At 46.8% G+C, this 144,179-nt stretch overlaps 3 protein-coding genes across 3 annotated transcripts; 1 reads left to right on the top strand and 2 right to left on the bottom strand.

Annotated features, from left to right (window-relative positions):
• Window positions 1–34,377: 34,377 nt before the first annotated feature.
• On the bottom strand, window positions 34,378–96,522 carry LOC8030859 (cytochrome P450 2C8). The gene is made up of 9 exons (XM_042290240.1): window positions 96,061–96,522; window positions 64,106–64,326; window positions 62,762–62,883; window positions 54,307–54,413; window positions 45,212–45,516; window positions 42,052–42,167; window positions 39,281–39,539; window positions 35,154–35,344; window positions 34,378–34,556 (listed from the first exon to the last, which is right to left on the bottom strand). The coding sequence occupies exons 1-9, from the start codon at window positions 96,520–96,522 to the stop codon at window positions 34,378–34,380; spliced, it is 1,962 nt and encodes a 653-aa protein (XP_042146174.1).
• Window positions 96,523–111,519: 14,997 nt separating this feature from the next.
• LOC121835760 (putative nuclease HARBI1) lies at window positions 111,520–121,820 on the top strand. The gene is made up of 5 exons (XM_042290239.1): window positions 111,520–111,740; window positions 114,988–115,407; window positions 117,723–117,958; window positions 121,362–121,562; window positions 121,669–121,820. The coding sequence occupies exons 1-5, from the start codon at window positions 111,520–111,522 to the stop codon at window positions 121,818–121,820; spliced, it is 1,230 nt and encodes a 409-aa protein (XP_042146173.1).
• Window positions 121,821–136,979: 15,159 nt separating this feature from the next.
• LOC121835759 (nuclear apoptosis-inducing factor 1-like) lies at window positions 136,980–137,620 on the bottom strand. Its single transcript, XM_042290238.1, has 2 exons — window positions 137,320–137,620; window positions 136,980–137,095 (listed from the first exon to the last, which is right to left on the bottom strand). The coding sequence occupies exons 1-2, from the start codon at window positions 137,618–137,620 to the stop codon at window positions 136,980–136,982; spliced, it is 417 nt and encodes a 138-aa protein (XP_042146172.1).
• Between the last annotated feature and the right edge of the window lie 6,559 nt (window positions 137,621–144,179).

Below are 144,179 nucleotides of genomic sequence, written 5' to 3'. Positions count from 1 at the left end.
TTCCTGGTGGAGTTCTGCAGGTGCCTCCAGGCCGTCGCTGGCCGTCGCGACGGGGCCAAGTCAGGAAACTAGATTAGCCACTTGTTTTTCTACAATGCACTACTTTCTTGCCAACAGAAAACAAGTGCGCATCTAATATGACTCTTATCGAAATAATACTAATTTTACGCTGCGTTGGATTCTTCTATTGTTTTTACTACTTGAACACTGCTATCGAGATTACACACTCGGTCTACCGGAGCGAGCGTATAGTGTGCTCCCCGAACTCGCTTCATCGGAAGTGTGTTTTTCGGGCAGGGTGGGGATTGAGCTCAGGATCACTGGATTCTACAGCGCGAGCTTCCTCGCCGCGGACTCCAATCAGGGACTCGAATCTGGACACTTGGCGAAAAAGTCGGCGAGAAATCCGGCGGCTATGATTGGCCGGCGCCAAGGTCAAGTCCGGCGTTGGCCAATCACGGCCGCTAAGTTTCTCGCTGACCACCGGAAAGAGTTGAGCACGTTGGTTACGCATATTTAGGAGACACCAGCTGAACAACCCAAGCACACAAATGTAAGAAGGACGAGAGAGACGCATTCAGCCGCTAGACTACCAACTGAAATTTAATGAAACACTTCATCTTCCTCGACAGGCTAGGATCAATCATACCTAGCTTGCTTCACTTCTTCCTCTTTTTCCTCATTATTAAACTAAGGCATCCTCCTCGTCTGTCTACTTGTGGGCGGTACTTCCCCTCGCAAGAACGTTCTCTCTTCTCTGGTTAAGGTCACAGAGGGTGAACTAACACACATGTCCCCTTTCTCTTGTATGTTTAAAGCTTCTAAAACCTCGCGTGCAAACCGGTTTCGATGGTGCCCCATGACGGTAACTTTGTCTAGGTTCGCCTTGCACTTGCAGTCGCGGCAATGTAGGGCTAAGTGACCTGCTGCCGTCAAGGTCTTCAAGCTATTGGCATGTTCCCGAGTCCTATCATTTATACAACGCCCGGTCTGGCCGATGTAACAGCGGCCGCATGTCAGGGGTATGTGGTATATAACCTCCTTGTCGCACTGGGCATAAACCGTCCTGTGATTGGTGCCACAAACCTTGCTGTTGCTGGTTTGCCCTTGATTAACCCTGCGGCACAACGAATAGGCCTTATTGGGCGCCGAACACAGCACTTGTACCTCATGTCGATTGGCCATCTTTTTTAACCTATGCGTAATCCCATGAATATATGGAACAACCACAAACGGTCTACTTTTCTTCTTTTGCTGTGTGGAAGGGTCGTTGCGTCCGCAAGTCGTCTTGATGGTGCGGCAAATTCTTTCGCACACGGAGGCATTTACATGTCGCGGGTAGCCCGCGTCTTCGAGTCTGGATATTTGCAACTCAAAGCTTCGGGAGAGCTGATGCTCTCAGGATTTCTTCAGGCTAGAAAACCGGGCTGTGAAAGCTACCGCCTGCTTAACAGTATTTGAATGCTGCGACGAGAAGGGGAGAAACCCTTTGCCTGAACGGGCTTGGTATCTCCAGCAAACATGTTCTGCCCTGAACTCCAAGACCAAATCCAGAAACTTGATGATTTTCCTCTCTGGAAGCTCATGCGTGAAAGTGAGCCCCATACATGAGTGCTGAAAACTCCTCAGGATGTTGTTGAGGCACCCGTCGATATGATCGTCAACTTCTGTAGTGCATAAAATGAGGAAATCATCGACACACCTAAATATCGCCGCGATTCTTGGATCTTTAATACTTTCTTGGATGGCACGCCCGCACGCTCCGAGAAAAACTTCACACACATGTGGGGCCACTTTGGATCCTATGCATACGCCGCTTCTCTGCACGTAGTGGCGATCTTGGTAGGCTACCACCGTGGCTGATAGGTAATAGCCCAAAAGTTCTAAGAAGGTATCCACCTGCATCCCTGCCGCATTCTGGAATGACGTGAGGCCTTGATCTTCTATGTTTGACCGAAGAACTTGTAGTAGACGTGCATGCGGGATGGAGTAGTACATATCTTGAACATCCACGGAAAACCTAGAAACGATGATGTTCCCTTTTTCTTTAAGAAAAGAAATCACATTTTCAGAATTGGAAATCCGGAAAGGGTCTTGCATCAAAACAAGGTTGATCTTTTCGGTGAGAAATTTGGACACGCAAGCTTGCCACGTGTTCCTCTCCGAAATAATTGCCCGGAACGGACTTCCCTCTTTGTGCGCTTTGACGGAGAAGAACACCGTTAACTGGTCAATCTTGGCTGCCTTGATCTTGGAGCACAAACCCCCTTGATGATTTTTCTCTAGTATCGTGAGAATGGCTCTTTTTGTTACTTTTTGACGGAGAAGAACACCGTTAACTGGTCAATCTTGGCTGCCTTGATCTTGGAGCACAAACCCCCTTGATGATTTTTCTCTAGTATCGTGAGAATGGCTCTTTTTGTTACTTTTTGACGGAGAAGAACACCGTTAACTGGTCAATCTTGGCTGCCTTGATCTTGGAGCACAAACCCCCTTGATGATTTTTCTCTAGTATCGTGAGAATGGCTCTTTTTGTTACTTTTTGACGGAGAAGAACACCGTTAACTGGTCAATCTTGGCTGCCTTGATCTTGGAGCACAAACCCCCTTGATGATTTTTCTCTAGTATCGTGAGAATGGCTCTTTTTGTTACTTTTTGACGGAGAAGAACACCGTTAACTGGTCAATCTTGGCTGCCTTGATCTTGGAGCACAAACCCCCTTGATGATTTTTCTCTAGTCTCGTAAGAATGGCTCTTTTTGTTACTTTTTGTAAAGTAACAAAAAGAGCCATTCTCACGATACTAGAGAAAAATCATCAAGGGGGTTTGTGCTCCAAGATCAAGGCAGCCAAGATTGACCAGTTAACGGTGTTCTTCTCCGTAAAAACGCACAAAGAGCGAAGTCCGTTCCGGGCAATTATTTCGGAGAGGAACACGTGGCAAGCTTGCGTGTCCAAATTTCTCACCGAAAAGATCAACCTTGTTTTGATGCAAGACCCTTTCCGGATTTCCAATTCTGAAAATGTGATTTCTTTTCTTAAAGAAAAAGGGAACATCATCGTTTCTGGGTTTTCCGTGGATGTTCAAGATATGTACTACTCCATCCCGCATGCACGTCTACTAGAAGTTCTTCGGTCAAACATAGAAGATCAAGGCCTCACGTCATTCCAGAATGCGGCAGGGATGCAGGTGGATACCTTCTTAGAACTTTTGGGCTATTACCTATCAGCCACGGTGGTAGCCTACCAAGATCGCCACTACGTGCAGAGAAGCGGCGTATGCATAAGATCCAAAGTGGCCCCACATCTGTGTGAAGTTTTTCTCGGAGCGTGCGGGCGTGCCATCCAAGAAAGTATTAAAGATCCAAGAATCGCGGCGATATTTAAGTATGTCGATGATTTCCTCATTTTATGCACTACAGAAGTTGACGATCATATCGACGGGTGCCTCAACAACATCCTGAGGAGTTTTCAGCACTCATGTATGGGGCTCACTTTCACGCATGAGCTTCCAGAGAGGAAAATCATCAAGTTTCTGGATTTGGTCTTGGAGTTCAGGGCAGAACATGTTTGCTGGAGATACCAAGCCCGTTCAGGCAAAGGGTTTCTCCACTTCTCGTCGCAGCATTCAAACACTGTTAAGCAGGTGGTAGCTTTCACAGCCCTGTTTTCTAGCCTGAAGAAATCCTGTGAGCATCAGCTCTCCCGAAGCTTTGAGTTGCAAATATCCAGACTCGAAGACGCGGGCTACCCGCGACATGTAAATGCCTCCGTGTACGAAAGAATTTGCCCCACCATCAAGACTACTTGCGGACGCAACGACCCTTCCACACAGCAAAAGAAGAAAAGTAGACCGTTTGTGGTTGTTCCATATATTCATGGGATTACGCATAGGTTAAAAAAGATGACCAATCGACATGAGGTACAAGTGCTGTGTTCGGCGCCCAATAAGGCCTATTCGTTGTGCCGCAGGGTTAATCAAGGGCAAACCAGCAACAGCAAGGTTTGTGGCACCAATCACAGGACGGTTTATGCCCAGTGCGACAAGGAGGTTATATACCACATACCCCTGACATGCGGCCACTGTTACATCGGCCAGACCGGGCGTTGTATAAATGATAGGACTCGGGAACATGCCAATAGCTTGAAGACCTTGACGGCAGCAGGTCACTTAGCCCTACATTGCCGCGACTGCAAGTGCAAGGCGAACCTAGACATGGGACACCATCGAAACCGGTTTGCACGCGAGGTTTTAGAAGCTTTAAACATACAAGAGAAAGGGGACATGTGTGTTAGTTCACCCTCTGTGACCTTAACCAGAGAAGAGAGAACGTTCTTGCGAGGGGAAGTACCGCCCACAAGTAGACAGACGAGGAGGATGCCTTAGTTTAATAATGAGGAAAAAGAGGAAGAAGTGAAGCAAGCTAGGTATGATTGATCCTAGCCTGTCGATGAAGATGAAGTGTTTCATTAAATTTCAGTTGGTAGTCCAGCGGTTGAATGCGTCTCTCTCGTCCTTCTTAGATTTGTGTGCTTGGGTTGTTCAGCTGGTGTCTCCTAAATAAATTTCTCGCTGACTTTTTCGCCAAGTATCCAGATTAGGGCCCCTGGTGTGCGCAAGCCCACTCGGCCACCGATAACCCTTAATAAAGACACGTTAAAAAAATCAGACATTTACAATTCTCTGTAAGGCCAAATTAGAGCGCAGCTTTTGTGGAGGAGGAGGGATGGGTACGACGGGGAGGGTATGCAGCTGCTCCCCCTCCGTACCCTCCCATCCTCCTCTCCTGCTCCCATCCCACTTAACGGAAAATGTTTGCTAAATTTCCCGCTAAATTTAGGGGGGAAATTTTCCCTCTGAATTTACGTGTGACGTCACATGACACGTCACGGGAAATTTTAAGTGTGACGTCACGTGACATCACGCGGGTAATTTTTTTCCGCTAAATTAAGGGGAAACTTTTTCTGCCAAGCTTAGCGAAAAATTTTAGCGCCAAATTTAGCGGGAAAATTTCACCCTCGTGACGTCACACGTGACTACAGATGTGACATCGCGTATTGCGTCATTTTGGGAAACATCCCATAATGCAAGGCGCGGTTACGTCGACGCCGACGCCAGTCAACACGGAAACAGGTGCCTAAAACAACCTTACATTAATGAACGATTTTTACGCCAATTGGATGATTCTGCTCGATCAATGCAAGCCAAGATAAAGAAAGAAGCATAACCAACTTTGACGTTCCGCTTCGTCCCACGGAAGTCTATGAGGAATCCCTGACACTGCATAATTAGATCATAATTATCGTGTTGTCTCGAATAGTTGCATTGGCTCAGATCAGCCAACTCATCGTCCACCCACTAAATTTTTTTGTGCAATGCCACTCTTCTACATGTACTCGCAAGAATTTCTTATCCTTTATAAAATAAAATGTACGCCACGTTTGAACGGTATTAGCGCACACGTATGGAGAAGAGAGAAGAGACAGGAAAGAGCGCTACGCTCACAACTATACTTACAAAGATGAAAAGAAGGACGATATTCTTCCTTCTCTTCATCTTTGTAAATATAGTTGTGAGTGTAGCGCTCTTTCCTGTCTCTTTCTCTTCTCCATACGTGTGCGCTAATACCGTTCAAATGTTTAATTACCGACTAGCCCAGTTATCAACCCTTTTACGCCACGTTTTTTGGTTTCTGTGCTGTTATGTTTTACTGCTGAAACGCTCCTATCGATGCCACGCACTCGATCGAGTGAAATGAGTTCGCCAAACTCACTCGAACCCAAGTGTGTTCCTCAGAAAGAAGCTGTGTGGCACACTACAGAAAGGACACTAAAGGAGAAGTACACTTGGTTGAAGTGCACTAAATTAGCCCGTCTGACAGAGGTATTATAGCGTGTTCGTCGAATTTCCGTACGTGTTCTATCACCGCTGAACTAAACATAAACAGAAGAGGCCCAGTGACTCGCGATTGCGATACTGCTTGATTGGCCCCATTAGCTCGTTTAGCGTCGGCTGCGACTTGAGCTGACACGAAGGCCGCAGCATGAAATTTTCTGCACCACCTACACGCGGCCAGCGTGGGACAAGGATTGAACACCATTGCTGCGTCAGTGTTCGACCCGTGCTCGTGTTCTCACTGATTGGCAGCACTCGCGTCTCATACACCTTTTACAAAGCATGGAGCGCCGTCTCGGCGGCGCGAATAGGAATGCTGGGAGGCTGTAGTAGACGACGAAGGCGACTTAAAGCTACACGTTCTAGGTCAGGAAGCGTGCATTTCCCTGCGTCACTCAAAGAGGCGACATGATCGGACATGAGTGCTGCTTCAGCGTTCGGCCGGAACTCGTGTTCAATCAGTGAGAACCCAAACCCCAGCCGAACTCGGACGCCACAGTCGTGTCCAATCTGTGCCCTATGGTTGCCTCGGAGGGACGCAGGAACATTCAGCCTTTGGGCTTTCTTATCTAGAAGGTGTTGCTTAGAGGCGACGGAAAAAACGCGGGCGAATAGGCGAGCAGGCGATTGAGCAACAAGTAACTGCGTTACGCGGCTACGCTCCCTTTTTCACTTTTTCTTGCTCTCCTCAGTGTGAGATGGTATATGTTGCACAGGCGATGAGGATCATAGTAGAACGCTCCCATAATTCGTTGCGCTGTCCGCGCGCGACCTTGTGGGAGTTTTGCTAAAGGCATGTCTGCGTCCCACGCTGGCCGCTCCTACACACTCCATTTCAGCTTGTAGTAGACCGCAGGGGACGCAGCCAGCCGTCCCAGCTAATTCAGCGTCGTAAGGCTGTCACGTGACTACGCGGCACTCGTATGCCCTTTGACGTGACGCTCACACGGAAAATGACACGTGATCACGTTAGCACGCGACACTGGCAAGGCATCTGACCGTGCGAGTGTCGTGGGGTGGACCTCCCTTCCCCCGGTAGTCGGCCCCTACGGGCATGCGGGTACGTCCTGATCTGAAGGCGTCAGGCGGCTGCATCCAAAGATCGTGCAAATGGCCCCACCCTGAACATGTCTTGAGGCAGATGTCCGGGTACGGGATGAGGCCCTCGAACTTGGCCGGCGTTCCTGCCGACCTGTTGGTTTTGTCATAGTGGTCGAACTGGAGCCAGGCGAGCGAGACGCTCACCAAGACTTTCTTGTCGACGTTCGGCCACTCCGAGCCGTAGGAGAGCTTGAGCATATTTATTCCCCTTTCCATAGACACACTGACCAAATGAGGAAAGATGTCCGGCGTCGAGTGCCGTGGATCGGCTGACCGGTAGGGGCTTGCGCACGTAGCATAGAGGAGCTTCTGTCGATGGTCGGGAGGAATGTGGGTCGTCATCATGGGGATGATATCTCCAGAAGAGAACGTGCTTGCATGGTAGGTGATTTTCACGTCATGAGCTTGACTCGAAAGCTGCACAATTAACGTCTTTCGATCACCTCCAGCAGAATTCATCGCCTTGGCCAGGTTCTTGGCGAAAAACTGCACTAGTCCAGGAGTAAAAACTTTTATCGCGTGGGGCAACATAAGCGCGATACCTCCAAAAAAAGCGCCTCCATTCATTGCCCGAACCAGGCCTTTGGTCAGCTGAGCGGATTTAGCACTATCATTGAGTGTAGTGGTTAAGGCGAGGTAGTGCATATTTGGGCCCCCAAAGCCCAAGAACCTCTTGGCCTGTCGCATGGAGAGTTGCAAAACCGTGCCCTTAGCTACGGCCAAGGGACGATCCGTGTTGACGTCAATTCCTATGCAGCAGAGAACGACGTGACGACAAAGTTGGGTCGGTACGTTGTCGTAGGTGAATCCGGGTACAGGGGAATCGTAGTTGATGAAGCAGATGAGAGGGTACTCAAATATCTCTGAAAAAGGGCATCGAGTTCCTTCATTCGACACTTTCTTTTGAGGCTGTTTCTGGACCAGCTGACGTGCTACAAGCAGCACAGAAACGAACGACAGGATGAGTGCCGTGGAAAGAATCACCATGGGAATCCTGAAGGTCAGCGTGGAGGACACGACCTTTGCAGGAATGTCCGGCTGGCCGGTTGTTTCGCCCTCGAACGTGGGAGCCGAAGCTTCGGGATCGACCGGCATGCCATCACCCCTAACCTTTTCAACGGTACTCATGATTTCTTGTTCGAAGTTATATGGTCAGCTGCTTCTATTGTTCCTTGGTCGCTTTTTTTCGTCTTCTCGCGAGCGTATGATGTAAAGCTCGTGGCAGCGGAGCCAAGGCACAGAGTATTATAGTGGCCTAAATTCGTATAATCTATTTTTGTTGCAAAGTCGCCTGATTGATTGATTGATTGAATTTCTTTAATGACAAGGATGACTCGTGGCCGCTGTGGGTGAAAGGGAGGTAAGGAAGGGGGTTTGTTAATTTCCACATGTCGGGCCTAGGGCAGTCTATCCGCGCTACACTGCTCGGGATCGGTCATTGAATTGTCGATAATCTGCGACTGCACGTTGGGCGTCATCATTTGTTTGTATAATTGCAGTAAGGACTCCTGGGAGTGCAAAAAGCGAAACATAGCACCCAGAGGTCTTCGATGCGGTCTCGGTCCTGTGTGAAAACAGGACAGTACTTTATGAGAAGCACTCTAAAAAAGAGGAGGAAGAAGAAGTTACCGAACAGCCGAGTCGCTGTCCTCTGTGGCTTTCAGATTTTCTCGCTAACGAATTGATTCCGAAGTATTTGCGACTCTGCAAAAAGGTTTAGGGGATGCTCGAGCCCCGAAAACACCCAGAAGTTCAACAACATGGAATGTGAAGCAACCCTACATCTTGACCAAGTAGACCTCACCCTGGCAGAGCCAGCGAAGCAATACTCGAATGACGACGACGGCAATCCAAACCCCTGGATCACCGTGCTACCGCGCCACTTCAAGAATCGAAGCTACGACACCGTAATCATCAAAATCACGGACGGCCTCAACCTCAAGGAAACATCACATCAGGAGATCGGACAAGCGATCACGCTTGCCGCCCAATTCACACCGGGTGAAAGGCTCGAGACCTTTTTTAAAGTACGAGAAGGCCCTAACCTGATAGCAGCCGACACCTTCCGCCCCTCGGCGAAAAGTAAACTGCTACGACTAACCTCGATTAACATCGACGGCGTCAGCAGACCCACATCGACCTACCTCGCCATGGGCAGAGACCAGGTCAGAGGGGTTGTTCACGGTGTGGACAATCTAGACGATGGCAGCCTACAAAACAGTATCCAAAGTCATAATCGCACCATACTATCAGCACACAGGATGAGAAGGAGCAACACCGTGCTCATCACCTTCGCATGTCTTCACCTTCCAAGACATATAACGGTACATAGAGTGGTCACCAAAATCTACCCCTACCGACCAAGAAGCATTCTTTGCCTATGCTGCCAGAAAATCGGGCACGAAGCAGAAGTTTGCCCTAAGAAAAAAGACCAGCGTCACTTGCCAACAATGCAGCCAGGAATTTCCCCTGGGCTCTGAGCTCACAGAGGATCATCAATGCATCCTTTATTGCCCCAACTGTGGAGACGAGCATTCTCCTGCAGACCCTCAATGCCCGGCCAGGCTCAAGGCAGACATAGACCTGAATCACAGCATGAAGATGAGAAGACAGATGCAACTTACGCAAAGTGAGAACAACGGACCACCACAAAGAACCACGTCAAAAAGTAACCCATCCTGCGGCCCAAACACCTCCTATCCGTACCAGCTGCTTCAAGACGATGAGTTTCCACTCCTGCCTGACAAATCCAACCAAAGGAAAGACGCGAAAATGCATCTGACTTCACGTGCGCCACGCGAATCAAGGACATCAAACAACACTAAAAAAAAGCAAGATAGCTGCAGCCAAACCGAGGCCACGTGCTAGAAGTCTTAGCGTGGGCCCAGCCAGAAACGTGAGTAGGCTTTTACACTACCTCACAGCTCCAAATAACACACCAGCACGCACAGCACGCATATCACAAACGTATAACGAAGCGTTAACGCAAGCTAGACGCCGCCAACTGACAGAAAATTCACACAAAGCGAGGGTTGACAACCTTCAAGCTAAAGCTTCGCAGGCCACAATTATGGACATGGAGGAGAACGAGAGTGTCGCGCCGTCAACGCCCTCTCTACCTCCCTCGAGTACAACAACCTGCTCGAGTAGAGAAATCATACCTGGCTTGAACCCCCTACCCAGCGCAATCATAATGCAACTTGTGAGACAGACGGAAATCATGCAAAACCATATGATTCTCCTAGAGGAACACATGAAAGGTTTAGACGCCAAGATCAACATGCTATTGAACAGAAAAGAAGTAGCCTTGCAGAACCAACAGGCACCACTAAAGTAACACGCTCAGAAACCCCTGAGCCCCAACATGAATAAAAAGAGCAAAGAAAAGCAAACAGCAGACACAGTAATATGGCAATGCAATTGTAGAGGCTTTAGAAGAAAAAGGCTCAACTTCATTTCCACATCCAACAAGCGGCACGTAAACCAGATATACTAATATTACAAGAAACAAATGGAGACTTCAGTCTCTCTCGATATCAGAAATTCACTGAACCAAGTATTACACGCCTGCAAAAACGGTCGAGTAATAATCAAAACCCAAATGGACCTCAAACACCAACCATGACTATAACATACGTGGCAAATAGTATCCCCACAATACAGCTAGAAACGGAACAGTACAACTCAGACAAACAAGAAATGGTAGCAATAGAATGTTAGCTTCAAGGCAGCGACACCAAACTGGTAGTGATCAACGCATACTGGATTCCGGGATACCATCATAGCAAAACAAGCTGGATCAAAGACTTCAAAGACAAGCACAAGGGAAAGGACCTGATAATAGGGGGCGACTTCAACAGCCATCACACGGCATGGGGCTACTCTAACACCACTCCAAATGGCAGAAGGTTAGAAGCAGCCACGGGCAACAACAACCTGTACCTACTAAACGACATCCATACCCCTACGCGGACTCGGAATAGCGTAGAGAAAGACACAAATCCAGATCTCACGTGGCACATCGGCCCCCAACCTAACTCGGTGGGAAAACACATTAGAAAACCTGGGCAGCGATCACTACATTCTAATAACACAACTCACAAGTTAAAGCAAAAGAAAGTACGAGGATCAGGATCGCGAACAGGAATTACCAAATGGGAAAAACTTCGAGAAGACTTGGAAAGAAAGGACGCCTCGGAAGACCCCTCCACCTGGGCTGAAGAAATCAAAACGGCATACCAGAAGCACACAAAGCACATTACGAAAACCGAAGAAGCACCGCTTATCGACCGGCACCTCCTCGAGCTATGGGACAAAAGAAGGAAAGTAGGCAAAAGGTTAAAAAAGAACAAGATAAGCAAGCACTAAAAAAAAAAACTATTAAGAAGCATTACAGAAGGAGCAGAGGGCTACGCCAGCAAGCTAGCAAACGAAAACTGGCTACAACTGTGCGACGGTTTGAACGGACTCCTACATACACCTTGAGTATGGCGAATCCTCCGATCCCTGCTTGGAGAACCCAAACCCAAGCACAGTCTACAAAAGTTACAGCTCAAACTGGACAAAAACAAGCAAAAACCCACATAACCTGGCAGAAGACATTAGAAGACATTTTTATCCGCCACAAACGGTAACTGACACCCTTCCCGACTACCCCCCAGACGAAGAAGAGAACAAAGATGGCATTAATAGCCCTTTTAGCTTAAACAAAATGCTCTCGGCTCTACAGAACATCAAAAGAAGCACAACTCCAGGAATAGACGGTATCACCTACACGCTCTTAAGAAACCTTCCGAACAACTATCTGGAGGCCCTACTCAAGCAAATCAACACAGCCTGGGAAACAGGACACCTACCAATGGAATGGAAAGAAGCTGTAATCGTACCCATACCCAAACCGGGTAAACCGTCTAACAAAATAACCAACCTAAGGCCAATCTCCTTAACGTTATGCGTGGGGAAACTGGCTGAAAAATTGGTACTGCAGAGGCTTGAATGGCATCTCGAAACCAAAGAACTACTACACCACACAGTGACGGGCTTCAGAAGGCACGTGTCCACGCAGGACACCATGCTGAGCCTCAAAAACGACCTTTTTGACCACAAAAGCACGGTGCAAACCAGGTTACTGGCTGCTGTGGACATCCACAAAGCATTCGATAATGTGGCCCATTCTGCCATACTAACAAAGCTAGCAGAAACAAAACCGGGGCAACGAATGTTCAATTACGTGAAAGACTTCCTCTCAAACCGGACAATTACAATCAAGGTGGGTGACTACATGAGCCCAAAATACACACTACAGGCCGGGGTTCCCCAAGGAGTCATTCTTTCACCGACTCTCTTCAATCTTGCCCACAAAGACCTTCCGGGTCAACTCCAGAAGATATCGGATTTAAAGTCTGCATTATATGCGGACGATATTACTTTTTGCTGCAACAGGGGCTCCCTAGCACAATAAGAAGAAACAACGCAGAAGGAACTCGACGTCATACAGGAATACGTAACACCTATCGGACTACGGTGTGCATCAGACAAATCCGAGTACATCGTTGTGATAGACAGTAACACCAAACATGCTGAGCAAACCCGCAACCTAATTACCCTTGAGCTAGACAATCACGTGATACCCAGACAGCAATCCATACGGGTCTTGGGGTTCTACCTGGAACAAAGCGGGGGAAAGCGGACAAATGGACCCAAAAAATAATAGCACAAATAGATCAGATCACCCACATGATAGATCGGGTAACGCGGAAAAGAGCAGGAGTGAAGGAACACGAGTTAAGAAAGATAATCACAGCACTTATCAACTCACGACTCATGTACGGGCTCCCATACATGAGTATTACGAAAACACAAAGAAACAAAATTGAGACGCATCTCAGAAAGGCCATCCGCCTTACACTGGGGGTACCAAGATTCACAACTTTGATCAAGATAGAAGGGACAGGCATCTTTAACACCTTAGGGGAGCTAACAGATCGTCTAAGCAAGGCAGGAAACTCCTCCAAGAAATAGGACACGAAACTCGTGACCTTTCAGCTATACCAGATCTGGCCCCACCATGGGATCGGATACCCCGAATTAACACCAAGCCCATACCCAAGAACATAAACCCCGAAAAAGACAATGAACGACGAGCCCGAATCGCACAGCGCATTCTCGATCATTGAACAAGAAGACATAACGTACACGGACGCCAGCTATGACCCCCAAAACAAGACGGGCACGACTGCTATAGTGGGCCAAGAAACGCAAACCATTACACACACAAAGACGCTCCATCTCCCACGAGTTTGGAAACCTTAGCCATAGCGGAGGCCATCAGGGACAATGTGACCAAGGGAGATATCACAATCAGAACCGACAGCCAAGGGGCCATACGCAACTTCAGGGACAACGCCCTTCCCCCACACATTACAACTATGCTAACAGACACCATGATCAACCGTCCTCATACTACGGTGACCATAGAGTGGGTACCGGGGCATCAGGGCATAAGGGGAACGAGCTTGCCCATGAGCGCGCCCGCGGAAACCTCAATCCCGGCGTCCCCATTTTATGGCCCCATTCCTATGACCCCTACATTCATAGGGCATCTATGCATAAACAGAGAAAGAGGACACTTAAAAAGCTCCGAGAAAACAAAACATTACTAAACAGCCCCTCTTACCTACTAAACAGAGAAGACTCAACTATAGTGCGAAGAGCGCAGACTACAAGCCTCATGACTGAACACCTTAGACACTACATCAGCGGCGCACAAGGCACACCACAGTGCAGCACCTGCGGGGCTACCCCAGCAATGCTCACCAACTATGGGACTGCCCCGACGTAGCTGTCACAGCTAAAACGGCACTACAAACACTTCCAGCCAGACTTAAGCCCGGGAGCTGGGAGGAATGGGCCAATCCCCCTGCCGGGACCGAACTCATCCTCTGGCCGCTCTTAGTTCAGCACGTTAAGAACGTGCTGGGCGATGAGTGGTAAAGAAAATGACCCAGGACGAATTGTTGGGTGCGAATAAATGTTTACTCTCTCTCTCTCTCTAAAAAAAGCCCATGCGTCTACTTTCCCCGCACAACGCTCTGAGAGCCAATCACCGGCATTAACGGAGGCAGCTCAGCGAATGACGATGCCGAAACGTATGTTTAGACCAAAAACTCGGTTTGAGTTGTGACATCAAGCAATGCAAAACATCACACTTGCATCGCTTAATGTCACAACTCGGACTGCGTTTTTTGGCCTAAACATATGTTTCGGCATCGTCATTCGCTACGCTGCCTCCTTAAGTTGCTGTGACTGACTCTTCGAGTGTTGTGCGGGAAAGTAGACGCACGGGCTTTTTTTTAGAGTGTGCCACAGATCTGTGCGACAATGTTTGATACAATGGCTACATCTTGGATGTGAGGCTAATACAGGTGGCGGCTGCCACTTACTGACTATCTGTGGTGTGGAGGCGGCATCTGCGATGACTTTGTTTAGAAAACTTCATGCGGTCTATAAAGTCCATTGATGAGAGGCTTCTGTGAGAGGCTCTTTGCTAGCGGTCTTGATGGCGGCAAGGATAAAATGCATGTAAGCTATGTGCCTACCCGGGTGCGTTTCGTTGGGGTCCAGGTGATAAGGTGTCTGGAGTGCTCGATCGTCGGAGTGCGTGGTGGCGTAAGTGTGGACCGTCCCGCGTGCGTGTAGGGCTGCTGCATGCGCCGCAGCATTACCCCCCTTAAGCACTGTATGTCCTGGGGTCTAGCGTATGTTTCCCCTGGCTCAAAATTCTCGAAGAATCTGCAGTCTTTTTCTAATTTAATTCGCTGCGGCGTCTTTTGTGGTGGAGGACGATAATTCCAGCACCGCTGCGAAAAAGTCTGTAAAGAGGCGATATTGGTGTTGAAGGGTCGCGGCTCGGTCAGTGAAGTAATGTACTGTACGTCCTCCGGTGCTTCCCAAAGGGAGAGGAGTTCCGCATCGAGCACAGTACCCTGTGGGAGAGCGCATGAGTTCTGTCCTTGTATGCGGATGTCTGTATCGCAGACTCAGGCTATGCTTATTCTGTTGTTTCTTGCCGTTGCATCCGCATATACGTTGATAACGTTGTCCGCCGAGGCTAGGCTGACGCCTAGCCTCTGCGGCCAATATGAGCATAGGGTGGTTGGTGAAGCTTCCATGCGGGGGTGTTTCCCAGGGTAAAATGATCCCACTGACGTCCGGCATTGCATCGCAGCGTCGCCTTTGGTCCCATAGGGTTGTCCGGTTTCCCTGGTAGGAATTGTCCAAGCGGGACTGCATTCGGATACGGCCCTAGGTAATGATGGTATGAATCGGAGGTATTGGTGTCGAAGGTATTGGTGCCGCCTGATAAAATTACTGTGTCGTGTCGATAGAGCTATTTAGCCGTATTGGGGCTTGTTTACCGTGAAAACTTACTAGCCGCCAAAAAGTAGACAAAACATTTGTGACGGAAATGTATTAGAAAAGGTAAACTTACATAACCTGTATCAATCATGCTTTTATAGTGTGAAAAATGTTAGACAGCCTCCCCCAACTAACACAAAAGACGCTGTTGTCTGGCAAAAATTGGATGTCGGAGCTTTGTCGCAGAAGCACTTTTGCCTATCGCGCCTTGATAAGCAATACTCACCTAACTCAACTAAAGCTCCTCTATTCTGGGAAAAGTGGCGCCATTCATTGTTGTGGAAATGCTCGAGAGACGTGCCGCGCGCTACTCCTGCAAATACAACATTTTTTTGTTTTCTTGTCTTGGTCTTAAAATTAAGATTAGAGGCACCCCTAGTGCGTACGGCCAAGCGTTTTGTCCCGTTAATCTTCTAAATATTTGTATTTTCAAAAATGCCTCAAAACGCGCCCAAAACAGTCAAAAACACCGTGGTCAAAACGGTCATATTTCTGGATTTTATTAAAAATCTCCAGCGCACTCAAGGAAAAATCTAAGGGCCGTACAACCTTCATTACGTCTTCACAAGTAACCTCCAAAAGAATGACTACCCTCGTGCATTCTTGAAACTCAGGTTTGTGTAGCGAAATTTACCCATTGAGTGACGAGCGGTTGAATCCCCCTTAAACTCAGCTAGTGCACTGGCCTTTACGGTGTTTTATTTTATTTTGTCTTCGCGAGCGAAAGCGAGCTGAATAGACCGATCTCACAAGCCAGTTTGAATACACCACCGCTGCCGGCAATACATCGAGGGAACTTTATAGTCTTTCAGCACGTGCGGCAACCTTGTTGAAGCTCTGCCCGTGTAGAGCACAAGACGTCACGAGTCCTTTCGTGTACCGCCGTCTGCCTCCTGTGAACTAAAGTTATGGCGGCGTCACGCATACGCCGAACTCTAGTGAAATCGGTCTATGATGTTTGCTTACGGTGTATTCACACGGACGACAAATTAAGGGAACCAGGTCCACGTACCAGAGAAATGTGCGTATCACGTCACCTTGACGTCATTATGGAGAAATCCGTAGGTCCGCGTTAGTCTTGGGATCTGGCTATAAATTCTGTGGATACCGTGGACACCGTGGACGAGAGCCACCGTGAACCGAAGCGACGACTACGAGTTCGATCTTGTAGCTTCCGTTGCTGCTTTCACTGTGCGTGCTACCAAGTACGATCAGCACCTCTTAAAGTTGTGACCTTGCGCCCATAGCTTTCGCTGCACTCCAAGCTAAAAACGAACCACCGGGCAGCGCACGTGACGCTAGATTTGGTGTCTGGCCAATCTGCCAGTGAACAAAAGAAACATAAAAGGCTCTATAGATGAAAGGGCGTACCTTACTCGTGGAGTTTGTTCCCGGTTTCCTTTGTTTTCGACACCCTCTCTCTCTCTCTCTTTACTCGTGGAAGAATTTCTTCACCTGCAGTGCCTCCAATACGATCAGTATCGAAACAACGATTTAAAATGCCAACTCATGCCTCAGCGAAGAAATGCGGTGTGTGCTTCCGCCGGTATGAGCCTTACATGGCAGTTGAATTCTTTCAACGCTGACTGATTCATGTGAACCGCGCAGTTCTGTTTGCCCGATTATATTTGTCTTATATTTCAGAAAAAGCAATATGTTGTTTTTAAGAAGAAAAAAAAAATGACGCACCTTCAAGCTGGAAGGGAAAAAGGTAACAAAAAGTGGCCGTGTTGCTGAGGACGAGTACGGTATGCGGAGGTTCTATCGCGGCCACCAGTTCGTAGTGCGCAACAGCCTGTGGTTCCTTGGTCATGTACAGAAATCTAACGAGAAGATGAGGATCCTTATGTTGTGAATAAGCGAAGGCGATTTGATGACTCCTTGTTTTACGTTGATGAGTGTTCGTGCTCCCTTTGAATTGATTGCTTGCAAGTGTCGCCATTGCTGGGTACTGACGGTTATTTCTACTTACCGGTTTCTTCGAACAAGAACATCTGCGGTGTGAAACTAACACGGCAAACCAAACGCTTGTGGCGCATAAATTACTGGCATGGCCGCGAATGACGTCACTTGCAGGCTGTGCATTGATGGAACCCATTGACTTCTGTGCGAAACAATCCTGCCCATATCTAGCAAAGTTACGGCTTTGTGCACTACCGCTGGCTTTAAACCCGGCCATGACGACGCTCCGCATATTTCGACCTTTGTTCTCGCTCGGTTAGGTCACGTTTTACTGAAATGCAAAGTAGACGCCGAGTGAAGAAGCTAACGCTAGTAAGTGTCAGCAACGTCTTCCACCGGAGTCAGGCGCGATCAAGGCGACAAAGTAGGAATGATCATGTACGTATGTACAATTATAAGCGTTTCTTTGGGAAATATGTAAGCTTAAAGACGACTAAAAAATGGGTTTAGCAGCTGGTTTGGTGGAATAACTGATGGGAAGGGGCTCGAGATACTTCAAAAACACGCCAATAACACATTAATTTATTTTCAATTTAGAGCTATCCTGCGCAACAGAGTTGGGATTTATCATGGCTGATACGACAACATTCTGCATTGACACGCCTCACACACATCGTGCGAAGCAACAGGCCTGAGTGTTGAACCATTATTCTTGTGTGGGGAGTTCCCAAATATATGAAAAATTGGAGACAAATACTCTGCCTCTGGATGGAAATTGCGCACCGGTGCCTTCAATAAAATTACCGAAAGTTTTGCGGCAACGATTTTTGATAATGCAGTTGGTAACTTTAAAAGAATAGTGGCGGACCCCATCTGGACATTAAACGAGAGGCGTTTCATCTGGTGTCACATAGAAGGGAGGAACTATTTGAATGTCACCTACACCATCCGAGAATAAATAGCTATGCATCCTATTCCGCCTAGATCCCAATGCTCCAAAAACGATGAACATGTTTAGCCATGTTGAATAAACCTGAGACTGGGACAGAAATGAACACATATATCAAAGAGAAAAGAAAAATAGCACAGGACGACGTTTTGAGACGTCGTCCTGTCCTTTTCTGTTCCTTCGACTTATGTGTTCATTTCTGCCCCAGTCTCAGGTTTATTCAACATCGTATACAATCACCAGCTAGCCTGCACCCTTACTATATTATAACATGTTTAAGAACAGAAGTTATCCATCTGCAAAGTCAAACCGATTTGACAGCATTTTATTCTTGAACACATTGAGCATTTTTCGCAGTAATCATTTGCCTGTTTATTGTATAATTGAATTAAATCGATATAAAACGAATATCCAGAACGCGAGATAAATAATCCTGTGATGAATCTAAATAGTAAAAAAATCTAAGCACATTTACCTTTTTCCCGTAATAAAATGTATAATCCACGTTTCACTACTATTGATGGTCTTAAACAGACTTGTGCGTAATCCGTTACAAGTAACGAAATTACTTGTAATCCCTTACATTTATCAGTAATTTAGTAACGGAATAATTACATATTTTCTAGAGTAATTTTAATGTAATTCCCTTACATTTTTGACGTAACAGATTCCTTGTAATCCGTTACTTTTTTTTTAGGACCAACCCCCCCCCCCCCTCTCTTTCTAAAGGAAGGATTGTTTTTATTTTGGAAAAGTCGAGCGCATGCAGTGACACTGTCACGCGCAAAGGGAGGCTTGGCACCCTTCAGTTCCGCAAAGCCTTTTTTGTTTGCAACGCCAAGCCCCTAAATCTATTTTTTTTTTTTAGACCGTAACAACAATGTCAAAAAACCGAAATAAACATTTCTACAAAAAAAAAAAAAAGAGGGGGGGGGGGCGGTAAGTCATGTCCGCTTTTTTCAGTCCTTTTTTTTTTTTTTGTGATCGAAAACGGGGAGAGGAGGACGCGAACTGATTGTGTACCTCTTCGAGAAGCTCCAGACGGTAACTGCACAGACAAGAATTAACAAGGTCGTTCTCGTTCATAATGACTACGACCATTTTCATTATGTCACAACACCAGACAACGCTCCTTGTTCGTTGCTGCACCCTTATCGTCTTCTCGAAAAGAGGATATATTTTTTTTTTCGGTTTCTTTCACCTTATTTTACCCTGTTTTAAAAGCTACTTACTTTTTTGTAGTCCAACTTTGAAACGAGCACTTTGAAAATGGTAATAGTCTTCCCATCTTATCTGAAGCAGATATTTTTACAAATAAACGTAATAGTGGCTGACGTAGACTTGATATTCTGGGCTTGGGGAGAGAGTGAAACTCAAGAGTGGAGCCCTAGCGCGGCTTACTTAGTACTCTGCCCTTCACTGCCCGTGGTATCAGCGGACGTCTATCTGGAGAACACCGGAGTAAACTGCAGTTGATTCGTGCTCCGTGCGTTATTGAACGGCACCAAGAAAGGTACACACGGCAAACGTGCGTTTGCATTTCATTTTTTTTAACCGACGCTTTAATTAATTGTTGTTATGAGTGTCCTTTTTTTTTTCAAGTACTTATAATTATTTACTGGAAACTTTTTTTTATTCACCAACGTCTCAACCGAGGCTTGACCTGTCCAGAACCAAAGGAAGAAGGATATCGAGCCAAAAATTATTTATTATTTAATTATCGCCTTACTGTTGCAACTAGGTTTTGTTATTGTCTGGCAATAATGCCGGTATAGTAAGATGGACATAAATCAATATTATTCTAGTTTTGGCTTGATGTATGATGACTTCTACAACTTTGTGATTTCGAGAATGGAGAATTTCAGTCGATCGGTCCGATGACTACATTAACGATACCCGATACGCCGCCGCCGCCTGTGCGCAAATGGAACAGGTTGAAACAATAAGAACTTCAATAACCCTCTTTCCTTTGTTTCTTAATTGAAGACAATATTGTTCAAAGTAACGCCACGGGAAGTAACGGATTACTTTTTGGGGTAACGGTCAGTTACTTCCATGGGAGGGTAATTGTAATTGTAATAAATTACAATTTAGCCTTGAGTAATTGTAATTGTAATTCCTTACTATTTTTCAGTAACGTGTACAAGTCTGGTCTTAAATGACCACACGATTTCGCGTTGTGGTATTGTGACTCATTGCTACATCTAGCTATGAGATTGCAAACATACGTATAATGATATCGCTTGGAGCTTTTAGAGAAGGACGCTTGCCTTCTGTATTTCATACATTTTTAATTGGTGTTTTTTCGTCGAGGTTGGCTCCTGTATTCTAAGACCTGCGGCTGAATTTCGTAATAAAAAATGCGTTAAACATCTTCGATTTTTAAAGATTCTTTATTTGCGGCGGGGACGAAGACAGTAATTACAATAAATAAAATATCCGGTTCAATAAGGTGCCAATTAACTAGTGTCAGCCGTTAAAAAAAAAACGCAGTCAAGTAATACCTCTGTTACCGCTCATTCACACTGGACGCGGATCCGCGTTCGCAAAGCGGTTGCGAATAGGGTGCCTTCATGTGCGCTTTGCTTAGGGTGGAGACATCTCGCCATTTTGTCCCACACTTTTATTTTTATTTTTTGTTTAGAAGCGCGTGAAAGAGCGTGTCCCTGCACGCGTTTGTGGCGCTGACTGTGCTATGCCGACATTTTGTTTTCATCAATTTCTTTGTATTTTACCCGTGAGCGCGTGCTGTCGGCATCGGGTACTACAAAGGGTGGCATCACCCTAAACAGAAGGACATTGAGGCACCCTAGTTGCGAACGCGGTTGTATAAAGATCCAGTGCAATTGCACGCGCACTTGATGTCATCGGGTGCGCGTGCAATTGTACTGGATTTTCATACAACCACGTTCACAACCGCTTTGCGAACGCGGATCCGCTTCCAGTGTGAATGAGCGGTTACACGGGTTGTTTGAACGATCATAGACCCTTTCCGGGATGCAGCTTCACCTGGCGGCTCAAAGGACAGTTTAACTTTTACTGTGCTAATGCTGCAGACCTGTAGTCTGCGGCATTTTATCGGGCACCGTCACTTTCGCCACTCAACGGCAAACGAGAATGTGTGCTTCACTGTACAGTTATTTCTCAATATCCTTCAGCGTTGATGGCAAAGAAGATGCAACCAGCCAAAACGAAGCATATAGACGCGTGATAAAGTTTTATTCATGAAGTAGTTTCGAAGCCGATTGCGTGCTTCTATACTCCGTTTTACCTTATGTTGTACCGCAGCGAAGGCTAGAAGCGCGAGCTCATAACGTTGGCAGCAACCCTTAGTGCACGAGAGCTTGTGCCGCCGAGACATGCCCTGGAGCAAGGAGCTCGCGCTTGTAGCCTTCCCTGCGGTACATCATAAGGTGAAATAGAGTATAACAGAGTGAATGGGCCAGAGTTAGAAATGAACGCTTACGCAGCTCTTGCATCCAATTCCTGTTTCGCATCGCGCTAATGTGTCGTCTGTATTGGGCTGAATTATCTGCTTACGAGCATCTTCAACTTCTTCCCTCATCAGTAAACTGAAGGCGGCCAGTATACTCTATTTCACCTTATGATGAGGAAAGGCTACAAGCGCGAGGTCCTTGCTCTAGGGCACAGTCTCGGAGGTACAAGCTCTTGTGCATTAAGGGCAGCTGCCAACGCCATGAACTCGGGCTTATAGCCTTCGCTGCGGTACAACGTGAGGTGAAACGGAGTATAAGGAGTATTCACTGGACGCCATATTTGAGGGCGATGTTTAGAGCGCATGCTCAGAACAAGCTCACATTAATAGCCTGCTAAGACTGGCAACCTTGATGGTGCTAAATGCGCGCTCCAAAAAGAGTGCGGAAGCTCGCCGTCAGCACGCGCTCAGCAGCAGCGCACACGGATATGGCCGCCAGTGAATACTCCCTATAGTATTGCATAGAACCACTAAATAAGCGTAGCTTATTTAGTTGCGCTAGTATTGCACATATGCTATTTTTCAGATGATGATAGTTAGCGAATTGGCCAAACACAATTTCGGAAAGGGTCTATTGAGTCAACGATTGTTGTCATGCCCCAACTCTCATCGAGCTCAACCAAGTTGTCCGGACGTTGTTGCTGTTGTCAACGGAAGAGGACGTGTTTTACGAAGCTCCTGCGAAGCTAAGTGAATTTTGCTATGTTTAGTTTAGTTGCGTGTGTGTTTATGGGGTAGTAGAAAGCATTTTTTAAAGTATCGGTATGATCAGGGAGTTGGGTGAAAGTCGACCTTCTAGGCATACGGTCACGAGATCGAACCACGTGCACGTTTGAATTTTTTGGCGGGCTAGCTAGCTGTGTGGGCAGAGGCCACGGTGGAAGAAATTCATTTAGGTGATGACTCTGGCCAGACAAGATCATGTTCAGAGCTAGCCTCACACCAGGAGTAGTTATGGTGTATTCGGTGGTCGTTTTTCGGCCTCTTGGAGCGCTCTGAAAAGCCGGTGTGCATTCGGCTTGTCGATGCCAGGCGCTCCAAGTACATTCGCCAGGTTCTTTCGGAGCGCCCTCGAAGCTCCGACTCTCGCCGGCCTCCGAATCGGAGCGGTTTGAGGCGCTCTGACTTGGAAGTGGGAGCGCGCGAGAGATCTGGCTGCCGACCGGTCACGTGACTCCAGCCATTCCGCCGTTTTGCTTTTGTGTCGGAAGGGTCGGAAGCGGACGGCGAGATCGCAGCTACTCCGCAAAAAGAGGGCTGCGAAAAACAGCCGTCAGTCTCGACGCCGTCACCGTTCTGTTGTGCTCCCCGAATTGAGGTGAAATATCGTTGAAACGAAGACGTTTAATGTTAGTGGTGGCACCGCCAGTGCTGCTGGCGAAACTAGCAGACAGCGACAACTCCAGCAGCTCGGACTACGACGACGAGGACCGTGTTTGCGAAGCGAAGTTTGCCGAGTTGTATGACGCACCTTGTACCTAACGTTGCCTTGTACCAACGTTGCCTTGTACGGTGCCCAACGTCAAGGCTTATGTTTTTATTGTGCGAACCTACTCGGACAAAGCGGTAAGTACAAAAGTACGAGAGTTTTCAAGCCGTAATGTTGTCTTTTTTTTATAGTTTCGCAGGAACTTCCGCTTGGCACCTTCTCAGCGTCCGCGTTGACGGTTGCCATTTTTCAAGGATTTACGGATGGATGGATCACTGAATACTGCTCAACCCTTTGAATCCAAAGAGCAAAAGTTCCGCTAGAGGGCGGCTCGCGCCGTCCTCTAGTGGCGCACGCCACCCTCTATCCGCTCGGCTTGCCGCTCTGAAAAGTTGAAGAGCGTTCGGCTGGGCGCGCCGATTCTCTCGCTCCGAAGCGGAGGCGCTCCGGGATCTGGTAGCTACGACTCGGATGATTGGAGTGCTCGAAAGTGACCAGCTGAATATACCATTAGTTCCGCGCCGCCGCGGAGAGCGCTGAGCTATGAACACCGTGGGTATGAGGTCCCTCCTCGGCGGCCACGGTGTCGGCGGCGTAGCGTGCTCGCTTTTTCGCGGTGTGGTGGTGGTGTGCGGCCAGTGGCTGGCCTCGTGTTTTGCTTCGGTGCTGTGTCGATCACAGGTGCCACCATCGTGCACGAAGGTCCTTAACCCAAAGAAGAAGTTATGTTATAAGGATGGAAAAGACGTGCTTCGTTCCGACCTGCAATTCGGGGCACCGGAATTGTGCACAGCGAGTGTCCTTGTTTAAAGCTCCATCGAATGACGGTCGCCTGGAGGGAGCAGTGGAGCAGTGGCGTCGGGCAATCCCGAGGGCCGATCGCAAGTTACTACCTAGTGATCATGTCTGTGCCAAGCCTTTCCCAGACGAACTGATATCGAAATGGTATCATGCGGAGTTCGGTGAGAGAGTTCTCCTCCATGTTGCTAAGAAGCCCGAGCTATCTGTAGACGCTGTCATCAGCATTTTTTTCTGGCTGCCCGAAGTACGCTACACGTTACAAAAAATTCAGAAATCTGCTTCAAAAGAGAGAGCATGTTGAGACAATCGTACGTAAACGGGCGACACCATATTGTGAGCGTATAAATGCAAGGTGATTTATGTCCTATAACCGCTACTACTGTTTGACTTTCCGTCACTGTGTCATCAATTCAGTCAGTATGTCATCCTACTGTGAGATCATTTCAGTCACTATGTCGTCATAAATAAAAATCTCTTCTGTTCACAAGGTTTGTATGTTCCACAGTACAAGTTGACATTGTATATATAAACCATTTGTAATGCTATAACCTTCATGGGCGTGTAAAGAATTATTTAGGCCGCACTATTTAACATTATTAGAGTTTATTTTTTCAATAAGAAGGCAGGAGCAAGGTGAAAAATAATCCCCGGACCTCCTATAAATCGGCGCAATGTGTGTAAACAATTCACGAAACTGTTACCAAACATGTTGTCGGACAAAAATGCGAGCACAACCCAGCTGTTTAACGGGATTATATCAAATCACTCCAAGTTTTTGAAAGCCCAGTAGATTGTGTCGGGAAGTTTTATATATATATGAGTATTTTTGTCACGCCGAGTCATCATCGGAATGTTCTGGTTTAAAAAGCAGCAACCGCACGGGGAAAATGGCAATCAGTGCCAATGCGCCAACATAAATCCATCATATCACGTCATAGCACACAGGGACCGAGTAAAAAATGCATCATTTCCTTCACAAGCCCTCTATACAAGCCTTCACAAGCCCCTCTATACTTAGGCGCCATCTATCCCCGTGCGAGAGAAGAGCGCTCGGTGCGCCGAACATAATTTGGTCGTCGCGTCGGACAGAAAGTCATCACCTAAATGTATATCTTCCACCGTAGCAGACGCGTACCACGGCTTTCCTGGTTTGAGTTTTGGCGGGATAATTGTCGGGGGGTCGCGCTGTGTGTCGGTATACGATGGTGAATGCGCGACAGAAGAAGGATGCGACGCCTAAAGTAAAGAAAGGACCCGATGTAGAATGCGAGGAGTGTGGCTTGCGTCGGTGCTACATAATGGAGACGGAGTTTGAAAGTGTAGCAGAAGCGGAGGGGAGCACCTTGACATCCCGGAGTTGCGAGAAGGTCGAGGATGGTTTTCGAAAAATAGGAGGGAAATTGGTGGCTACGGCCGAGGAGTTGAAGAGGAAGAAACGGGTAGAGCGGGAGGAGCGTGTTCAGTTCGAGGCGCAGGTCGGAAATCTGATTAAGATGGTCGAAGCGGATGTGGAGGAGATGACCAGGAAATGGGAAAGCAAAGTAGAGATCGTGGCGGGAGAGTTTCGGCAAAAACGGGAGCAGCCCGCCGAGCTTGAGCAACAGGCGCAGGAGCTTAGACAAGGGGGAAGAGTAGAAGGCGGAGTTGGACGAGCATAAGAAGAAGTCTGAGGATATGGTGCAGCAACTGGCAAGAGTATAGTTAATAAGGAAAAGGAGGAGGGTGGCAGAGAAAACGGCGGTAGGGGCGGCAGACCCAGGGGGACAGTTCACTGGTGACCCCGTGGGTGGCTTTGTAAGAAAGGAGGTTGCACAGCTGTATAGTGCTGCAGTACAGCAGGGCTCGAGGATGTCAGCACTGGTTGAGACAGAGAAAGCACAGATAGCTGGAGGGGGTGAAGGCAGGCAGTCAGGGGGTTAAGAGGGTGCTGGTGGTAGGAGACTCAAACATAACAAGGGTTAAGGAGGGGCTGCTGGACAGGGTGAAAGGGGATGGGAGGGTAAACGTAGTGGGCCACTCAGGAAAGTGCATTATAGACGCTATGGACAAAGCGAAGGGGGAAGTGTGGAAAAACAGGGTGGGGAAGAACCTAGTGGTTGTACATGCAGGACTAAATGATGTGTTAAAGGGACGAAGTCAGAACCTCTGCAGGCAGATAGAGTTGGGGTTACTTAAGCTGAGGGAGGTCTCTGAGACGGTGCATGTGCAAATGTGCACCAACCCAGAAGTCTGGGGACAGTCTTTGCAGATAGAAAAGCGGGTGGTGGAAGCTAACCAGGTGATAAGGGGGATGAGCCGATGATTTGAGTACGGAGTAGTGGAAGTTAACAGAGTGGTGTGCGAGGCCTCCTCCGACCATTTTACATGGGGTATCCACTATAGTGGAACTACTGGTAGCGCGGTAGGCGATAGGATTGGACGTCACATCTTACATTTTTTGGAGAGTCCCAGAGCCCTGATGGCGCCGGCGTAAATAAGGGCCGAAAAGTAAATCCAGGGGAGACGGTTAGGGAGGGTGCGTGGAAGCTTCGCAGGGATAGGAAAACGAAACAGCTTAACACAGGGTTCATAAAAATGCTGGGGGCAGGAACAGAATAAAGTGAGAGGAGATCGAGGTGCAAATAGAAAGCGAAAAATTTGCAGTGCATGGATAGATTAGCAGAAACACATCTCAGGGATATGGAATAACCACCATACACACCGGGCTATCATTGGATGGGATGCAACCGCTCCAAAGGGGAACGCAAGGGAGGGGCTTTAGGGGTGAAAGAGGAGGGTCATGAATGGAAACGGGAACTAGGGATGGGATGCAACCGCTCCAAAGGGGAACGCAAGGGAGGGGCTTTAGGGGTGAAAGAGAAGGGTCATGAACGGGAACGGGAACGGGAACGGCTGCAGGGAACACATGTGAATCAAAGGGAATATTGAGGGTTTGCACAGAATCCTGGATTTTTGTGTATCTAAAACCAGGGAGTGATACAGAGGAGGAAAGCGCAGAACACGTAGCATGTATATCAGGAGACGTTAAGGAAATCGGCACAAACAGGTAAAGAATTATCTTGGGGGACATGAATGCGCATTTGGAAGACTTTCATGGACATACAGATACAACAAGAAGGAGGTTATAGGAGTTATGCGAAGCTCCTAATCTTGTATTAGTTAACGCCGTGGTAAAATGTGACGGAAAAATAACGTTGGAAAGAAACAACTCGCACACAACAATTGACTACTGTTTAATGTCTCGGGAAATATACAACAAATTAGGGCGTATGGAAATCGATCAGGATGGCACGGAGAGGTTAGGGAGTGACCTTAAGAGAATCAAGATAACATTTGGCACATTAAAAGCAAACATATTCACTCAAAATCGCAAGGATATCACTAATTTGAGTGACTATAGTATCCAAGCAACCAGAAAAAGAATGGACGTACGAGAATTTAGTTAGCATTTCCAAGAGCCGGGAATTGGAAAAATACCAAATTAAGCAAGGAGGAAGAAGGCTAAAACACAAACCGAAAAGTTGGTGGAATAAAGAAGTTAAGGCAGCCATAGCGCGATGCTAGGAGGCATCTAGAGAACACAGATGGGCAAAAAAAAAAAGGGGGGCCGCACCAGCAGAAGTACCATCCAGATCGGGGACTTCCAGGAAAGAAAGAGGGAGGTATCAGCATTAATCCAGGCCAAAATCGGCAAGGCAGGAGTGCAGTGGATGATAGAGATAAATCGGCATGATAGGAATGCTGCAAAAAGGTTCTGGGAAAATACTAAAGCGCAGAGAAAAAGAACGGAGGAATGTCAACCAAATTTAACCACACAAGATGGGACAAGGGTAGAGGGGGAAGAGGCAAGAGAATACATTAGACGTACAATAGAAGCAGCTTTTTCGGGACTGGAACAAAATCAGGCCTCAGGGAACAGTAACCACAACATAGAACAAGAGGAGGAGTACAGTGAAACAGCTGAAATGACAAGAGCGGAATGAAATAAAGCAGAAGGTAAGGTTCTGGTTGGAACTGCAACAGGTCCAGATGGCATACAAATGAGACTGATAAAAAGTTAAGACAAAATGAGCAAATTGAAGCTAAGACAGGTGATTGACCAAATAATTATGGGAGGGGATGTACCCAATGATTGGAAACCAGTAATCTACCGAATAGCTATGCAGATTATGAAGAGAAGAATGGAAGAAAAGGCGGAGTGCAAGCAGATACTGGGAGAGCTCCAAAATGGATTCAGAAAGGATAGAAGGCTGGAGGATAACTTATTCATAATCACGCAGTGTATAAAGGTGCAACGACAACTCAAAGGCTCTTATGGCTGGCATTTTCGGACATCAAAGGACCATACGACAATGTGAATCAGGCAAAACTCTGGGATCAACTGAGAGGATATGAGCTAAATGAAAATGTGAATAAGTTTCTAGCACAAATATATACAGATAACAGTGTAGTTATGACTTGGGAAGCGGAAACCACAAAACCAGCAGCTACAAAAAGAGAGCTTAGGCAGGACTGCCCATTGCTTCCCCTGTTCTTTACAATATACCTTAGCTAAATGGGGAAAAAAGATTAGAGCAATGCCATTTAGGATTTGACCTGACTTACATGGAGGGAGGGAAAAGTAAATAAAGTTTTACCAGGGTTGATGTAAGCAGTTGACATTCTACTTGTAGCAGAGAGTCAAGACACAATGCGGGCGCTAATTAGAATTTTTTTCGGGGAAGGAGACACTTTAGGCCTAAAATTCAGTTAGAACAAGTCTGGGCTACTAGTTCATAACGACGCGAAGGGCGAACTTCTGGAGATGCAAGACACTGTGATAGAACACGTAGAAAAGTACAAATATGTGAAGGTAGAGTGAAATGAGCGAAGAGAGCATCTAAAAGAACATGAAGATATTGTAATAAATAAGGGGAAGCGGGATTCAGATATTATGAAGCACAGGGCACTCTGGGACTATAAAGGCCCGTTCACACATGCAGCGGAGCGCTACAAGCATAGCGCTAACCTCGCGCTAAGCGCGTGCTGACGGCAGCGTTCACCAGCTTTGTATCGCACCGTCAAAACTGTTGCTCATGGCATAGGATAAGTAGCCGACGACACGTGAGGAGCGCTACATGAGCGCTTCGCTGCATGTGAGAACCGGCCTTAAGAGAAATAATGTCGTTACGGGTGCATGGACGGAAGTAATGGTGCCAAGACTGTCATATGGGAATGTGGTATTGTGTATGAGGTCAGAAATCCAGGCAGGTTTAGAGATACTGCAAAGGAGTGTGGGTAGGTTGGCACTGGGGGCACATGGGAATGCACCAAATAAGGAAATACATGGGGAAATGGGTTGAGCATCTTTTGAGAGTAGAGAAGTGATCAGCAAAGTAAACTGAACAAAAACTAGCTGAAATCGAGGATAGGCGGTGGGCAGGGAAAGTGTATAAGTATCTATATATGAAAACATCTAAACACTAAGTGGACAAACTGAACCCGCAAGCTGAGATTTAAACACGTTCAACGAAATGGGGCCGATCAGAGCATATCAATTAGATAAGGAGTAAATGAAACTGAGAAGAAATTGTGGTAAGAGAGAATGCAGGGGAAATGAACTTTTACAATATACAGGGCACAAAAGCAAGAAATAAAAAAGGAACAGATGTATTATAATTCATTGTGGAGCTCATTGCTGTTTGAAGTTAGAACGATGCACTGTGAGCGTTCAACCTTCGTTATCCCTCCAGCAAACAAAAAGCCGAAGGCAGGTGTGTAAGCAGGAACACCTCCGCCGTAGAGCAACCTAACTGAACACTGCCACTTCTGCTGTAAATATTTTGTTGCTATTTATCTGATTTTATGCCTTATGATTAGCGTCTTTTTTATGATCGCAACTTGCTGAAATTCAGTTCGGTCTCGTCTTTAATTATCTTAGCTTTTAATTTAACACGAGCTGACTAGTGCCACTAAATAAGCTATGCTTCAAAGTAACGACAGATAGCCATATTCTGTCTTATAATCATGGTTGCCAGTTATCTGAAGGTATATCGGAAATCACAGGAAACGCTTTTCCGCCCTCAACAAATGTTTAAACACTTCTCGACAGGGCAAAGCAATATTACATGAGCTTCCTAACACCGAATCTAATGCTGAGGAAGTCGCACTTTTGAATCATGACTATCGGCAGTTGCGTCTGCTCTGCATAGGCACCAGAATGGCTGTGCCCACAACAATGTCGGGGAACAGAGTGCCGATACTCTAAGCGCAGCTCATATAGTGGCTCTAGAACTAACGAACCTCGTGACATCACTGTGCTGGCCGCTGGCGCGTCTAGTGACGAATTTGTCACTCGACCACTCACTGACGAGATCCCGCGAGGCCCGTGAGGAAAGCAGGTCAGGACCAGATAAGGCCACCTAAGGCCGTCTAAATAGGGCGCCTCGCCTTGCGCGCCTTCGATTGAAATGCGGATACCCTAGGAAACAATAACGCGTTGAAGCAGCGCCGCGAAGTTATAGCGTGACGAAATGCTGCGGCCGCTGCCATGTACTACAAGGTGTGCGCTGGCACATTCTTCTGTGCATTTCAGGATTACGGTAGGTAATTTTGGGGCGAAACTCCACCAGTTAACTGAGGTAGAGAAGCTCCGTTCGCGTCGGTGATCATTAGCGGCTGAATTACAGTTGGCGCCGCCGTGAAACTCCGGCCGATCGCAATTGAGTAAAGTGTGCTTGGTTTAATAACAATTGACATCGCTCGTGTAACTAGAGTAGCCATATGAACAAACGCTGAAAGTGGCCCGTAGAAAATAAAAGAAGACGACGTCTTCTGCATTCGTAGTTGCGTGAGCAGTTTCGCGCAGTTGGTTCCTTCTAGTCTGCCGAGTCCGCAAACCTGCCATGGACCTTGCCAAAACAGGGAAAAGCGTCAACTGAACGAGTTTAAAATCTAGATAACCATGGTACGGCAGGTCCGGGACCTGTTTTATGACGTTTGCCTACGTGATGCACAACATTCAACAGGTCCGCGGATTCGTCCCCGGATACGTTCCTGTGATCCGCTCACCAGCTCTCGAGATTTGCATGCTTTTTTTTGCCTAGAACATGGTGGATTTTAAACCACAAAACAGGTGACGTCGCCGATTTCGTATGAACCTGTCCGGGGACATGTCCGCAGTGTGAATACACCATTGAACAGATATTCCTTTATGAGCGCGCGTGCACAAGACATCCTTAAAAGGGTCATGAAACGCTGTTGGGTTAAAATGTTCAGGATTTTGCAGAGGTGTACTGGTCCTTGTCTTGCCCAAGTATACTCACACAGACCGCCGCCACTGTTTGAGAAGCTCCTTTGTCGTGGTAAAATTGCGAGGATAAGAGGAGGAGAAAAGGAGGCTAAAAGGAGGCGTAATCAAGCTTTGCAAAGCTTGGTGACGTAATTGTGGGATCGAAACTGCCCGCCTGACGACAACTGAGAGCTACTTATGGATTGGACATGAGAACTGCACGAGCACTTGACTTCGGCTCGTAACAATCAATGCCTTGGCGGACACTAGCGTAGTGGCTTGTGTCCAACCACTACAGTGAGGAGAATAGCCGTACCCAAGCAATTCCTGGAGCTCAGCACGCGTTTTCCACTTTGCCTACCCCAGAGCGTGTCTATGCTTAACGTTGACGGCATAGGATAGGCCGCTTGTTCTGGCTCCGAGTTGAAGGGATGAAGGATTATCATAATTCTGAAATTTGTTTGGTGACTGCCATTTCCCAGAAAGAAAAATACTAACGCAAGTTTATTCAGTTATTAAAGTGAAGGAGTGATTCTTAGTAGTATCTAACGAAAGTAGTAAAATCGGTTCATAGCTCCCTTAAAGCGAGGCAATCAATTTCGTATACTTTTGCTTCGCATTCACTAAAATAGTGCAGACGACGAGCAAGCTGGTCTGCTCCATGCACAGAGGGTACAGCAAGTCATAGCTACGAGCTGTAATTGGAAGGATATAGTGGGTAGGCACAAAAGCTCTTTGCCTGAGGTTTAAACCCCACTATAACCTATAAATCGGAACGAGTCGTCTCCTCCTTGCGAAGAGCAGTGACATCAGAGTCAAGCGTTTGGGAGTCGAACTCTGGCTTCACCTTTAGTTCTAACAATGGCTGCCTTACCTTTTGCATGGCATCCGAAAATCCACCAGCTCTTTACGAACAAAGACTTAGTTTTTGGGAAAGCGTAGAAGATGTACCTAGAAGGGTTTTTATTTTTTTATTATTTTTTTTGTGAAGCTCCAACTTATGAGGAACCGACAGCTGAGACGTCTGCTCCCGAGTAAAGACCGAAGAGCAAGCAGCTGCGAGGGCGCTGATTCGTTGGACACTTGATCAGTCACCAAGAAGGCACGAGCTGACTCCATATGAGGTCGAAGTAAATGAACTCTCGTGTATATCTTCTCCACCTAGGAGACTTTTTGTCATTCATTCATATATAACTATTAAACGTCAGACAATCCCCCGCACGTGCTTGCTCGACTGTCGGCTAAAGCCATTGGATCCAGTGAAAGTAGCTCGATCCGTCCCTGCCTGTTTGCAATACAAAGATAAATGCTAACATTCAAAGAACCAAAACAGTGCAAGGTGATTGCTGAACATTACCTATTGAGGTGGCGCTTATCGGTGCTTATCACCCTGGCGAAAGATGCCGAGTCGCTGTACTCAGGGCGTATGCGCAGCACCTGGCATTCTGCACAACGCGTTCCACAACCCAGGGGACTAGAGCCACTAAATAAGCTAGGCCTAAAGCATCGGAACTCCATTCCTCGAATTTCTTCTGGGGAGTCACTATTCTGGTGCCTAGACACGCTGTTATGAAGCTCAGACGACATCGTATTGTTCTGACGTGTACTATTTGAGCATTTCTGGAAAAGGGAAAAGCGTTTATTTTTTGTTCAATTTAGAATAAATTTTTAGATAACTGCGACCACGACATTAAGCACCAAGAGGACCAGCGTTTAAGAGCCTTAAGAGCACCAAGCAAGTCGCAGGGGAGGAGACTGGCTAGATCCATGCAGAATCCAGTCTTCATCACCGTTGATACAAATAGGAAAAGCCGTAAAATCAAAACCCAAATCCAAATGATCCAAGTGTCGTTACCCTGAAGCGTAACTCATTTCAACATTAAACAAAGTTAAACAAAGATGGCAGCGCGCAGGGGGCAATTATTAAAACGTTCTTGAGCGACAGAAAAAACACAAAAACAAAACAGATTTTTTTGATAGAGGTGTACCAAGAAATTAAAAGATTTCGGACGCATTCAGATTCGCCTTCTTGAACGGCAGTAAATATCTGGCTATCATTTGTAATGAGGCCTCGTTATGATTCTGTTCTCTTACCACCAGAATAAGGCACGAAGGAGACTCAGGTAGTTTTAATCTCTATAAAAAAAACACAGAATATTGATGCGAACTGTTTGGTGGGACATGCATACAGTCAGCTTCTGTCGATACGTACTACTTGTGTTTGGTGGTGGTATACATGCACGCATTTAATTCGAAACATTGCGAGTATTCATAATAGTACACATGTATTATCCCCACTGGTGTTCCTGCGTAAAAGCCTGTGCGTCGAGCATTGTTCTTGTGCACATTTCCGAAAGTGCGGCAAAAATTAGTTGTGCAGTTTCTCATTTTGTTCGAGCATGCAATAGATATTTCAACATGAGCGCGCCAAGTAGAAGCTGCGGCGCCTATTATCTGAGTCCGGCATTGCTTGGGCACGTGCTCGGAGCGCGTATTGGACACGAAAGCTGCGTCAGCCTTCGGCGAGGACTCAGATCTAATCACATGCTTCGTGCCCGAGAAATGGCGGCCGCCAGTGTTGCTTGATGGGGTTTTGAGAGGCGTCTATTGCTGCACAGTGTACTCAGGCCCGCTTAGCCGGCACACTGGGATAATGAACAAAGCAGAATGACAACAACGGCTGGATGCAAACACAAACATCATGCTTTCCTTTATTTAGGATAAACTGATACCCCGATGCAATCAACTCTCGGCATTCTTTCTTGGCGTGACTTCGTGCATTATGTCTTTGACATCTTAGTCGTATAAATACAAATGAAGATTCTATTTCTCAATAAACTACACATCATGATTAAAGTGAATGAACGCTTGGATTTCCAGTGAGGTAGAAAAATGCTCCAGTACGTTTAGAGGCTAAAACTTTTCAACGTGAGCAGAACGAGGATTAAAAGCAGCTTATTCGCAGCTTTTGCTGCCTGCGCGTATTATGTATACGTGTGTGTGTGCGTGTGTGCGTGCGTGTGCGTGCGTGCGTGCTTGTGCGTGTGCGTGTGCACGTGCACGTGCACGTGCACGTGCGCGCGCGCGCGTACGTGTGTGTGTGTGTACACTGAAGACTAGCGAGGTAAGAAACGCAACCTCTGTAAAGACGGGTGAGCCACCGTTAAGGCCGGGGAACTCAGGTTCGGCAGCTGTTGACCTTCAGCGGGCAAAACGCGGAACTTCTGCAGAAACGTGGTCAGGTACAAGAAGATTTCGACGGTGGTCAGAGCTTCCGCTGGGCACATCCTTTTGCCTGCGAAACAATTGAACGGAAATCTCAGATTAGGAGAGAAAATTAGGTTTTGCCTCATAGCGATCTTACTTTTAAATTCCCGCATTGATTTATGAGGTTAAAGGGTATGATCAATTTCAGAAATGCTAGAGCAATGAGGCCAGAGTACCAGAAGTTGCAAATAACTTTTCTGAATGGTTATATTGTGTTTCTTTTTTGTAACAGCACTCATAGAAAATTTATGACAAGGAACTATTTATGATATTAATATTGTTATCGTATTTGGACTCAGTTATTGGCATAGAATACAACTTCCTGTATTAGTTTTCTAAAACACAGTTTTTCTTATTTTTTCTTTGTTTAGTACGAGGCAACGAAATGCTTTTGGTGGGCAAATATTCGCAAGATAAATTGCACAATATTTAAAACAAAGAATAGAGGAGTGACGTATGTGCTCTTGATAAGTTTTAATACTGAGCTTAGTGTCTATTAAACGGCAGAGCTGGCCAAGTGAAGCACGTAATACTATCACGAGAGTTTGAAAACTATGCTGAGCAGGTCTGTTTGGATTGTCCTTAGCTATGCTACAAACAGAGGACTCAGATATATTCAACCTACCAACGGAAAACGCTATTAGATGTTCCGGTTTCTTCACGAGTCCGGTGCCGTCTTTTTTCAAGAACCTGGTCGGATCAAATTCATCGGGGCGTTCCCAAAGCTCGGGATCCCTGTGGACCGCCAAGAGATTGGCCAGGACCACAGTGTCCTTGGGTATGAAGTAGTCGTCGAAGAAGGTGTCTTCCCGCGTTCTGTACAAAAGACGAAATGATGTCCTATTAACAACATGTCACATCTCGCAATGCCTCACGTTGTTTCGCAAAATATTTTTTGGTTTTGTCTTAATCGGTGCCACTTTGATTCATGGCAACATTTATTCTTATTGTAGTTTTCATCGCGGGTTATGTTGTTAACCTGAGCTGGTAAACTGTAAAAGAGGGGGGGGGGGGTAGGAGGCTTTATAAGAAACCATTCCTTTTTCTCTTCCCGCTAAACAAAAAGAAATGGGGGGGGGGGGCGGGGGCAGAGAGAAACTGTATATACATTAGAATACGAGGTGAGCGGGGGGTGCTGTGAAGCCTGTGCGTGCTATTGAGCATGCCAATAGTAGGCAAAACGTATACAGTTGGGGAAGAGACGGATTCAAATTGGAGAAAGAAACACGGGGGAGGCATTAAAAAATTAAAGTAACATACAACCCAACAAAAATAAAACCGTACGGCACAAACATACAATATATCAATGTTAATTCTGGAGACACGCAAGGGGTCTGCACACCAACACAAACAATAAGGCAAACCCGCAAAGTGGACATGAAAGCTCACTTGTAGGAAACCTCTTCCCAAAATGGTGTTATAGTCACTCGCAGTTGAAACATGAAATGAATTTTCGGCCGGGATAAACAATTTTAGATCGGGATTTTACTCGTCGCATATCGTTTAGTGGTTCAAAAGGAAGAGGGTGGAAAGTCAAAAGCCTGCTTTACGGTACCAAATTAGTAGATATAGCGGACTATTTGTACTTTTTTTTTCCTTCGAAAGCTGTCCGCCTTTTTACTGTGATACATCCGCAGTTAAGCACGTCAGCCGGCCCCCAGCAGTGGACACGAGCACTCCGTCCCTCGGACGTATACGCGCTCGTCATCAATATCAATCTGTCCACCAATATTTGGATTCGCGTTCGTGGCCAAAATGCGTGCCGTGACGACGTTTATCATCATCTGCGAGCAACAAATTTTGTGGCGTAATTAAAAAAGAAAAAGAAAAAAAGAAAAACAAAACTCTGTAGAAGCTTGGAGTCGTCGCATCAGGTGGCCTACTACGTCATGACCACATGATTTCTCATGTAGCTTTTGAGCTGAGGAGGAAAGCAGGGTGTGGCTTGTCCCATGCATCTCAATATCCCAAGGCAGGCAATGGGATGTCGGTATTAGCCAATCAAAACGCCGAATCGCGAAACACGATGCATGAGCCTCCCTTTTCTGAAGCTGCCCTCAACTGTGATATTTCACTGAGCTTCCGCAGCCTGCTTATCCCAGCGCAGATTAAAATACAAAAAAATAAAAAAATCACTTCTCGATAAAGCACAAAAAGAAAAGAAAATTTTTGTGAAGATTTATTGTACAAAACTCCGTTCGGAGGGGGGGGGGGGGGGGGGGGGGGGAGAGGACTGGGTAAACACATCCACGGCCGCACGTGGCTGCCGAAGACACCAGCTGCGGGCCTATATTTGTGTGTGTCGCGAGGGTCGCCGAAAGCGAAAACAAGCAAACACAGCGAAGCACGGCAAGCACTTCGCCGTCCTATTTTTAACCTTCAGTGTAGTAAGGGATGTTGCGATTTAATTCTGAAAGAAAACTAAAATTTGAACTGAAATTGGCTAGTTTTAATGTATTCCCACCCATTAATGCGGGGCATGTAGAGTTTTAGATTGAGCCTCGGCCAGTCTAGACGGCGGCATTCCTTACGGTCTTTGCTCTCGCTTAGAAGCGATATAATTTTTTGTCTTGTCGCGTGCGGCCGCGACCACGCCACCCCTCCCAGTACTGTCTAAATCACCTTGAACAACTGTTCCGCCCACCGTTTTGGAAATGGCGTCCCAACCTACTCGTATGAAATGTATGCAGTGCACTGATTGAAATAGGTTTGGCCTAGAATATAGAAACGCTTGTTTATGCATTTTTGTTTTACGAGACAAAGAGGGAGAGGTGTTCGGTGTAAGTTCCTCCAGTAGGTGGTCTTAAGGCCTGTAGAACAGTCTGAACTATTCTCAATTTCGATCACAGAGCGGAGAGGCCAACGCGGTGAGATTGTGGCGCCACCTTAGAAGGAGTTAAAGGGCTCTAGAAGGCGCGAGATCACTGCGTCCCTAGCGAGCTACGGTGGGAGGGACAAAATATCCTCCATGTCAAGGCCGTAATGAATACAGCTGACCAGCAGGGCTCTGGTTCAGCATTTGGAACTACGAACTAACGAGCAAATCAATATAAAACAGCGTCGGGGCCCTTGGGGACACTCTGTTTACCTTTGCTTTTGAACGGTGAGCTTCCCAGCCTTTAGAACCAGGAACTACAACAATGATTAAAGGTGGAAAATAAAAACGCTATGGGGTATTAATTTTCTTTTTAAATTAGAGATGCATGATTATCGTTTTGAGAGCTTTCTAACCTTGAATAAACCGTGTTCGTCGGATCTTGCCAGTTATTTTTCTTAAGTTCGACAACGACGTACCATTAACTTTTTAGATTCTCTAAATAATAGCCTCGATGTTTAAAGCTTTAAAATTTTTAGGAAAAAAAAAACCGACACACGACAAAATATTTCTGCATATTCATTTGTTAAATCTTTAAAGCTCTTTTGGTGACCGTGTAAAATTTCCATTCATTTCGTTCGTGATCTCATTTAACTTTTATATAGAAGACATACACGAAAATTAATGAGATCATGTCGAAACTACAGCTGGTTGCATATATTTATATTGCAAAACCTTTTGTGATCTCGTTGCTAAACGCAGTCGGTTGGATCTGTTTTCTAAACTATAAATAAGGCTCGCGATGACCGTGACAGGAGGGATAATAAGGTTGCTACCCTGTGCCATCTGCTTGACCTTATTTTTGCGATTTATATGCGACTGTTCGCTCCTCCTCATTTGCGAGCGTTTAGATTATATCGTTCTACACGTGCCTGAGATAATTTAGTTCACTGTGTGTGCAAAATATATGCAGGTGCAGAGAGTGTGTCAGTTGACTGAGCCTTTGAAACTAAATATTGTATATGCGTATTTTCTGTACTTCTTTCCAAACTAGTCACTGCAGGTGAGTCGAGTGGGTTTCGCAACAGCACTGGAACAGTTCACTAGTCATGAATCAATGCAGACAAAGTGGTATCGAGACAAAAAGTAAAAGAAAAGGCTGGTGTCTATTTATAAGCCTTCTGTGCAAACGGAAAGGGGCGGAGAAGTGGCAACAAGTTGTCACTAAAACTTCCCGTACCAAAATCACACAACTTGGGTCCCCAAAGTGCGCTCGCAATGAGACAAAACTCGATTAGCAGGTGTCGTATTAACGGAAATTGACTGTGCCTCGATGAGAGCTGAAAACGACTCCTAAAGCTTTCGGACCCTTTCTTAGACAGAAGCGATATGCCGCTTTTCTCCCTCACTCAGACACTGCAAAGGGCGTCGGCACATTGTGGTACCGTTTTAGCTCCTAAAGTGCTAAACAGATGAAGAGTACGATTCATGCAGCTTTTTTATGCTTATGTTTAAAATACTTTGTTTAACGCATATCTTTAGCATCGGCTGAGATCTGAAATATATATATATATATATATATATATAGAGAGAGAGAGAGAGAGAGAGAGACCAGCAATCTTGATGGAGCGGAACGCACGTTGCAAAAGAACTGTGAAAGCTCGCCATCAGCAAGTGCTCAGCAGCCATCCACACAGATACGAATCCTATCGTCGATGTCAGGTTAGAAACCCGGTATAATGCTCCGCTTCCAGCGCGTGCTTTTTACATTCGATAATACCTCGTCGTACGCGCAGCTAGAGCTTGTCGGAAGGCAAGAAGCGCGTGGTGGAGGTGATCTTAACCTGTCCCCGACGAGGTCGTCTCCCCGACTAGCTCTGCTGCATGTCCGGGTGAAGATATCGTGCAAAGAGCGCAGGTGATCGGAAGTACCGTACCCCCGGGGCAACCCAAGCGGGACGACCGTTCTCCATCGAAGCATCTCCCAAATGCAGGCCATGGTGAAGTGCATTTGCGAGCGGTCTTCCCAGGCGGGTTCCCTCTCTCGGCCAATGACGCCGTCGATCTCCCGCTGGATGACTGCCTGCACCGTGTCCGGGTTCTTGGCGCAGTTGAACAGGTGCCACTGAATGCTGGCCGCGACGGTGCCCGTCCCAGCCACGAAGAAGTCGATGGCGTTGCCCAGGATGTAGGCTTCTGCAACGGTGTAGGTGTCGGTGTCGATGCTATAGTAGTTGACAGGATTGCAACAGCAGGGAGATCCTTCAGTGGTCCCACCCCAGCGAGAGTTTTCTGCTCTCGACAACACTTCGGCGTCTCATGTAGCTCGAGCGTACGAGTGCAGCCAAAGCACGGCGGAAGAGCACGGCAGGACGTGCTGGACGCCGGGCGTCGTTCGATAGACACGCCCTGCCGTGCTCCCTCTGTCAGTGACTCTACGTAAACACTTCGGCCCCTCGAGAGCCTCGAGGGCCTCGAGCGTGCACGCGCTTCGGCGCCTCGAGAGCCACACGTGCACACGACGATAGGTAACGAGTGTGCGCTGGAGGCCATGTATCCAAAATGGACGCCCTGCTGTTTTCATTCTGTCGGTGACTACAGAGAAATTACAATTCTATAAAGTAAAAATAAAATACAGGAAGATTAATTTGTGGAGTCTTAGGAAATGCGCTAGCATGACCATTGGAAACGCCATACACGTCCTCCTATGGGAAACACTAACACTGACGGCTTCACTTTTCTCTTGTGGCCTTCTCTTTTGCTGCCTCTTTTTGGCCTCGATATGGGGTCCGTGCTAGCGTTTCCGAAACGGGGAGCGCTAACACTAACACACTTAATGTGTGGCGTTACCCAATGGTCATGCTAACGGATTCCCAATAAATCCACCAATGGATCTTCCTGTAATTTTTCCCCCTTTTTTGTACCCTGCTTGTCAGAGTACGTTGACGCTCTTGGATTCGGTCATCCATATAACTCGTGGAAAAAACCACATCCATACCCTTCGTGGAAAAAAACCGCATCGATATCACTGGTGGATGGAACGTCATTCATCGTTTTTTTACCACACACACACATCACAGCCCACGTACCGCTACTACGGAGGCCCAGAGCGAATACAACCGGGAACGGCAGAGCGGCAATTGAAGACGCCCGCATTCCACCGCACCGCGATGCAACACGCCGATAACGAAGCCGTGGTGCTGAGTAAGATGGCGTCATCAGAGAAGGCCAACGCCAGGCGCAGATTGGACACCATGATTGCATCAGCGTTCCCCTCAAACTTGACTCAAAGCCGAGCGCTGACTCAGCACTCGTTTTCAGATTGTGTCTAGCATTGGCCTTCTCTGAGGACGCCATCTCGTTCAGAATTACGGTTTGGTTAACCAGGATGTGTTGCGTGGTCCCTCCTCCTCTCTCGCTCCACGCCAGCTGTGCGCGTGACTTTGGCGAAAACGAAAGGGCTCGTTTTGACGAACACCCGGCGGTGTCTGTCAGTTCGTCAGCACCGGGGAGAGAGGGAGAGGTTGATGCGTGCTGTCGTCAGCACTTCAGACCAATGGGTGCGTCGCACGCCTCACCCTCTCCTCTCATTCTCCCTCTCTTCCCGGCGCTGACAAACGCAAGACACCACCGGGTTTTCTTCAAAACAAACGTTCTAATACTACATAAAAGGAAAAAAAAAACTGTCAATAGTAGTTTAAAAGTATAAACTGTTAACTGCTTTCAGACGCCGCACCAGGTGGTTCTTCTCTTCGCTGAGGCAATAAGTTGTGCATTTTAAATTTAGGCAATATAAATGAGTTCATCGATTAGGGTGTTTTAGATATACCCCCTCCCCCCCCCCCCCTTTCCTGTAAAAATCAAGGCCAGGCTTTAATGTAGTCGAAGCTAGTAAAAAAAAGTAACTTCCAGGAAACCTGAGATTGGCAACGGGCTTTTCGCCAAGAAAAGTAAGAGGCTGCGCAGATTTTTCTTAAAGACTTTGGGAAGCTAAATTGCCTAGCTATGCGTATGTCTACTGCCATTATGAGGCGTCCAAGGAGTTCGTATTTAGTACACAAGCTGTATCAGTTCATCCATTTGGCTTTTTTAGTACGTAAAACAGCTCCAAGCCCGGATGCTCAATTACTGAAAACAAGCTAATTAACGATCACCGCGAAAAAAAAAAAAAAAACTTTAAGTTTAGGGACAAAACAAAAATAAGACAACACAACACCGGCTCAGAGAGACTTTTTTTTTCTTGAGGCCGTGCTGTGTTGTCCCGTTTTGTGTCCCTAATTTCCACATTTTCTTTTTTTATGATGTTTAGTTACATCGCATATAAAGCGCAAAGAGTGCGGCTGAAAAAAAAAATTGGCGCGTATCTAGAAAGCGAACACGTTTTTGAAATGAGTAAAACTTGATGCCTGTTAATGAAGCGTGTGGTGTCATGATGGGTTTCACGACTCTCTGGCTCACTATACTCTGTTCACCCTTAAGCTGAGATTGCAGCCAATGCGAAAAGCGCGACAGCACGAGGTTACTGCTTTGAAACGTTCTTCCGCAGAACGAGCGCTCGCGCTAAAAATGCACGTCTCAAAGCCTGGAGCGTGGGTCAGTTCGTGCTTGCAGCTCTGGCTGCGATCTCGGCTTAAAGGGGAACAGAATATAAACTCGTCTATAATAGCCAGCTATATCGACGCATGGGAGAAGCGTGTTTTCGGCGTACCTCGGAAGTGGGAGTTTGGGTTGTCTTGGTGTTCTGTGACCTTGTTGAGGTAGCCGTCGATGAAGTCGCGATGAAAGTTGGGATCAATCGTCTCTTGGTGTTCTTTGACACGTTCCCTATTAATAAAATAAAATAAACATGAGCGTTAAACGTCGCATTTCGGTCTGTTCCTCCCGAGGAGCATGTAGACAAAATACCATACGAAAGGGGGCAGCAGGAAACATTAGTTGCCATACGAGTGTGCGCTTAGAAGGCCATTTCTAATGACGAATGACTAAAATCTTCTGACGGGCTCGTGGGAGAGGGAGTAAAGGCGCGAATACCACTAGAGCAAAAACAATAACGCTCAACCTTTTTTTTTTTCTTTTTGCCGTGTGGGTTACACTAAGCTGATCGACTTCAAATATGTTATCAAAATTATATTTGCTTACTGTGGCACTTATTTAGTATGAAGGCGCGGTATGGTGGGTTTCTGAAACATTGAATAAAACACCTGGCTCAATCGAAATTTACTTTTAAAACCCAAATGTTTCTTAGGAATGCAGCTATACATTTCTTAAGTTAAATTTTTAAAAAAGAAGCATAAGAAAACCTTGGAGCAATTGGTAAGACTAAACCATGGTTAGGAGCACACACGAATTGTTTTCTTATTCCTCTTTCTTTTATCTAATCCAACATCCCAATGACACAACAGTGCTTTCTTTTTTTTTTACTATGACTGCAACAGGGTTTAAATTTTAACAAAAGAAATCCGCAACCTGGCAGAACTTTTAAGTTTCATGCGTTTAGGGTAAGACATTAACTTTTATGTTTCATATAAAGTGGGTTAGTTGGCCATACAGCGCTAGAATACGTCTTGCGCAATATAGCTTCAATTCAACTAGTTATTTTTTATAACCCCTTTTTTATTTAGGCGTACTGTTAGCCTGTTAAGATTTTACAGGAGTATACAAAGCATAAGAATACATTTGATAAAATAAGCAAAACACGGACACTATGGCACTACAGTTGGTAAAACAGATGTTAAAACACACCTGAATACACGAAAAATGTCCCTACACACACACACGAAACAAGAAGCAGGACAGGTGTTTTATGCTTTAAAAATCATGTCTTTTCGTTTTTGTTATTTTTATTTCTGCTGAACTGGTAGAATCTTGAAGAAAGGTTGGAAAACGTGTGTATGCAAGATACCAAATTCTATAACTTGACTTTTTCAGGTTTACATTAGACACCTATAAAAAAAATTTTATTTGAAAATAGTAACAAAAGAAAAGACGGTCGCTGAGTGCACTGCAGCCCAGTGATTAATTTCGTCATGTAAATTGATATTTCAGTCCACACAGTCAGAAGAACGTGACCTAAGAGCTCAGGAAAGTCACATTTATACCTTCTTTCTCCAGATAAAAAAAAAAGAAGAAAACTATACGAACAAAAGCAGAAGGCCCAAATTGAAAAAAAGTTACTTCAGAAGCATGTTTCTAATCAAGCATGCAATTAAGACATGCCTTAATGGCAAGGGGAAAAAAGCGAGAAAATAAAAGCTGCCCTTTTTGTTTCTAGTTGAACAAAAACTAAGCAATTCCCACCTTTCATTATTTATGTTTTCTTATGTGTCTCTTTTCTTAAAAAGCAAGGGCCTGCGATATTGATTATCTAATTCAAAGTACAGGAACGCACTTGGTATATTCCCCTTTTAGCATCACTCGTCTCATTTCTGCCTCCTGAAATAATTTCTGAAACAGCGAGTGAAACAGAATTCTTTTATTTTATTTATTCGGCAGGTGTTAACATACTTTTGTGAACGGACCACCCTGAATTTTACCATTATATCAAGCAGAGCTGTTCAAGTTGAGTTATTCAGGCTCCCAGTTGCCTCAGTGTTTCGGTGGCTATGGCAAGAGAGACAAAGTTATGTTCGAATGCAGCTTCTTATACTATACCCATAATCACGTTGTAAATATGACATGCAATCTTAAATAAGGTAAAAGTTCTAAAAGTACCACTTTATTTTTTTTATAGTTCGGGAAATCGAATAATTATGGTTCCTTGGAGAACTTGTGTCCTTATTTTGACTGCATGAGTCTAATTGATTTATTTCATGTTTTGCTGTTACACTCCGTCGTCCCCCACATAATTAATTTTATGCTTGTCACTTTATTGAACGGAACCTTATTGGTGTGGAAACCTGAAGCTGTCATTTCTAAAACAAAATAAGAACTATGGGAAAGGGGAAAAAAAGACAGGACGAACAAACATTCGTTCCACTCCAATACACTTTAGTGCTACATGTTCAATTACCGTGAGTTCAGATTGAAAGGGAGTATATCATCAAAGGGGCCATGACATAATGTTTCTACTTCTTCCTCCTTAGCTTTCCTCCTCAGCTCAAGAGCGAATTGAGATAGCACGCGGTCGTAACGCGTTTGGGCACCGGTACGATGACTTCAAGCTTCCACTGTGCTTTTTAAGCACACCGTGGAACTTGGCATTCGCAAGTGATGATAAGCCCAGTCAGGACATTCAATGGCCATGAACACGAATCGAAATATTCGTTTACGTATTGGTCGTTGTCGAGCGCATACGTTCGAGTGACACAGTGTTCGTGTCCAATGCGTGACCTGGGCTCGGCTGACGTGCTTGGTGCACCGCGGATGCATCACAGTGAAAAGGCGGAGATCTTTTGAAGGAAAGCAGGTACCCAATAGTCCGCTATATTTTCAAATGTTCATCACGAAAAGCTGACTTTTGACTTTCTACCCTCTTTCTTTTGGTCCACTAAACGATATGCGGTTAGTAAAGTCCCAATGTAAAATAAGTTATCATCGCCCGAAAATCATTTCATGTCCTCGTTAAGTATCAAAGCATGGCGAGGTCAGTTAACTCCAAGCACCTAGGTCGTCGGATCTCGTAGTTTCGTAGTACATCTCTCAATTGGTAAATAAGTGAAATTCTAATAGCGGCAACCATCAACCAAAAAGAGTAAACAATGTATGCTATTTAAATATACATACACCTTAAATTCTACGCGGCGTTTTCGGATCCTACGTGTATAACTACGATGATTACAAAAAAATCTTCGACAAAACTTTGCAAAAAACAAAAACCTGAATCTGTTTATGTTTTTGTTTGTTACTGCAAGAATCTCTGCCAGATTTACCTGATAAACGCATGCAGATCTAGCGATGCCTTTCTCAGGGCGTAGCTTCTCGTGTACGGAATCCTGGCGGCGACCTTCCGAAGCCAGTAAGGTTGGAAATCGACCGCGGAGCCGGACATTATTATCTTGAAGAGTCGCGCGAGGAGCTTGTCCAGGTACTTGCGCTTGGGGTCGTCGAAACTGTAGGTGGTCCCAAAGAGAAGGGCTGTGATGACGTTGGACGTGCTCGGTATGAGGTGTTCTCGGATTGGTACGGGTGATCCTTTAGCGTCCACAAGCCTGGCGATCAAGTATCGTAGTTCCTCCTGCAAGAACGTTTAGTGGAGGGTGTTAGATACTTTGGCAGAAACGATAAGCTCTATGAACCTAGTATCGTCGAAATCTAAAAGATATATAAAAACAATGTGATTCAAACCATGGAATTGTGGCTCTACAAAACAAAGAAGTGAATCGATCGAAATGACAGACTTTCTGCTGTTTCGGCGTCCGCGCAGCAGGATATTGTGTATATATTTTTTTATTTTTATTCAAAAAAAGGCTCACCCAAATTGTGTATTTATTTTTGTCTTCATTTTACTCTATGCGCCCCAGGACGAGATAAGCGAAGCGTTACCCAGGTGGTCGGCACATTTCAGCATTTTCCCCTTTTGTTTTAAAACAACCCACATATGGGCGAAAAATAATTATACAGTCTAGCCATTCTTGCCCCTCCAACGCCTGTTTGATTCGTCGGTATGGTGGATTTTGTTACTGATAAAAAGTCGGTCCTCGAAGATTCCCAGCTAATGTAGATATTGTTGGGAGTTCACCAACAGCACTGAGATGTGTTGGGCTGTAGAGAAACATCTCAATCGCCAAGCGTAGGGTGCGTGGAGTAGCACCGAAAGTGATATTTCTGACTCTCAACGAAATTCGGATCTATTGTCCTGCATAACCTAAACCAGCTGTGCGATACTATTATGAAAAGGGCCCTGTCATACACATAAAATTTCAACTGTCTAGTGAACCGTATTTTTTTTAACTGTCGTCCACAACCCCTGTGTAAGTCACAGAGGCAAATTTTGAATGAAAAAAAAAGTTTTCTTTAGATACTATGCACCCGGTGCGTAGACCACTTCTTGTCCATAACCAGCCCCTGTAGCGTTTTCAGAGCGTAAAAGTTTCTCACACAGCACGTCTCGAAAAATGCCAGCTTTGTTAGCGCAGAAAAATGCTTGTATTATACAGAAATAAGTATTAACGTAGTCTTCCCTTCACAAAATTTGTCCTGTCTCGTGATAAAAAAAGTATCTAAAATAGATTATAAGAAACATGTATAGTTTGCTTTAGTAGATAGTTCGCATAGCGTAATATTTTCACTTGTATATAGGTATGGTGCACAGAATACCGTACGAAAAAAAAACGTATTTCTGAGCAGCAAAAGTACTCAGTGCTGACATGGTAACCCTGGAGCCGGGGAAAAGAAGGGAAGTAGGACAAACATGGTCTACCCCAAGTTACCGTTGAATAAGTGAAACAAAGGCTAAATAATCGGGGCTCGACCTTCAGTTAACGCACCAAACTTGACAATTTTACTGGTTAAAGAAGAAAAGCGAACACCGGATGGCAATCTCTGTTTCCAAAGTGAAACGTTTATTTTTTGTTTTTGTTTTTGTTTTCCTGGGGAACATGATGGAGGGCGCGCAGAAACTCCGATCGTAGGGTTGCAAGGCTGTTTAAAACAATGATACATCGTTTACGGGGGAATGTTGCTATGACGGATGGCTGTCGCTCTTGCACAAGCGTAATGGGATTTCCCGAATATACAGAGGAACTCGTAATGGTCGACAATTTTTCTTCCTTCGAAACCATCAAAAATAGGGTCGCCAAGCCACAGATGACTAATTTTGACGAACAACCGGATTTATGCCACGCCAAAGGTTTGACGTAGTGCGAACCCACGCCAGTGCCATACATTTACCTAAATCTAGAAGATGGAAAGACATACAGTAAGTTAATGCGCCAATGTTGGTCCATGCACACCCGATAATTGGGCGCCTCAAATAAGGTTTTGGGCGTTTTAATATTTCTCGACATAAAAAAGGGTCTTATTTTACTAGTATATTTCTTTTTCTAAACTTAATGTAATTGTGTTGAGTGTGCGTGTGTTTAAACAGCCTGAACTTAGTCTGCCTCAAAGGGCGACCTGCCTCTCAGCCGTAGACAAGCAATTTAGCCAGTGCAATACAACCGCTACCCTGGGGTCTTTAACGTGCACCACGCAGAGTGATACACGACCGCACGCCGGCACGATGCTCATCCAGATCGAAACGGACAGTGGTGGTGTTGGAACCCAGAATCTCTGGGCCCGGCAGCCCGCGTATAAATCTATAGATATATATAAATATACGTATCGTGAGGTTGCTTCCGCACACAGATATATAAAGCTCGCATATTGTGAGGGCTGTATATATTTTAATTTGTGAACTGTAGTCCGCACCCGGTGCATAATCTGCACCTGGTGCTTATTCGACACGAAACTCCTCTCATAGATGGCACACCTTGAGAAATATCTGCTATCTTAGTTCACAAAACAGCCTATAATACTATACATAAATCATCATTAACATACTCTTTCAATCACAAAATCCGTCTCGTCTCGTTTCGTCATAATCAACGATATTGTAAAACAAAAACCATGCATCGTCCGCGGACGATAGCCCGGAAAATATGATATATATATATATATATATATATATATATATATATATATATATATATATATATATATATATATATATATATATATATATATATATATATATATATATACCGATGTATTTTCGCAAATTCATTATTTTTAATGCGCGTTTAAATTTTACGCTTTAAATTTGTGTACGAGACAAATGTGTTTGTATGCTGTCAATTTATTTTCCTATTTCTCACAAACCGGGGCACTCTTCTAAAATGCCTCATGTCTCAGTCGCTCGTACATATGGCGATTCGCACGCTTGCGTGGCTGGTAAAGTAGGATAATATAATTTGAACAACTCAACAAAAACTTAATGAAGATTACAACAAAAAAAAATTATCCGCAATGAAACTGACAAAGAGCTTCCCATGAAACTGATTCTTTGACGTATACAAAAGCTACGACGGATGTAAACGTGTACATTTTGATCACACCACTAAATCGGAAACTGTACTGCCATTACATCGCTGGAAAGGACTATACTCTTTTTCACCTCAACTTGTGCATCGGAGGCTCCACCTCTACAAGCCGCGCATTGGCCAGTCACCGTCGCACCACCACGAAGCGTTCCCCTGCCATTTTGAAACAAATATAAACAAAAAATGTCTACAAAGAAAAAGTTCTCTACGAGCTTTGCGATAATCGTGATAATCTAGTCATCTTCAACAGGGTTCATAATGTAGCACGTTTTGAGCCATAGTTTTCCATATGTCCAAATTTATTGGTGCGATTCCTTTTAAAATACGAATCGCACGCAGTCGCTGCGGAGGTGACTGAGGCCGCAGTGACTGCGTTCGTTTGTTCACGGAACAGCGAGTCGTTCACAAACGGAATTGCTTTGTTAATAAATGCAGCACTCCCGACTTGCCTAACATCTTCTCTCAAATAAAACAACTGTACCGTCAAACTGTCCACTTAAACGGCGCAAGACTTGCAGCTTGAGTGTCTATTTCTCTATTTCTTTTGCGCCACGTCATAGTAGTGTTGAATTTACGAACGCGTCCAGTTAACTTGGTGACGTCGCGTTGTTGTTTGTATTCGGGGAATCGAATGCTCGACGTGCTCGACTCGATTGCGTTCTTCTGCATGTTCGGCTTTCTTTTACTGCTTTATCGTTCTGTTTTATTATTCTGTTGAGATGCCGGCCTGTGCAGTTCTAAATCTATAGCACAGACGTCCGCTCCTCCGTGAGCGACCGCTACGAATACGCACGCCCACTGATCTCCATTTTAGTAGGCTGGATCGGGGGTCGGGAGCCCGTCGGTGTCGCCACCGGCGGCCATTGCTTGACACCAGGCAATACACGCGAGTCTATGGGAGAAACGCACAAAAGTAAGCATATTGAAGCATGTACGCTGTGCTCGGAGTCGAGTATTTTATTGTGCGCTGCGATCCTTATGTCGGGTGTTTGGAGATCGAATCGGTATTTGTCAAACGTCCGGTCGCCGAATAAAAAAATCAAACGTACCGGAGCACCTACGGCTGAGCAGGCAAGCTTGCTCTCGTAGTGGAGTAAACAAAGGAACTTGCCTTCAATAAGACCGTCCTCGGGGAAGCCCAGAAGTTGATGAATGACAAAGAAGTTCCATCTCGACAGCGGCTTTCCGGGAGTGAGCAAATTCCGCGTTACAAAGCCTTGGAGCTTGTCGTCTGCTTAACCCAACTCAACGAAACCGCCACCGACTCTCCGCGGTAACTCTAGGTAACTCGCATCATTGAGCTGCACTACTGCGGAGTCACTCTCAACCACAAAATATTTATTTATTAGAATTGAGAGGGCTGTCAGATTTAATGTTTGTAAGTAATCTATTTGACGGGCTTATCAAAAAGCATCCAAAAAGTTTCAGTGCCGAGAACAGTTTAGAAACAGGGGAAAACGGCACTTTTTCTCGTTCTTCCCATAGAGTCCCATGCATTGGCTGGTGTCAATCAATGGCCGCCGGTGGCGACACTCGGCCCCAGCTGCCGAGGTCGCGATCAGCGATCCAGCCTACTACAATAGAGATCAGTGCGCACGCCACAAACCTGCTTGCAACCCGCTGGCTGAATCAACTGCCAACATGCACTCTGACTCCTCGCAGTGGGAGTGCCGGGTGAGGACACCCGGCACTCTGGTTGGTTGGCGCACCGATACAATTCTCTTCGAGGAGAATTCGCCGGTCCACAAGTTGAGGTGAAAAAAGAGTTTAGTACGAGAACGCCCATGTTGTGCACAAAATAAGAAGTGTAGCGAAGGGTCGCACACCACTCGCGCGAAGAGGACCGGGGGGGGGGGGGGGGGGGGGGGGGGGGGAAGGGTATTTTATCGTGATTTTGAACAGCCTAGACTGTACCTGATTCATTCCTAACTACAGGCGCAGTAGTGAGACTTGAACATTTACCATGAACGTGTTGAATCACCAGAGAAATGTAGTGCGATTGACATTTTTCTGAAAATTCGGGTTGAATACATTCGCCCGGGACACGAAATCGGCGATCTTTGTTTTATCTATCATGTTCTTGAATTTCTAACGCCAAATAAAGAGCATAGTGAAATCTGAGTACAGTGAGGCACCGACGTTGGCTTCGAAATGCGCTTTTGAAACCGATGCACGCATGAGTTGAATACGCGAAAAGCGTTGGTGTTTCAATGAGGTTAAAAAAAGTTAAGCTTTATTAATACAGACATCTTAACTCTGGGGAATGTGGCAGGAGGGACAACCGCAAACACAAATATCTAAGAATACCAGTACTATCCCATCAATGGGGTTAATTACAAAATAAAAAATATATCTTTTTTTTTTCTGAAACGTTCTATTGCAATCACAAATTTCGACGAACAGATTGCTAGATTGATTGTACTAACTTAAGGTAGTCAGCGATTGCTTAATTAAGCGCTAACAGCTATCTTTTTCCTAGTGAAGTACTTAGGTTTCTTTGTGGTGAAGAACGCCATTATTCCAGTTGGCAATATCTTTTTTTTTAAATCACTGAAACACATGGTTGGTTCTCAGCGCTTGTTTGATTTCACCTATTTTGTTATCAGCACACTGTCCGCCGTCTCCACATAGCAGTGCTGAGAAAATCGCGCAGTCTGCAGTCATGGACAAAATAAACTAGAACACGGTAACACTCTTTGTCGTTTACGTTGACGAATTTCGGAAGTAGAAACAAATAACCAACGGACCTCACCAAGATAGGTAAGTAGCTGTTTGGCGACCAGGCCTGCGTGTTCTCTCCTCGTTGGTTTGTGGCGTCTCAGAGAAATAGAGCTTAGGAACAAACCGTATCTGACGTGTTTGTGAACTGTTGAGTGCTAGCCTATAATTGGTGAAAGCGATGAGTGCAAGCGAGCATCAGTGAATAAAATAGGCCCAGGTGAGTTTCCAGATGTATAACATGTTCCCAAATTTGGATATACAAAACCAACCTCTACTAACGCCACGTCGTAAAAACAAAAAAGAGGTTAGGGCTTATCGTGTATGTTCTAATTTACCTCGTTCACATCTGTGTCTCCTCGGCTGAGATCCCGTCGGTTGTATATGTTTACACTCTAAAGAACATTCTGAATCAACAATCAGAACAACTTCGAGAGACTTCTCCATTGGTAAATTAACGACTAGATTGGAATCAACAACTAAAACTAATATTGGCAATATCATATTTTTACCTTCTGTGTATCCGAGAGCTGACCCATCATTTTTGTCTATGCGGAACGCAAGTTCGTGTGTTTGTTGCGCAGAAGTATCGGCGACGACAGAACGACGCCGAGCCTCGATTGGCTTTGATTGAAAGGGTAGCGGGGAGACCTCAACGCCAGATGTTTTGAGGTCTACCTACTATTTTATTTTATTTTAATCAGCCAATGATAGCTCAAAGTTTTGACACCATCGCAATTCCTGTGCAAGAGGGAAAAGAACTTGCGCTCCTCATTGGCCAATGGAACACGCTGTAATCTATGCATAGAAGCTGTCGTCTGAAAAATGATCAGGCACCCCTGATGTGACCACAGCCCGGCATTTTTCAACTCTGTGGTCCGAAAAGATGTGTGTTCTCCAGAGTTTGTCTCAGTGGGTGTAAACTTGAGACATTTATGTGCAATCAGCGTCCTGATTCTTACATAGTATCTTGATATTCTACCAGAAACAGTGAAACCCCTCGTTCTTCAAAAACGCATGATCTTCCGCTTGAAGGCCTGAACTGTCATGACGGTTTCAACGTCAAGTGAAAACCCTTCAGCTCGACGGTAAGATACTGTTTCTTAGTTGACTGGCACGGCTTTTTTTAAAACCGCCAGCTAAGCGATTTTTAATATTTCGACTGAAATACTCGTACCAGTTCTCCCCTCTGAAAACGTAAGGGGAGTAACATGTGTAGCAGCGCTTCTTTCATTGCTTCTATTCTCCGCGGACGCATTTTACGCAGGCCGGAAACGAGATGAGGTAATTGACAGCGCTCGTAGATTGCTTTACCGTTCAGATAGAAAACAAAGTCGACATGCGTACACTTTGGGCTTCGTTCGGTGTCACACACGTGGACGAACAGGTGGAGGTTTATTTTTATATGATTTTATTTTCCAGCGCAGACGTCAGGTGGCTTGAGCCAGACTCTCTGCGTGCCGCCTATTCGGTTGAGAACCGTGGTAAGCGTGCTAAAGAGGTCAATGCGTGGCACTAGGTTTTGTCGTGAAACACGGGGGAGCATGAGTAGGCGTTTCTTATTCTTACACAATCCCCGAGGCTCGCGGCATCAACAGAGCACTGTGAACACAGGCGTTTTAGAATGTGCCTTTTAATGCGTGCAATGCATTTAAACAGAACCCCCTGCCCTCAGAATTTTCATTTAACGTAATAAACAAAAATAGTATGACCGAACTTACGAGGTCAACAGGACACGTTGGTTGTGCTAGTATCATTTGGTTCTCTTTTTGTTTTGTTTTTGCGAAATTTTTTTAAAGATTAACCCCAACCAACTAGCCCAATTTGCCTTCTGTAACGCTGCTACACGTCAGCCAGTACATCGTCGTGTGACTTCACGTGACGTCACAGTAACACGTGACACCAGGACTTGACGCCGTAACGTCGGGTCACGTGATGTCAATTTCGCCGGTAAAGTTGGTGAAAATACTAATTGACGAGGGGTTATTCACCCCCCGCAACGACTGCTTAATAATCTTTAACAAATTTAAACGATCGCTCGTTAACTACCGCGTTCCACAAATTAAAAAAAAATATATATTAAATTTTTTTTTTTTTGCGATACGGAAGAAGTTTTGTGTTCTTTCCTAGATGATGAAAACAAGTGTGTACTGCGAAGTACAAAAAGGAGCGCTGCTATGAGTCAAAGCTACGGAATAAATTGGTCATGAAACACAAAAAGAGGTGTAACTGCTGGGCTATACGGCTCGCTTAAGGTTCTTAATATGAAAAGCTACATCACTTAGTGTGTGCGAACTGTCTTCTTTTTTTTTTTATTCATTTCAGGAACATATTGCGGATATATGTTTTATTACCTGTCGTGTAGCACATCGACGTCCACGTAGTGGATGCGCCGAGAGTGTGGTTTCAGAGCATGGCAGAGGAATTATCTCGTGTCTGAAGGATTGTTTGGTTCGGCACGCGAGGTACAGCCGCGCGCCATACCAAAACCACAAATATTTCTTAACTTGCAAAGATTAATGCACTTTTTTTACCTTACACCATACAAAAAAAAAGAAGCGAAAGCGAAAAACTACGTTATTGGTTTTTAAGAAAAACAAAACAAAACACCGTATTCTGAACTACGTATCAGGTGATGTCTTCTCATCGTATATATGAACCATTGGCAGCGCTTCAAATCTAAGTTTCTCTTCTGCAAAACGCTGACATGCAGCACATGTTTGAGAATCATACCTATACAAACAACCGCCAAAAATATATTTTTTTTTTCTCGAAGAAAGGAACTACGCATCGCGGAACGCCCAGCTCCACCCCATATGAAGCGCTACCAATTCAGGCTAGAGGCCATGGCTTCAAAGCTTGCGGCTATCTATATTAAAATTTATAAAACAGGCTTCGGAATTTTTAGTAAAAAAATGGCGGTCGGCAAAGCCAACGAATGCACGAAGATGAGTGTCGTCGGCTACCGAAAGGAGGCTTTATTATTCATGAAAACAATATCAGAGATTGCTTATAACCTTCGGATCAGATAACTGTAAAATTTCTTTTTCTTCTTTCTTTTTTTCTTCTGCGGGCTACGATATCGCGAGCTAAACATACATTCACGATCTTATTGACGTCAGTGCAACACGCTTTCAATCGCTGGTCAAATCGATTATACCAGACTGTCGCTAGTATCCGTCAATGTCTAATGTTATCCAGCCGCCATTCCATTTTGTGCGTCTTACCTTAATATGCTCCTCCATCGATTTCTTTCCGAAGCCCAGATCCTTGAGTACTCGAAGACAGAACCGTCTGTTCTCCACCCAAGCAGGACCGCTGAGGGTCGTCATGCCTGGAATCAGGGTCGCATTAAGGTAAGCGCTAAGGGGGCTGCAGCTCTGGGCCCCAGGCTGTCAGGGGGCCCCGTGCTGATTCCTGGAAATTTGAAAATTGTTAGTTGTTTTCGATTCAAGACAGCTGAGACAGAGAGCAGAAGAAACACTCGGTATAGGGCCTCTGGTGCAATCACCTTCTCGTTCCTTTTTTTTTTTTTTGTTTTAACTAGGAAACTAGGATGCCATAAAATTCCCGACTCTAGACAAGCTGGCGCTTGTAAACTCGTTGTACAAGTGCGCCACAGCAACAAAACGTAACACGGCCTCCCGTGCCCCTTGTTAGATGGGGTCTTTTCTAATTGAAGCTCGATATGCATAAGGACGGTCATGAGCTCTCTTTTATGCTGGGACCCCCTTGGCGTATCCTACGGATAATGGTGGCCGGAAGTTAAGCAAGCGTTCCAAAAGGCAACTCGAGCAACACAGATGGGTCACACATGTTGTTTTAAACTTTTTAGCGAAACTTCAAAAGGAGTTTATTCCAGAACGACAAGTTAAGAACAAACAGAAAGGTGCCCGTTAACCTTCCCGACACAGTCTCCATAAGCACCAACAAACAGGCGTTTCAAGCAGCAGGCCTCTTTAGACGCCCCTCAACACTTTTCGATGGGCACTCACTAAAAGCAAGAGCTCTAGAGTCGATGTCTTGCCTGCAGTGCAACTGGGCACTTATCCTTCCACCAATTGATACGAATACTGCAAAGGGCTCATCAACCTCTGAGGTATGGCTTCTTGTTTTTAACTTTGTGTCAAACCTCAAAATGGCCGCGGAGGTCCAAATTACTGCACCTAAAAGGATTACTACTAAATATGTTCGAAACATTTTCCACATTTAAAAAAGAGAGCGTGTAGATACAAAAACTCGGAAATATCTTCTCAATCTTCATGAAACTTTCTTGTACATGTAAAAATGCTCAAACGACAGTGATCGATATATTAGATTCGAACGCAGTTCCTCCCATGGTTGAAATGTTAAAGTCTGTGTTTGTGAAACGAGGGTTCAGTTATTAGAAGAGCGATTGCGAAATAGCTTGATCACATAAGGACTGCTGCAACCAACAAAATTTCTTTCTTGCCTATGTCTCTTCCTTCACTGTTCACATCGGTAATTAATTAACAGAGAGCTAGTTAGAAGTTAATAATTGGGAACAATTACAAGAACTGCTCTAGATTTCCGTCGCAGTTGTCGAGTCGCGAGGCAGGCCGTTTCGAGGAAGTGAAGTTTTGTTTTCTTGTAATGGTAATTTTGCAGATATCCCCCTTTCGGTTGCTGCATAACTCTATTCATGAGTAACAGTACCACAAGACATGTTAGCGAGAGGGTTACCTGTGCTGCAAGTCGGTACCATAATAAATCTGTGTGAGCTGGCCCGGAAATGTACTCTTCAAATTTAGCCGCAATTCTAGTCAAAGAACTCCATGAACGGAGTCAACATTTTCGACGGAAGGAATTTAGTTTTCTTTGTGAAGCTGCTGGATGTGAACGGAAATACTTAATATTTTTGGCAGTGCTTATTTGATTTCAAGCTTTTGGCTCAATATTCCCATATTGTAATATGTTGGAGCGGTTGATTCTTTGCGAAGCAGTTTCTAATCAACCGTCGCATCTGCCTCACTGCCAGCAAGAAAAACTTGAATTCCATTGAATCTACGGATTTAAAAAAAGGCTCGACAATAATCCTAAGACGAAACATATCTAGATTTCACAATCAGCCAAACCAAAATACGTAGTTTCGTCGTGATCGTTACCTCCCCCAGCACCACCGTCATCATCATCATCACCACCACCTCCGTGGTTATTATTATTAACATCGGTAAGGGCCTCGTAACCGCCTTATTTCAGGTCCCCCAAGTGCTTTTATCCCGTACTGCCTGGAATCAAGCGCTCGTTGAATATCGAAACACTACATACATATAGGTTTTGTTCCTTTTAAATCAGTCTGGATTTTCGTGAAGTTCTTCCTCGTGAAAAGGGTGCTATCAACATTCATTTTTTTTCTGAACACTGAGCAAACTATTTAAAGAACCTGTGCCGAGAGTCAACATTGAGCAGAGATTATAGGGCGCGGAAGTTAGTCAGCTCTTTGCAGGCGTCGTCCGTTCGTTTACACCCCAAACGCACCACGTGATTTTGTAACCCCCCCGGCCGACCTCAAGCAATGACGGCGCGAGCTTTCATGCGTCATCATCGCGCGTCCCCCGCGCGTTCTCTGTTGTTCTTTGATTGGCGTGATCCTCCTTGCGTTCCGATGCGCCGAAGACGCTTTGTTTTGTTTTTTTTTCTTTACAGGAGCGCGGAGCGTGGGGAGTGCCGAGCAGATTGTTATCACTCGACAGCCAACGAACTTGCAGCATTGCGCGATAGGGAAACCGAAGAACGGATCCCGAAGGAAGAATTGTGGACGCAATGAGCCCTGAATTTCTTTTTTTTTTTTATTTGTTAGCGACAACAAAATGAAACATCCTCGCAATACGCTTACCAAATGTTAATTCTTCGTCATATATACATACGCCAGCTGTCAGTGCCGAAATTATTCTCAGAAGTTCTTGAAGTCACTAAGTTTTTAAAACACAGATTTACTTTTGCTTTTACTTTATTTTTGTAAAAAATTAAATTCAGGGGTTTACTGGGTTTAGGAAAGAGCCTAAACTTCGGGGTCTATCAAACGCCAAATGTACTTTTTATGAAATAATGAAAGGGAGTGTCTACGCGCGGGGATGTAGCCACGTCGGGAGGAGATAAGGCTCCATCCACGCACTACGTCACTTCCGGCGTACTACGCCACTTCCTGCGTGGACAGAGGCAGTTCTTCTCCCGTCTTCTTTCCGTCCACGCAGCAGCAATCAACCTACGGTCTTGCCTCCCATTGTTTTTTGTCATGTGCTCGGCGGCCATCGCTCCTTGCGTTCCTGCCGTGCCGGACTGCTGTTTCTGCCTGGTCATCCGCAAGCGGGTTTGACTTTCCCAGAAGCGTTTTTTTTTTCTTGTTTTCTTGGTCAAGGAGTTTGACCCTTAATGTATCAGCATGGTCGCGCTTCTGATATGCATCGAGGTTTGGTTGCCGGGGTTTCGATGGTGAAATACTTGTCCCAGTATTTCCCATCGAATGACCGGGTAGCTGTCGAAGTGCGGGTGTTTAGTGACATTAGGATCGAGGCTTTGTTTTCCAAGGTGTCTGACACCCTGCTCGATTTGGGCACAAACATGCACCAGCGTTTGTGCTAGCGCGTAGGTTGATAAATACCGTCGGCTGGCCGCTCAGATCAATTGGAACGCAGTCCGACGATGCAGATCGGCTTTTATTCCATCCTTCCGAGGCGGAAGAACAGGTTTTCTTTGTTGGAGTGTCAGCGTAGTAAGAGTTCCGAGATCCAGGCGTTGAATGATCGGCACATATACGTGAACTGGCTCCTGCAGGAGTTCTTGCGCAAGGAGGGCTTCGCGTTCATCGATGATCTCGCAGACGAGTGGCATCTGTGCATCGGCTACTGTTTTACTTGTCATGGGATAAACAGTTTCTGGAATCTTTAACCCATTTTTATCGATTGAATGTTCTCAGTATGTTTGTTATTACTGGGACTAATGCATGTTTTTTCTTCTCTCACAATTTTCGTGAGATTGCGAGCGTGCGCGCAAGTCAAGAACGTACGGAGCGGTGGGCTCGCACTTGTCCCCTTCGATGCACATAAGCTCACTCTAAAACGCCTCAAAGCAAGCCAACACCACACACGACGAAGCCTCACCAGCCTCACCGCCTCGCCTCCTTCAGCGATGTACACATGGGCTAAGGCCCTGCGGGCCTTACTTAGCCCATGTGTGCGTGTGCGCGCGGGCACCCGCACGCACCCGCACGCCGCTCACACGTGTGTGTGACTCCTGGACAACATAACTCTAAAGATATCTATTGATACTATTTTTATGACGTATGATATTTGCTATTAGTCTTAGAAAACAGTAAAAAATTTATGTTGTCTAAAAATTTGTAAGGTCACCTGACATATTAACTTTAAAAACAACAATAAAATGTAGCCTCTTTATTTTATATTCTATATTTACTTATAAGAAAGCATATTATGTAGGTAAAAACCAGTTATGTCCTTATATTACAAGTCACGTACGTTACCTTTTGCGTGGATGGAGCCTTATCTCCTCCCGACTTGGCTACGTCCCCCTGCGTGGATGTAGCCTCGGCCAAAATAAAATAATCGAGCCTTTTTTTCAATTTCCTTCCTTTTAATCGTTCTATTTAAGGCAGAATCAGGGAGAAATTTGTTGTCTAGATGAAGAGGCGCGATTCAGAAATTTGCATGAAGTTTCCACGGGAGGAAACGGTATGGGACAGTCGCCGCTGCCCTATCGCAGCAGGTGTTGACGGCATAGAAAAATATTTTCTTTTTTTCAATTTTCTAATGCACGCTTAACTGTCACACTGCATTGCTTGACATCCGGCAGCGCGGTCAGACGTGTGTCATTAATATCTTGGGCCAGCGTAGAATTGTAAAGCCACGGGATTTAGAGGCGCCATATTTTTCAATATCCTGGCGTAAACGGGAATTCTGCGTGACATCCTGCGGCACTGAGGGCCGATATCTCCAAAATACATATATCTTCTCTCTCTGTCCGGAATGTGTTCCACTGTGTTTTAGCCAGCAGGTGTTCATGCGATATCACTCATCTTTCCGGCGCAGGTACAGGGCGCGATACATTTAGCACAAACGTAAATTGGCAGTCTATTTCGAAGTCCTTATACACAGCTGGAAGCTTGTTAAAAAAGGACCGGTGCTGAGTAAACTGCTCTATTTAAACACCGACCTAAAAAGTAAAAAAAAAAAAAAAAAAAAGTGTGCGACAGTTTTTTGTGGTAAACTGGGGAAAAGCACCAATGCTGCTTTTGAGTTAACTGTCTCGCGTTGAGTGGGAGCCGTCTTTCGGGATGCTTCTTTTGTGACTGCCTCAATTCGGGTTTTCGCTAAGTTTGGTTTCCCTGCAATTACGTTTCTGTGCAAATACGTTCTCTGCAATCACGCTTTTTTTCTTTTATATTTCTTGTGTGGTAATCTCGGAGTTCAAATGTGAATCCTTTGTTTAGGACGAAACCAGTGTTGACACGCAACTGTTCTCTTATTTTTAGGTGAAAATAGCTTTCATAACAATTGAGAGAGAGAGAAAAAAAATATCGCTGTTAGTAGAAAACAAGTAATTTCTCGTCGAAAATACAGCATATGTACGCCAGCATGTCCTTTTTCCCACGTTCGTAAGGCTTAAGAGCTGGTGGGCGAAAATAAAATGCCTACAGTAAAGCCTTGTCTGTTGTTGTTGCTGTTGTTGGAGGGGGCGAGAATTAGAAGGACGCATTTTTCCGTGCTTCTTCTTAAATACTGAATTATTGGAACTACATTTAAAATATACGAAATATATTTTTGTTGTTGTTGAATACTAAAGCCGAAGAGCCGTGGTTGCATAACTATAAATTCAAGAGGGCACGATAGAACGTTTTTGAAAACCCCGGGGCCGGTTTGCTCATCTTGCGGCTGCGGACGCGGCCGCGGCCAGGAGGGATTTTGACGTCACGTGACCAGCTCCATGGGGACAAGGAAGTACCTAGCGTCCCTGCCTAATGGCGGAGAGATCCGCATCGCTTCAAGCACAAAAGCCTAATTTCGCTCGCAGAAACTGATTGGAGGGACTTTCAACTGGAATCTAATTGACCGCCCCTTTATACTGTAGGAGCGGCAGGTAAAGTTACGGCCAGGGAGGGCAAATAGGAGCCAAAATAAAGAAAAAAACACACGAGATAAAAGCGGTAGCGGTATTTTTATATACCTCCGCCGGCGCCGCGCCTCGCGCCTTCTGTTGTGGTCGAGAGGTTAAAGCGCCGGTACTTGGCGCCACGGCGTGAAAGTTCCGGGTTCAAATCGCGCTAAGGACTTCTTTTTTTTTTTTTTTTTTTGTATTTTGCGCGTGTCTTACTTTTGAACTGTGATCCTCTTTTGGAAATCATCCACTTGCACTACTGCGCCTTATACGCTTTTACTGTTAGTCCAATCGAAACACCGGGAAGAAGAAAAAAAAAGATCACGCAAGTTAACGCGCTAATGCAATCATTTCGTAATGTTCATTAAAAGGAAACCAAGCTAACAGCATCAGTATGGCTTTCACAAGCGGAGCCGAAACAAGCATCCTTTCCCCAGCGTTTACATTTTTATCTGTTTTCAAATAACGCTCTTGCTACGATTCCTTTCAATAACAAGAGACGCCTATTTAGGACTAATAAAAAATGCAGTTATAGCAATTAAAAAAAATAATAAAACAAGCAAAAAAATAAAAAAAAGACTAGCAGCTGTGGATACATTGATTGAGCGAAATCCTACAGGCAAGGCAGCAGGTCAAACGTCTGAGAAAGTAGTAAAACTGAATTAAAAGAGATCATACTTTTACTTGCATGGAATGAGATAAAAAGTACATTTATACTCTTTACATTTTGTTGTGGCAATCGTTTTGTAATATTAACACATTACTTGTTGAATTTTAGTAGAATAGCAGACGATCACGACCAAATGCAAAAATGAATCAGGCATCGACCTTCGCAAACCCTCTCTCTCATGCTGTCATGCATGTGGCATGCACGAGGCAGCGGATTCAGCGCGCGCCGTCGCCGACGGGTTATCGGGCTTTGTGATTATTATATTTTTGTTACCCGTGGTGTGCGCTGATTGGTGCGACGAGAAAAAGACGAAGTGACGACGAACGGACTGAGGCTGGAGACGGTGCACGAGGAGAAAAAAGGAACGCGGTGGGCTGGAGCTGGTGCAAGCACGACTTCGAACCGGAATAAAACGCTTTCCCCCCAAAAGGCTGGCTCCCTGCCTTCCCGGGTCCCACGGCGCCCAAACCACAAGCCGTGACTCATGCAAACACCTAAACTGACTTTGGATCAACAAATGGAATTAAGTATAATTAATTCCCTTTCTTGATCCAAAGTCATTTTAGGTGTTTGCATTAGAGAGAGGGTTTGCGATGGTCGATGCCTGATTCTTTTTTGCATTTGGTCGTGATCGTCTGCTAGCCTAACTAAAATTCAACAAGTAATGTGTTAATATTACAAAACGATTGCCACAACAGAATGTAAAGAGTATAAATATACTTTTTATCACATTCCATGCAAGTAAAAGTATGATCTCTTTTAGTTCAGTTTTACTACTTTCTCAGACGTTTGACCTGCTGCCTTGCCTGTAGGATTTCGCTCAATCAATGATCCACAGCTGCTAGTCTTTTTTTTTTGCTTGTTTTTTTTATTTTTTTTAATTGCTACAACTGCAGTTTTTATTAGTCCTAAATAGGCGTCTCTTGTTATTGAAAGGAATCGTAGCAAGAGCGTTATTTGAAAACAGATAAAATTGTAAACGCTGGGGAAAGGATGCTTGTTTCGGCTCCGCTTGTGTGAAAGCCATACTGATGCTGTTAGCTTGGTTTCCTTTTAATGAACATTACGAAATGATTGCATTAGCGCGTTAACTTGCGTTGATCTTTTTTTTCTTCTTCCCGGTGTTTCGATTGAACAGGTGGGACTAACAGTAAAAGCGTCTAAGGCGCAGTAGTGCAAGTGGATGATTTCCAAAAAAGGATCACAGTTCAAAAGTAAGACACGCGCAAAATACAAAAAAAAAAATAAGTTTCTAGCGCGATTTGAACCCGGAACTTTCACGCCGCGACGACAAGTACCGGCGCTTTAACCTCTCGACCACAACAGAAAGCGCGAGGCGCGGCGCCGGCGGAGGTGTATAAAAATACTGCTACCGCTTTTATCTCGTGTGGTTTTTTCTTTATTTTGGCTCCTATTTGCCCTCCCTGGCCGTAACTTTACCTGCCTCTCCTACAGTATAAAGGGGCGGTCAATTAGATTCCAGTTGAAAGTCCCTCCAATCAGTTTCTGCGAGCGAAATTAGGCTTTTGTGCTTGAAGCGATGCGGATCTCTCCGCCATTAGGCAGGGACGCTAGGTACTTCCTTGTCCCCATGGAGCTGGTCACGTGACGTAAAAATCCCTCGTGGCCGCGGCCGCGTCCGCAGCCGCAAGATGAGCAAACCGGCCCAGGGAGCAAAATTGGCGCCGGCGGTCACCGTTTCTTGGACACAAATCGTAGGATTTGATCCGAGTCCACTTCGAACGAGTGTCTATCACGTGACCAGAGTACGTGCCCAAGTAATGGCGAACCCGGATAGTCGGCCCAGCAGCTAGTAAATGGCGCGCACTTTCGGAAAGGGCGTTTTGCATAAACGAGAACGTAGGGCACTGCTGACGTACCCATAGTCACTCCCTCGAAAATGGACCGCTGGGAACGGATCAAGGTCGCTTCCATAGAAAGGTATTTCTTTATCGAGGCGAAGTCGTTCAGCACGACCACGTTAACTTTGCCAATGCAGAACCTGTAAGTTGGAGAATGTCGTATAGTTAGGGCTGGGTAATTGATCGATTAACAAACTGGTTAATCGAATAATGCTTTAATCACAATTAAATGTTTTTTTTCTTTTGCCGGTTGATAGGTTAACTTTCTACGAACCAAAATAAAGTAAAAAGTGAATGCTTTTACAACGCAGACGTGGACAAGTACAGCTGTTTGAAGGACATGTTCTTGGTAAATTGTTCACCCTAAGTAAACTGCGGGGCGAGCTTTGTAACTCCATACAAGTGCAGAAGGTTGCACGTGTCCCGACCACTTCACAGTTAGTGCGAGTATCCGTTTAGCGCAGCAGAGATTATTGTGAACAATCCAAGGAGGTGGCCGCTCGCCGGAGAATACCAACCGAACCTCTTTGCCTCGTGCAACTGAAGTAATAATCTTTGAGTGTGAGTGTCTTTGAATTGTTCTCAACTACACATCGAGGCCGATTCATAATCAAAATTGTATATTGCCGCCGCGTGCATGATCGAGAAGATAGTTATTCTGTTCATCTAGAAGATTGGTATAGTCTTACCCCGAGCGTAAACAATAAGGAGGCCAGAATGACCTTGCCTAGTCAGTCTCGCCCAAGCTCTTCTCTGAACATTCTTGGTGGAATACTCGAGATGACGAGCATAGTCGATAAACAGCCGAGCGCCGTATCGCCGATTCATTAACCGATTCTCTCGCGATAGCCAGCTGTTACGCCGACGCGCCGTCGCTAGCTGCTGCCACCGCCGACGCTCGCTAGTGCTTTCTTGACGTGTGTCTGTTTTTCATTACTGGCAAAAGTTCGCCCCCATTAAATCTTTAGTTCATTCCGTTTTCTCCTGCCTCATTGTCTGTCATTTGTGGCTATATTGCGCCTATTATCACATATTCAGCAGACGCAAAACAATGTAATTTTGAGCTTTTTAAAAAAAAAACATATGCATGGAAATGAACGAAACCAATTACTTAATTAATTCATTAAGGATGGCGATTAATTAAGTTAATATTTTAAATCGATGTCCAGCCCTATTTTATGGCTAATATTGAACATAAGTGTAATCCTTATGTCTCAACACTGAGTGTATTGATGCTCTAATCTTATTACCAAACTTATCGCAAGGAAAATCGCAAATTACCCTACGCGGGATAACAAATATTTAGGATTAATGTGGCCTTCAATATAAGCTAACTGCCTTTCAACATACTAATTCGCTCACCTGAAAATGGGTCCGTACTTCTGGGCCCACTCGGTGCATTTCCGGTAGTGGAAGTCGTAGCTGCTCACCGTCACGTTCCCCAATAGTGGAAGGCCTCGGGGTCCCGGAGGCAGCTTCACCTTGCTGGGTCTGCCGCCTTCGTGTTGGTACCAGAAAAGTAGCAGGAAGGACGCCAGGGCCGTGACTCCAGTCGCGTACAGCAGTGCCGTATATTCCGCAGTCTTCAAAGAGAACCGAGGCAGAGAGGAGAGATTTGAAAATATTCTAAAAGTAGAAATTTCCGGCTGACCCCAATACCACCTATACTCCGTTTCACCTTACGTCCAGGCGCAACGGATGCTACGAGCCAGCGGAGCCAATCCAAGGCCGTGGGAGCGTCACGTGACCTTGGAGGGTGGCACAGCGACGCGCCGAAAGCGTATCATCGACTACGTTCACAGAGCGGGATTGGTTAGGATAGCGTTGAGCGTCCGCTTCGTGTGGACGTAAGGTGAAACGGAGTATTGTAGAGAAGACCTGCGCATGATATTATCGTTGGAAGATCCTCGAGCCGTTCCAAGCGGCAGACAAGCTGAAGCTCGACGAGAATCGACGCAAGGAGGCAGACGCGTCGTTCTTGGTGTCGCCGTGGCTTTAATGCAACATTTTCCAAATGCCCAACCAAAACGTTTAGGCTTACTAAAAAAAAAAAAAAACGTAATGCACAGATTTATGTCAGTACAAAACATTCCCCGTGCCCATCCAAGTCCCACTGACATTGTTTTGGTATTCATATGATTGCGGTTGCGGGGAAAGAACTGGGCTACGCGATCACATTCAGGCAAACATGTCCGTACGGTTCATCTGTTTCGGCTGCCGTCGTTCTTCGCCGAATGGTTAGTACCAGATATGATACTGTTTTTGTGGTACTTCTTGTGATACTGTTTTTTATACGTTATAGCTAGAACGCTCGTTTTGACGAAAACCCGGTGGTGTCTTCCGCTTGTCAGGGCCGAGGAGAAGGAGAAAAGGAAGGAGAGAGGGTGACGCGTTAGACGCTCCCATTGGTCCGAAGCGCTGACGTCAGCACGCGTCAACCTCTCCCTTTCTCCCCGGCGCTGACAAACTCACAGACACCGCCGGGTTTCAGTAAAAACGAGCATTTTCGTTTTTGTCAAAGGCACGCGTACAGCTGGCGCGGAGCCGGAGAGGAGGAGGCACCGCGAAACACCTCCTAGATGACAAAGCCGTAGTGCTGAATGAGAGAGCGTCAGCGGAGAAAACCAACGCTGGACACAGATTCGAGACGAGTGCTGCGTCAGCGCTCGGCCTCGAGTCAAGTTTGTGGCAAGCGTTGACGCAATCATCGTGTCCAATCTGTACCCAGCGTTGGCCTTCTCTTATAGCGCTATCTCATTCTGCACATAAATTGCACATCTACAGCGAGGGACTCGTCGCAACTTTATATGGCTGACCAACTACACGCTGTATAAATATCCCCATAACCCAATTTGCTTTTTCATTCAGCACTACGGCCTTGTTATCTTGGTGTTGCGCGGTGGAATATGGGTGTGCTCAGTTGCCGCTCTGCCGTCGCAGGGGGTTCTTCGCCCTGGGTCTCCGTTGCAGTGATGCGTGGGCTGGGATGTGTGTGTGTAGTTAAACCGAGGGATGCGGTTCCCTTCGCGGGTGATATGGATGCGGTTCCTTCGACGGGTGGATATGGATGCGGTTCCTTCCACGAGTGGTATGGATGTGTTGTTTTTTCCACGGGTGATATCGATGGCCGTATCTAAGTTCGTCGACGTACTCTGCAGGCAGGGTACGAAAAAGGGGGAAAACATTACAGCAAGATCAATTGGTGGATTCTTAGGGAAGCATTGAGCATGACACTAGGGTAACGCCGCACACATCCCTTTTTGGCAAACGCTAGCACTGACCCCGTAACGAGGCCAAAAAGAGGCAGCGAAATAGAGGAAGCAGAAGAGAAAGCCAAAGAAATAGTGAAGCGCGGGAGGCGAGTGTGGAAGACGACGAGGCGTAGGGCTAGTGAGAAGCGGCCGGCCAAGGAGTCTATGAGCTGGCGCCGAACAGAGCGTGCTGCGCGAGGCCGGGGCCGGACAGGAACGATGCAGCCGGTCTGGCCGTGGTATGGCCCACGGCCATACCAGGAAAGGTCCACCAGCGAGGTTCGGACCAGAAACGGTAGGTACGGCGGGCCCTGGCCATACCGGCCTTGGCCAAGACGATCCCGCAGTGGTTCCGCAGCGGGACTCGGGTTATGATAGCCCGGAACAGCTAGCCGCAGAGCTGGCGTGGGAAGGACGATCCGCGGGCCTGGACATGGAGTTCGACTGCGAGCTTTGAACGACGGGCGCCAACCAAGGTTGGTGAACCCGGACTGGAGGATCTCGAGGACGGGCAACCGGGAAGTACAGTAATGTACTTCCCGGTTGCCCGTCCGCTCTTCGAATGTGCAAAGACGGTTCCCTAAAACTCCCTAGTACTCGTGTACGGAAAACGTTTCCCTCGGGCGTACTACAGTGTGCGGCCGTAAAACTTTCGCATATGGCACTCCTAGCAAAAATAGAATTTCAAACGTACACACCTCAAATTGGGAACACGAACGTCTTTTATTCCAAAGCCTTTTGCCTATTTTCTTCAGATGTCAACTTGGGAGTACCGAATTATTAGAAATATAACAAAAATGGCAGACGTGCATTTCCTATGGGCTGTACCCGCCCGTTCGCCGTCTGCAATCTGATTCGCGACGCCGCTCCCAGGTGGCGCACTGAACTCAAAAACGCGGGAAGCGCCGCACGAAAGGTTCGCGTCGGGCGAGATAATCGCGATCAAAAGTGATTTTAACGAAATATATGAACGATTGTTGAAATTACCCGTTTCAAGTCAAGTTTTGACAGATCGTCATGCAAGCAAGAAGACACCATGATGTGACGACCTCATTTATTAAGAGCCTGGAATGGCAAGTGCTGCTTCTATCATTGCAGACAAGTTAGTTATCATTTCATTCTGACCTTTGCAAGGCCGCTGTAACTCATAAAGTAATAGTTTTTTTCATACAGCTTGGGTATTATTAACACACATGTCGCAAAACATATTTAAAAAAAAGAAAAGAAATCACATAAATTGGACCAATTATTACGGCGCTAGAGTCATTTCGGCGGGCCGGTGATAAAATGGCTTGTATATGAGAGAGATAGTCGTCGTTTTGCTAGTTTCCCAATAGTACCTCTATCAGCAGCCTCTACTTTGCTCTCCGCGTGCCGCAAGCAGCACGAGAGACAAAAGTAAGAGGGAAACTAATAGTTTAAATTTCGTCAGGAAGTGGAAGTTGTGCGTTCATTCAATTGTTTATTCTCGAAAAATACATCTTCTGACACGCCTCTTCTGTCCCGGCGATTTGAAATAATGTTTATGCTGCAGCGGCCCTTTAAGCGACTAGAGTTCGGCCGATTCCATGTGCCCGCCGTTCACAGACACAAAGCCGAAGTCGAGCTTCGTACGCCAGGAAAACCCTTTCGCGCACCCCATCGTCGATCTCGAAGAACATGCCCTCAATTTTTTCTTTCAGCTTTTCCATGCTGGGAATCCTCTTTTTGTAGACAAGTCCTGTAATAAATCCCCATACAAAAAAGTCGTACATATTTTAGTCGGGGGATCGTGCAGGCCAGTCCATATAATCTGAACCCCGACCCATCCACCGCCGAGAAAACGTGTTATTGAGCCATACCTTCACACTCTGTGCGCAATGGGGAGCCGCCCCATGCTGCATGAATATACAGTTTTCTTTTGTGATGTGCTACCTTTCAAGCTCAGGGAGCATTTCCGTTTCCAGCATGTCCGAAGTAGACATCTGCGTTAAAAGTGCCATTGGAAAAAAAGTTGCCCACTATGCCTTCACGTCAAATCCCAATACACACTGTCACCTTCAATCAATGGAGATGCCATTCATTCACGGCATGAGGGTTATCGCGAGCCCATATCCTGCTGTTCTGGCGGTTCATACGTCCATCAAGGTGAAAGTTTGCTTCATCACTAAATAAAAGAAATTGCAGGTACCCCGGGTTGCTCTTAATTAGCAACAACACCGCCTTGCCAAATTCTAAACGTCGTACGCTTCGACAGCTTGTATCTTGTACGAGCGCAAATTATTTTTCCGAAGAATCCGTCGTACGCTTTTTTCCGAAATTCCAAACCACCTGGCTGCTCGTCTTGTTAACAATTGTGGGTAACTCTTGAAAACAGCAAGCACCGCTTCAATGAGCTCCTCATTTTTCAGCAGGCTCTCACGTTTACTGACTGGATTCTTCTTTTTAAAGTCTTCTCCGCTCGCAAAACGATCCTCCCAAGTCAAAATTTTCGGGCGTGAAGGCGGGTGTTTATGAAATGCAGTGCGAAATCTTCGTTGTGCTGTGGCCCACCAAGTTCCGCTCCACCTACCACTTCACTGCCTGGACACACTCATTGGCCGAGTATTGCGGTCTCGCAGGGCGGCGCGAAACATATTTCGATAATAACTGCAGCAGATAGTGCAACAAAAACAATAAATAGGAGCAATCAAGGTGCCTCAGCAGCGGCACTCTTGATTCTAAAGTTGAGCTTTCACAGGGACCGGACCGGTCAACAGATAAGCAGACGGCAAAGGAACTTACACACGTTCGTCTGCATTAGAATATATTTTTATTAAACGAGGGCGTCCGCCAGCTTCTAAATTTCAAGTAAAATGGCATAATCGTTCATATATTTTGTTAAAATCACTTTTTATCGCGATTATCTTGCCCGGCGCCGGCCTTTCGTACGGCGTTTCCCGCGTATTTCCGTTCAGTGCGCCAAATGGCAGTGGCCTCGCAAACCAGATGGCAGACGGCGAACGGGCGGGTATAGGGCATAGGAAATGCACGTCTGTCATTTTTGTTATCTTTCTAATAATTCGCTACTCCCGAGTTGACGTCGGAAAAAGATAGGCAAAAAACATTGGAATAAACGACGTTCGCGTGCCCAATTTCAGGTAAATACATTTGAAATTCTCTTTTTGCTAGGCGTGCCAAATGTGAAAGTTTTTACGGCCGCACCCTGTACATTAAAACTCACCGTGGAACTGTAGCTCAGGAAACCTAGCTGTTCTTCCATCGTTGTCGTGGTGCACCGGTTCACTACGACACGCGCACTGAGTTAGCGAACGTTCAGCTGTAGCTCCGTGGTGGCAGGATGTATCCCTCTCCCGACCTCGGGCATGCTTACTGGCGACATAGAAAGTGCAGGGGAATGCACAGCATACGTCAGAAAACGTGTCGGCAATGAGGTTTTCTTTTATTTATTTTTTTTCATTTGCTTTTAGTTGCACCTGCCTCACAGCTGCAAACACTACGAGTCATATTAATTATCCGGAACGGTGACCGTCGTGCCTGCACCGGGAACACAGCAAAGCAACATTATTGCGGGTAGATCGAATTTGTGTCACAGGGATTGTGGTCGTAATCGATGTTTCTTTCTTTTTTACTTCTTTTTGTTTTCTATAACCAACACCGACGTTGTGGATCACTGGGCTAATTACTGAAGCCGGGCGCATGCCAGCTTATCGCTGATCAATGAGGTTCTGCAAAAGGAGAACTGATGCATTTTGAACCTCGGTCATTCCGGTGTAATTCGCTTCCACTGTTTCACTGTAATCTATGTCACAGTAAGTGAGGGTGAAGCGAGCGAACACTAGAAACACAAAAGCGTAGTACAGACCCCTTCCGAAAGTCGCGTGCCGAGTATTATAAAGTTACAACCCCCACGTTCCGATTATTATAAAGTTGCAACTCCCGCAACAACGGCGTGGCGAAACAACTAACATCGTGGAACGTGCGAGTCATTCCATAAGATGAGGAACGTTGGAACGCGGTCAACGCTAGGAGCCGACGAGCCAATCAAACAGCTTTGAAAGTGCAACGTCACTGCGCTCATTACTTTTTTTTTGTGGGTTTGTTTTCCCCTTAGTATACAACCAGACACATAAAGTGTGCCGTGACGCTGCGTTTAGTCCGCCATTGTACTGGGATCCCAAAGCTGCCAACAGAATGCAGTCTTTCAAAAGGGTAAAGTAGGCTAGGTGGCGCAAGCCACCGCCTGCTACAAAGGTATAGCCATTAACATCCATCCATCCAGGGGTCTATTGAACAAGGCGTGAACTACGCAAACCCGCGTGCACGACAGCAACGATCGAAGCAGGGGACCCGCACACGTTATTCTGGCTGCCCTCGCACCTATGGTGTAACGGAGTATTTCCCAGACTATTGGCGAGCCCAGCGAGATCAACGGCGCTTAGTGGTAAGGGCAGAAAGCTGGGTTGGTAAGTTCGCACGTAATCCTTCTGGAGCAAAATTCACAGCGCCTGGAGGTCGAAGGACGAAGCCGTGAAAGTACGTTCCAGAAAACGCGTGATGGGAGTCGCCAATAGTCACCGAACTATGCTTGTATAAATGTTATTTTACGCGGCGTGGACTATTCACAGGTGCAAACTATTAACGGATATTTTTCTTCTGAATCGTTCCTTACGACGAGACGTGACGGATTTTGAAAATGACTTAATATGTTAAAGATGGCTTGTGCATAATACGAACTTTTTTTTTTGTGGTGATAAAGCAGGAGTACGTCAAAGTGTGATGTGCGTGAGAATGTTTTACTTGTTTACTAGGCAGCAGGTCCGGAATACGCATAAGGTACGGACTATCTAAGAAGAAACTCGTAATTTTTTTTTCGTCCAAAATTTATACCCAAGGGAACGGGTGCGAACCGGGTGCGGACTGAAAAGGAGGTAGGCACATAGCACGGCGAAGTCTCCGTTCACTATATTCTGACCAACTTGACTCCATTATAAGTTGCTTACGAATGTTCGCTTTGACAGCACGTGCAGTACAGCACAGCTCTAATTCAACGCCATAGGCACGGGGCTGCTCTGCGTATGTGGATCTGCCTTTAATTCATGAAGTGATGTAATCACATTTTGTTTGGACTAAACCTTACGCGGTATGAAGACGTTAAAAGACTCGTTATCTAGATTATTTTCACTGACTCCTCCGTGCAGTGATGCTTTAACTCTTCTGAGCATATCAATTGCCAGAATCGTAGCTATACGAACCCATTGACCCGAGTAGATGTGCCTATGACAACAATGAGATGACAGTGGTTGTCGCCACATATATTGTCGAGCGTATGGCCGTTGTTGAAGTGACAGACAGTTGACGCGTACCTAGTTATTTAGATTTGGGTTTGCGAAGCAGAGATATCATCGAACCTTGATTGCTTCGCGACACGCTGTGATCCGCGGGCACATTTCCCCAGTCGGTGCTCAAATTAGACTTTCTTGCCACCGAGTGAGAATACACGAAGCCGCTCCGGTCGCTTCCTTTACGTGGCTTACACAGAGATCCTACACGCCGGCTATTGCAAACAGGCCCTGCGAAGCATGTGACATGACAGTTCCTCTCGATCGCTCCGGACCGCGCGCATTTTCTGCGACTCTTATACAAAAACGCACTAAGAATTCTGACTTTAAAACCACCGTCCGCTTCTGTGTCGTGAATTATATTTTTCTTTCTGACACCCTCGGGCATTTTTACACATGGTAAAAATAATGAATTTGTCATCTACAGGTCATCACGCCGCATTCACGGTACTGGGACAGCCTCAATTTGGTCATATTTTTAGCTTTAATACTGCAAAGACGCCAAAATAATGCAACATGATTTTGCAAGTTCTGTAAGTACCTATCATCGGCCTTAAAGGGTCACTGACACCCCAAAGGTCGTATTCTTTTTTATTGTCTCAAACGATGCAAGTTGTAATCATAGACACGCAAAAAAAAAAAAAAAAACGCATCGCGAAAAACAAAATTTTTTCGTGCGCGCGCGCCTTCTTATTTTTGGTGTTTATATCTCCTGCGCTCACCTCGTTGCTTCTTTTGATCGGTGACGTCAAAAATCAGGAAATTTAGAAGCTTTGTAGGCGACATTTCTATAACATTTAATAACGGCAATCGTAAAACATGTTTTTTGACCGCGATTGCGAACGCACTACGGCCTTTCTTTTTGATATACCAAAAATCAAATTTCGATGTGATGTCGCTTCCTGGATTTGTATCCTCCCTCGGAAAACTTGGCGGTGCTCGAACAGAAGATTATCGGCGAGTCGGAGAAGAAACCGTTTTTTCCCCGCGCCGGCACCCTTCTATCCCTCCTGCTCACCGCTTCGGGTCGCGGTAACAACGGCGCTTTGCTTCACAGCGTGGAGCGGAGGTCCGAAAGAAAGTCGAGTCGCAGGAGACCGCAAATTTGACTCACTGCACTGGCGCGGATCGCGCGGGAACTTCAAATTCGGCATTTGGAAATTGTTTTTTGAATTCAGAAATACTGAATTCCCAAGTTTCGAATTTTGAGGGTAATGTCCCGGCATCATTTTCAATCGTTTCGGATAATAAAATAAAACATGGTTTTGATGTGTCAGTGCCCTTTAATGTCGGAGAGCTAGAAAAGTCGAAGACGGCATTATTCTTTTTAATTGATTTTCAAAGTAAGTCGTAGTTATTATAATCGCTCCATTAGAGTGTTTCTTATAACATTAGTCGCCTACGCAGGAAAACAGTATTTAGCGCCAATATCAACAAGATACAAGACAACACAATGGCAAAGTTTGAAACTTCTGGAATTTACAGATGCGAAGAAAAAAAAATCAAATGAAAGTAGTTTTGCGCAGTGTGCCGTGTTTACGATTTTTCTCTGTAAATTAACAACGTTGATACTTGACAATAAAGACTTACAGTCAATCCTTCTTATACGTAGTTTGTCCGTAAGTATCTCTAGGTCCGTAGTTGCAACAATTCTTTTGGGAGAGGTGCTCGAAGGGCCAACTTCGCGTTTCAGAAAGCACTTCGCATTGCGAGCTTCATTTTTTTTTTCTTTGGCCTCAAAGACAACTTTTTTTTTTTTTTTTTTTTTTGAGAAAATAGTTTTCGGTTTTGTTTTGATTAACATTGAGTCAAAACTTTCTTTTTTGTCTGAATTACAAGCGGGCACCGGACGTGGTCGGCCGAACTTATCTGAAAACACCCTGTAGTGCCTTACCATCTTTCCAGCCTTAGGATGACTCGGCGAAATAAAACGCGATTCTTTGATAAAAAAAAAACTGAATAGCTATGCGGGTGGTTTCATCTCAAATCAGGCAGGCTAAAAAGATCTAATTTTTAATTTTGATGAAAAAATATGTTTTGGGGGCATTTCTGAAATGAAGGAGGGCACAAACCGCATGTTGCCCAGATTTTTGGTTCTCGAGTTACGAAGCGTAGAAGCCGCAGTGGCAAAAACTATAGTCCGTTGCAACCTAAGAACGAAGGGCGGAACGAAGGAGGGAGAAGCAGACGGAACGCTGGAGAAGAGGGGAAGGAACCTCCTTCTCTCTTTAGCGTTCCGTCTGCTTCCTCCTCCCCGGCCCGTCTTACCCTCGCCCTTCGTTCTTAGGTTGCAACGGACTATAGTATCTTTGCCTGCCGTCGCAGGTCGCGTGTTTGACACAATCTCATGTCGCTACTGTTTTTTTCTACATCATTTTAACTTTTTCCCCTCATTTAATAGGTACTATAAATATATCTTGATGTATTCAAATTTCAAATAGTTTAAGATATTTTAGTTTTTTTCTAAAAAAATGTCAAACTCGTCGTTCAGGTCGATTTTTGGTCAACCCTGACAGGTCCTTACTTTGACTGTACTTAAGGTTAATTGTTGCTCTTTAACTCTATAGAAAGCCGAAAGCAAGCCCATTATAGATGTAATAATATCATTATGATTTATCGTCTAGCCGTTCCGCCACCTTCACGTAAACCTTGTGAGAAGTAACATATGTTGAAAGTTGGAAATGGATTTTCTCAAAAGGCCCCTTTTTGTATATTTTTATTTTTTAAACTCTTATAGATATAATAGTCGATTACAAGAAAAAAAAAAAACTAGAAATGTAATATTTTGGTTTTATATTTGAGCCGCAATCGTGTGAAATATGTGCTCATTTGACCAAAATACAGCAACCTTAACGGCGTTGTGCGCCTCTACGGTTTTAAAAATACGAGAGAGGCGAGGCGGCATCTCGCAGCATGAGGGAAGTTGGGCGCACATGTGTTGCGCTTCTCAGCCACTAGGGAGCAGGACTCCGGGCGCAGAGCTGCACTTCGATAAGAAATCGAAACCTAGAAACGCGTCCAAATTGAGCGTTTTTACAGAACGCCGTAATATACTGCCTCTGCGTTATGTCCTTCTGAAAATGGTTGAATCAGTGGTTTTTGATGACGCTGAGCAAATTTCTAATTGGAACCATATGTCTATTTTCATTAATTAAAAAGTTAGTTAACGAATCTTAATTAATAAGCCGACTGATCGTTACGACTAGACCCCTATGCTATGTCCTTCTCGCCGTATAAATCACCTGCACAGACCGCTTTGGTGTAACTTTCACGGCTTTTTCTAAACAAATATCTTAAGTTAAAAAAAATCCCCTATATACATATCAGCCACATATAAAGGGCGGGGGGGGGGGGGGGGGGGGGGCACGGGCCGGGGCCTCCCTCCTCCCCCCCCCCCTCCAAAATATTTCATTCTGCTGGGGCCTCCTCCCCCCTTCCCCCCCCCCCTCCCCCTCATACAACCCCGATGGCTGTGATAACGGCCGCGGGTCAGAACGCTCGGCCTCCTCCGCCCTGAGCTCCGACTTGTTCCTGAAGCGGAGAGTGCCTTTCTTGGAGGACCCCCCCCCCCCCCCCCCCCGCCCCCCCTTCACTCTCTCACGATTCCGAGTCAAGAAGTCCAACGCGTCAAAAGGTCCAACGAGTCAAGGGGTCCGATATTGGACCTCTTGACTCGTTGGATTTCCTGACGCGTTGGACCTCTTGACTCGCCGTGGATCTCTTGACTCGTTGGACCTTTTGACGCGTTGGACCTCTTGACCCATATTGGATCTCTTGACTCGTGCCTCGATGTGTCAAGAGGTCCAATATTCCCAGAGTTTTTTTTTTTTTTTTTTTTTTATTATGCTGGATTGTGTTGGAGAAGTCACGGATTTTGACGACGGATTTTTCCGACGGCTTTTTGGCTGACTGAGCCAGGTAATGCTGACGCATTAAAAAAGCAGACAACAGAGATGCTACCAATAAAGCCGGTGAAGAAAATGTCGAAAAAAGAGCAAAACGTTGAGCTGTGCAGACTTCCACATGGCAGGGGGGATCTCACGAACACGGCTTTGATACATCGCTTCTGGCCGGTGATGTAATCAGTGTTCGTGTGTATGACCCGTGATTTGCTTGGTTTCTGAAGCGACAGATACGCGCACGCTGGGCTGCGGTGTTCGCATGCTGGGCACTGGATTTGTAAACACCAGAATTCATTGTTGATATAAACTGTGTCAAGCTTATAGCAACATTCGTTTGTTGGGGACCTGCGTGCCTTTTCTCTTCTACCTCTGACCACAAAGTCATAAATTTGCTTCTCCCGTGTTGCTCTCCCCCGCGAATATGGAGACTTGAAATGCTTTTTTTTTTCTTTTTTTTTTTTTTTTTGGAAGTGACTATTTCGACATCCGGGTTCGAAATAATTGTAAAACTATTTTGAACACATCTTTCGTCACATACAAAAGATATGTCCATAGTCATTTGCTATTTCGACGTCTACCATCACACTAAAGCACTATTACGGCGTTTGACCGTCAGGATAACTGAACATAGTTCTTTTCTTTCTTTTTTTTATTTCTGTGACATCATTTTTAAAAGTTGTAATAATTGTTTAAATTTGTTCACGTCTCGTCAAAATAGCTTCCTTGATATTTTGAAGTGCTTGGTCTTCAAAGACTTGAAGAGACAGTTTGCCCTGGCGCAGCATGGCATGTAAAGTTAGTCATTTTTCCATTCGCCATGGCCTAGCACTGGACACAGTAGAGGTCTATCGGCTTCAGAGATCGACCTGCTTTCCGACAAGAGCAGTTCTTCAATCGGCTTCAATCCCTATGACCCAATTTTCTAAAAATGATTGAACAAGTAACCCACCATCTTACAATTCCAACCGACTAACACATCACGTAATTTCAACTAAAAGTAATTGATAGCTACAAACAAGTGTTAGGTAATTCGTGTCAAGAATGCTTATTCATAAAACGTTCAGTTTCATGGTTTATTTCACAGCATTCTCAAAAATAAAGAGCAGTAAAGGAGTTACATATCGCTAGAATAAGTATTTGTGGCTGCTCCCTGCCTTTAAGCAGAGGTCGGCATTTTAGGTCGCCCTCACTCACCCTCACCCTCACAGCCACACTCACCTAAGCCCTCACTCACCCTCACCCTCACAGCTACACTCACGTTCAGCACCTCACTCACCCTCACCCTCACATCTACACTTACGTTCAACACCTCACTCACCCTCACCCTCACAGTCACACTCACCTTCAGCCCTTCACTCACCCTCACTGAACCTCACGGCCCTCACGCACTCGCCGCCCTCACGGCCCTCACGCCCCTCACCGCCCTCATGGCCCTCACGCCCCTCACCGCCCTCACGGCCCTCACGCCCCTCACTCACTCATGGCCCTCACGCCACTCACCGCCCTCACACCACTCACCGCCCTCACGGCCCTCACCGCCCTCACGGCCCTCACCGCCCTCACCGCCCTCACGGCCCTCACGCACTCATAGCCCTCACCGTCCTCACGGCCCTCACCGCCCTCATGGCCCTCACGGCCCTCACGCACTCATAGCCCTCACGCCACTCACGGCCCTCACGGCCCTCACCGCCCTCGCCGCCCTCACGGCCCTCGCCGCCCTCACGGCCCTCACCGCCCTCAAGGCCCTCACGCCACTCACCGCCCTCACGCCACTCACGCACTCATGGCCCTCACGCCACTCAGGCTAGCTTCAGATGGGGCAATTTCGGCCACAAACTTTACGTCGCAACACCAGCAACATGCGCCGCCCGCAATCACACGCAGCAGCCAATTGCTGCAATTTGCCATCGTCATCATAAAATTTTATCTTTCTTGCACTATTTAGACACAATTACGCGTTATAAACGTGTTTCTATGCATTTAAATCCCGTTAAGAATACTAATGCATCTTTCTGAAACAGTTTATTTCCAAAAAACGATCGATTTCAAACGAGAACCAAGTCTTTCGGTGTCATCATCACCGGCACGAGGTATCACGTGAAAATTTTCTGTCCCTGATTAGATGCAGCCGCTCCAAACGTATTCGAATCGCTCCGAGTTGCTTGCTTATTTCGAGCAGGACCCGCTCTCAGCAGTTCGTGTCGATCTAGGGAAAGCTAGAGAACAACCCGCCATTAACACCAAAATTGCTGAGAAAGGTGCTCGATCTGAAGGGGGCCTCACGCACTCACCGCCCTCACGGCCCTCACACCACCTCATGCACTCACCGCCCTCACGGCCCTCACGCCTCTCATGTCACTCACTGCCCTCACGCCACTCATGGCCCTCACACCCCTCACGCACTCACCGCCCTCACACCACTCACGCGCTCATGGCCCTCATGGCCCTCATGGCCCTCACGGCCCTCACCGCCCTCACGGCCGTCACGGCCCTCACCGCCCTCACGGCCCTCACCGCCCTCACGGCCTTCACGGCCCTCACGGCCCTCACCGCCCTCACAGCCCTCACGGCCCTCACTCACCCTCACACTCATGAATTTTCCTGGTTCAGAAACTCACTCACCCTCACCTCACCTGTGAAGATGAGGGTGAGTGAGGGTGAGTGAGGGCCCTCATGAGTGAGGTTTGCCGAGGTATGCCTTTAAGTAAGCCAACGGCCCAAATTAACCCGCTAGAGCTTGCACTGGTCATAACTATTCAAGGAGATAATGCTCGCATTCATTTGCCACACTCTATTGGACGCCAAGTGTCATAATTTGGGCTCGTTTAAAGACGCCCTTTAGTAATATTTGAGCTTTTTCCCATATTGTGTTATTTACCTTCTTAGTGAATCGGTGAACTCAGTGAATAAAAACTAAAGCATAAAATAGTAGTGCATCATATTTTTAATCGAACATACGAGAGCCCGGGACTGGACAAATTTACCCAAGGAAGTATTTGCGTTTACAAATACTGAAATACATGAAGGGGAAGGCTAAATGCGAGATGGGGGGGCTGAGGTACATTTGTATTTTAAATCTCGGGAATTTGAGAAACACTTCCGTAGAAATGGCATAAATAAGTCCTAGAACAGAGAGACTGGAACACAGATATGAAGTTCTACAAGTCCAAAATATGTCGCCAGGCACTATCCATTATTTAACACTAAAATACATATACATTGTGGCAAATAGTATCTGTCTATTTGTCTCCATTGGCTATGTAGTACTTGTATTCTCCAAAATGATTCAAATAGGTCAAACAGTCAGCAACCGTCACAAGCAGTCCCCCCATTATTAGCAATATCATTATAAACAGAGAAGATAAAAATAAGGTTTGATGGACCTCTTGACGCGTTGGACCTCTTGACGCGTTGGACCTCTTGACACAAATTGGACCTTTTGACTCGTTGGACCTCTTGACGCGTTGGACCTCTTGACTGGAATCGGACCTTTTGACTCGTTGGACCTCTTGACTCGGCTGTCACGTGGCCATTGGACCTCTTGACTCGTTGGACCTCTTGACAATAAGCGTCTCTCACGGGGGGACATCTTTCCGTCCCACCGCTCGGATTGGATCACTGCTGACAGGCGAGGAGGTTTCGCCTCGTCTTTTCCCGCCTTCGAAAGGGGGACTCGTCCGGTGGCCGCGAAAGAGGGAGGACTTGTGTCGGCGACTTCTCTGATGCTTCCCCGGTCTTGGCTCTCCAGAAGCCAGTGTCTTGCAGGTAAGGACCCTTTCTTACCTTGCCGGCGCTGTGGGCACTTTGGATGGGGACATTGTAGTTCATTTTGAGAGTGTTTTAATAAATGCTCTTGGACTGTGTCCTTACTCAGGTACGTACGTGTGTCTTCTCTTCCGCTATATTCGAGAGAGTCAAAAGGTAGTCGATCATTGGCACCAACGAATTAATTTCTCGAACCGACGCGCGGTAACGTGGCCGTACACGTCGTCTATATTGCCTCGGAGATGTGGGGACCGCGCTACTAGTTTTGACGTCTCCTTTGAGATCGCCGCCGCTGTCGAGACAACCCTTTGGTTACTTCTTGGTACCTCTGTTAGTAGCTAACAAATCCCACAGCATATGTATTATTTCGTGAGAATTTATTACCTGAAGTGGTACAAGTCGATAGCACATATGTACAGGCATGTAGGCATATGGTAATTAAAAGGCAAGATGTATTATGAATGCTGAGATACAAGACTCCAAATGTGTCACCAATACGCCAAAAATGCGGTGTTTGGCTTTTATTTCTGGCGTGAATTACGCCACAAAAGTTCAAATGGAACAAAAAAATAGGTTGTGTGTCATGGGTTAAAAAAAATTAGTGACTTTCTGTTTTTATCATTTATGACAACTGCCAGAGCGGGGTACGAAAATCTAGTAGCTATAAATGTAGCACAACATTAATAAAATAGCCCAAACTGAACAGGACAGAGAGACACACACGACAGGACCGACGCTGTTTCAGCGAAGTTTATTGCAACATCAAACCAAGCAATAACAACGCGCCAATTGATTTCATTGACGCGACGTAGATAAGTACTTTAATGTATATGTTTTGTATTTGTTTTATTTACGTGTTCTTGTTTTCCGCAGGCGATGAGCATTGCTTGGTTTGATGTTGCAATAAATAGTTGAAAGTCAGCGCCAGTCCTGTCGTATGTGCGTCTCTTCGTCCTTATTCAGTTTGCGCTATTTTATAAATGTCAAGTATGAACCAACTATACTCTGTTTTACCTTATGATATACCACAGGAAAGGCTACAAGCGCGAGCTCCTTGCTCGGGGCACATCTTGGCGGCACAAGCTCTCGTGCAGTAAGGGCAGCTGCCAATGCTATGAGCTCGTGCCTCTAGCCTTCGCTGCGGTACAACATAAGGTGAAACGGAGTATAGCACAATCAAAAGTCTTGTTTTAAATGTAGCATTTCACCTTGCTCCACTCTAAGCTTTTTGTAAATATTTTTTTTTCTAAACTGAATTAGAAATTGGATTTGTTTAATACGTAAGTGGGTCTATAATACAGAATTTTTTTAGGCAGACCAAAATACAATCCCTGACACGCGCGTTCGACTTCGAAGGAAACCACCCAGTTGGTAACCCTTCTTGCGGTTCGGCGTCACCGAGCGCTGAAAAAACATGCTTGACAGCGATAGCTGTCGCGGGCTCCTGCCACCACTTGAAATGACGTCCGTTGTTGTAGTTGTAGTCGTTGTCGTTGGTGATGCTGTACTTGGCGTAGTACGCAGTAATGCAAAACGATACAGAAATGTACTATCGATAGTTTTGACGAAACTATCGATAGTGTGTTAGTCGACTATCGATAGTACTATATTGATAGTTGGTTTGTTTTGCGGATTATCGATACTATCAAAAGTCAGCTTTCAGAAGAGCATCGAGTGTTACGAAAATGAAAGCACTACCCGAAAAAGTAATGGCGACGTATATGCACGCGCAGATAAGTTCTGGAAAGCATGAAATTGAAAGGAAACATACCGTAAATTTGCATTCACACAATGAATTTGCAAGTAAAACAAAAGCTGCGTTTTTCTAGTTTTCCTGTGCATATATTTAGTATAATCATTAGGTTCAGATATCAAGGTTCACACTTTAGCATGCCCGCATTTGTAAAATTATAAAGTATGATCTATATTTTTTTATTCCATGAAGCTTGAGAAACCGTGGTTGAAGATATCCAGCATCAGGGTTTTCAATTTTTTTTTTCTTGCTTGTGTTTCCTTTATTATTTGTCACCTACTACTTTTCATAACCTTATAAATAAACACCCTTAATTTTTTTTTGTTGATGACTATATATGGCGTATTTTCTAAAATCTGGAATTAGCTGTTGACAAAAGCGATAAGGCTCGTATGCCGTCACATGTTATTACTTTTTGTGCGGTTGTTTTCTGGCAGATTTTAATAGTCTTGCTTGTAAAGAAATTTGCCTGTTGGTATAAAATACAACTTCAAAATACATTAACTGCGTTATAATCTATAGATAAATGCTTTGAATCAAGAAATGTAACATAAATTTTGTTCTGGAGTCTTCAAATTGAACATTACTAGGTAAAAACCTTTACCAAGCCAACACGGTTAGTTACTAATGCTTTTAGGTTTTACGTTCTTCAAATACAATAGGTTCGGGAACATAAAGGAAACTGGATTAAAATTTAAAAAATAAAAATGAACATTTCCTGTGATTTAAGTCACGATATTGTTGGCAATGAGACAATATTTTAGTGACAAAAAAGCTTGCGAATCCGACATGCAATATTGCTTTCTTTGTTTCTCGCAACCTGTTCGGTTCGAAAAAAAGGCAACACTCTTTTTTAATTCGGGTAAAGCCATGTGCCCAAACCTTTGATCAACGTCGCTAACATCATATTCAAACAGGGTTCTGAATTTATGCAATACGTCGCCTAATTACCAAGGGCGACAAGGATTTCAATTTTCGCGATTAATCTCTGCCTAAAAAAAAAAAAGAAAAAAAAAACAGAGGGCACACCCTAAAAAGTAATCCAAAACAGAAAAAAAAGATTAGACGATTTATTACGTTTTTTATTAATATTTTTTATGCATAGAATCACTATTTTTAATGCTTTATTTTCAGTAGTTTCGAAGAATGATTTCTATCGTTTTTGTTAGTGTTTTCTGATAGGTTCGAGATTGTTCCTCGATAACTATGCGGAAGTTCATAATTCCAGTTGCGTTTTGTTCCGAGCAGCACGACATTTCCCGGATGGACGCGTGACATTCTTCGTCACCTAATAAAACACCATCGATTGCTTTACTATGGTGGCTATCGATAGTTTCTCGATATTTGACTATGCACCCAGACACTGTTTACAGGGAAACCCGCGTTTGCCTACACCGTCGTGTAGGTACTGCGCGGGCGCAGCGAGCAGTATCGCTCGAGACAAACCATTTGCGCATGCGCAGTGCCCACAGCAGCGCCACCCTATTGGCGTGACGTCTGTAAGTCGAGCTGGTGTATAAAAAATGTTACGATGGTCGACTGTTGATAGTATGCCATCGAGTTTCACGATTGTTGACTATCGAAACTCGACTACCGATTACATACTATCGATAATGCATCGATAGTCTTACGATAGTAACTATCGAGAGCGCTATTAATAGTTTTAGAGCGCAGCTCTTAGGCGCCCGTTTCCGGCTTGAGCGGCGTCGGTGTAACCGCGCGGTGCATTACGGAACATTTCCCATGATACACCGCGCGGGCCGGACGGGGGGGAGAGGAGGAGGAGGGGGTAGAGGAGAAGAGAAGAGGGGAGGAATAGGGATGAGGAGGACGGGAAGGAGGGAGGGGCAGACGAGGGAAGGAACCTGAAGGATGAGGGTAGGAGGAGGAGGTGGAAGAGGAGAGAGCAGGGGTGTACCCTTCTTTTGGTACGCTTCCCTTCTTCTCAAGAGCTGCGCTCTAATTCGGCGTTACAGGCTGTTGTAAATGTCTTTCATTTTGTTTTTCACTATCGATAGTTAAATTTGGTTTCAACCATCGATAGTATTACACTTTCAACATAAGTCCAGACGCAGCCGACGCTACGAGCTAATGGGCCAATCAAGCAGCGTTAAAGACTCGAGTCACTGGGCCTTTTCTATTTATGATTGGCTCATCGATGATGAAAGCGTACTACGTATATAAACTTGGCGAACATCACGAGGGTGCGCTTCTGACGCTGACTGATCGGTCGCATCAGCTCGTAGTGTCGGCTAAGTCTGGACTTGAGGTGAAACGAAGTATATCGATATTTGTGTGCTGCTAGTAGTAGGGCGTAGGGAAGGGGCGCACAACATACTGCGCGCGGGCCGCATGCGGCGCGCACGCGCTTTTTTAGAGGCCCGCGGCCCGGCTCAGCGCAGAAACTCGCTTATACCATTCAATACACCGAGCGCCCGCTCCGCTTGGCGAGCAGCAGTGAAACCTTCTGACATACTTTTTTCAGTCTTCAGCGAAGGAACTGCGATTTCTCAGTTTAAATGTTCCCTCTCCACTAATCCCACTGACAACAATAAAACAGCGTGTACAGCCGTTCCTGTACATGATGTTGTTCTGTCTTGTCTTAACATGCCTGTACACGGAACGCGCAAACTTCCAGCTCTCTCTCAACAGATCCTCTTCCCTCTTTCACCACGGAGGCTATCAACCCTCTCCCTTCCGGTTGGGATAGTTAGGGTGAGAAAATTTGCTGAGAAGGGCTTCTCAACGCTGTGCTCTACAATCAGAAGGCTCCAGCTCTACCCTCTTCATCGGTTCTGCCGTCTACGTTCAGCAGCTCGAGGTTGCGGCTCAATCCACCCTGAAATGTCGGCTTTGGCGAAACACCTATACCCTCTTCACTTTCATAATTTTTCCTTCTATACGCTGTTACTCTCTCCTCCCCCAACTAGTGGTGATCGTCCGGCCTCTGGCTGTGACGCCCACGATAGTATTTCCTCTTTCCTCCGTCTCTCGCGCGCGGTTTAGGAGGACGTGAGGAACCGTATGTTTGTCTTTTTATATTTTGGCCAGGTGGCGCAAGCTACCGCCCGTTACAAAGCATCCGTCCATCCAGATGAAAAATGCCAGTCCAATGCAAAAGGGTAGAATACTAGATGGGTTCCTACGTTCGTTGAAAAAAGCTTGTTGCTCGTGAAATGTGAGTGCCCTTTCAAAGAACAGGAAATTCGACCAGGAGGGCCGGAAGTTCAACGAGGAGCGGACACACAGGTACTCCTTCATTGCGAATGCATCGAAGTGCATCTGCCTAGTGTGTCGCCAGACCATCCCTGTGCTTAAAGAGTGCAACGTTCGTCGCCCCTGCGAGACCAAACTGGCCCGCGACTTTAGCGCGCTTTCGGATTCTGAAAAGCTAATGAAATCCGAGAACTTAAAGCGGAAGCTACTTGCTGAGCAACAAATCTTCGCAAAAGCAAAAAACACGTCTAAAGCAGCTACGATAGCTCCTTTTCGAATATCTCAAGAGATAGCTCGGTCAAGTCTTCCTGTTTCTGATGGTGACTTCATAAAAGAGTGCCTTCTGGTTGCTTTTGAAGAAATGTGCCCGGAGAGGAAGTCGGTCTTCCAAAATCTGAGCTTATCAAGAATGACTTTGTGCCAAAGTGATAAAGTTCGAACATGTGTCGAGAGTCGTGACGCCGGTCGTTAAATTTATACGTGCTCGGGGATTGCAGCACATTACGTTTCAAGAGTATACCTGAAAGAAATGGAGAATACGCACACGGACATCCCGTACAACGCCAAAGTTCGCTGGCTGAGCCGTGGGAATGCTCTGATCCATTTCGTCGCTGTCAAGGACGACATCGCCGCTTTCTTGGGCGAAGAAGGGGAAGAAGTACCAGACCTGGAAGATGAGCAGTGGTTACGCCATTTGGCATTCCTCACCGACATTTCAAGCACCTAAATGCGCTCAAAAGAGCTCTACAAGGAAAGGACAATCTTATTTTGGACATGGTGAGCACACTCTTCGCCTTCCAAGGGAAGTTGCGCCTTTTCACAACGCAGCTCAAATTGTGAATTTAGAACGCTTCACAGCCTGTGAGAAACTTTGTACCAACGGTGAAAACCAAAAGTCGGTGACTTGGTTTTCAACCATTCAGGGCGCTTGAGGTCGAGAAAGCTAACTACGACCTGTTCTGCGATCCTTTTTCTTCGTCCCCGAATGACTCCGACCCGACGACGCAGCTGGAGCTCGTCGACCTCCAGTGTTCACGAGCGCTGAAGACTATCCATCGCGAATCTCAGCTGTTTGAGTTCTACAAAAACTTGGACAAGAAAAAGTGCGGAAACCTGGAGGACCACGCCTTGAAACTGACGCCACTTTTCGGGGGCACGCGTGTTTGTGAACAGACCTTCTCACTGATGACTCTGAACAAGAACCGCCTTCGATCTGCCATGATGGACATGACATTCCGAGATGTGCTAAAGACGGCAAGGAGTGCGATGACATTTGATATGGAAAGCCTGATCGCAGCCGAATTGTGAAACACGTTGCACGTGCGGCCCGCACAGCTTTCAATAAACATAATTTTGGCCAGCCAAATTTTTTAGTTGTGTATCTCTGGCGTAGTTGTGTCCATCGTCGAGGTTGCCAATTCCTTGAAAAAGATCGCCAGCCACTCACGGGAATCGAATCTGGGTTTGCTGCTGTTGTAGCGTGCGGATTGAGTTATCGCGACTGAGTCATCGCGGACGCGCCGCCCGGCTCGTGACGTCATGTCTGTGATAAAAACGCTGCGCTCAGGAATAAAGCACTTCTTGTTCGCCAGCACGCCATGGTCTACAGTCACTTCATTTGGCGACGAGGCTGTCTACGTGCCCTCGTAGGCAACGGAAAGCGACAGCGAGGCGAGTGACGCGAAGGAACGCACGGCCACGGAAGAGCAAGCGCAGCTTGTCATGCGCTGAAGCCTGCCAGCGACGCTACATATTCCCGGAGTATGACATCGCAAGCAGCACGCCGGCCACCGCCTTCGTGTACCGACAAAGGGCAACGAGCAACGCCCCCGAGATTTCGCCTCGGCAACTCGACTTGAACAGCAACGGGGACAACCTGCTACGCAAGGGAACGTCGAGCGGTTGAGTACTGTGTTTCTTTTGGGGTTCCGAAATGTCACGCTTGGGAAGAATATCGGAGTTTGACCCTAAGACACAGAACATTGAATCGTATTTGGAACGGTTTGAACATTTTTTAGTGGCAAACGACATAAAAGACGAGAAAGTGCTTCCCGTATTTCTGACAGTGATAGGCCCTGAGGCTTATGAAGTGCTAAAGAGTCTGGTCGTGCCGGCGTCCCCTGGCGAGAAGTCGTATGCAGTTGTTAAACAGTTGTTAATAGAACATTACAGCCCTAAGAGTTCCGTTATAGCGGAGCGCTGTAAGTTCAACAGACGTGTTCAGGACGAACATGAAAGCGTAGAAGACTTCATAGTTGAACTGAAACACTTGGCTAGGAAATGCGACTTTGGCAACTTCTTGCAAGACGCCCTTCGGGACAGGCTAGTAGCAGGCATACGTAATGAAGAGAGCCAGCGTGCCTTGTTTGCCGAGGAAAACTTAACGTTTGAAGGCGCTTGCAAGATTGCGCTCGATCGAGAACTGGCGGCTCGAGACACTGCACTCATGCAATCGAGAGACAAAGAGGCATCGTTAAACGCTATAAAGAGTCGACAAAAGGGACGATCAAAGGGCTCGAAACCTAAAGATATTCAAGGGCCTAAAAAGGAAAGGTGTGAAAGATGTGGTAGGAGTCATGCCTCGAATGTTTGTTGGTACAAGAGCTTTGTCTGCCGCAAGTGCTCGAGAGTAGGACATTTGCAAAAAATGTGTCCAAACACAAGGGTGCCGAAGAACACGAATGCTCTGGAATGTTCTGACGAAGACACTGAGCATGACGTGTACCATTTTATAAATACGACTCAATCGTGTTACGAAGTGAGTGTTCAAGTTGAAGGGAAACCCTTAATCATGCAAATTGACACAGGAGCGGCAGTCACAATTGTTCCTGAGAGCGTGTACGACTCTGTTTTTCCACATGTAAAATGTGGTCCGGCTAAAATGTCACTTCGCACGTACACTGGAGAACATCTGCAGCTCAAAGGACAGTGTGATGTCGCTGTTGTGTACAAGGGTCAAAGTGTGACGTTGCCCGTAGTAATTGTCAAAGACAATGGAAGGAGGCTTCCAGTGCTGCTTGGACGGAACTGGCTCCAGCGTTTAAGGCTGGACTGGCATGAGATTGGCCAAGTCACAACGGAAGATAGGGTTCAAGCACTACAAAGGAAATACCCTTCCGTGTTCTCAAAAACACTGGGCACCATACAGAAATTCGAAGCGACGATCTTGCTGAAGTCTGGGTCGGTCCCTGTGTTTAGCCGTGCTAGACCTGTTCCCTTTGCTTTGCGAGAGCGGGTAGAAACCCAGCTGCGCAGCATGGTAGAAACGGGCATGCTTCGACAAGTAGCGCGCAGTGACTGGGCAACACCACTTGTCGTTGTCCCAAAAAAGGACGGTAGTCTCAGACTCTGTGGAGACTACAAGGTAACGATAAACCCTGTTTTGAAAACCGATCACTATCCGCTGCCCAGGCCGGAGGACCTGTATTCTGTCCTCGCAGGAGGCAAGGTTTTTTGCGTACTTGACCTCTCTGCGGCGTATCAGCAGGTGCCACTCACTCCAGAGTCCAGACCATTTTTGACAGTTAACACTAGCTTGGGTCTTTTTGAATTCCAACGCCTTCCCTACGGTGTGGCTAGTGCACCCGCAATATTTCAGTCTATGATGGATGAGGTGCTAAAAGGCATTCCGCACGTCGGATGCTACATTGACGATGTAATCGTGGCAGGATCTGACACGGCAGACTGCCAAAAGACTCTCGAACGTGTCTTGGGAAGGTTGCGTGAGTACAACATCACGCTCAACGCGGACAAGTGCCGTTTCTTCCAAGAATCCGTGACGTATCTGGGTCACACGGTGACCGCAGACGGGATTTACCCTACAGAGGCCAAGAAAAGAGCGATCTTGGCAGCACCTGAGCCCACCACCGTCACAGAATTGAAGGCATATCTGGGCATGTTGAACTTCTATTCGAAGTTTTTACAGAATGGTTCAACAGTCGCAGAGCCGCTTTATCGGCTTTTGAAGAAGGATCAGAAATGGTCATGGACGAAGGAATGCAGCGAGGCGTTTGCTAATACGAAAAAGTTGCTGACTAGCAGCCGGGTGCTGACATTCTATGACGTCGATAAGCCGATCGGAATGCTCTGTGACGCGTCCTCGTATGGCGTAGGAGCAGTTATCTTTCACGAGACTGCTGACGGCGAAGAGAGGCCTATCGCGTTTGCCTCGAGAACGTTAACGCCAGCCGAGAAAAAGTATGCTCAGTGCGAGCGCGAAGCTTTGGCGTTAATCTTTGGTCTCAAAAAGTTTCATCGCTATCTTTTTGGCAGAGAGTTCACAATCTACACTGATCATCAGCCGCTACTAGGCATTTTAGGCCAGGAAAGGCCTGTACCGACACTGGCCGCCGCACGAATGCAGCGTTGGGCCATGGTGCTGGCAGCTTATAAATATCGGCTGAAGTATCGCCGAGGGAAAAACATGGAAGTGGCTGATGCTCTGTCGAGATTGCCTCAGGCGGTGCCCGCTGAGGAAGAACCTGTTGAGTGCCTCTCAGTGTTTCAGTGCCTCCCATTGAACGTAGAGGAGATTGCAAAGTTTTCAAAACGAAGCCTTACATTGTCCCGTGTTGCTGAGTTTACTCTAAATGGTTGGCCAAGACCGCACGCGCAAGAACTTGGGCCTTATTACGTTCGCCGCGACGAGCTTTCACTTGAACAAGGTTGTGTAACATGGGGTGTCCGTGTAGTGATCCCGGAACAGCTAAGGGACCGCGTGCTAAACTTGCTGCATGAGGAGCATCCAGGCGCCAGCCGCATGAAGATGCTGGCACGAAGTTTTGTATGGTGGCCTGGAATTGATGCGGCTATCGAGCATCACGTACAAAAATGCCAAATCTGCCAAGCGGTTCAGCCCGCCGCCCGTCCGGTACCACTGCATCCCTGGAGCTACCCTGCCCGGTGCTGGTCGCGTGTGCACGTGGATTTCGCTTCAAAGGGTGCCCATGTGTTTCTGGTGCTCATCGATTCATTTTCGAAATGGATCGAGGTTTGGGTGATGTCTTCTACATCCACCACTAAAACATTGGAAAAACTTCGAGGAGCCTTTTCTGCTTACGGTTTGCCCGAGGTACTAGTGAGCGACAACGGTCCGCAGTTCACGTCAGCTGAGTTTGCTGACTTCATGAACGCCAACGGCGTGAAACACATTCGCACCCCGCCTTACCACGCAGCCTCTAACGGTGCCGCAGAGCGCACGGTTCAAACTGTGAAACGAGCATTGCTGAAGCAGGTGCTCGAAGGCGAAGCAACCGGTCGGCAGTGTTCTCTTCAGGAAAATGTTGACAGTTTTCTGATCTGTTATCGCAACACACGTGCAAAGCGAAGACGTTACCAGACAGCTACGCTACAGCGCTACCATCCTGCTTCATACTTAGGCTTTTTGTAGTAATCGAAAATGCCGCATTGCACGCGCTCTCTGGAAAAAAACAAACAAAGAAATTGCCGATAAACAAAATGTCGTCGTAGCACTGTCAATGCCACGTGCTCGTGCTGCGAGACGCGCTTTTACGCGCTCCGGAACAAAAATATAAAACAAAAACGTTCGGAAAAAAATTGACTCTTCTGTTCCGGATGTTTTTGTTCACCCCCGGTGCGCGAACGCGACGCCGATGCCCAAGGACTTCGCTGTGACGTGTCGCAGCTGTTGCTGTGATTCTATGCTGTGGGTTAACACAAAACTACTAATTTTATTTTTGTAAGAAACATTACTGCTTTCGTGTGTGCAGATAACCAACAGGCACTGTTAGTGTTTTTGCTCGCTTCAGCGCAACTTTCGCTCCACGTTCTGCCGAGATGAGGAACGCTTCACCGGAAATACACGCTCGTAAATATAAGTCGGCTATGGCGCACTGAGGCGCAGCCCACGGGCGTCAGCCCTCGTAGAGAATTTTATTTAGGAGAAACAGTTCCTGTCCTACATCCTTTCGATTAGCTGTGAAACGTCATGCTGCTTTTAATGTCGGTTGCGTTATGTGTACATTCACAAACAAAATGAAAAAAAAAATATAGGTGAGCACGTGGTTCAGAAGGCCTGCCGAGTATCTATCAGACGGAAGCTCGACCACTAGCGAGACTTCCGCGGCTGTTCAAGTTTGGTTATCACACTCCACTTGACCAACTGTCGCTGAGTTAATGCCGATTTCAGGGCCGAATATACAGTCAGCAGCAACAGTTTGCGGGGCACGGGAGAGAAAGTCGTAAAGTCTGGCTCCTCCTTCTCAAGGCGCGTTGGCGCTCTCAAGACTCACGCTTTACGCATGTGCTTCCTTTCTTGTTCGCAATCATAATTTCTTCTTTTTTTTCAAAGGGCAACTTTTAGACGAATGTTTCTGGGTTGAGCGGCGTCGCCGTCGGCGTGACCGCGCGTTTCATTATGGGACGTTTCCCATAATGATGCCACACATGACGTCACGTGTGACGTCACGCGAAAGGCTGTGACGTCACGTAAAATTTAGTGGAAAAAATTTTCCGCAAAGTTAAGAAAAATATTTTTTGTTAAATTTAGCGGAAAAATTTCCTTGTTAAATTTAGCGGGGAAATTGACGTCACATGGGGGGACCTCATCACCAGTTTAGTATCCCCGATAAATTTAGCGGTAAATTTAGCCAAAATTTCCCGCTAGATGGAAGGGAAGTAGTAGAGGAGGAGGGAAGGGTACAGAGCGGGAGGAACGGCATACTCTCACCTCCGTACCCTCCCCTCCTCCACCTCAGAAGTTGCGCACTAATTCGGCATTACAGAGAATTGTAAACGTCTTTCATTTTTCAGCTCGCTTCCATTCGAGACCCACGAGACAACAGGGGCTGGCTCAAGGTGCCGCGAAATGTTATGTGTAGCATGCGCGAGCTCCGCAACCCATCACGGTGGCTGAGGCACACGCGTGGCATGATGGCTGACAAAGCGGCACCTTACGCCGGTCCCGGTTATCATATGCATGTCGGGCGGAAGCGAGAAAAAAGACATGACTGTGAGCACGAAAGGAAGCGTATTCTCGAAGCGTGAATCTTGAGAGCGGTCGCGCGCCGTCAGAAGGCGCATCCATCATTTCGGCTTACTCCCCCGCGCCCCGCAAACTTTTGCATACGACTGTAGAGGTTGTTGTTGTTGTTGTTGTTGAGTGTTGTTACACACGGGAAGAGGGGATGCCTGCACGTAATGTTAGCCTCCTTGGGCAGGGGCAAGACTCGCACAGGCGGGGAAAGAGGGTGAGAAAAGAAGAGAAGAGGGGTTGGGGGGTGATTTGGTCACCAATCTCTGGATGAGTAGGGTCGAATCAGGAGGCTATTTTCTTGAGGGAGAGGGGACACTGCAGAACTGTCTTCTGGTATGGAGATCACAGATTAGTCGATGACAGTTGAGACGAGAAGGCGTGGCTGGTCTAGGTGGCGGGCCGGTGGGCTAGAGGCGCGTTGCAAGTCCAGTGGCTTTGAGGTACTCAAGGAGAGATTTATAAACAAGTTCTCTTCTTCGTCGACCTCCGGTAGGAAAAAGGATTTCGTTCTTTTGAGTCACAGTTGTGCTGCCACTTAGGATGGTGGTAAAAAAGGACCGTCGAGCTTGATCGTAGTGAGAACAATTTAGGAGGACGTGGTCAAGGTCCTCTGGCACATTGCATTTGGCACAGTTGGGTGTACTAGACCTGGAGATCTTGTGAAGTGTCGTTGATGTGTAGGCGCAGTTTGCACGAAGGCGATGGAGCAGCGTGGAATCTGATCTGGTTAGTTTTGACTCGGGGAGCGATGGAGGAGGATTCCCGCTTGCAACTTCTGTATGGGGGTGACGCATTGTGGTAATTAATTTGCACAGTCTGCGCGCTTCGCAATAACGTGGGATGAAAAGACTGGGTTCTTCTTCCTTGTGTGCCTTTGAAGCAAGGGCATCGGCGCGTTCGTTGCCGGGGATACCTATATGTGACGGAATCCATTGAAAAGCCAACTGCCACCCTCGCATGCAAAGTTTTCGGGCCTTGTCGGCCACACATTGGGCCAGAAAAGGAGCTTGGTCTGAAGCTTCCAAATTGGATAACGCACTTCGAGAGTCGGAGAGAATAACAGTCTTGCAAGGATTGAGGTTGTGAAGCGCATCTAATGCCGCTGCTAGTGCAGCCAGCTCCGCTGTCGTGGACGTGGTTGCGAAGTTGAGGCGGTGTGATGCTTCGATTCCGGCATCGGGAATGACGAATGCCGCTGTAGATGTTGCAGTTGTGGGATTCGTTGACCCGTCAGTAAACACTTGGAGCCAACCATTGTACGTGCTTGTCAGTTGGTCAGCTACAAGCGACCTTCCATCAGTGGCTGAGATAGAATTCTTCTTCGGGAAATAAGGAAGCGTTTCTTCTACAATGTACGGCGGTTGGGTTATGAAAGGTGCCGGAGGAAAGTAATGGCTATTAGGAGGTCCAATTTGTAAATTAAATTCTTGTACACATCGACCTATCTGCGAATCAAACCGCTCTTCAATGTTGGACAGCAGTGATGTCGCAGATCGTGCTCCATACATACGAGTGATATGATTCATTGCTCTTATTCTTATATGCATAGCTACTGTTTGATCCTTGGCCTCTACGAGTGTCGCCGTATTGCCCGCGAAGCGTGGCAGTCCAAGGCACTGACGGAGGGCAACACGGTGAAAACGTTCGAGTGTGGTCATTTGATGAGCTCTGATTCTGATGAGAGGTAGGCTTTATAACATTCTTGAGAGGATAAGGCCACGATAGAGAATCAAAAGTCCCTGAGGAGGCAGTCCAGATTTCTGGCGATGGAAGTGACGGAGCACAGTTAATAATTTAGTGCACTGCGTTACAAGTCGTTTTATCTCGGGTCTCCATGTAACGTGGTCATCTATTTCCATCCCCAAGTATCGGTACGTTGAGACTCTCTGGATCGGTATTCCTTTAATGGTTGGCGTATTTGCAACTTTGCGGTTTGGATGTCGACCAGGGCGGTAACAGAGGAAGGCTGTTTTGCTTGTAGATAAAGTAAGTCCTAGTTCTTCTAGAGTAGAAGTCGTGCTGTCAAGAACTTTCTGAAGCCTTTTGCCGATGGTCCTTGACAGTCTGGATGGACCGACACACCAAATTGCCACATCATCGGCGTATATCGTCATGTGAACTGTTGTACTGGACGTTTATGCATAGCGGAAGTTCTGCCATGGTAAGGTTAAACAGAAACGGGCTCAGTACACTTCCTTGGGGAACGCCTTGGGTCACCGACCGACGAGTGCTAAGACATTCGGCAGCTCTTACTGTTAGGCTGCGGCCAGTGAGGAACGCGGCGATATAGTCATATGTTCTTCCACCAATTCCGTACCGTGTAAGTTGACGCAGAATGGTATGGTGTGGTAGGGCATCGAAAGCTTTGCATATGTCCAAAAATATGCAGTAGACTGTTTGGTGAGTTGAACGTGCATCTTCAAGGCTCGAAACGAGATCAGCAATGGCGTCAAAGGTGCACCTCCTTCGTCGGAATCCGCAGAGTTGATCTGGCAGTGCTCCTTTGGATTCAAGCAGCCACGTAAGTCTTGAAAGTACTAGTCTTTCCATTAATTTCCCGACACAACTGATGAGAGAAATTGGCCGGTAGGATTCAATCCGATCACCGGGTTTTCCTTGCTTTCTGATAGGAACCACTACAGAGGTGAGCCATGCTGCAGGGATTTTTGCCGTTCTCCATATGTTGTTGATAGACTCCAGTAAGGCCTCTCTATGCGGGAAGGAAAGATTTCTCAGTGCTTGAAACGTTACGCCGTCCGGTCCCGGAGCGGTTCGACGGTGCGAGCGTCGGAGGGCAACATCAAGTTCAGTGATGGTGAAATCAGCGTCCATTTCTGAGCAAGGATTTGTTTTCAATGGAACTGGAGGCTTGTCCCTGTATCCCTGTGGTGGCGGAATTGGGGCAGCGAACGCATCAGCAAGAAGCTCCGCGGTTTCTTGAGTAGTGCGGCCTAGGGCTAGCGCTAATCCTGCAACGGGATGCTCGGGTTGCTTTTTATCTTTCAAGACTCTGACGATCCTCCATGCTCTCGAAATACCCGATGGGGAACCAAACGACTCACACAGTTGGTTCCACTGTAGGCGTTGGAGGCGCTTAGTATATCGTCGAAATTTGGCATCGATCTTGCGATGTTCATTCCAATCATCCAGATCGTCTGTTTTTCGGGCTCGTCGCTGCGCGCGGCGTCGAGCAGCCCTTAGGTTTAGGTACATGAGGTCGGGAACAGGCCGGGTGTATGGTACTCTAATGGTCTTTGTTGACAGCTGGTAGGCTCGTGCAATCATGGCTGTTGTGTCTTCTGTCGTGCTGCCAGCTAGAGCAAAGTCCATGTGAGATCGGAATACATCCCAGTTGGTAACTCGAACCTCTCTGTAAGTTTTGTTTGTCTTTTTGGCAAACTTGCTGGTAATCATGATCGGTATATGATCACTGCCCCAGGAATCGGCTAGCACATTCCAATCTGCCAATATATCCGGGGACAGGAACGTCAGGTCTAATACACTGCGGCCAACTCCAGGTCTGATGAACGTTTCCGCACCGTCATTAAGGGCCTCTAAATGAAGTGAAGATGTCATACTATCAAGATCAAATCCTCTTCTTGTATTTTTGCGGTCACCCCATATCTTGTTGTGGGCGTTGAAATCTCCACAGAGTATAAGATGGCCTCTGCTTCTCTGCTTTACATCGGAAAGCTCTCCGACATCCCATTTGCAATTTGGAGGGACATACACTGAGACGACTGTGAAGTCCACGTTTTTGTATCTAACAGATACAGCAGCATATTCAGCACTACTCTTCGAAACTGAAGATAGGTCTACTGGCGATTGAGGAAGGCCGGCGCGAACAAAGACTACAGATCGTGGCTTGCAGTCCTTCCTTTTTGTAGAACTGTAATAGGCTACGTAGGGCGACAGGCGGCAGTTGGATGGATCGTTGTTAGGTTCCTGAATCGCCAGTATATCATTCCTAGTGGAGAGTAGATACCTCTGAAGATCTGGAAGGCGGGGATTTAGGCTGCAAGCGTTCCACTGTAGTATTCTTGGAATTTCGGGTTTATCGTTTGTACGTTTCTTGAAGTTGTGACTTTGAGCCGAGGCCATCCGCTCCTAGCGGTGGAAGGGTCCTGCTTTCAAAAAGGATTCCATTGCAAGCAGGGCTTGCACTTCTGGTAGGTTGTCTGAATCAGGGATCGCTTTGATGATGGCCCTTAACGCAGCAAAAAGCATTGGAATAAGGACGCTACCAAGGTCACCAGCCTGCTCTTGTCGTTTGCGCCTTGGAGCTGATGATACCGACATAGGTTGTCGGATGGTCGTCTGAGTGGTAGGGGCTGATTTCAGTAATTGCATAGTTGATGGAATTCCTCTGGCTGCTTCAGGTGCTTCTTCATGTGGCCGACGTTCTCTTTGTTTTTCTTTCACTCCATTCGTCGTCTTCTTCAATGCGTCACTGTAAGTTGGCTTTTGGGCTCGCTTATCCGTTGGAACTGGGACAGGCAAGGGGACGCGCACAACTTCAGGGTTTAAGGTGGCCGCGAACCCACGATTTTCCTTCCCATTTAAGACGTCCTGTCTTCGGATAACCGAGGCAGCCTTTCTGCGTTGACACCCAGAGAAGGTAGCGGCATGCTGGTTACCGCAGTTTGCGCACTTGGGTTCTTGCCGATTGGTGCAAGTCTTGTGGTGGTGCGGACCTGCGCACACTTTGCAGCGCCGTGGTCCACGGCAGTATTGCGCAATGTGTCCGTACCTTTGGCAATGATAGCACTGCACTGGAGGACCAAAATACTCGTCAACAGTGTGACTTGTGAAGCCTAAGAGAACGCGTGTAGGCATTGGTTGGTCTGGGCGAAAGTGGAGGAGCACGCTTTCTGTCTTGCGGTGTTCCACGTTGCCGTCCTCTTGTCTTCTATACGAAATTTGCCGTTGAACAGAAATAACTCCAAGATTTTTAAAATAGTCTAGTAGTTCTTCGTCGGTATACTCTATCGGTACTCCTTTGATTTTTCCCAAATTCCGTGAGTAGGAGTGGGGTACACTTGTCGCCACTTCAATAGAGCAAAGGGTCGATATGGCTAGTAATCTGTTGGCTGCTTGCAGAGATGCAACACTCACGAAAAGGCTTCCGTCTTTGTTCATCCTATGTGAGAGTAGCTTCTCCTGTGCAACATCAATGATCTCTTTGGCCACTTCGTTAGGATTCACCCTCCACAAGGATGCATTGGAACTGTTGGGTTTGAAAACCACTGGAATGCCCGCAGGGCGGTTTTTCTTGTAGTGGACTGGGGTAAAGGGCCGATTATCTTCATCGGCTTCCAGAACTTGCATGGGATCTTCTGGAGACTCGTCTTCATTGGAATGTAAAATAGCATCTTGAACGGAATAAGTAGAGGTCTTGTCATCATCATAGTCGTGATATGAGTCTGGGTCTGTACATCGTCTTTTAATAGGAGCTTTCTTGAGGTCACCGGGGATAAGGGTCGGCGGTGGTGGGGCGGTACATTGAGGTGGTGACTTGCCATGTGATGGTCCAGGATCCCCTCTTTCGGGTGTTTCAGCTGGTGGCGGTTGGTCCATTGCCCAGGTCGTCGGTCCGGTGTTTACAGGGAAAGGGCGAACATGCGCCGCGTCCGGGACCTCGACGTTTGACGTCAATAAGAAAATCTGACTGGATAATATCACGAAACTTTGAAAAATTCTATTTTTCCAAAAGAGCAAGAAGAATGGCGTTGATTGCCTGAAAACACGACTGTAGAGGCGTTCCGCGACAAGAGGCAAAATCAAGCGTCGCTGCAATTACCGCGTCGGCAAGTTGAGTGATCGGTTATTCTCTTTGATCATTAGTTCGCGCGATAGTCATGGCAATAGAGGTTCTTATTTTATTTGACCGAGCATTTGCACTTGTACAATCCGGGCTTCTCATAACCGTGAGAGGGCGGGAACGGCCTCCGGGGGTGGCCGCTGAAGCCGACTTCCCGCGTATGTCATGACCTACATTGACTTGATAAGGCCTACGGGGTAACCACGAGGGACCCTCCAGGCTTCTCGTAAGAGTGAGAGGGCCGCTGAAGCCGACCCATCGGGTATGCCATGACCGACAGTGACTTGATGAGGCCTACCGGGGGTAACCGCGAGGGACCCTCCGGGCTTTTTATAAACGTGAGGGGGCCGATGAAGCCGACCCCCCGGGTAGGTCATGACCGGCAGTGACTTGATGAGGCCTACCGGGGGTAACCGCGAGGGACCCTCCAAGCTTTTTATAAACGTGAGAGGGCCGATGAAACCGACCCACCGGGTAGGTCATGACCGGCAGTGATTTGATGAGGCCTACCGGGGGTAACCGCGAGGAACCCTCCGGGCTTTTCATAACCGTGAGAGGGCCGATGAAGCCGACCCACCGGGTAGGTCATGACCGGCAGTGACTTGATGAGGCCTACCGGGGGTTACCGCGAGGGACCCTCCGGGCTTTTCATAACCGTGAGAGGGCCGATGAAGCCGACCCACCGGGTATGTCATGACCGGCAGTGACTTGATGAGGCCTACCGGGGGTAACCGCGAGGGACCCTACAGGCTTCTCGTGATTGTGAGAGGGCCGATGAAGCCGACCCACCAGGTATGTCATGACCGACAGTGACTTGATAAGGCCTACCGAGGGTAACCGCGAGGGACCCTCCGGGCTTTTTATAAACGTGAGAGGGCCGATGAAGCCGACCCACCGGGTAGGTCATGACCGGCAGTGCCTTGATGAGGCCTACCGGGGGTAACCGCGAGGGACCCTCCGGGCTTTTCATAACCGTGAGGGGGCCGATCAAGCCGACCCACAGGGTATGTCATGACCGACAGTGACTTGATAAGGCCTACGGGGGTAACCGTGAGGGACCCTACAGGCTTCTCGTGATTGTGAGAGGGCCGATGAAGCCGACCCGCCAGGTATGTCATGACCGACAGTGACTTGATAAGGCCTACCGAGGGTAACCACGAGGGGCCCTCCGGGCTTTTTATAAACGTGAGAGGGCCGATGAAGCCGACCCACCGGGTAGGTCATGACCGGCAGTGACTTGATGAGGCCTACCGGGGGTAACCGCAAGGGACCCTCCGGGCTTTTCATAACCGTGAGAGGGCCAATGAAGCCGACTCACCGGGTATATCATGACCGACAGTGACTTGATAAGGCCTACGGGGGTAACCGTGAGGGACCCTACAGGCTTTTCGTGATTGTGAGAGGGCCGATGAAGCCGACCCACCAGGTATGTCATGACCGACAGTGACTTGGTAAGGCCTACCGAGGGTAACCGCGAGGGACCGTTCGGGCTTTTCATAACCATGAGGGGGCGGGGAACGGCCTCTGGGGGTGGCCGTTGAAGCCGAATTTTCCCGGGCATGTTATGACCTACAGTGGCTTGATAAGGCCTACGGGGGGTAACCACGAGGGACCCTTCAGGCTTCTCTTTACCGTGAGAGGGCCACTGAAGCCGACCTAACGAATAAGTCATGACTGTCAGGGACTTTATAAGGCCTACCGGGGGTAACCACAAGGTACCCTCCGGGCTTCTCATAACTGTGAGAGGGCGGGACACGGCCTCCGGGGCTGACCGCTGAAGCCGACTTCCCGGGCATGTCATGACCGATAGTGACTTGGTAAGGCCTACCGGGGGTAACCACTAGAGACCCTCCAGGCTTCTCATAGCCGTGAGAGGGCGGGGAACGTCCTCCGCGGGTGGCAGCTGAAGCCGACTTCCCGGGTATGTCATGACCTGTGACTGATAAGGCCTACAGGGGGTGACCTCGAGGGACCCTCCAGGCTACTCATAACCGTGAGAGGGCCGCTGAAGCCGTCCCACCAGGTATGCCATGACTAACAGCGACTTCATAAGGCCTACCGGGGGTAACCACGACGGACCCTCCAGGCTTCTCATAACCGTGAGGGGCCGCTGAAGACGACGTACCGCGTATGTCATTACAGACAGTGACTTGATAAGGCTTCCCGGGGTAACCACTAGGTACCCTCCGGGCTTTTCATAACCGTGAGAGAGCGGGGCACGGCCTCCGAGGGTAACCGCTAAAGCCGACTTCCCGGGTATGTCATGACCTACAGTGACTTGATAAGGCCTACCGGGGGTAACCGCGAGGGGCCCTCCAGGCTTCTCATAACCATGAGAGGGTCGCTGAAGCCGACCTACCGGGTTTGTCATGACCGACAATAACTTGATAAGGCCTACGGGGGGTAACCACCAGGGAACAGCTGGGCTTCTGATAACCGTGGGAGGGCGGGGCACGGCCTCCGGGGGTGACCGCTGGAACCGACTTTCCGGGTAGGTCATGACCTACAGTGACTTGATAAGGCCTACCGGGGGTAACCACCAGAGACCCTCCGTGCTTTTAATAACCACGAGATGCGGGGCACGGCCTCCGGGGGTGGCCACTAAATTTGACTACCCGGGTATGTCATTAGTTCGTGACCTAGAGTGACTTGATAAGGCCTACCGGAGGTAACCACGAAGGACCCTCCTGGCTGCTAATAACCGTGAGAGGGCCGCTGAAGCCGATTCACCGGGTATGTCATGATTGACAGCGACTTGATAAGGGATACCGAGGGTGCGCCCTGCGACACACACGCCATGTGTGTGTCGCAAAGCGCAACACACACATGGCGTGTGTTGCGCCCTGCGAGGAAAGCCACGCAGTGCGCAACACACGCCCAACTAGGCCCGGCAGAACACATTCCGAGGTTGCCAACGGCTAAGGCTTCATCTGTCACAGCACGCGACCATGCTTCTGACATTTCCCGCGCACAGAAAGCGGAGTCAAGCGATAAAAAGTCTACGGCTCCCCTACAAAAATATGTATGGACGTCCTATGTCCATACTTTTGCCGATTTATTACCTCTTTGTCCATCCTATGGATTCCTGTAGACAGTTCTTAGACCGTCTATGTACCACTGCTTTGCCACAGAATGGACACAACAACGCTATAGAGATCTTCGCGAAAGAAAAAGTTTTTCATTTCTTCCTATTTCCGTTCTATGGCCCCGGTGAGTCTATGGTCATCCTATTGCCTCTCTGTGGTGTGAGCTACATATTGGTGCATTTATAAAGTGATGCCGGGTATACGTTTTCTTTAGGTGTAGCGAGGTGTCCGAGTTAAAGAGTTGTTAATTAAGTTCGAGGTATCAATATGTTACATTGGTATCTGGAGGCGTATCCAACCTCAGGGTATTCTCATTGCGGAGATGAAAGTGTTTAGTATGTGCCGGAATAATGTTTTTACTTTCTAAGTGGGGGATAGGTATATGTGGGTCGCTGCGGCCCCCGTAGATATTCGCAACTTTCACAACCCATAGGGGGCGCACTGGTGCCTATCAAAATTGCGGTCATCTGGATGACGTTAAAAAGCGGTATACTAGTGTGGGTCTGCGCGCGACGCGTAAGTAATTGTAGTTTTGCTATATACGCGCACTATCAGAGACTTACTTTATGTTTTTTTTTTTCTTTTTCGTGTCAGGAAAGTGTAGGCAAGCCATTTTATTATGAGGCCAATCATCCAGGAGCTAGGGAGTGCGATTCTCACACCGCGTTACCACCATCGCTTAAAGTGGCTTCTCTATGGACCCCGTAGGGACTCCGTGCAGACCCTGTATGGCTTCTCTGCAGACTCCATAAGGAGCCCGTGTAGACCCTGTATGGCTTCCCTGTGGACCCTGTATGGCTTCCCTGTGAACCCCTTACGTACTTCCTATAGACCTTGTATGGCTTCTTTGCAGACCCCTAAGGACCCTACACTCTTTAAAAGGACTTTTACAGAGCACGTTTTTGCGTAGAAACAAATGGGGAAAAGCTCTGTTTGTAGAATCCTTTATTGGATATCAGTACAAAATGACAAGAGCGTGATGTTTTTATACACTTTTAGCTTACAGGGTTTTGCGGCACAATTAATATTTTTTTTCTTTTACAGAAATGCCTCACCGGCGACTTCAGGTTGCGCGTCCCGACTTCGGTGGCAATTCGCGGCGCGTCCACCTGGGAGACGGGAGTTGGCATCCCTGAAACCCCTCTTCTACCGTATGTGTTTCGGCGCCAAAGTGGCCGATTAAAGCCAAAGAAGAAAAGTCACATGCTGTCGAATATCGATAGTCCTAAACCAGCACACTCAGTCGTGCAGTTATCCGAGTGGCTGCTGCGGGTGGAATGGTGGCGTTGCGATCGCAATTAGTTTGGTTTTCGAGTACAGATCGGTGCCGCTTTTTCAAAGCAAGCTCTTTAGCAGTTTCCCAACTGCCTTGCTCTAGAAACGTTGGTCGGTGCGGACCCCGTAGCAGACCCCCTGCAGACTGAGTGGCTTCTCTGCGGACCCTGTAGGGACTCCCTGTAGACCTTGTATGGCTTTTCTGCAGACCCCATGAGGACCCTGTGTAGACCTTGTATGGCTTCCCTGTGGACTCTCTAGGGTCTCCTTGTAGACTTCGTATGGGTTTTCTGCAGGTACCCTGTAGACAGCGCAAAGACCCTGTGTAGACACCCTATAGAGACCCTATGGACTCTATATGGCGTCTTGCCATAGAGGGGGTATAGGATGACCACATATCATCCATAGAATAGGACGTCCATAGAACGTCCGTTGGCCAATATTCTATAGGGTAGCCATAGGACGACTTGATGGAGGCAACAGAGGTCGTGTTCTGCCTATAGATGCCTTTTGTTCTGCCTATGGACGCTGGTCTATAGAACGTCCTAGAAGTGTCCACACATTATTGTGTAAGGGCTGATTGGTTCGGCAAGGGCGCACGTTCTACCATGCTTTCAGCTTTGGGAGAGAGAGAAAAGGAGAGAAGGAAAGGCCAAAACGGGAGTGCACACACAAAAGGCTTATCTTCTGGGGCATCCCAACCAGGACCTGGTCCTGATCCCAACAGTGACCACAACGAGAGGATTTGTCACTTGTACCCAAGGTTGATAATGCAGTGAATGCAATGTGTGGCCTTGGGCATGAGGCAGGTGCCATGTTCTGCCGTATCACCAGCTTTTATACTGTAGGCACGTGACCCTAGCCGGAGACAAGATTGGCCTAAAACACGCATAGCGTCTACACCGCTGTCAATACCGAGTGAACAGGACAGCTCTATGAAGTCCAGCTTTTGAACTTCCAGAGGAGCTGTCCAGCCCAAAATATAATTTTAAATGAAAAAATAAGCGCGACTATTTTTTGCGCCCCGATGTCCACAAATATATATATATAGAGATATAGGAATAAATTTAAAATTATGTATGCACTGTTAGGTTCGTGTTTTTAAACTTCAATTTTTTTTACAGAAGAGTTACACATAAAAGACACCGACTTTCAACACATGATGAATCGCCGACGCTCGCAAACGGAAGGTTGCGATGCTGCGCGAACGGTTTTTGAAAGATGCTGCGTGGGGTACTCCGGGCGCAACGGCTTCGCAGCCGTTCGAAGGGAAAAGGATTCGTGACGACGAAGTAATGTCTTGCATCTTCAGTAAGCTAACGGTTCGTGTTTTCCCGTTACATTTAGCGGGAAAACATGAACAAAATTAGTTTTTCACTGCTAGATTTAGCTGGAAAATTGACGTCACGTGCCATAAGCACCAATTCAATTTCCCGCTAAATTTAGCGGGGTGCTTACACCGATGCCGACGACGACGCCAACACCGCTTAACGCGGAAACGGGCACCTAAGAGTTGCGATCTAAAATATATTATTTGATAAACTCGCTTTCCGATCTTATGCACTTTGTCATGTTGTTACACGTCAAACATGCAACCAAATTTCATTTGTCTTTCAATCTTCAAAATGAGCCATTGATTATTTGGTCCAGATATCTCAAATAACTTCACTTTATGCATGTTAACAATAGTTAACCAATTACATGAGACTCATGCAATATAGATAAATGAACTAGTGTCTTCGCGAGTACATATAACTTTTCGCATGCACGACCAAAACGGGTCCTAATATTATTATCCGGGGATATAAATCACCCATATATGCGGGGAACGGGTTATAATATGGCAGTATTTGAACTTTTATACAGCGACATATGGCCGCATTAGCACGCATATATCGCGATATATGGCAGTATCTGACCACTTATATGGAGATATGTGGCCGTATTTGTTCCCATATATGGCGGTATATGGCCATATTTGGCTCCTTATATTATCGTATATGGCCTTATATAAAATATATCAGGGTCATATCTGACATTTTTGTGCGGGTCAATGTGGAATAACCTTGTCCGGGCGGTGCACGAACCTATTACAAACTAAAGTGAATTCTCTCCTAAAGGGCATCTTGTGTTCCGTGGCATATGGCACCACTGTATTCAAACATCCGATAACATCTTTAACGATCTCTCTTTACCATCCTTTTGAGCCCCCTTTATGCATACTGTTATACTCCAACATTTCTGGATAATACCTTCAAGATTCCCAACGTGGTCTGTCGTGACCTTCAAAAAGTGGCACCATATACCACGTCGCGAATCAACGCACAATTTGGGGCATACATTCGGAGTTATTATGTTCCACACACCTTTAACAGACTCCAACCTGTGCTGAGCGATATCACTTCTCGTGGAAAGTTAAAAAGAAAACTGATGACTTTCTGCTCTTTCATATGGTAATAACGTAAACCTTCATGACTTTGTAAAGATTTTATACTCGACCATTCGTCTCCAACGATATTTACCTGGTCGCGTCTCTGACCCTCTGTACCTTTTTTTTTATTTTGCGTTTTTTTTTTTACGTTATGTGTGCTTTTCGTAGAAATTCTGTTGGGATCAGGCCTACAAGTCTTTAGGACTTTGACGGTCCCGAAATGATACTTCGAGGATCTTTAATCACCTGCAATTATTATTATTATTATTATTATTATTCAGCGGGGGACTACACTGGAATGTATCACCATCTTTCGGGTGTTGACTGGGCTTCTATCCTGGAGTCGTCTGATATCAACGGCCAAGTATATCTCCTCACAACTGTTGTTCAGGAGGCTATGGACATGTATATCCCTCTTAAAACGTCTAAAAAATCTCGCTTCCCTATCGGGTTCTCTCGTGAACTCAGAACGCTTTTAAAATGGAAAGATTTTTTGCACGGGAGGTTTAAGAAAAGTGGTCTTCCAAAGTGGGAAGTTGAATTTAAAATTTGCAGAAAGCGATGTAAGAAAATTTTAAACCGTGATCGCCAGGCGCATTCTGACTCGGTGGAATCAGATCTTGTTAAAAATCCCAAGAAATTTTGGAGGTACGCTAAATCGCGCTTGGGGAAGAATATTGAGTCCGAAATCGTCTTGAATCAGCATAGCGACAGTGCGAAGGGCATGTCTGAGTTGTTTGCTGATCACTTTGCGTCAGTTTACATTAATAATAATAACTGCTCCTCATCTATTTTGCCTCACTCGGACGTTTTTGGCGACTCATTAGGTTCTGTGGTTGTCGATGAGGAATGTGTTAGGCTATGTATTAAGAAAATGAAACCCACATTGTCTGCAGGTCATGACGGGATACCCGCTGCAATTGTTAAGGCTTATCATGAATTACTTACGCCTATACTGTGCACAATTTTCAATAACTCCTTGACGTCAGGGATATTCCCTGACGACTGGAAACTGGCAGTGGTTGTTCCGGTACTGAAATCTGGAAATAGTGGTGATGTTCTTAATTACAGACCGATTTCTCTTCTCTCTTCTTTTTCCAAACTCTTTGAAATGGTAATCCATCAATTTCTCTCCTTCAAGTTTCGTAGTATAGTCATTCCTAATCAGCATGGTTTCATGTCCGGCAGATCGACATCCACCAATCTCGTATCTTTTATGTCTGCTGCCTCTGAAGTAGTTTGTAATAGAGGTCAGCTTGACGTTTTTTATTTCGACCTGAGTAAGGCATTCGACGTAGTCAACCACAACATCCTCTTATACAAGCTTTCTTCGTACGGAGTATGTGGTTCGGTATACAGTTTGTTAAAAAGCTATTTGTCTGATAGGCATGCCTACGTCCGCGTCTACAATACTACCTCGTCCTTGTACAAGGCAAGCTCTGGAGTGCCTCAGGGATCTGTCTTGGGCCCGCTCCTTTTTAATATTTTTGTAAATGATGTCTCTCGAGTTATATTAAATTCTTCATTTCTGCAGTACGCTGATGATATAAAACTTTACAAAAAAATATCGACCTTAGAGGATTGCATCGCGCTTCAGAATGACGCATATTCCTTCGGTCGTTGGTGTTTAGACAATGACCTCCGTTTGAATCATTCTAAAACAAAAATGACATATTCTCGCAAGACCCATGATATATTCTTTCCATATAGTTATCATGGCGAACTGCTGTCACGTGTAAGTGAATTGAGGGACCTTGGAGTTGTCTTTGAATCAACCTTGAGATTTGACACTCACGTCATCAAAGTGGTTCAATCGGCCTTGCGCACGTTAGGTGCCGTGTCTCGCATAACGAAGGAGTTCAAAAGCCCGTCCGCTTTTTTTACGCTGTGTTGTTCCTTAGTTAGATCCCAGCTAGAGTACGCCTCGGTTGTTTGGAACGGCATTTCCAAAACTAACAGTTCATCTGTCGACCGAGTCCAAAACAAATTTATTTCTATCTTTAAATATCGTTACCTTGAGAATGGTGATCCTTGTCTGAACGGTGTGTGTAACTCGCAATTTGTCAACTTGTTGAGCCTCCAGCAGCGTCGGGTGAAGGCAGATTTGTTGTTTTTGTTTAAGACCCTGCACGGCTCGATTAACTCTCCCAGCCTTCTGCCCGAAGTGAGCCTCAGAGTTCCACGTGTGCCTACACGGCTCCAATCATCTTTTTATATAGCTCGACATTTTAGCAACCTAAACCCGATCCAAAGATCGGCAGGGTGTTATAATCGCTACTCTGACACAATTGATATTTTTAACTCATGCGGGAGCAAGTTCGGAAATGCTGTTCAAATCTTCCTCTTGCAGGAAAAGGGCTGATCAGTTGAAGCGCTGATGTAGTATTTGCTTTTTGCTCTCACACCTGGTGATGTCTCTGTTTTGTGCTTTTGATTTCCCTTGTTAATTTGAGTGTTTTTCATACTTGTTAATATTTTTATTCTCAGACTGGAGAACTACGTTCTCCTTCTGCACTCGTGTGCATGCGTGTTTGTATGTGTGTGTTTTTGCTCATTTTTTTTAGTGTGCCAGCACTAAGACCGATTGATTGTTCCTGGACACTTTAATAAACATTGATTGATTGATTGATTATTATAAAAAACACCAGTTTTTTGTCAATTTTTTTTTTATCGGACAGTGCCATGCTAAGAATGTCAGCTTCTTTTGCCAGTCTGGCACTTTCGGGAACTCTGTCTGCGGTGAAACTCTGCTAGCCCTACTCTTTCAGGGGGAAAGAGATAATAACAACAAGGCAGGAAACAAGCTTGAGGATGATGAGCTCTCCAAACGCAAACAAAAATTCCTCTCAAAGTTGGGGGCCTTTTTGAATACACTTTAGGAAGCTTAGTATAGAGAAAAAACAAAGAGATCTACAACCGCGCGAAAGACAGCAGTGTTTTTCCGTGTCCCCTTATGCCTTTGGTTTTAAATTGTAGTCATCTCTGAATGCAGTGTTTGGTAAGCTACTTGAGGAACGTGAAGTGTCACACGTAAGCTCTCATTGTTATTCGATCATTATTTCGCGTAATTAATTCAAACTATATTTACGATGAGCTCGCCATATAGCAACCGCGGTGTTTAGTAGAATCAAGCGTCGAAGATGTGCATTATAAAACCGCCACAAGCTGTGATTTTAAGCACTGTAACCCATCTTTGCTCATTTCTCTAAAAAAGAAAACAAATACCGGCTTTTAACATGCACCATCGATGCTACTCCTTCCCCTGGGAGTGAATATACCAGCCCTGCAATTTTATTTTGTTTGCTTCTGTTGCCTACAAATAGAGCATCCCGGTGTTACTGAAGCCGATACAAAAATGCGCAAAACGGAAGTGTCTTTGAAAGTATTTTAATTACATTCCGAAGTACTTGTACTCTCCTCAAGATAATTTACAGTGAAAGTAACTTGAGTTTTACGTCAAATACTTTATGAAGCAGGTATTTATAATTGCATTTATCTCCCATAAGGATCCGCTAAGGTTTAAAAGTTTTTTTCTTATTTTTTTGCTTACTTCCACATTCATTGTCGTTTTGTGTTGGCTATGATCCCGTGATGTGTGAGTCCTGGTGTGTGCTGGGACTTGTGAGTTTGCGATCTTTTCTATTGTTTAGAGTTTCTACTTGCATAAACATTTCTCCAAAGCGCAAGGCAGCCTTTCTGGTGGCACATCTTGCAGCTCCATGGCTTCTGGGTGTCTTTTAACACATTTGAACTGGGTATTGAGAGGTTACTACGTAACAACTCAACCGCCTTCCTTGAAAAACAAATAAAACCATTGATTTACTCTATGCAGTACTCCTTGTAAAATATAGAAGATACAGTACGCCAGAGAAATAGAGATGGACGTTATAAATTAAGCAAATATGTTACATTCATATCGAAGTACCCGTTATGTTTAAACAGGGCTGTAAAAGTTTAATGTAACATTCATATAAAAATACCCGTTCGCGTTTAAAAGGAGCCACTAATTTTGAATGTTATGTTACATGGATCCAAAACTCTTCGCTCCCACAGACAAACTGGCCTTGATGATGGCAGCTATCATAATATTTGTTACTTCGCAAAATTACAGATGTTAAAGCAACACTAAACTACGGCCACTTTGATCTCACGGTTTCACAGCTGAATGGTTCCCATCTAATGTACTACCGTAGCTGAACACCTACATTTACGCGTTGTCCGCATTGAGCACTGCGACCCCGTCCCCGAGCACACCTGGTCCAGATTCTCGTACTCGAGGGCTGGAAGTGAAGCTTGCCCAAGCCTCGATCTACGCAACTCAAACTCGTGGGAATTATTGTACGTGAAATCTGTGAAATGTCGAATCCAATCCAACGCCATATAACCTCGCAGCCAACAAGTGTCGTTCTCAACGTCGTCGGTCGTTCCAAAAGAAGGCTAAGCTGTATAAATTACAACTGAAATTCTTTATTTACTACACATTTGCGCTTCAAAATTCCCTTGATATTTTTGTTAAGGCAATCGCTTCTGCCACGAGAAAGTGATCGCCAGCACATCACACCTAGTCAATATGTAACCACACCTACTATGGCTCAGATATGTGAGCCGCAGTACTCCTTAAATAAACAAAAGTCATAAATTACAACAAAAATTATAAACATATACCAACATCTCTTCCGTTTTGGGTTTCTTTTTTTATTATTATTCTTATTTTTTTACCGAGATTACGTCCTAAAACGAGCTTCCTGCGTGAGCGGACCGCGTTTTTCGAAGGCGGGAAGAAGCAACGGTCGTTCGCAGTTTGAAAGCGAGAATGACTCTAGGTGCTCTCCGACACGGTCACTGAGCTTCTTCTCAAAGCTGTGAAATACCAAGCAAATGGACTACCGCGACCTCAACGTTAAAGAGAATGGAAAGAAAGCCGACGTGCTCGTCGCAGGATGAAACTTTATGTAGTTTACGACAGTGGGCGCGCTTGTCTCGGAACGTTTTGTATATGATCGCACGACGGTCGCGACGTCAAACAATTAGGACTATAAAGGGGTCGATCGAATTCCCGACCGGCGTGGCGCATCCAACCTGGCGTTGCTGACGTCGAACGTTAGACGCCGAGGCGCGCGTTACGGCGGACTATAAACGCACATTTACGGCCGTCTCTTCCGCCCCAACCGCACGTCGTCGCCTCGCCGTTTGTGAGTACTCTCGCAGTTTCGTTCACGCTGCGTGCGCAGACTGATGCTGCAGTTGTGCAGACGTTGTCGGATATCGTAGACACCAAAACATGGTAAAGACTGCGGACCAGACGACACTTGCGCTTTGCACACGCCGCCCCCCTATACGGTGGGCCGCCCCGATCCCGCCCGTCGTCGCGTAGAGGATCACGTGACCGCTCGTACCACGCGGTAGCCATGTTTTCGGCGGCCCGAACCAATCTTGCCCGACGGAGCCGATGTTTCAGTTTCGGTTTGTGCTCATATGTAAAGTAAGATTTCACGGAATATATCCCATTTTTCGCGAAGCAAATGACGTAGTGCATTTTATTAGTGTTTCTTAATGTGAAATCGCTCATATTCACACAATTTTTGGAATTAAGCGGAGTTGCCCTTTAAAAACTTTTGTCGAGTATCTTGTCCAGCACTGCTTCCTATCCGAGTACACCGAAAGAAACGGAACGCTAAGCGAGATACATTGGCAGTCCTTAGGGGCCGGGATGGTTGCAGCAGGAGCGGGGCTTGAGCGCGTCATCTGCTCCCGTTGTAACTGAATCAGCGTGGCCATGGCCATTCTTAGTTATTCTAGACCCCCCCTCTGATGATATGTCTTCTGCCGGGACCAAGACCGCCAGCTTATATTCTGTGGCACTACTTCCTTGCAGTACAGGTGAAGATAACGCCAGGAGAGGGCAAAAGGACAAGCACTAGGAAGGCTGGGGAGGAGGCGAGAAACCTTTCTCCTCTCGCCCTCCATTGCTCATCTTCCCCGTCTCGCCTTCCTAGTGCACGCCCTTTTTCTCTTCGCCTGGCGTTGCCTTCTCCTGCACTGCACACAGCTATACTCGTTTTCAACTAAAAAAACGTAGTAAAAACAGTTTGGCTCCTCGCGGGCCATTACTACTTTCCAGCATTATATAGAGAATTAAGATATATGGTAGGGCCGCATTTTAGGTTAGATATATTTTATCAAGACGCACACGGCTTCAAACGTCAAAAGCATCGCTTCTGCCACCGACAACCAAATATTGCAAGAACTACTTCCCGCGGCGTATGAACAATGCGCGAAACTTCCTCTTTCTTCTTTTTCTTTTTTTTAGGTGAAAACGAGTATAGTGACACGGAGTATAGTGTATGGTTAAGGTTGCTGGAGATAAGCTCCTCCGCGAGTGTGCCGAGTGGCAAAACGACGCTGTCACTCAGACCTTTGTTAGCGTCCTCCGTTGACGACATCCTTTAGTAGTGAAGGGTTCCGTAGTTCAAAGAAGCTTAGGCTTGTGTGACGAAACATCGCCTGCAAGTACCCGTTGCTCCAAGACGCGCGAGCTGTTGATGAGGGGCGCCGGATTCGTAAACGCCGCACCTCTTCTTTACAGGAATAACGATGAACAAACCGAACGTAACGTAGGTCGAGCGGAAGCGCAGACACAAAAGCAGTTGAGTTCTCTCGGGTGAATTCGCACAAACGCCTCGGAAATACGGTTAAACTAAAAAAAAAAAAAAAAAAGCGAAAATAACTACGTAAAATTTAAAAACGAACCCAGTTCGCGGCCATTCTCCCAGAGATTTCCCTTGCTGCTACCCGTCTCGGAGAATGACACAGCGCTATGGTTCGGCAAAACACAGTCAGTTGCTGTCACTTGTTGAACGTGGTCGCCGCCCCGCAATCCAAAAAGCCCACTTGCGCGTACGCTGCGCCGGCTTTTTATAAGCGGCCAAGCGCCGCTCGCGTATCCATTAGCACTTGGCCCTCTGGCGGTAAAAATGACACCGGACGATTTAGCATCCGGGCAACCTGGTCCAAAGCTTAGCATCCCCAGGTCGCCCACAAGGTCAACGTGATATTGTGGAACTCTTAGCAGCCAAGTTTCATCTGCTTCTTGCGCAGGGATTGCGGATACGTCAAAATGGCGAGCTCTGATTGGCTCTGATATTAAAATAGTGGGTATATACCTCAATGCTAGCTGCCTTGCGGTCTACGCGCTATCCTTCCAATCAGAGCAAATCAGAGCTCCACCTGCGCAAGAAGCACACGAACTTGCACTTCGCATTGCCCCTGGTGGCTCGAAAACCGCGGGGCGTGGCGACTTCCGACCTCACTAGCGCCGTTCGGCAGCCAATGAGATTGCAATTTGGACGCCGAAGAACCAATTACGAAGCGGTATCGTAATAGGCCACGCGCTGGTTTCTTTAAACTGTCTGGGACCATGGAATGACGTCTGCTCGCTGTTGATGTCGACGGGCGGTGACTTGGGGCCGCTTGCTCGAAAGAGTTGAGACACAACTTGAGACAGTCTCAGCCGAGACCGAACGTGAGCCACTTGCTCGAAACGAAACTTAGTCTGGACTTGAGACTGAAACCGAGTCTCTGACTCAAGTTGTGTCTCAAGCCGGGGGACAGCCCCGTAGCAAATTAGCTGGCGGCCGATTTAAGACCCAAACGGAGACCCAAACTGAGACAGTCTCAGAGGTTAGCCACTTGCTCGAAACGAAACTTAGTCTGGACTTGAGACCAAAACCGAGTCTCTGACTCAACTCTAGTCTCAGATCGTGAGACAGCCACGGAGAAGGCTCACTGGCGGTCTCAGAGTGAACAAAATGTCGGACGTGGCTACGACAAGTCGGGTCCAAGCCATCTTTGCCGCGTGGATGCTGTCGCGGGACCGCGTATTCCGCGACCGCTTTCACCCCTTCGACGTTTTCGACGAAGAGGGCCTCCAGCGTCGTTTTCGGTTTGGCCGCGATGGGATCATGTACATCGCCGACGTCTTGGCCAGCGACCTCATACGACCAACGAGACGCAGCCATGCAACCCCCGTCCTGATTCAAGTGCTCCTAGCGCTGAAATTCTTCGCTACCGGCACCTTCTTGATCACGGCGGGGGACTTTCTGCATCTGCATGAATCTACAGCGTCACGGTGCGTGCGACGAGTGGCCCTGGCTCTGGCAAAGCAAGCGCCGCACTTCATACGGTGAGAAAAAAAAGAAGTCCTAACACTAGCGTTTCTTTTTGCCGGTGGGCCAGTCAGCTGCAACGTAATTTTGGATTTCGGGGAACAGAGACTTATTCAACTTGTTTCGTGAGAGAAAAGACTTCTTCAACTTGTTTTCGTTAAAGAAAACCTTTTTTTTTTTCACTAACATGCAGCGCCATTATTTAGCCCTCGATATGCGTGCTCAAAGCGATGTCTGGTTATTACTACGGTCCGTAATGGTGGGTGTGGTCCTCGGTAGAGCACTATAGGAAGCGAGCATGCCGGCCGTGTCGCGGCGGTCGCCTATTGTTCGCCGCGACCTAGCGGTAGCCGCCGCAGGAGCATCGGGGGGCAATGGCGACGAACAGCACGTCAGACAGTATCCCCGTCGTGATTACGAAGGAATTTAAGGAAGTTACGAATTCGGAAAGTTCCTTCGGTAGCCGGTGCCGTCGCCGCAGAATCATCGGGAAGTAATAGCAACGAACACCACAGAGGACAGAGGGCGATTACGAATCCGGAAAACTTCTTCGGTAGCCGGTGCAGAATCATCGGGGGGAAGCAATGGCGATGAGCAGCACAGTGGACAGTGTTCCCGGGGTGATTACGACGGGGTTTAAGGCGGTTACGAATCTAGAAAGCTTCTTCCGTGGTACCAGTATGAAGAAGGGAAAACTCCTTCGTGAATCTGGCCGCGTGTACGACGTGAAGGAGGTCCGTTTCGACAGACAAGTGGATGTCACGGAGCGCCGTACTCCGCTAACAAAATTAAGCGTGCCCGCAAAAAAATGTAGTTGGCGTTGAGTGGACCGTGGTAATTATGTACGTTTATTTCTGAATCAGCTTGACAATAACTGGACGATTTTTTTCGCGCCGTTCCGCGATTCCCACTACTATCTTCCTGTAGGCTGATGGAAACATCCAAGTGTAGGCTTAGGGGGGCGACCGCTTCTCGATTCCGGTGAAGTATTTGCCGCATACTTTAGAGTTTGCCGTCGGTGTCGATGCGGTTCCATCGTCGCTAGAATAGAAAAAAGTTAATTGTATTATTCGTCAGCAGCTTAAACAAAGCGCGAACAGAAAGGTAAGAAACGCCACTAACCTGTATGGACGCACAAGTCGCACCTGCAGGTCGCGCAGTACTCCGCCTCGTACGGCTTCGAAGGGACGATGTAGTACTTCCTGCCGTGTGCGATCTTCGACGTACTGTTGCAGCCGACCACGCAGCAATTGTTGCGGCTTTCTTGGTGCGGAAGAGCCATCTCAGAAATTACAACGCTAATCGGCTAACCCACTACAACGCACAACCAACGCAGCGACTGACAGAAGCTCCCCGATGCGATGGACCCGTTTGCCGCTAGGGGCGCCCTGGTCGGGGCTTGAATTAGATGCGCACGGTTCCTATATAGCTCCTACGGAGCAGAGTAGCGCAATCCTTTGAACCCCGTGTTTTGCCGACAACATGGCCGACAGAGCAGCTCGGCGCCAGTCACGTGGTACTCAGGGTTCCAAGAGGCGGCTCGCCCTATGGGAGAATACATGGAGATCGACATAACACGGCTCATTAAAAAAATAACAGCGAGTTCACATTTTTCAAAACTAGCCTGTCGTGAAGTTAGTAAAGCGCTAAACACTTTATCAAAGTTTGAATAATATCGGATGCGTGTGCAAATTTTGAGAAGGCAATTTCCAGGGCAATGGCGTTTGAAGCAGACGATGTTTGCTCGCAGCGGAGATGGGCTTTTCGGGTTGGCCGGAGCGGGTCACGTGAATGGTGTGACGTCGCCGTGTCGTCTGCTGCATGATGCCGTTCAAGCAATTTTTAAAAAAAATTCAGGTCCTTGCGGGGCGCAAAACTTCGCGCAAATTATTCTAAAATGTTCAATTATTAGGTCAAAAACGATTTCCATTCCGTACATCCCCACAAAACTGAAGGAACAACGATTTTCTCACGTTCTCCATGCATTTCTGACCGCAGTTGGAACCTCCGGGCGTTCGCCGCTAGTCGCCGAGAGACGGCGTTCTAGATTGCGCTACTCTGCTCCGAAGGAGCTATATAGTGCTCTAGTCCTCGGCACCCTCGGCACTATCTTTGTATTAATAGCCGATTCACACGACGGACCGAATCGCGATTTTCGTCCGCGGACCGTGTACCACGTGACCGGCACGTCACCGATTCCCGCGATCCGCGACTCCTCCGCGGAGGCGCGGACTGATAAAGTCGAGTGCCTTTTTCACTCGCGGACGTTTGGCGGCAGATTGACTTGGAAAGCGTTTAGTCTGGCAACGGTACATGGTTTTCTTGGTTTTTTGCTTCTGGGCGTTCAAAACAAAATGGCGCATCGTTGTGTTCTGTGCGTTGTTGGTTCATTTTGACGCGCGATTCTTGGTTCCACGAGTGAAAGAAACTCCAGAAACTTGTCGGGCTGACGCGACGCAGGTTTCGGTACTCTTCCGGGTCCGTGTCAAGAAGCTCCCGTCGAAATTTGTCTAGCACGCCGCGGTAATTCTTGCACGTCCGATCAGGATTTCACCGAGCAAGACCTCTCCAGTAAGTTGTGAATGTGGTGTGCTTGAGTGTTGTGCACGAGCGCGGAGTGCGTGAAGGCATCTCCAAACGCCCCTCCGCGAGCCCAGAACTTCGTCGCGTCTACGCCGAGGCTTTCTCGAGCAGGACCATGCCTGTCACTGTCATGCTTTGGGTTAGTAAAGTTAGTGGCGCTTGGTGCGAAGCCTGCCCCGGTGTTTTGTCTCGATCTGTGCGTAAAAGCAGCGTACGATTTTCAATCGCGGTAGCAAACGTCGATTTCTCTCTTAGACAACGGTGCTACGGTGCGATGTTGGAGTTTCGCGGCACTGTGGGGTGCGAACAGGTTCGGTCCGTCCTCACTGGCGTCTGCTCGTCGTCTCCCTCGTGTGGATGCGCTTGGGAGACGGACGAACCGCGGATATGTCGTCACGTGATCAATCCGTCCGCGGATCAGTCCGTCGTGTGAATCGGCTATTACGAAAAAACAACGTGTTTCACAACATGTTAGCGGGAGTAGCTGGTGGATACTGAAGAACGTTTCGGAAAGGAGGGTGCGTTTCAAAACAGTAGCGAATAATACGTACTGATTCACACTCGATCGTGACAAGCTTTATGCGAACGGTCCGACTACGTCATAATCGAACATGTGCTAGATTCAACCAACGTTATAATTTATTTTTCAACTGACAGTGTAAATCACATTTTCTACTTCAGGTGGCCAACAGCAGCGGAAGTCCCCGAACTGCAGCGGCAGTTCTACGCCGTGGACGGCTTTCCGGGCGTCGTAGGAGCCATCGACGGCACCCACGTTCGGATCCAAGGGCCACCGCTGCACGAGGAAGTGTTCGTGAACCGACACTTCTACCATTCCATCAACGTGCAGCTGGTGGTCGACGCGCGCTCAAGGATTCTCAACGTGGTTGCCAAGTGGCCCGGAAGCGTCCACGACTCGTACGTGCTGTCGCAGAGCAGTGTCGGGGAGAACTTCGCAACGGGCGCGTACGGCGGCCTCCTCATCGGCGACAGCGGCTACCCGTGCAGGCCTTGGTTGATGGCGCCTTTTCGATCGCCGACCACGCCGGCCGAGTGTGCGTACAACCAGACGCACGCAACGACTCGGTCCGTGGTCGAAAGGTAGGCTTTAGAGCTAGCTGCTCTCAGAGAAGACTAAGGCTATACGCACGACGTCGTGCACCTCGACCAGAGAATGGTAAACGCACGACGTAAAACGGTTTGGTTCTCGTATAAAAACACAACTGTCACAACGAGATTTTCAAAGTGACCATCGTGGCATTGCAGATAGGGGCTACAGAGCCCAAGCACGCCGTTTCACTGCACAGCTAAATATAGTTCACCTAAAATAATTTGCTGGGTATACTTTCACGAGTAAAGCTATACACACTCCGGAGTGCACTTCAGACGGAAATGGCTATACGCACTCCGCTAAACTCGTATAAAACGAATGGTCACAACGAGTTTTCTTAGCGATAGCATAGCATAGGGGTTAAGGTGTCTGCTTTGTATGCAAGTGGACGCGGGTTCGATCCGCAGTAGGTCTACTTTTGTTTTTCTTTTTTCTTGAACATTTTGTTTTGTCGAGGCATTTGGCGATATTTACGACATTTCTTTTTTGCGATGATCACTAAGAAAACCGAATGTTGTCGACGAAACTTCGCAGAACTAAATGGTATGGGACTCCCTTTCCGGAGGTGCGATCGGGGACGGCGGGGCTTGGTTTGCAGACTGGACGTCGCGAAGTGGCATGTACTGGCTATGTTTTGTAATTAGCAACCGTACACTGTCGCCGCGAAGCGGCGTGAATGCAGGCGGGGGGCTGGCTTAACACGCTCCCCAGTGATACCGCGCCGTTAGAAAAGGGTGGCCCGATCGGCATGAGCTCTCTGCGGAGTGAGTATAGCCATTTCTTCCGAAATGCACTCCGGAGTGCATATAGCTTCACTCTACTTTCACCACCAAGTTAAAATTGTTCTTTTTAGCTTTCATTCCACAATGTTACTATAATATTAGTCAGGGTGGGCCAGACTTGTAGCATTTCTTTTTAGCTCCTTCGGGGTTTCTTGTTTTAAATTTGCCGCAGGTTTTCTTGTTCCCTGCAGAACAAACATGGCATCTTTCTCACGTGCATTGGGCAGGAGTGGGAATTGAGCCACGACTTTTGAGCCCAGAATCTCTGGGTTCTGCAGCATGCGCTTTCGCTATATATTTTCAGAGCTGTGGTGCACCACCGAATCCCCCTAGGGCCAGCAGTAATTGAATGCGATCCGAATGGGATTTGACTTTGCGCCTTTGCTTGGGAATGTTCCTATTTCGGTATATTGCGTAAGCGCTATGATTTTTCAGCACCAGAAGAGTTAGCGTATCGATAACCTCAAAACTGCAGCACGGATGAACTTCATGGCATTTCTTAAATTGATGCCCCATATTCATGTCGGTCGCAAGACATATATAATTCTACGAGATTGAAACCTGTGTAATTTACCTTGCAAGTCGGTCCGGGTGCTTCAGTCAAAGCGTTCGCTTGTGTTTAGAAACGGGTGAAATGTAGGAAAATATCTCGGCTGTTGCAGTTCAGTGCCCCCAACCGCAATTCTCATACGAAGGAGTGAACTGCAGGAAGTGCATGTCTGTTAATCCAGAACTTAACAGAACTGCTTGGTGTGATAACACAGAGCCGTTAGCTCCGCCCCTTTAGATTTCTCTTCATTGCACAGAAAGTTTATCCTAAGTATAGGAAGTCTTGTCAATAAAGAGATGCAAAATGAGTGCGGTACCTGATACAAACACTGATGACAGCTCAGCCCCAGTGCTTGTTTGTGGAGAACATTCTTTTTACCCACAGCCTATAATGCGTGCTTGATGCCACGAGGGATGCACGTCTTGTTAGAAGATGTGAGTTGCTGTACATGTTGCAAGCCTAACTTGATTTTTTATTTATGTGGCACCCTCTTTCCACTGTCTGCGTAGAAAACACGATGCAGCAAACACATTCAGGTGATGCACCTTGATTTGATGGAGTGTCCAGATTATGTTCGGCGTGCCTGGCAGTTTCATAAATGCGGATAGCTGGTGCCCGAATCAAGGGGTCCATCTATCCACTTCTTCTCCATTAAATCAGCATAAAGAGTTTTTTGAGAGGTCTGTTCATTTTCGCGGCATCACCGCACCATTCGCAAACATGAGCCTCTCCTCCCTCTTTGTCTATTTACTGTAGTCCTCTTGGATGGAGTGCCCTCTCTGTCAAAATGAACCAGTTCTCTTTCAAGGCTAGTTCAGAACACAATCTCTCCGTGCCTCCCCCTTCCTGCCGATAACGAGTGGCATCACTTAACTGTGTTTCTTGCAGTGTGGTACAGGAGAAGGGTGGCAGTTAAGCCTGCCTTAGGTTATATAAAATGTGCCAGGGGCCTAATGAAGTTTTTCGATCGCAGGACGATCGGGCAGCTGAAGCGCCGCTTCCACTGCCTGCACGCCGAGCTGAGGATGCTGCCAGAACGCTGCTGCACCATCGCTGTGGCGTGCTGTGTGATGCACAACATTGCACAGCACTACACGTGCAGGGAAGGTGACTGTGACCTTCCGCCTGAGGTTCCCGTGCCTCCATCGCCACCCGAAGCAGACGATGGGGTTGCGCGCCGACATGCAATTGTGCACCAACACTTTCGTGGTGAGATTTAAGCCTACAAACACAAGTTTATCCCTTATAAACTCGTGTAAGAGCAGCACTTTTTGTTACAAGATATCTTTTCAAGGTATTGGCCACATGGGATTTAAAAAATATATATATTTGTGCATCCAACACTTAATGTACTTGCAATCAAAATTAATGGTCTAATACACCTCCATTTCGAACCGGGAAAGAACAAAAGCATTTTAACAGACCTGGACTGCCATACATGTGCAAGCTTGTCACAATGTCTGTGGGCCCCTTTGTTGATTAATAGAAATAACGTAAAAAACACACAGTCCACAGCTCACATAGGAAGAAAAGAAAAAAAAAAGATGATTCAACTGGTCGACATACAAAACGGGCCACTCATGGTGTAAACGTGAGCAGGAAAGCGATGACAGGGTAGAGGGTGAAAATCAAAAGATATTTACTGCCTTCACCAAGATGACAAAAACAGCTCACGCAAAAAAACTAGGCGATGCGCAGCACACGGTTGTGAGCAGACAAACAGAAAACCCAACAGTAGCTGAATACATAGCCACAGCCTCAAAGCGAACGGGCGCAGTACAAGTAAAAATGAGTCTTATCTGCCATCGACGCTGATCTAGGGGGCATGAATGCCTTTTTCATGGTTTTGGTCCAGTCAGTCGGACGATTTCATCTGGTGCACTTCCTCACCCACCTACGCCGCAACACAGGGACCAACAGAACTCGATGGGGAACAATGACTTTCCAGCGGCAGGCTCAACTCATTGCCGTCTTCACGACCGCAGGACAGGAGAGCAGAGTCTCCGACTGCTCTCTGGATTCTGGCCTTTTTTCCTGCCAGTCCACTTCTATATACAAGAGCTAGCAGCATTCTGGAGACACTTGCTTTGACGAATCAGAAACAAGCTTCTTCGCTCCAATCAAAACTCAATTTTGTGGTTTTCAGAAAAACAACAAACACAACGCTACTTTCACACTTCATCCAGCTGGAACAGCGTCATTGGGCGGTGGTGTACGCGGTCAGCCAACATTCTCCGTTCAGCGCATACAAAAAGTTGCCTTTCCGCTAACGAGCTGTGCCCCTACCGTTTCCCTTTGGCTTCCCCACATGGTTGAACCGAACACAAGTCAAACACAAACAAAACAAACCTTTGATTCTGGGTGGTACACATACACAAGGCGGCCTTAACATAAACAAGCCAGACCGCAGGAAGTTTCTCTTAGATACATTCGGCGTGGCACAACAGAACACACACACAAAAAGCAATCGGTTCTCGGTAGGATGCGTACAGTACACAGTACACAAGGCGGAGTTGAGATAAGAGAGCAAGGACGTTTAAATAGGGCAGGACCTGGCATGACGTCGTACCCAGTGACGCCGGAAAAAGAACCCAAGCCCAGACTGCCTCGCGCACCGACGCGCTCTCATCCAAACTAAATTCAACCAGGCTCCCATCGTCTGCTCTCCGCTCGGTCGTTAGGCTTGGGCTATGTCTGCTCCATGCCTGCGGTCTGCTTCGTCTGCTCGCTGTCGCGGCTGGCTTTCGATTCGATCGGCGCACCAAAAGATGTTTCGTTGCGAACGCGCATTCTCATCACGGCGGAGTGAAACCAACATCTTCAGGAAGCAGGGTTTGTTTGGCTTTCTCAACCCGCGATGCAATTCTCAACGTTTTTGTGTACGACGACTGACACGCGATTTCTTGCCAAAGCCGCGCTACGACGGCTCGTTCTAGACGACGCTCCAGGCACGGTCTCGCGGTGTCGAGAGCGTGCGCTACACACCCACTTCCTACTGGTCAGGCAACTGTTGGGCTCCAAATCTCGCCTGTTCGACACCGATTCAGTGGACGCTGCCATCGCTGTCTTGAAATATTGGGGCAAACAACAGCGTTGCCACGGAAATGCCATGGCGACGAGGCTTGTTTGCCCCAAAAATCAATTTGACGAGCTCCCCATTGGGTGAGAAGAGTTCATGGTCACGCCTACTTCCGTTACACTTCGCTCCATGTATGGAGAATACGGGCGCCACCTCCTGCCCCTTATAACCTCCTTGTAAGCGAGCCAGTCCCCGGTCGCTTCTTTTTGGGATTCACGGCCTGCTTTGACAGACCACTCCCGCTAAAGAAATGTAGCAACAACAAAACAAAACAAAAAAATAAAAATCGAAGGGATTCGTTACACTGAATCGCAATCTTGGTTTTGAAACGTGCCTTTCTTGCAGTATCTCTTGTTCTGTGGAAACACATTCCTGAGTGGCAGTCTTGCGTAAAGGCCCATACAGGCAATAGACCGATCTCACCAGCCAGTTTGACTACACCACCACTGCTGCAATGCATCAAGAGAACTTCAGTCTTTCTGCTTGTGTAAGCACGAGATGGTACGAGTCCTCTCGTGCATTGTCCTGGCACCGCCGTCTGCCTCCTCTGAACTAAAGTTATGGTGGCACCACGCATGTGCCGAATTCTCAGTCAGATCAGTCTGTTGCGTTAGACTGCGTTGCGACTGCAGGTAACAAGGAAATATATACTTTGTATGCCGCGTGATAAGCAAATTAGGTGCTTCGTTTTATGTGAACTACAGACAATCTGCCGACTCATGGCTACTTTTCGATGTAATGCAGTCAAACACACTAAAACGCAACTGCGTGTATGAGCGTTTACGACGTTGCACTGCCATTTTGCAGCTGCATTTTGTACTTTCTTTCATTCTCACTCCCACTCAGCTTTGACATCAGCAAATGGTGGATGCATTTGTCGTCTTCTTGAAATGCAAAAAGAAGACAAATGTGCTGGGATTTTGGCTCAAATTACCTCAAGGAACTTTGACAAAAGGCAGCAAGAAGGGAAAGGATTGTAACGAGTCCAAAGAGAAGAAAAGCATTGACGCTGACTGCATGCGGTGACATTGCACAAGCCTGTACAAATGCGGTGGTGTGGAAGGCAAACATTTTTCTTGAAGTGGGGCCCTTGCACGTGTTTATACAGTAATGATGTTCGCTTTTACTTGGCTGAGTGTGTAAAAGTTGCTGCATACCTTTTATGAAGCCATCATTTCTTTAGTTCTGCATGCTGCCAAACGAGATAATGCAGTGGAAGATTTGTGCATGCTAGATACTAAAGGTGGAGACATCGACGAGCACTAACCAGAAAACATATGCTTATTATATCTACAATCCCTTCCTTTAGGGCCTTCTTCTTAAGCAGCTAGTCCAAGCAGGGCAAAAACAGTCTTGCACCATTCTCTAAACAAATAGGGTCGCATTCTGCGTCTCTTTTGATGCTTTGCGCTCTGCCTGTGCCGTTCTGAGCTCTTCAAGGGCTGTATTTAGCCAAACAAGGACGCATTGCTGCTTGAGTGGCATGTTTTCTGGCTTGCACGACCAGGTCTTTATAATACTGCCTGTCTGCAGCCCGTGTGCCGGCTGCCGAACCTGCGGGCGGTGTGCTGGGGCTTCAGGCTGGTCGTGGACGAGGGGGTCCCGGTCGTCGTCGGCCCGGTGGTACTGGTCGCCCTTCAGCAGCAGCAGCTGCTGCCTCAGGCTCAGGTGGTCCCTCCGCCATTGGCAGAGGCCTTTCCCGGCGTGGCAGAGGCCTTTCCCGGCGTGGCAGAGGCCTTTCCCGGCGTGGCAGAAGCCCTTCCCGGCGTAGCAGAGGCCCTTCCCGGCGTGGCAGAGCAGCTGCTGCACCAGACTCCAGGGACGTCTTGTCCTCTTCCAGCAACCAGTCCGAAGGCTGGTAGTCTCGTTCCCTCAAACTCCGGCACCTCGAGGAAAATGACCCCGGAGTCCACATCGACCTTGTGGCTGAAAGCCCAACTTCTGGCCCAGCCTCATCAGTTGCTAGCCGCACATTGGCTGGGGCTGTGTTGACCCTGAGGACAATCCGCAAGGTTGTGTGTCATGTCACCCCTGTACATATTTTGCAAGCACTCTTATTTATTTATTTATTTTTGTTTCAGGAAATCTTTTTGTGTGCTTGTGGATCAAGCTTGATCCCTCAGGTCTTGGCCGTTGTGGCTATTGTAAAAGTAGCTAGGCTCGAGCAGAGCCAAAATACGTTGTGCAGGTCAAGCCCAATATTAGCTGTCGTGGCTATCAGTTGTGAATGCAGCTGGCTTCAAGTGGAGCCAGTGTGCAGTGTTGATGCTGATATGTTGTGTTCTAGTAGGAATGTCACAAAGACACGTTGGTTGCGAAGGTAAGAGCGTGGCATTGCTGCATGGCCGCGTGGCTAGCTCTAATGGGGCTGGCCTTTTATTGGGAATGTATGCGACAGCATAGATGGCGTTAGGAACCATACAAAACAAGTCATAACAGGTCCAAGCCACCCAATTTTCTGGTTGCTTGTCCCTGTGTTTCTTTCCAATGGTGAAAAGACTACTATGCTAAGTATCAGATGTGCTTGTGGTTATGCAAATTTAGGGGGTATGCTTGTCAGTGCTCATTGGACACCATATTCAAGCTTACGGCTCAGGATGACTTCTTATTGATATACCAAAAAAGACATTCTTCGTGTGGGCAATGTGCGTGTTGCAATTGTTGTGGAAGCTTGCCGTCGGCATTTGCTCAGCATCAACGAGCTCAGCTATGGCCACCAGTTGTCAAGGATCTTTCTCAGTTAAGAATTAAATAGTCCGAGCAGTAAATGTCGTACCGTTTAATCGGCCGTTCTTATAGTTCAAGGTATACAACAAAAAAACCTCCTGCCTCCTCTGCTGCTGCGTTGTTTGGAGCCTTGTATGAAACTTGTCTGTAGTATTGCACCACAATGTCATGAGGCATCGATGTGATGAGGATATCGCAAAGCATGGCCGCGAAACTTCCGGTCGGCACGTTTAGTGAGTTGAGAGCTCGAATGTTCAGCTGCATAGTGTCGTACAAGTTCCTCAGACCCATGGTGTCTGTAGAAGATCGAACACGGGGAAGATTTCGAAGGGCCGCCAGGTGTACTTGCTCTATCCTCTTTTGATCACCAAAACGTTGCTTTAGTAGTTGAATGGCATCAGCATAGCACGCTTCCGTTGTGGGTAGCCCTGCTACTGCAGCTGCTGAGTCTCCAGTCAAGTAGCGGCGCAAATAATGAAATTTATCCATCGTTGACAACGTGCGATTTGAGTGAATTGTTCCTTCATACTGTTCCCAAAACGTCTGCCACTGGGTGACGTCCCCTCTGAAAGTAGTGATGTCCAGTTTTGGTAGTCTGGATCCACTCATCCTGAAGACTGTGTCATGCGCATTGGGCGTAGTCGTTGCTGTCGCCTGAACCATGGGGCGTCTACTGTTCTCCGATTCCGCAATCTTGAAGCCAAGCTGCGCAATAAACATGACGGCATGGCCTTGACATTCGGCAGCAGCAGCGTACTCGTCCTCCAACTCTGCTGATAGCAGCGGCTCTCACTCAATACTTACATTCTATCAATACACACTTGATAGAATTAACTCCTCGTTAATTCTATCAAGCTCCGCGTTGCTCGTAGTCAGGCGTTCTTTGAATCCGATGAGCCTGCTCAGGTCTATATCGGGGCTGTTCAGCAGTGTGGTAGCGTCGTTTATCATCCTGGTATTTTGGGCTCGTCAAGTGGTACGCTTCGCCTTCAGTCTGTCCATTGCGATTCGTTAGAGTCGATTGGCTTTCGCTTGGTTGGCAGGAATCCCTCTTGAAAGATCTTCGCGTTACAATCCCGATGATTTGCCTCCGTCGTTAAAGTCTCAGAGTTCCACTGTTAGGGTTAGCAACGAAAGTCACCAGTACCTGGTACATTTGCAGCTTCGTCTCGGCTCGGAGGTGATGTCGTGAAGCAGTTTCCCGGGTTTCGGCTCCAAAATGTCGAGTATCCTTCTCAGTTAAGAATTAAATAGTCCGAGCAGTAAATGTTGTACCGTTTAATCGGCCGTTGTTATAGTTCAAGGTATACAACAAAAAAACCTCCTGCCTCCTCGTCGTCTTCCAAGTATCGCTGTCGTTTTCACTTCATCCTTCTCGATTTTCCACACCAGTAAACATTAACTGTTAAATGAGTGAGATAGGCCAATCTTATACATATTCGTGGCAGACTCTCAGCTTTGTCTTTGCATTGATTTAACTTGGCATCTCAATACAATGAACCCAAAGAAAAGTAGTTCGAAGTGTTGTGTTTGTGACTTTCGTATCTACCCAGATGTAGTTTTCGATACAAAAGAAATTTGTGTTGCTGCTTGTCATGTTTCGGCTTCACTTCGCAAAACTTCTAGCCTGTGTATTTTGTAATGATGGTGTGGTGGAAACACAATCACCTTTGTATCGTTAGCATTGCATAACTCTTGGAAAATGTACCCTCTAGCATTTCAACAGTGTAGCAGACTAAGTCTGCTATCCATAAGTGCAGTGGCCTTTCACTGGAATGCCGACCTTGAATTTTAACTCGAGTAACATGGCTCTAAGTTTTAGTGTTCTTGGATGTGCATGGATTCTTCTTGCTCTGGATGGAACATGCCGGAATGTTTCCTCCATTGGGCTTAGTATTTAGTACTGCATACCCAAGATATGATTATAAATACAATGTTAGCTTTGCTAGTAGAACCGCTATTTGTGTAAACCTGAAGGCTCTAGACTTGACTGCATCAAATGGCACATCATGAATTCAAGTGTAACCGTAGAAACAGCAGTAACATGACAGCTCGCTAATTGGTGTCGATGCCCCCTTCTATGCCAGCAAAGGTTTGGGCTTGTACTGACGACTGCCAGCGCAGCTTCAGCCAGTGGTGCGAGTTGGTGGTTGTTGCGCCCTGTGCCTGTGGAAGACAAGGCTCTTTTTATATTTTGTTGATGCATTGGATCTCGGCTGATTGCGGCAAGCGCATTCGTTGTTTTAACTTGATTGTATTAAATGGTTGAAATACACAACTCTTGACTGCTTCTATAATTTATTTTGGGGAATGAGAAGTGAATAAAATTTCCCTCAGCACAGAATTTTGCTTGATTGTGGTAAAATCCAGAACTCTTCATTACTTATATAATTTAGCCGGGAAAATAAGAAGCAAACAAAATTCCTTCAGCACAAAGAATGTTTCATTTTTATGTGCAGTAAGACGTACAACTCGCTGGTCGTGGAGTGTGCCTTCGTAGAAACTGTCAACTCTGCAGCTGCAAAATGCATGTTTTGGGCATGTAGTGCCCACTTCTTTCGTCGTTAAATAAAAACGTTTCAAAGGAAGCATTATGCAAAGCGTCAATGGATGCCGCGAGTTTAGCACGGATGCGATCTCCTGACATTCTTTCTTAGCAACTTATGTAATCTTGTAAAATATCTCTCGAATTACGCGTTTTCGTTTCTCCATTTCCTTCACCCATTGAAACTTTTCATCTACGTACCAAATTACTTTCTTCTTTACCTTGGAAGGGATTCGTGATGGACCGGCGACGTACAGAGCTATTCCTTTTTCTTAAAAAAATGGGGCACCTTAGCTCGAGCAAACATTTTGTAGACACCTTTATTCGGCGTATGCGCTGGATGGTGGTGACAGACGACACGTTCAGAACCGCGGCTCGCTGTCGCTTTTCACATGTAAGCGAGGTTTGCACGAAATACATGACGCAGTTAAGGCTGAACCGCATGTAAGCGATACGTCGCTCGATTTTTGGATTTCTAGAGAGGCCACGTCGCTCATCACCTTCGTCGCTTGCCCCCGCCGCTTTGATGCTGTTTGCCTTGTCGCGAGAGTGACCGAGCAACAGCAAATGGGGTTGCCGTCGTTTGTCTCGTCACTCGCCAAATGGCTTACATCGCTTAAACGACGGTCGTCGTTCGTCGCTGCCCAAAACGATCGCGGCGTAGCTGAAGCAGACGACCCCGTGTCGCCATCCACGTCTGTATTCTTCGCTTTCCCCTGTTTTCCCCAGATTCCCTCTCGAGGTACTGCTCACTCCGTTGTAGGTACTAGAGCACTATATAGCTCCTTCGGAGCAGAGTAGCGCAATCTAGAACGCCGTCTCTCGGCGACTAGCGGCGAACGCCCGGAGGTTCCAACTGCGGTCAGAAATGCATGGAGAACGTGAGAAAATCGTTGTTTCTTCAGTTTTGTGGGGATGTACGGAATGGCAATCATTTTTGACATAATAATGAAACATTTTAGAATAATTTGCGATAAGTTTTGTGCCATGCAAGGACGTAACTTTTTTTAAAAAATTGCCTGAGCGGCATCATGCAGCAGACGACACGGCGACGTCACACCATTCACGTGACCCGCTCCGGCCAACCCGAAAAGCCCATCTCCGCTGCGAGCAAAAATCGTCTGCTTCAAACGCCATTGCCCTGGAAATTGCCTTCTCAAAATTTGCACACGCATCCGATATTATTAAAATTTTGATAAAGTGTTTAGCGCCTTACTAAATTCACGACAGGCTAGTTTTGAAAAGTGTGAACTCGCCGTTATTTTTTTAATCAGCCGTGTTATGTCGATCTCCATGTATTCTCCCATAGGGCGGGCCGCCTCTTGGAACCCTGAGTACCACGTGACTCGCGCCTAGCTGCTCTGTCGGCCATGTTGTCGGCGAAACACGGGGTTCAAAGGATTGCGCTACTCTGCTCCGTAGGAGCTATATAGTGCTCTAGTAGGTACCGAACTCAAGTTCTGACTTGGCTGAGACGGTTCCGATTTCGTTTCGAGCAAGCGGCTCAACCGGCGTCTTACGCTGGGTCTCAGCTGAGACCCAAGATGAGACCACACGAGAAAACAAAATGTCGGACGTGGCTACCACCAGCCACTACGCACCGGCTACAAGTCATTTTTACCGGGTGAATGCTTTCGTTAAAGCGAGTTTAGACTACTTCTACGCCATCGACGTCTTCGACAGGAAAGTGAGGAAAGCCTGCCACGACTGTTTCGTTTTCGGTTTGGTGGTTTCGCAATCGCTTGTTTTCCTGTGAGCTTGACTGGTCACCCACGTCCTGGTGCAAGTGCTCAGGTAAGAAATAATATCAATAACACCACTGTTTAGTTGTGCTGTTTCGTAAAGGCAAATGTGAATAAGTTTGGCATAATTATAACTTATTTTTGCGGTTCAGTTCCTGACACAAATGCAGCGCCATCCATTCAAGAAGGAACGGAAAGCAAGACGTAGTACGTAGTCTTATTGTTCAGACGATTTTCAACCCGAGGAACACGGAGTTTGCCGAGGTACAGTTCCGAGGCAATCCTTTCTTTGTAAAATGATGTGTTTCGTGTTTAAAAACAGTCGGAAAAGCAAACAGTTTCTCAAAATGTCAGCGTCAACTCCCGACGGACGTCATGTTCCAAAACATTTTGGAAGATAGCGAGTAGCTTGATACGTTATAGCAGTGTTTATGAACCTTCGCTAGGAATTGTTATGGCGTGGCTATATATATTTGAATCGAAACTGCGCTAGATTTTTTATTGTCTGTCATGAACGAATCTCAGACATATTTCTCCACTTCAGGTGGTCACCAGCAGCGAAGCTCCTTGGAACCAACGCCGGACAAGTAGGTAGTCCTCTTGGTGGTCGGCATATGCTCACAGATCGTGAGGTGGTCGCCAAGTGGCAAGGAAGCACCCATGACCTCCACATGCTATCGCAGAGCTGTATCAGAGACAACTTCGGAGGAGGAACTTCAAACGGGCTCGTCATCGTGGATGGCGATCGGCTACGATGGCCGTGATTGATCGTGCCCTACCGCTGGGTAGACACGCCAGCGGAGTGCGCATACAACCAGGTGCACAGAAAACTGGAAAAAAAAAAAGTAAGGGTTAGAGGTAAGGGTTGTTTTTGAATTAGTTAGGTACAAGTACTAATCATGCTGTCTACGAATATCTCGGGGCCAACTTTTTTTAAACGGTCTGATCATACTGTGCCTGAAATAATGAGGCCGTAACTAACAAACTTTTTTCAGTACACTTCAAGTATAGTCACTGCTAGATCCTGGCCGGTAGATGACGACAAGATATACAATTAACTATTTATTAACTCAAGATACAAAGGCTACATGACAACGTGACAGGTTTGTTGGCTGGTGTAGGCCGTTGACTGCATGCTTTGCAATGTTCGCGCGGTGTAGCATGGTCTTCTAGGTTTGGCATCTGTTTCCAGATGGTACCACCACAATACACAACACTCCTTCCCCCTAAGTGAACTCTTTCTCGAAGAGCTCGAGCCCCGTCTGATCTCTTCTGCCTGGCCACATCCACATCTTGCACTGGGCCCATGACCAACGTTTGCACTGCGCTGCCTGTATCCGGGTGCCCGGGTGGTTCAGGACGAGCAGCTTGCCGTTCTCCATGGCTGATGCTGTCTGTTGCAACTCTCAATGCACCGCTCCTACACACCGTGTCGACAGAACGTCGCATGATAATGCCCTCCTGGGTGCGGGTTTTGTAGGAAACTGGACCCGTCATTTCAACCACTGTCGCCAGTATCCATGAAGGGCCACTGCTGTAGCTGCATATGAATACTGGGTCTTCTGTTCGAAACATTCGTGACTTCGGTTGGGCTCCTTCGCTGGAATTTTCATCAGCTCCCTTCCTCATGCTCTCAGTCAGGTCTGGGTGCAGTCGGTCAAGTATCGTCTTCGACCTCCTGTTCATCAGCATATCCACTGGGCTCTTGCCTGTCATCATGCATGGTGTTACATGCTCCTGTAGCAGAAAACTGGTCAGATGCTGCCCTCATGTTCCCTTTTACAATATGCTGTAGCGAATCTTTCGTTGTGTGCACCATGCGCTCTGCTTGTCCGTTAGTTGACGGGTGGAAGGGTGCTGACGTGATGTGTCTGATGAGACCGGCTTTCAAGAATGTGCGGAATTCTTCGGAGGTGAACTGAGCCCCGTCATCCGAGACCACGGTGCTGGAGTTGCATTTCATGCGTCTACTGAGGCACGAGGAGGTGCAGGTCGTGACTCTTGGCATGCCATGCACTTGATCACATGCTCTTCTTATGCTTCTGTCCATCTTGGGCCACCACACATAGCTGCGAGCCAGAGCCTTCATTTGGTCGATGCCAGGATGTCCGACATGGAGGGCCTCCAGCAACACCTTCCTGCCTTCTGGGGGAATTACGACCCTGTTCCCCCAAAGTATACATCCTTTGTGAACCGGCATCTCATGTTGTCGAATCTTGAATGGCTGGAAATTTGCCTCAAGGCCGCCTGGCAGCTAACCCTTCAGAGCCCAGTTGAGAACCCTTCAAACGGTGTTCTTTGCTGTCATTTGTGCGCCGTCCTTGGCGTGGAGCGGTGGATTGGATGTGTTCTCCAGAAACAAAACTTCTAGAGGAGGTGGCACCACAAACTCTGGAATGGTAAGTGAGAGGCAACTAAATGCATCGGCATGTTGTATGTCCTTCCGAGGTCAATGATCCAAACTGTAGTTATAAGCATTCTGTAGGATCGTCCAACGCAACATTCGTGCAGACAAGATGTATGGCATTTGCTTTGCAGGTGTGAACAGTCCCAAAGGTGGTTTGTGGTGTTATGATCTCGAAGGCAATACGTGTAGTCGTGGAACTTCTTTATGCTTGCCAGCACTGCAAAGGCTTCTTTGTTGATTTGAACATAGTTTGGCTTAGTAGATGTCAATGTGCGGGAGTAAAATGCGACGGGGACCTCTTTGTCATCTTCCGGTCGACGGCCAAGTACAGCTTTAATGTATGTCTTATGGCGAGGCATCACAAGTGTGCACAAAGGGCTTTGTTTCATCATAATGGTGCAGCACACTTGCTGAGGACAGCAGCTGCTTGCGTTCGTTGAAAACTTGTTCATGAAGAGGCGTCCACTCCCACCGTGCCTCTTTGTCAAGTAGCTGACGTAGTGGCTCGGCCACTGCTGCCTTTTTCGTAGAAAGATGCAATAGAAGTTTAGCAGTCTTAGGAAAGCCTGTAGCTCCTGTTTGCTTGTTGGTACTGGTGCCTCATGAATCGCCTTCACCTTTTCTTTTGTTGGGTGCACATCCGTCTCGTCAATAAGAAATCCCAGGAACTCGAGCTGCGACACTTCAAAGTGGCACTTTTCACTTCTTACCCTGAGTCCAGCATCAGCAAGACGGTGCAGGACTTCCTCGAGGTGGCCTGCCAACTCTTCTTTGGTGCTTGCAGCAATTAGAATGTTATCGAATTATGACACAACCCCGGTGATCCCCTTCAGGAGGTCGTCCATGAAGCTCTGAAAGATCCCAAGAGCAACATTTACTCCAAACCGTAGCCACTTCACTCGAAATGCTCCTCGATGGGCTGTGATCGTTTGTGCCTCCGCCGCTTCTTCATCAATCACCAGCTGCTGGTAAGCTTCTGCCAAATCCAGTTTTTCAAACAGCCTCCCCCCCCCGAGAGTGATGTCAGGAGGTGCTGTACCATGGGTGTCAGGTACGGGTGTTGAGCCAGTGCCTTGTTGAAAGTGCACTTGTAGGCGCCGCATATTCTAATGTTTCCAGTTGCCTTCATGGGCGTCACAATCGGGGTCTCCCACTTTGGTTGCATGACCGGCTCGAAAATGCCTTGTTCAATAAAGCAATCAAGTTCAGCGTCAATTTTAAGCGTGAGCGCAAAGCGCATTTGCTAGGGTTTTATGCGGATTGGCATCATTGTAAAGTCAAGGTGCTGCGATACTGGGGGTCCCTCAAACTTCTCAATCTTTTACCCAAAAACGCCATCGTACTTTGCAAGCACACCTTCAATAGACAGCCCTGTGACCTTATTTACCCCTAGCAGCCTGATTCCCAATGGTTTAAACCAGTCCATGCCAAGGAGGGTTGTCCACTGTCCCTGTGTTACTGGCAGTTTCTGGTCTCCTTCGAAACTGCTGTGCTTGACATGGACCTTATACACCCCCTTGATCTGCACCGTATTGCAATGGAAATCTGACTAGCGATTGAAATGGCTCACCCGGTGCAGCATCTTCTTCATGACCTCATTTGTTTGTTCTGGGATGATCGATAACTCTGACCCCTAGTCAACTTCCATCATTGCCGACGTCCGGTGCTTACGTGTCTGCGATGCCTGTGGCGGGGCCAGTTGGTTAGTATCGTACATATCATCAGATTGTGTGTTCAAGTTCAGAACGTTCGCCATGGTTTTGGATCCTCTTGTTCCCATGGCGTGCTCTGCGCTCATTGTTTCATGCGACACACACAGTCGATGCGGCCGATTTTTCTGTATAAGTGACTCTGGGCATCCTTAAATTGACAATACTCCCGTGCGTGAGCTCCTCTGCACCCATTGCAAGGCTTTGTTTTCCCGTGGTATACTGTTTCCTTGTCGGTTGCCTAAGCGTGTTTTCTCCTTCCTCTTAGTCCTGATGTATGGCAACGTTGGTTGCCACAGTTGGTTCTCCTCCCCTCACATCGTGGTGCTTTGAGCCGCCGCTTCAGCTGCCAGCACTTCTTCCTGAGCGATCTTGAAGGAGAGTTTTTTTTTTGCGAAAAGTCGAGCTTCAAGAGTTTCATCCCTCAGGTCACACACGAGTAGATCTCACAGTGTTTCCGTGAGATTTGGAAAGTTGCAGTTTTGTGACAACTGCCGTAGTTCCACAATGAATAAGGCCACAGACTTCTCGGGACCCTGATTCCGTCGGTAAAGGCATTCTGGCGTACAATCTCCGACGGTTGGCTGAAGGTCTTCGTTTTGGGAGTTGCCAACGCGAGTATACTATAGTGACTGTACTAAGTCAAAAATGGCAGCACCGCAAACGCTAAAAAAAAAAAAAACAGCACGTTTTCTGGTTGGGTTGGTGATATCGTTGGCCTCGAGGTGGAAGTTCAATCTTGCCTCGTAGACGTCCCACTTCTCCGGAAACGCAGGGTTGAATTCTCCTATCTGTCCCAGGGTCGCCATTTCTTGTCGAGGGTACAAGGGGGGTACCCGAACAAAGGGCGATGTTCACAAACCTTCTGCCTCACCTGTACGTTCCGATGTGGGGCCGTAGAGTGCAACAGTCTCTATGCAATCTTATCCTCATCACCACATGATAGATCCTGGCCAGTAGATAATGACCGGATAACATGAACTATTTATTGACTCAAGATACAAAGGCTACGTAATGAAGACATGATAGGTTCACTGGCTGGCGTTGGCCGTTGACTGCGTGCGTTGCATTTTTTCCGCGGTGTGGCGTAATCTTCTAGAATTGCGGTCCGTGTCCCCGATGGTGCCACCACTCTACACACAACAGTCACCATGAACAGTCTGTTGAAACTGTGGCTATTGCCAGAAACTTTCGAATAGGACACTGAAGTAAAAGTTTTTGTCAGAAAAAATGGGTGATTACAAGCACAGAGACATCAGGACCATTCAGCAGATGGGGAGGGCGACAGTGGTGGGGGGGAAGGGCAAGTTTGCACTCCTCCCCCATATCTTTTCCATTAAATTTCTGACCTGTCGGGGGGGCAGTCTCTCCCCCGCCCCCCTGTTTCGTTTCGACGCCACTGTACAAGCAGAATGTGATTACAACCATCATGTCTGTAGTCGACTATATACTGGTGGTTGAGGCGACGGCCATTTGCAGCGAGAGCTATGGTAAAATGCGCCTGATTCAGCTGTAGCACTTGCTATGTATCGCGGCGATAGTTTCATTGAGTCGCCCCGCAACAGAGTAACTGTCAAAGAAAAGAAAGTCCGAGTGGCAGAGGAGGGCTGCGGCTGCACAGTTGGCAGGACTCTTCGTGGCGGTGCATTGACAACACTTTTTAACATTTATGTTCACACACTCTTTGCATCAGCCTTGCCTGTTCGTGATAACGATGCCCTTTGCCTTTATCTTCATGATGTAGTTTCTATGTTTTGAGCGCACCTTCGGGGCCTCCTCGCCGAGTACGGGAAGCATGCCTCGCCGCGAGCTCGGCCAGGCAATGATCAGTCGGCAGTGGCCCCCAAATGCATGCTCGCTGAAACGCTGCCACCGAAACATCGGCCTTTGCGGTCCATGACACATGGATCCTTGCATTGTTTATCAATACTTCACTAACTCATAACTTTACTATGAGTGGCGTCTAGAGCCGCTGGTCAAATAATTGCAGGATTCCAGTTATGCCTTGAACCGCATATTTAAATTTGTTCTTCCGACACAATAGCCTTTCGCATCAAAACTTTGTCGGTGGCATATTGGAACTTTCTGCTCGTAGCACACTTTACCAACGCCGAAATATCCCGTACAGGCTGGTTGAATGTCGTCATCGTAAGTTTGGCACAGTTTTTCAAGTTCGCATGCCAAAAACCAGGTAGTTTTGTAGAAAATATGGTGCACATCAGTGCATGTCCGGGCAATTTGTGGCATCCTATGCCTTGGTAAGTGCTTCCATGTGGTGGGAAGTCAATCACCAGCATGGTGCGGGGCCCCGGTTTGTTTGCCGTCTGATAAGCAAGTTAGTTGCTTTGTTTTATATGAACCACAGGCGGCCCAAGGAGTTGTGGCTACTTTTCGATACAGTGCAGTCAAACGCACTGAAACGAAACTGTGTGTATGGGCCTTTACGCCGCTGCGCTTCCATTTTGGACCTGCAGTTTGTACTTTCTTTCGTTGTCGTTCCCACTCGGCTTTGACGTCAGTGGATCATAGATGAAGGTTGCTCAAACATAAAAAGGGAGATGAATAGTTAGGTGTTTTGGCTGAATATGCCTTAAGCAACTTCGACAAAGGCAGCAAGAAGGGAGATGATTGTAAGGATTGCAAAGGAAAAAAAAAGCTTTGATGCTGACTGCATGCCACGTCGGCGGTGACATCGCTCAGGCCTGTACAAATGCAATGGTGCGCAAGGCAAACATTTTTTTTTGCGGGTGCGGTCTTTACGCGTGTTTATTACACTAATGACTTTCACTTTTACTTAGCTGAGTGTGTAAAAGTCGTTGCATTTTTTTATGATGCATCATTTCTTTAGTTTTTCATGTTGCTAAATGAAATACATAATGCAGTGGAATTTTTTTGCATACTTGGAACCAAAAAGACATTGAAGAGAACTAACCAAAAAAAAACTGTTTATTGTATTTACAAAGTAAAGCTAAAACGGCAGTGCCTCTTTGCCAAACTGAAGGCCCCTCCTCCCCTTTAAGGGTCTTGTTGTAGGGCCTTCCCAAGTAACATGAAAATTTTTTCTCCCTGTTCAATATAAAAGTTTGCAGCCTTTTTCATCATTTCGGCAGCCTCGCAGGCTGCCCTTGCTGCCCTTGCCTGCTCTTCCGTCGCTTTCAGTTTGGCAAGGAGGCACTGCCGTTCTAACTTTACATTCTCGTGTTGTTGCTCCATGATGTCCTTATAGAACTGTTTGTCTGCAGCCCGTGTGCTGGCTGCCGAGCCTGCGGGTGGTGCGCTGGGCCTCCAGACCGGTCGTGAACGAGGTGGTCCCTGCCGGCCCAGTGGTGCCGGTCGCCCTTCAGCAGCAGCTGCTGCCTCAGGCGGTCCCCCTGCCACAGGAGGAGGCCCCTCCCGACGTAGCAGCGCAGCTGCTGCACCAGGCTCCACGGGTGCCTCATCCTCGTCCATCGGCCAGTCCGGAGGCTCGTAGTCCTGCGTTTCTTCGGACTCCGGCACCTCGAGGAATGCGACCCCGGGGTCCACTTCAACTTCGTAGTTCAGGACTCTGTCCTCTCCAACCTCCTCGTCAGTAATTGGCTGCACGCTGACTTGTGCTGTGCTGGCCCTAAGGAAAATACACCAGAATGTCAGTCTTGTCACCCTTGTACATAATTTGAAACACTCTTATTTGTATTTCATTCATGCTTTTTGTGTGCATGTGGATCAAGCTCGACTCCTCAGCTCTCGGCCATTGCTGCTATTAGTTGTGAAAGTATGTGGGCTTTAGTAAAGCCAGCCTACAGTGTGCAGGTCAAGCCCGATCTTGACTGTTGCGGCTATTAGTTGTGAAAACAGCTGGCTTCATGGAGATCCAGTGTGCAGTGTTGATGCCGGCCAGATATTTCTGGTTGCTTGTCCCTACAATTCTGTTTTATGTCAAAGACTACCATGTTGAGCAACAGATCTGCTCAGGGTGATTCCAAATTTAGTGGTAGTGTCTACTGGTCGGTGCTTAATAAATTGTACTCACTGTACACCATATTTGAACTGACTGCTCAGGATTACTTCTGATTTCTTTTATTTATCAATACTGTTCACCCTTTCAAGGTGGTTTTATTTCAGAAAAGACATTCCTCATGGTATGCAATGTGCATGTTGGAAGTGTTGCAAGAGCTTGACGTCAGCATATGCTCAGCAGCAGCGAACTCAGCTGTGACAGTGAATGCTACCTACGAAATGAGCGAGATTTCAGAGCACTAATCTCGCACAAATATGTTTATGCAACAGACTGTCTCAGCTTTGTGCCTTCATTCATTTGACTTGCCATCTCAATACAACGGACCTGAAGCAAATGAGGTCCAAGCTTTGTGTCTGTGACCTTTGGGTCTTTGTAGCAGTAGAATTTTCAACATAAAACAATATATTTTTTTGCTGTTTGTCATAGTTCAGCTTCACTTCATAAAAGTCTAGCCTGTATACGGTAGTCTTGCGATAATTCGAACTCGGATATTATACTTCTGGTTAATTCAAACAAATTTCCTAAGTGTGGTTGTCTCGCTATGTTCTTAGTGTATCCATATGCCACTTGAACCGAATTCCGTTTTCCTGTAATTCATATTTTTTGTTCTTGCAGCCCTTTTGTTGAGTGTGCTTCTTTCCGAGCACCGGTACACTGCAGAGGGAACACCCATGGAGCTGTTGCTTCTTTGCAATGCACCGGTGCTCGGTGATAAGCGCACTCAACGGGGCTCATGCGGAAATTTCTACAGCAACTTGCGCAGACGCTGTGATCTGGTAGCATGGCGTACACCGAGCGCCGGCACATTGCGGAGAAGCAACAGATCCATGGGTGTTCCCTCTGCTGTGCACCGATGCTCGGAAAGATGTGTACTAAACAAAAGGGCTGCAAGAACAAAAAATATGAATTACAGGACAACGGCATTGAATTTAAGTGGCATAGCATGGTCAAGTCACAACGTCCTCACAAGTTGCTATGAAAACTGTGGTGCAGTGCCCGCTTTTATTGTTCACGTGTCCCCCGTTTAATAGTTCACACTAGACAACTTCTTGACCCGATGAACAAACTGAATTTCGTTTTGAGTTGTCATGTGCTCTTTGAACAGCCCACAACAATGAACATTTTTGAGGGATAAATAAACTTTTGTCTTACATTTCACGAATGTTTCATGTGTAGCATACCTGGTTATGATCAGTAGGCCTATGTAAAGGAAAGCATGAAATATCTTCTGTGTATGTGAAGCCACTCATAAGGCAAATCATATATTTATCTTGCATCATTATTTAGATAAATTTCTGATAAATCAAACAAAATTCATGGCTTCCTGGAGTTTGAAATCATGAGAGTATAATGTATTTTGTAATGGTAGTGTAGTAGAAACAATCCCCTTTGTCTTGTTCGGATTACATGATACCTTTTTAAGATATACCTTCTACCATTTCAGCAGTGTACCAGCCTAAGTCTGCTATCATTTTTCTTTCCCAAACTTTCAAGACTCGGCCAACGGCGCTTGCGATGTTCAGAAGACTGCGTCGTCCTCCCCATGTACATGTCGGCTCATAATCACCATCATTTTAATCTTGCATCTCACAAGATTAGGTCGTGATCTTACATCATCACATAATCACCATCAGAAGATGTGGCATTGCGGGCGTACTTTGCACGGGCTGCTGCCTTTCTGCAGTGCCGTGGCTCTCCTAATCCAATAATTACTATTATTATTATTGTTGTTTATATTATTTTTATGATCATCATTGATGAGCGCAGTGGTCTTTCATTGACATGCCTAGCTCGACTTTAACTTCAGGTAACATGGCTCGAAGTTTTAGAGTTCTTGGATGTGCACGGTTCTTTCTTGCTCTGGAGAGAACACACCAGAACATTTCTTTGAGTGGCCCAGTATTTAGTACTTGCGAACTTCAGATATGATTATGAATACAATATTAGCTTTGCTAGTAGAACCCCCAATTGTGTGAATCTCGAAAGGCTAGACTTCGTACAAATAGCAGTAACATGACAGCTCACTCGTCGGTGTCTACGCCTCCTTCGATACCCAGAAGGTTGGGGCTTGTGGAACCGATGACCGCCAGCACAGCCTCAGCCAGCGGTGTCAGCGTGTGGTCGTTGCGCCCTGCGCCTGTGGAAGACAAGGTTCTCTCTATATTTTGTTTGAGCATTAAATTTTATCTGATTGCAGCAAGCACATTCATTGTTTTGATTTGATTGTATTAATAGCTTGATATCTTAATTTCTTCTATAATTTAGCCAAGAAAATGAGAAAGTGGATAAAAAACTTCTTTAGCCAACAGAATGTGTGCTTCATTTTTATGTGTAGTAAAAACATATGTATAGTAAACTCACCGGTCGTGGAGTGTGCTTTCTTCGAGAGGGTCAGTTCTGCGCGGCTGCGAGATTTGAGGTTCTGCCACTGCTTTTTGAGTTGCGGCACAGTGCGCAGCGTCGACGGATGCCGCGAATTCATCACGGATGCGATCTCTTGCCACGCTTTTCTTTTAGCAGCTTTTGTAATATTGTTGTTAAATTTGTTCTTAATTATACGTTTTCGTTTCTCGATTTCGTAAACCAATTGAAACTTATCATCTTCGGACCAATTTGATTTCTTTACCTTGGGAGGCATCCGTGATGGACCGGCAACATCCATGTCTGCGTGCAGCAAACTCAGACGGTCGTCTGCTAACTTAATGATCGAAACATAATTATCAACTTTTATTGCAAATGCTTCCGAGAAAATACGTCCAGCGCATTTTTTTTTCTTAAAAAATTGGGCGTTAAGGACACGCACGCATTTATGTAAACAACTTTATTCGGCGTACGCACTGGACGTCGACGACGGTGGTGACAGACGATCGCGATACGAAGCAATATGACAGCGTTGGTGCGCACTAAACTCTACCCAAAACCGCGCATCGCTGACTCTTTTTTTTTTTCTTTCTTCTATTTTGCACGGAACCACGGTATGTACGAGACATGTGCCGCAGTTTTGCGACTGTCGTCGTTTCTCTTTGCCCAAACCGATCCTAGCGTAGCAGAAGCAGACGATCTCTCGCTTGCCGCCTCGCGTCGCCGGCGCTTTCTTATTGGACAGGAGGTCACAACTCGTCACTTCCACGTCCGGAATCTTCGGCCGTGTTCCAAAATTTACTCGGTCTCACTCTAGGGTAAAGGTTTTGTACCTTTGCGATCGAAAACCTACCCGAATCCGGCATTACTCGATTTTTGTTGTCACGTGACATGATCTGCCAGGGTAACTCGGATCCACTCGAGTAGATTTGGAACGCACCCTCTGTTTTCTCCGGTATTTCTTCAGTTTTCCCTAGATTCCCTCTCTAGGTACAGCTCACTCCGTTCTTGGCGGTCTGGGTGCCAGACTCAAGTCCGGACTTGAGTCAAGACCGCGCCGGAGACCGTGCTGGATCCGTCTTGGTCTCAGTCACGGTCTCAGCCGAGACCGCCAGGCGCCTGAGTCAAGACTTGAGCCAAGACTTGAGTCAAGACTTTCTAGCAAGCGGCCCCTGGTGTCGCATGCCAATACGATGTGTAAAGGTTGATCACGAACGCGGCCTGCAAAGTCTCGGGAGTCTACGGTATCGACGGAGGCATTTTCTCCACAGTTTCTGTTGGGCTCGCTTAACTCTTTTTTGGACCAACCGACTCGCGTGCACATCATTTAATTTTATTGAGAACACGAGGAAAACCCATTTCACAAAACAGGAAACGCCATGGGTCCTTGAACCGCCCCTTCTTATCTTATTTTTTTTGACTGGAAAGGAAATGTTGTTAGGCACCGGAAGAAAAACAAAAATGTTTTTACAATAGCGTTCCCACAATGACATATCTGCCCTTTTTTTTCTTCAAAAAACAAAAAAATCGCATCACGTGCCCTGAAATGCGCGCCTTAAAAAAAGTTGTAATTTTATATTTGTTAAGTTGCTTTAGTTTTAGTAGAGCCGTTCAACCTCGGAACAATCAATTAGTAAAAAGGGAGAAAAAAAGAAACATACAGTCAGTGGCATCACTAGCATCGCTGCATTGGACGCGTCACCGGAAGTTACGATGACATCACAGTGACGTCCAAGAGAGAGAACCCCATGTAAGGAAGGATTCATCCATCTCCTGACCACCGGAGGCACTTCAGCGTTTCTTTATATGAATAAATATACATGCAAGTAAATTCATCTGTCCATACAAGAGTAAACAAAAACAAAAAAACAGCCGCAATTAAAAGAAAAAAAAAATCTCGTTCGTTATAGCATTTATGGAGTGTTGCGCGAGGTGAAGCCGAATTCAAGAACCTTACGTCCACTCCTTCAGAAAGGGGGCGAGTCGGCTCCAGGGTGTATAATGCAGTGGCGTACGCAGGATTTCATTTCAGGGGGGACGGACCAACGGGGGACAAGATAAGGGGTAAAGGGTAAAGGGGGTAAAGGGTGACAATATAAAAAGAGAAAAGAAAGTCCTAGAGGAAATAAAATCATTTTAATTTTTTTTTTTCAAATAACTATGCATTCCTCTATTAAATAATTAAAAAAAAAGTTGTCATAATGGTTTTGGAATGATTATGATGCATAAAAATGGTGCTCCTGAAATTCCTCACCAGGAAGGCATTTGCACTTTATTTTTTTATTTACAAGTCACGTCAACAGAAGGCCCAAAAGTTAACAGAAAACAAGAATCATGAAAACAAATATTTTATAAAGCACGGCTCCAATGCACGAAGCCTCCAGTCATCGGGGTGATAAAACAATGATGCTGAAGTAGAAACGCGGAACACCTTGATGAATACACGATAAACACTGGAAAGCTGATCCACCATAAATGACTCTCCATCTTAACCTGATCTAACCAGCAAAAATATCACGTGATTTGTTCGTTGGTGTCGATTTCTAAGGTTTCCGAAGTCCGTTCACAAATTAAAGTTAAGGAAGTCACACTACGCAACAAAGGAACGATGGAAAATGGTTTATACACTCACATAGTGCACTTGGCTCTCGTCCTGAGGCAGCAAGTCGCACACTCGCGCTCCTACCTCGCGCGGTTCTCAAACTGCCAATGACAACTTCCGTACTCGAACCTTGTGGAGGTCTCAAAGGGGTGCGAGGCGTCCGGATAGGAGGCCGACCGCGAAACCACCACCCCGCAGCGGATCAGAGTCACCGCTACGACGGGTTCGAGTGTTGGCTGCACCCGCTAGCCGGGACTCACGAAGGGAGTACACGGACACACAGAATAGAGGGACACCCGGGGTTTATTTGTCCGGATAAATACAAAGATATAAAGACTAGTAACGGCAAGGGGGAGGTTGTCCTTACCTTGCCGCACTTTCCCGAGAGCCTGGACGGAGGTGGGGCAGCAGAGTGCGTGGCCGCACGTCCGAACAGTTCCAAGTCCAGCAGAACAGTCCTTTCCCCGAGCGGCCAGAGGACACGCTCTCTCTCTCTTTCTCTCCCTGGCGGCTCCAGCCTCGTCCCCGGAGGGGCGGGCGAGCCCGCCAAAGGGAAGTTCCCTACGTCCCCCCCAGCGGGAGGGACGCGGACGGAGGAGTGGCGAGAGTAGACAACCAAGATGGCTGCCTCTCCTTGCCACGATAAGGTACGCTCCGGTCGGAAGCCAAGTGGCTTCCGACGTCGTGCCCGCGGCCAGAAGGCCGGATCAGGGAAAGGGAGCCAGAGGCTCCCACATTCCCCCCTCCTTAAAACTGTTGGCACCCCTTTAGGGAAAGAAAGGGTTGCCGGCTCTCATACCCCCAAAATGTACAAAACAAAAGCAAAAACACACAAAAAAATACATTAAAAAAAGATAAACAATCGCCAACCCCGCCGTCCCCGAGCGGCCAGAGGACACGCTCTCTCTCTCTTTCTCTCCCTGGCGGCTCCAGCCTCGTCCCCGGAGGGGCGGGCGAGCCCGCCAAAGGGAAGTTCCCTACGTCCCCCCCAGCGGGAGGGACGCGGACGGAGGAGTGGCGAGAGTAGACAACCAAGATGGCTGCCTCTCCTTGCCACGATAAGGTACGCTCCGGTCGGAAGCCAAGTGGCTTCCGACGTCGTGCCCGCGGCCAGAAGGCCGGATCAGGGAAAGGGAGCCAGAGGCTCCCACAACCTTGAACCGCAAATGCTGCGCCTTTAGGCGCCTATGTTTACTTTGTTAAGAGTTTTCCCTCCATCCGAGGAGCCAATCAGATATCGCTCTTTTTAGACCAATGGGAGCCACCCGGTACAAACAAACATATGTAATACAAATTCCAATTAAGAAAGGACACGTGCACATACCCCCGAAAACTGCCAAAAACCTTCGCCCTAACTGTGGACCGTCAGCCGGACACCGCTTCCAGGAAAAACCCCTTGTCGGGGTGCAAGAACAGTACCGACGCTTCTTCTCAAAATAAAAAAAAAAAGGCTACAAAACATCGAAGGGCCCCGCTGCGCTCGAGCGAGGCACAGCGCATGGTACGCTCCCAGAGCGGGGGTCCTCGAGGAACATTAAGACAGGGGGGCCGCTCCGTGGCGACGACAAACGACTCCGGCGACTCCGCGCAATTGAGGCACTCGCGAAGCAATAAAAGTAGAAGTAAAGAAATATATTTTCTTTCCTGAGTAATGCTAGCAGCGCGGCCTACTTCACAATTTATTTAACAAATGAGATGTACAGCCGATTATAGTCTATATATATGTGTGTGTGTCTGTTTGTGTGAATCCTGCAGTGCCGGCTACTCCTCGACGACCGTTATATAAAACTATACTGGAACAGAAGAAAACGCAAAAGCAACAACACACACATACACAAAAAGCAGATTGCGGAGGCCGCGGCTTACATGCCCAATCGCACAACCCGCAGTCCTTACGTTTATCGCGATCTGTGGGGTCCGGACAAGCTTGACCCTTATTAAATGCTCGATGTTTTTGTCGTTGTTTCTTCTTACTAAAAGGTTGTGTTGTATCGTTTCACACGCGTGGAAATTCAGCGAAGCGTTAAATATTAAGTCGGATGCTTCCATAATCTTAGTGATGTGGTTTGTAGAACCTTTGGTCCTACATATTTTTGTTATATCGCATAATCCATGCCTTTAATGAAGCGTTGAATCTTGATTGGAGATAGGGGTTCATTAGCAAATTAATCCGACTGATCGCCCCCCCTTTAATCGACTAATCAATCAAATTCGTTAACTGAATATTCCCCAGTCATATTATATGAAAAACGTTAAAACTACACATCTTTTACTATTTTTACTCCGTCATAAATGGCATATTGCATTCCCTTTCTTTTTTATTTCCTTTTTTTCACAACTTTCCACAAAGTTGGCTCCGCTGTTAAAAAAAAAAAACACAACACCGCAATGATATTGATGAACCCGAGAGTCAGTGACCTCGCCCACTCCGCCCCCCCCCCCCCCCCCCACCCCCCCACCCACCGGCTCGGAAATTTCGTGGGGGTGGGGAGGCGCGGCCCCTTCGCCCCCTCCCCCCCCCCCCCCCCCCCCCTGTGCACGCCACTGGTATAATGAGATGCATAGTTCAAGAAAGTGCATGAACCGATAGAGGCAATGGAACTCCATTTTTCGACCCGCATAAATGAAGAAGGTATTTCAGGAAGTTGAATCTTCGTTCGAGCGTGAGACACTAGCGGAGGCTATAGAACGCGACCGTTTGAGAACATGTTGCCACTTGGATCCGAAGGCAAAGCATAAAACAGTACTTTTCTTACCAGCCGACGTCCGCCTAAGTCTAATAGCCATCCAACCAAGGAGTAGCAACCTTATCGCCTGTGGCAACCATCTTAGTAAAATAAACTAGTCAGGAAGAAATAAAATGATCTCCAATCTGACAAGCTTTCTCTTTTTTATTTTAATACATGCCGCAGACATCGGTGTTGTCATTTACTGGTTTGATGAACATTAGGTCTAGGTAACCGTAGGCTTGCCAATATGTATATGACGTTACCCTCAAAATTCGAAACGTGAGAACTTGGGAACTCCCCCCCGCAGAGCTTGTGAAGTAAAACCACAATTTCCAAAAGCCGAATTTGAAGTTCCCGCGCGATCCGCGCAAGTGCAGTGACATCGAAGATTGAGTCGTCCTGCAACTCGAATATCTCTCACGCCTCGTCTCGTGTTCGCCCACGTCTCGCGATCAACCGCTCCGTGCGTGCCGCTTATATCGCTGTGAGCAGACGACGCTGCCCTTACGAGTTCGAAGTTCTTTTAGGGCCCTTTTAGCGATTTCAAATTCTTTGAAACGTTGTGAGGTCCAAGAGAACCTGCAGTGGACCCTTGTGAGCGACGTGAGGGGCAACGTCGCGCAGGTTCTGGGCGGAAGGCTGCCCCGGCGGTCTCACAACCGAAACTAGGGTACACAGACACCAAGCCCAGTTGTTTTGATCTTTTATTATTTCCTTTTCGAAATCTGAGAGGTTGTCGGACACCAGCAAAAAAAAAAGAGCTTCGACCGATTCCCCGACACACCGATCCTTCTCAGTGCTAGATGCGTCGAGCGCCGCCATGTTTTTCGAGGGAGGATAAGAAGTTAGGAAACGACATCATTCCGGATTCAGATTTTCAGTACTTCAAAAAGAAGGGCTGCTGTGAGCTCGGAATTGCGTTAAAGAACAAGTTTCACAAATGCCGCTATTCAATATGATAGAAATGTCGCCTACAAAGCCTCTAAATTTCATAATAGATTACGTAACAAATAAAAAGAAGCCAGGAGGTGAGGAGCGAGAAGGGGCGCTAAAACAGAGAGGCGCGTGCACGCGTGTGGAATATATTTTTTTTTTGCCCGTTTTGGTATTTTTTGGCGTGTCTATGACTACAACTTGCATCATTTTTGACAATAAAAACAGATACGACCTTTAGGGTGTCAGTGCCCCTTTAATGCGGCTAACGTCATATTATCAAGCTTTAGACCTCTATCGCCACCAACCTTTACACTCAACCAAATGTTTAGCTTTTTGCGACGCTTTGCTTATTTTTGCAGGTCAAAAAACAAAGCTTCATTTTATTTATTCTTTTTTTAAGGAAGGAGCGGCTAGAAGCTTGGAAGTACTTCTTGGCTGATTAAACTTCAAGCGCAATATACACCGAGGTTTTTCTCTTTTTTTACCGACAAATTTAAGTCAGCTGGGGCAGCCAACTATAAATTATTGTCCAGGAAATGTTTTACCACTGTATCGAAAGGATTAACTGGGTTCAGGAGGGTGAATTTTAGCGA

Source organism: Ixodes scapularis, unplaced genomic scaffold, assembly GCF_016920785.2.
Source record: "Ixodes scapularis isolate PalLabHiFi unplaced genomic scaffold, ASM1692078v2 PGA_scaffold1__304_contigs__length_218370807, whole genome shotgun sequence".
NCBI classification, from domain to species: Eukaryota; Metazoa; Arthropoda; class Arachnida; order Ixodida; family Ixodidae; genus Ixodes; species Ixodes scapularis.
Note: the sequence above shows the minus strand (reverse complement) of the source record. Positions and strands in the feature narration are given on the sequence as shown.

Coding starts and splice junctions, on each gene's coding strand:
- LOC121835760 (XM_042290239.1), top strand. CDS start 111,520: ATGTACATCGCCGACGTCTTGGCCAGCGACCTCATACGACCAACGAGA. Junction 117,959..121,361: donor TGTGCACCAACACTTTCGTG/GTGAGATTTAAG, acceptor GCCTGTCTGCAG/CCCGTGTGCCGGCTGCCGAA. Junction 121,563..121,668: donor CCTTTCCCGGCGTGGCAGAG/GCCTTTCCCGGC, acceptor GTCCTCTTCCAG/CAACCAGTCCGAAGGCTGGT.
- LOC121835759 (XM_042290238.1), bottom strand. CDS start 137,620: ATGGATGTTGCCGGTCCATCACGGATGCCTCCCAAGGTAAAGAAATCA. Junction 137,096..137,319: donor GAAAGCACACTCCACGACCG/GTGAGTTTACTA, acceptor TGTCTTCCACAG/GCGCAGGGCGCAACGACCAC.
- LOC8030859 (XM_042290240.1), bottom strand. CDS start 96,522: ATGGACCAACCGCCACCAGCTGAAACACCCGAAAGAGGGGATCCTGGA. Junction 42,168..45,211: donor GATCTGCATGCGTTTATCAG/GTAAATCTGGCA, acceptor TTTTATTAATAG/GGAACGTGTCAAAGAACACC. Junction 39,540..42,051: donor CCCAAACTCCCACTTCCGAG/GTACGCCGAAAA, acceptor ACACCGTTGCAG/AAGCCTACATCCTGGGCAAC.